The sequence below is a fragment of the Prinia subflava genome, chromosome 4 (assembly GCF_021018805.1).
Source record: "Prinia subflava isolate CZ2003 ecotype Zambia chromosome 4, Cam_Psub_1.2, whole genome shotgun sequence".
Lineage (NCBI taxonomy): Eukaryota > Metazoa > Chordata > Aves > Passeriformes > Cisticolidae > Prinia > Prinia subflava.
The window spans coordinates 58,447,972-58,592,150 of record NC_086250.1 but is presented as its reverse complement, the minus strand read 5'-3'; the positions used below and the strand labels follow the sequence as shown (position 1 = coordinate 58,592,150).

The window sequence follows — 144,179 nt, the reverse complement described above, 5'->3', positions numbered from 1 at the left end:
ATTTTTCACCTGCTCTGACAGAAGAACTGGGGAAATCTTTTCTCCAGGTTGCACTGTAGGGATCTGTGTTCTACAGAATTTCAAAGCAGTTTTGATGAGTCTTGATTTTTTCTTTGAAGTTTTGATTCATCTGACCTTTTATCTCTAATGCCCTCTCTGAGATTTTCATCTCCTGTCCCTTTTTGGTAGGGCAATGTTTTTTTAATTTCTGTTGAACTGGGGCGGGCTTTGGACCGATCAGATACACAACCCATTTTATCTCTACTGTGAGTAAAACTCTTAAACTGTTTAGTCAAAACCTGTCTTCTTCAGAGAAACGCCTCATTGCCTGGCTGTTTCATTTTGAAGCCTTGTAGCCATGAAATCTGTTGGGAGAACACAAACAGCTGTGATTACCTGACAGCTCTAGGAAATGGCACAGAGACGAGAGACATCTTTGAGATAAAAGTGCTGATTGCAGGTGGAGGCTGCAGGAAGATCTTTTAAACTTCTCTGTAACCTTTGGGCTCTGGTGAGCACCAAAGGGAGGGATGCCCTGCCAATCTGTATCAATGAGCAATAGCAATCTGATACTGCTCTTCTGCCCAGCTGAGAGTCATTAGGTTTGTTAGAATTGGATAGAGGGTGTCTGTAAATGTGATACCATTATTCTTTCTTAATGTAACTACAGTGTACCGAGAGATCCTAATAATAACTGTCCTGGTTTGGAAAGACAGGTATCTGCTAAGGAAGGCAGAAGCCTCCCTTGGAATGGAGAATATAAATGCCCTCCCTCTGAATCATTATGATTTTGAAATTAAGGGGGTCTCAGGCAAAGATATAGGAACAACAACCCTTTACTAGGAAATTTAAAATAAAAATGTAGTAGTACAATAAAAACCCTCAGTGACAGAATACAACCTGACACGCTGTTGGTCAGGGTGTTGGTAGCAGTACAATTAAATCGTGGCTGCAGTCCTCTTGGTGTGAAAGATGTTGTTCTGTTGAAGCAATAATCCTGTAGAAGAGTGCAGTTTTCCTCTGAAGATCCAGTGGTGGTGTAGATGGGTCCACTCTTTCTCTGGGAATCCAGTGGAAAACAGGCTCTCCTGGTGTTCTGACTCTCAGATTTTTATCTGGGTAGGAATGCTGAGCTCCTCCTCCTGGGTGGAGCATCTCAGAATGAGATGATGTAGTTTTATCAGTCATACAGTGAGACTCAATGGCCCATTAACAGAAGATATCCCCCTGGAGGGAGGATGGGTCAGGGAAGAGATAAAGAACACTGAACCACCTGGTTTTAACAGCTGATAATAGAATGCATACCCCCAGTTACATTTTGTATTGCAACCCAAGACAATAACAGAGCCCTTGGCTTTGTACCTGCTGTATGTGTCCCATCTGAGAAGCAGGTCCTGGCCTGCAGTCCACCCACCCACTCTACAGGGGCAGCATGGAGAGATGCACATGGAGAATTTTGCAACATTGCAAACAGAAAATCAATCCAAAGGATTCAGATTTTGGAGTGCTAAGCCACAAATCCTTCCTCATGGCCATGGCTGGGACTAGCTGCCTTTGTACCTGGTGATTTTGCAGCGCAGCTCAGTGGGACTACAAGAGGCAAGTTTTAGCAGCAGGAGAGGTAGGAAAGTGTTGCTTCCTGGGGGTCTGCTCACTATCTTGTCCAGTTCTCCTTAGAGTAGGTTTGGAAGACAAAATTTATAAAACTCAGCATTTACTTTTTTTCCTGTCATCCTTGTCTCTTGCTTGTGAATCTATTAGTCTTTATTGCAAGGACTTTCACAGGCACTGAGCCAGGACTGGTGGGGTTTCTCAGCCACAGATAACATCTTCAGATCTGTTCATTTCCTTTTCTCCTGCAGCCTTCCTTGTGTTTTTTTACTCCCTCACCTTCTCTTTCCAATTATTTTTCCAAAGATGTTTTACCAATCAATCTCCAAGTCATTTGTTACTGTACTGCAAAGGACCTTATGCACTCTCCCTTTTCCTTTTTTTTTCCTTTCTCTCCTATTTTTGTCTTATTTTCTCTCCAAAACAACATTCCCCATTAAAGCAAATATGCACTACCAGCTACAAAGCCTGCCTACACACCTTTACCGTGTGTGATGGTGCCCCAGCCCCCTTTGTGCCACAGGTGGGTGGGGGACAATTCAGTCCTGCAGGGCACTTTCCATGATGCAAACCCTGGGAATATAAGCAGATCCCAGCGCCTTACTCTTGCCATGTAGCAGTGGTGAATCTAGTGATGAGGTGACTTAAAATGCTTTTGAAGAATGCTGTAGTGGAGCTGCAGTGAGACCCAGACGGGAGGGCCAGAGGTGTGTGACTGTCAAGCAGCCTCATCAAAGCAGTCACAGATTCCAGGCTCTCTGTGCTCTCCCTCTGCTGCAGAGCAGTGCTGGGCCAGCTTTGCACCAATTGCATGCAGTCACAGGGAGGCTGTGGAGCTGTGAAAAATCAGGAGTGAATAAAGCCAACTCCTGAACTGCCCTAATCCCACCATGTGTGGCTCAGGAAGCAGCCCAGTGCTGTGCTTACCCTGCAGCTGGTTTGAGTTCACCTGTGCCTAATTCTCCTGATAGCAGAGCACTGAAAAGAGACACTAGAGCAGGGAGCACTGCTCTCTTTCAGTAACCCAAGTCATTATTAAGAAGGAAGTGATCAAAAACCACATGTGGACTCACCAAGAATTTGACAACTAACCTAGGTTGCACTCAGCTTTAAATTCAACTGTCCTGGAAAATATTCTCATGAGATTTTTGAACAGGAGAGTCAGAGATATTACAAAATGGAATTGTTTTCTTAAGATTTCTACCAATTCTGGGCAAAATCCCATGAGAATAGTTCTTGTGAGGTTTTTTCTGCATCTGAACAAGAAAAAAAAATGTTGCTGAAGCATTACATCTCTCACCATAGTGGAGTGGTGTATCTGGAAATTCAATTCTGACACTTCAGGAAGACTGCAAAATGAAGTTGGTTGAATTGTGTGAGACTATTTTTACCCCTTGTCACATCCACAATGTCTTCTACGTGTGGGACAGCTCTGCTGCCAGGAGCTGTCAGCTCTGCTGCCCAAGGAGCTCCCCAGCCCAGAGGTGACACGGGGGGGTAATTGTCATGTGAGATGAGTGGTTCTCTGTGGCTCCACATCCCTCTTGTTGCCTCTCTGTGTGCTACAGAGCTGCAAAACCAAGGAAGAGACCAGACCAAGCTGCTTACTGGCAGGGAGGTGGCAGAGGTGACCACAGGAGACAACTGGAGGGGAATAAACAGTACTTTTGTCTGATTTTGTAGAAAGAAGAGAGCTAAAAATGCAGTCTGGTAGCTGCTGTGTGTGAAGTGTTCAGGTTTGTTGGGTTCTGGTGATGATGGGCTTTTGGGTACCACCACTAGGTCCAGAATTTGGGGAGTGAGAGCTTCTCTGTGAGGGATGGAGCCATGAGGGACCCTGGTGGGGGACTTGCTGTCACTGCTGGGCACTGACCCACAGCCCCTTCACAGGCCAGCAGCACTGGGGCGTGGCAGCAGCAGGTTCCATCCATGAGCCAGGGATGGGGCTGGGACAGATGCATCTACAGGAGGAGCTGAAGTGGGCTTGAGGGTGTGCAGGAATCTTCCTGAGAGATGTAGCAGCCTAAGACAGTAAGACAATGTGCAAGATCTCCCTTGTGACTACAGGAGAGGAAATTCTGAAGCTCCTGCCTGAATTTCTTTGATAGTCAGGCTGCAAAGAGCACTGGTGCTGCCTTGGGCTGCTGGCGCAGGCCCAGCATTACATTGTGGCATCCAAGTAGTGTCCTGTTCTCCAATCCTAAACCCTCTACTTGGTCTTCTGGCTGTGGATGTGTCCTGGCAGATTGTTTATGCACATTTGTTCTCCTTGGGCAGCTCATTGAAGCTGTACTTTTCTCCAAATCCATTGCTAAGACATGGTAGGATCAAATCAAGTCCTTCTAGTAACGTTGGGTGCCTGTGAAGCCTGAACACATAATTTCAGTATAGCATAAGGTGCAGGCAGCTTTAATGTGGCCAGCAACGGGGTCCACACCCCTACATGCAAAATGGATGGGGATTTATGCACAGCTTCACTCCTCAGCCAAAGACTAGGAGCTGCTGGTTTCCTCCAACTCAGCTCAGTCAGCATTGTGCACAAAGCAGCAGCCACCACCCTGGGACGTGGTGCTGGTGATGGAGGGCATTGTCTTTGGTCATGATGCTGTGCCATGTGGACTTCAGCTTGGAGTTAAGCACCTGGAGCTATGGTGACACCACGGTGGCAGGGGCTGCACACCTGCATGGCTGTGCTGCTCTGACATCTGAACACTGGCATTTGCTGGGCACTTCCCCCTAAGGGCAAATGCCCAAATTTCTCACTGAATTTACCCAGCAGCAATGAGGAGGGTGATGCTTCTGGCAGAGCTGCCATCCAAGGCACTTCCACAGGGTCTGTGACTGAGAGGATTGTTTGCAGCTAGCTCAGATAACAGAAATTTCAGGCTGCTGTTACATCACAAAACAAACAGGCATAGCTTGCATTTGGTTTTCATAAGGAGGCTAGATATGGCCTGAGGTATGCAAATGCCTTGTGATGAAGAGAAAAACATTCCAGAACTGTGGAGGTGTAAGAGTTGACAAATTAGGCGGCATTATGGAATAATACTAGATCTTTTTGCAAATTGAGGAACAACAGCTGTTAAGCATGTCAGTATTTTGGGAGCAGAGGCATAGAAAGCATTGCTGTCACATACACAGAGAGGAAAGGAAGTGAATGCAGTAATGAACAGGTGAGGGAGCCTCACGTTGTTATCCATAAGAGGATAAAAGTACCAAATCCTTATTTAATCCTTGCAGAGTTATTTAAAATATTAAAAGTGGTGAGCCTCAAAGGGGATTAGGAGTGGCTGCAAAGGGTGAGTTAAATTACAAAGTTAACATTTGAGAGTTTTATTCTTACTTACAGGAGTCAAGCAAGTATTTCTTTTCACCATTCTTCCTTTTTTTTTCTTTCTTTCTTTTTTTTTTTTTTAATGGATGAAAACATGCACACCACATAATTAACTTATCAGTGTTTGTGTCCTTTAAACCCAGAGTGTGACCCTGGAACCCCATCTCTGCCTGCAGTATTCACCCTACAAAATTCCTCAGCCCCACTTACCCAACCCCTGTTTCTGCCACTGCTGAGAACTCACACACCTCAGCCAGTGTTAATCTCCTGCCTTCCCTGCTTTTTTCCTCCTGGAGTGTAACCAGTGATCTGATTTTCCTTTTTCATAAACATGGCACTTGTCTCCCCTGTTTTTTGACCCCATTTTTTTATACCCCTTTCTCGAGAATCAAAGAAGGAGATGAGTCTTGCCTTCTAACTGCACCCTTATCCCTCCCAGTCTTTCCTTTGTTTTCTAGGACTAGTATTGCTCAGGTTTCTAATGATCCCTTCTGAGAAACTGAAAAATTAATGGCTCAAAGAGTTGACCATTTGCTATAGCAGCAGGTGCTCTGTTGCTGTGCAAGGTCACAGCCCAGGTGCAGTAGGGGTGCACACCCACCACTAGAGCTTACAAGCTGGGTTTTGCCCAGATAAGGGAAGAGGTCAATAAGAAGCAGACCCTGCAGAGGTGGGATAATGCTTTTTATCATGTCAGTGTCGTCTCTTACACAACTGGCTCAGGTGTGAGTCTCTCCCCCCACCCCAGTGGAGGTATCAGAACATTCACACACAGTCCTGAAGGTGCTCATCCCTTCTGATGGAGCAAACTGACTCGGCTAGGCTGACCTGAGTGGCAGCTGTCATGTCTTAGAAGATGCCATAAACCAACAAAGACCCTGAAGCATCCCCAGACTCATTTCTAGGACCTTCCACCAGAGGAGTGCATGTGATCCACAGTGTTACATCAAGCAGTGTAAACCCCCTGCTCCAGGAGGAGTATCTGGGCACTCCCACCTGGACCTGAACCTGCTGAACCTTTGAAGGTCTCACCCTCCCCAGATTGATCAACCCCTTTCTCACCACCACTTTGATCAATGGACATCAAAATTGCAACAATCGAGTCTCACATGGGTGGCAATATCCTTCTACTCTAACCCTTCTTTTTTTTCTTTTCTGTATACATTTTAATTGTTATTTTTGTCCTTTTATATTGCTGTATTTCTACAGATAATAACCAAGGCAGCTCTTGGTTATTATCTGTAGCATACCTACTTTCCATTGCAAGCAAATTGTTCTGAAATAAATCTGCCATATGCATATTTATAAACACTTGTCATTTAGTGGCATTTCACTCTAATCTGCCCCAGGGAATCTATTAAGGAGAATCTCTGTTACTGTGCCTTCAGGGGTGGGTCATAACAACCCTGAAAAGCTTTACTATTCTGGTTCAATTTACTTGCATTCATGCTGAGGAATCTCAGACCTGTCCATCACAATCTTGCAGTAACCTCATATTAAGGTGGACATTAAGCAACTGGATCTGGATGGACAGCTTGAGCAGGAGGCTTGGACACTAAAGCACTTTAGCTTTAGTTTGACACTTCAGCAGTTGAAATACTTGTCTTCAGCACCAGGATGGGGTCAGTTTTCCCATATAACTGGTGCGGGACGAGAGGGGCTTCTGCAGGGGCTGGAGAATGGATATCCTGGAGCATCTGACTCCAGTACTCAGAGATTAGAGAGCTCTCTGAGATGCCCATCCACAGATAGGGCTTGGGAAGTGCCATCCCCAGGACAGGGAGTAGAAGGTGCAATTTAAGCACCTGTGTTATGAGAGGACAATTAGAAATATTCTGTGTGTATCTGAAACAACTTCACCAGCCTGGCAGACACAGCACAGAGTGGCCATGTGCTGCTGGTGTGGACACTGTACTTGAGGAAGAAGATTCTTGGGCACCTCAAATAACACTAGAAGCCTCTGCTTATGCAACCAAATACAGTTAGTTGAGCCCTGAGAACAAGTTGCCTCCCAGCTATTGAGGGTGCCTAAGCAGAGCCACTTGCATTATTCTAGATGTCCCAAGTTACTTGGAACATTTGCTTAAGCTGGTGAGCATGGCAGCAAGCCTGGGAGGTCACTGCTGGAATGCCAGCAAGGTGCCTACAGCATCTCAATGGCTCTTGCTGTCTGAGAATCACTGTGGATGTGACTGCAAGAGAAGGCTGGATCACTCTTAGTGCCCCACTGGCTCTATTGACCAGGCTCCCCTTGAGTGTAATAGGAGCCTAAACATGCTGCTTTAATGGTGGCATTTGATTTAGTCTGGATCTGAGTTCTCTCTTTAGAGCTGACAGGCTAAATGTAGCCCTGTATTTTTTTTCTGTAGAGCATTTAACAGGAGCTAGCATTAACATTTAACTTCAGGGGTTAAGAGTCTTAATAATAATGGCAAAGTAATAATACCAGTGAAATAACATCATTATTCTTATTCTATTTTGCTAAAAAGAAACTCCTATTTATTCTTTTATTTCTATGGCTCTGTAGTAAAAAAGAGATGAAGTTCATTAGGTCTCCAAAGTTTATCTGTAATTATATTATGTATATTTAAATGGCATTTAGAATATATGACATATTGCTCACATTAAGAAATAAAAAATACCCACTAGCAGAAGTAGAAACTAGAAGATGCTGGGTGCAGCCCCCTTAGAGCAATGAAATCCCAGGGGCTTCTTTGGAACAAAGTCAATTTATTTTCTCTCCTCCACCTGGGGCCTTCAGACACACAAAGCCCTCCTGCCTAATGCCGTGTTACCCAGCCTTGGCTGTCTCAGCCTCCTGTTCTTGGCCGCTCAGCACTGTGCTGGCTTTGTTTTTGCTAAGGCTGGGCCAAGAGCACTCTGAAAGCCAGGGAGGGTGGAGAGCCTGGCTCTGTCTGTCCTCATGGTGAGTCTGACGAGTCGCTCCTGTAGGAGGAGCAACTGAAATGTTGTTCCTCCAATTTATCCTCCGCCAGCTCTAATTTTTCATGTTCTATCTATGCTGCAACTTTGTTGATGCAGCAGGTGCTTTTTAAATAAAGGGGGAGAAATACCGCATCCTGTTTATTTATATATGTTTGATAACTTCTAGGAAGATAGATTCTGCCTATACCATCCTTAATAGAAACTGGATTTGAGATGTCTGCTGTAATATGAGAGAACCAGGTGTTAGAAAAGGGCTCATCCTCCAGGCAACCTTAAACTTTCTCTCATCAGGCAGGACTAGACTTCTCATACATGCTTTCTCAAAGGTTCTGCTTTAAACCCAAGCAAAAGATCAAATGAGATCTTCCTTCCAAATTGGGGGTGGGGAGTGAGTTGATTTAATTTTTAAGGAAACATTGGCACACACCAAAAATGGCCAAAATTTGTACCTGACTGAGTTACAGCCAGTGCAGTTACCTGTTTATGTTTCTTAGTGTTTTCCTCTTGACTGTGGATAGAGAAGTAGGCTGTTTTTACTCATCTACAAAATGGCAGAGTTTGTTGCTACATAGCTTGCAGCTCAGGACATGAGAGTAAAAAGAGGACAAAGTCATGTTTGCCTGTTTAAAAACACAAAACTTTTCACGAATAAAGAGCAACCTCCAGCATGTCTAGCTGTTTGGAGCTCCGTGTACCCAAGTAACTCTGAGTCTGTTCATTCAGTTTGGCCAGAGGCCTCAGGCCACTGATATCCTTCTATAATTGTTCATGGCCAGCTTGAGTTTCCTGGTAAACTTTGATTTCTCGTGGGATTTCTTGTGCAGCAGCCTTCTCTGGTTGCAGAGCTGATGGAGGCAGCAGGATGGGTCAGTGGGCCCTGGTCCAGATTTGACAAAGTGGCACTGAGCGTGTGGTGGGTCACAGAAGGCTTCCAGATATGCTGGAAATGTGTGAGCAGATTTTACTCTCCTTTGCTGCAGTGGGAGACATCTCCTGCTCCTCCAGTTCTGCCCTTATCAGGTGAAGGGACAGAGGGACAGCTGGGTGGCAGAAGGACTGCAGGAGGTGAGGAGGTGGCACTGGGATGGTGGAGACACCTTATGCTCAGATTGGAGCCGGCTGCCAGGGATAAGAAGGTGTTGAAGGAGGTGAGGATATACAGAGCTGGAAAAGAACAGAAGTGTTCAGCTGGTGGGTGTGAGAGAATTGTTAACCTGTTTGCAGAGAGGGCAGTTGCATTGTCTGGGAGATTGGGTGGAGCAGGACTGATTCCAAGGATGGCAGTGAACAAATGGCCCAGGCAGAGAAAAAACCATAGAGAAAAGACAACAGGAGATGCAAAAACAAAGGAGATGGTGGGAGGGACAGGGGAAAGGCTGAAGTGGCATGTATGAAACAGGGAACAATTTGGATGAGAAGGAAAAAAGCAAGGAACTGATAGGGAAAGACAGAAAGAAGGAATATAAAACTCTAGCTGCATTTCACAATGATTTTCAGTGGCTTCAGGAGGACTGTGGTGCATCTCCTCCTGCATCCAGCGCTGGCTACCCTTCCAAACCAGCAGACACACAAATAGCACCCTGGCAGCAGGATGATGCCTCTTCTTGATGTTGGATGCACATCTTCCAGTGTGCTTGTCCAGACATAAATAATTTGATCTCCACCTGCATCCTGTACTGCAGTCTCATCAGTCTCTCTGTCGGTTTTATACTTATGCAGTATACAACACCCTCAAAACATCAACATTTCCATTTTAAGTATGTACTGACATAAACATGGATCTAGTCAAGAGATTAGTGCAATATTTGATTTGCTAAAAAGGCTTAACGACTCTTAGTGTTTTCATATTGAGCTTCAGGGTCTGTATCTTAAAGTAAAGAGGAACTCCAGTAAAATTTTCATTAATAAAATACCAGCTAATAAGGGTTGCTATTGGTAAGGAGAGAAATGCAGGAGATATGTTTTTATTTTTTTAATATACTTATTCTAAATTTGACCTGACAGCTTCTAGCTATTCCTTGGTGACAGACTTCAAACTATTCAAACAGATAATTTTCAGCTCTGGCATTTCTCTTTGGAACTTTATGCAAAATTTTTTCCACAATATTTAGCATGTCAAAGGCTGTCTAACAGCTCCGAGCCTTGCTTGTAAAATACGCACACACAAAAATGTAACAAGGATGTGTTTTGGCAATAAGCTTAAATCTCAAAGAAATGTTCCAGTACCTTGATTAATTAAAGACAACCCAAGTGTTACCTCCAGCCTGCACTAGTACATCATTAAGCAGCCTAATTAATACTAGGACATACTGAAACAAGAGAGGTATTTTGGAATTTCAGTTACTAAGGGAAACCTAAGTGCTGTCTGTTAAATACTTTGGCCTCCTTTTCTTGTAGAAAATGTACTTAATAACTTCCCCATATGCTCCTGCTGTTCTCTCCCTGATGGATGTTGCTATGGAAGCAAACTGGGGAAAAAATCAAACCGCTAATAATGTTTCTGCAAATGATTGCACAGGTGGAGATGAAAAGTACAGATGACACAAGTTAGTTAAGCAGGGGATTTGGGCTGCAGCAACAATTTGAGGCCAAAAATCAAAACATATATTTTGCTTTCTCTCTCTCTTTTCCCTCTTTATATAGATGTAGTGAAATTCCAGATCTTTGCAGGCTGTTGAGGTGTATTTTAGCCTTTATTGAGTAAATACATTCAGAAATTTTGCCCCAAAACACTGAATAAAATAATGAAATAATAAAATGATGGGGGTTTAGAAGGAGAAGAGCAGAGCTGGGTACACTGCTAGTGAGTGGGAAAGCCTAGGAGGACATAGGTCCTTGAGGTTATGGGATAAAGAACTTGTCTTTCACTCAAATGAAAAGTGTTCCTTGAGTTCTGTATTCATATTTGAATATCATTAGAGCAACAGGGGAGGATGCACATAGTGGATGACAGAAGGACAAACCTGGCATTTTTTTTTTATATTCCTTCAAAGGAGTGTAAGCTTTCTGGTATAAAGCACATACCCAGGAAGGGTACGTGAGTGAGGAAATGCAGCAGCATGTTGATACAGAGCATCTCGTTACTGAAGAAACTGCAAAGGAGGGTACTGAGAGCCAAGGAGTGAGAGGGATACAGCTCACACCTGGCACTTCTCGGGCTGCTGGCCAAGGCCAGCCAGGCTGGCTGGTGTCTCCAGGGCACAGAATAGGTAGCTACTCTATTTATTTCTTGCTTGCTTTTCAATCGTGTTGGCTGCTGCTCACCATGACTCTGTGACACTGAACTTTTCTTTAGCTTTTCTGAGTCTTAGGTAAAGTTACACATATGGATCCACTTCAGGCTTATGCTGCTTGGTTCTGTGTCCTGGCATCCATTCCTCTCTGCTAACACCTCACAGCCGCTGGCTTCTTCCTCAGACCCTCTTAGACATATTTTAAAGTGCTGCTGGACCCCCTGAATTCTCTGGGATGGGTCAGACCTCGTCTGGCCTGGAGCTTGGTCCCCACGAGGCCTCCTGAGCCCATGCTGCAACATGAGGATGAGCAGAGAAAATGCTGTCAGCAGACATTCAACCAGAGGCACTAGTCTCATTTCACCATCATTTTAAGTGCTTTTGGGTTCTGTTGCACACCACAATGTACCATGTTACCCAGGTAACATGTATTAGTGATGGTAGCATGGTGCTGGTGTATGCTGAGAGCCTGAGTCCTCCTTCCTGGAAGAGATCCATGCTGATCACCTTGCTCTACACAGAGCTTTTCACTGCAGATGCTGCCAAGCAGAGGTTTGTGTCTTATGTCTCATATCTCATGTCTCATATCTCATGTACTCGTTCAGAGCCCCATCCATCTTTAATTTCAAGAAATGTCCCCTTTCTGCCAAATCTCCTTATGAAACTTCTAATGAAAAAGAAACATCCTATTAAAACTTTGTGGTGCAAACTTTTTAACTGCTTGTAATCAGGAGGTGGATTTCAAGCAAGGGAGAGATCAACTTATTCACTCAGCTATGTGTGGACCAAGTGCCTAAGTGCCTGGATGACTCCATCACACCCACATGTGCTGCCCCATGGTGCAAGGATAAAGAAAAACAAGAATCAAAATATTCAAGAATGTATTAAAGCTGCTTGTAGCCCATATATACCTAGAAGACACTTGAACACAAGCACAGGTGAAGGTGCACAAGTGTGGATCATAACCCACATCACATAAATCCTGGTACAAAATTTGACCAGCTATTTAGGGACTAGGACATGAATCACCTAATTCAGCCAGCCTTACTTGTGTTAGCAGTCCAAAAAGAGACAAAGTTCTGGGGAGAGGCTGGATCCAAACTCTATAAATTTATAGCATTGGTGTTTCATCACCACCATCTCTTGCTTAACAAAGGCACTTGCCCAGGTCCATGTACACGTTCATCTGTTGATGTGTCTCACTTGCATATAGTACATATGTACAAAGGCATAAATAGCTTTCTACTTCTAAAACTGGTTTAAAAACAAGTTTCCCAGCTCCTGGCAGGGGTTACAAACTGCGTTGTCCTGCTCCTGGATATGTGACAGTCCTGACTTGACTGCAGAAGAGACCTGATTTAGGCTATCCCATCCTCTCACATTGCTCTTGAGGGAGAAGAATCCCCTTTTTCTCCAAATGGAAAAACTTCCCAACAACTTCCTTTGATTATTTTATCTTTTTCTGCTCTGTCTGTGTGTTCTTGCAAGGAGGGCCAGTGCACTGCATGCAGCCTTAGTCACTTGGTATTCAGGGGAAGTTCAGAGTTAGTGAGGCGCCTCCAGAGCAGCTGCAAAGGGCCTCGTATAAATATGAAGAGCTGCCGAGATTCATGATTGCACCTGGCTGTCCTGCTGCTTTACAGCCATTGCAAATTAATTCTTTCTGCATGTGAGCAACTAAGTCAAGTCACTTAAACTGGTGGCCTCCTGCTGTCCTCTTAGGAAAAGAAATAGATGATTTGCACTGTAGAGACCTAGTCCAGTGCCAAGGGAGCCACCAGATATGTGCCTTTCTATGATTGTTGGAGCAGGACAGGGAAGAAATTTCAGTTTAGAGTTCAGCTCCTACATAACCCTGGATAAGGTGCAGTTACAGTCTCTGGACCAGCACTCCTTGGGCACATGAAGGGAGCGTGTGGATCTGCTCCCTTGTCCTGGTGGAACTCCAAGCACAGCAGTGCAGAGGAAACAACTCTGTATTTTTCCACTGGCTTCACTGGAGCATGCTGGCTGCAGCTGGAATGGCAGGGAAAAGAGAGCAGAACCTGTTTGGAAAGAGACATTGTTCAAAATGGCAAAAGCTGTTAAAGAAGCTGCTGCTGAAAGCCTGGGCCACATCCTTGAGGAGGTGCAAACTCAGGCTCCCACAGGAGCTGCACAGCCACGCTGCCCTTAGGAGTGAGCTCCCACACTGTGTGGTGCTAAAGGACAGAGCACCCTCTTTTGCTTTCCAGGGTGTCTGATTTATGGACACAGATCCCAAGCACTGCAGTGGCCCTGTGCAGCACAGCAGTGTTTGTGGTGCAGTATATCTAATTCCTGTAATGTATGCAAAGCTCTCAAAATGCTAACTTTTTATTTCAGTCTGTGAAAGAGAAATATATTCTCTCTTGGGTTGGTGACATTATTATCAGAGTTAATACTGTCAGAAAGAAATGTCTCATGTTCTGTCCTGTGCTATTCTCCTGGGCATTCTGCTGAGGGGAGAAGATCCTCCAGCCTCCCTGAGACCCAAGGGGGCCCTGATGCCCATGTGAACATCACTAAAAATCAGTCCCTCTTCAAATTAGGCCAAGAGTGCTGTGTCTTCTAAATTAGTTTGCAGCAATTCACCATACATTTCTGCTCCTTCAAACACATCTGTAGAGAACATCAGTGGCAAGCAACCAAGGGGAATTAGGAAAGAGGGATATAGGGTTGGATGGCTCTACTGAGGTCAAGGCTGTGGAGTCACCACTCAGTTACTCACTTGACAATGATCTGTGATCTCAATACCACACTTAGAAACAGGGGCAGAGTCCATACTGGTGCCTTAGGCATTACCCAGCCCTTCTCCCTTGCCAAGGCAGAATCAGGTCCACCGGAGACATTCCTGGTTGATATTTTGAAGATTTTTTTAGTGTGTCCTAATGCCTCATTAAATGACTGTCTAATATGCCTGAACAATCTACATCCCTAGAACAGGTATTTGCTATTTAGGTCTATTACTGGCCAGTGGTTCAGTCCTGTCAGTGCTATAGAGCCCAGAAGCCAGAATGTCCCACTTCCCAGGGAGCAAGGGAAGTACAGCAAATAGGGCTGTCCCCTGAGCTCTGTGTCCTGCCAAGAAGAGGGCTGGAGGGGTGAGTGTTAGTCCTTCAAACCTCACACTGCTTCCCCACATCCTTGGTAGGAGGGAGGTGTTAGGTGTCCTGCATGTCCTCCTCTGGAGCTCCTTCATTCCCTACAAAAGCCAGAGACAGATAAGTGTGTCAGTCAATCAATTTGTTCCTAAATGGCCCCAAATGGCCTGCAGCCTTCCTCATCAGTGCTGGGGTCTGGCTGCTCAGGGCAGGGCCTTCACCTGCCTCTGGGATTCAGCAGAGCAGACCTCACCTCAAGGAAATGAATGTGAAATTGAATATTAGCAGAAGATTTGATCATACAGTCATCCAAGCTTTATGGACCTGATTGAGTACACAGTGCTACACACACACATATGTGCTTTTTGCTTTTTAATGCCTGTGGCAATCATATTTCTGCTTGACTCAAGTTTCCTTTATTTGCAAAAGTAAAAATTCTATTATTGCTGACCAAAAAATTATTCAGCCCTTTTATACATAGCTATAGGATTTGTAGTGCTCCACTGATTTTAAAGGATGTAATTGAGGATTTGTGTGCAAAACTGCATAAATATGTACTTTTGTTACTCAGATGTAGTTTGCCTGTCAAATATGAATGAATTTGCTGTTTTTGCAAAAGTGGGCACTGCAGAAGCTTTCCCAAGACTCCCCAGCAATACAAAAATCCACATTCTGTCTCTTGTCTGAATAAGCAATTTTTTCTTCTCTTAATCTTCTTTTGTGGAATTGTATAAAAACAGACTGTAGTGATTTTTGCTGAAACATAAAGAAATTACAAAATCATTAGAGAACTTCCCTATAATTTTCAAGGAGGAATCATCCTTCTTTTTCGACTATTTCATCAAATTAAGACCAGACTCTGCCATCTGCCTAACAATAGTTTCTATGTATTGATTTAATAAACATATTATGGTACAAAACAGAAGAGAATTAGGATAAATACTAGGATATATATATATATTTATACTAAGATCTATATATTGAAAGTATACCCCAAATCCACACACTTACAGTCTTCTTTGTTTTTCTTGGCACCAGTATAGCTGTGAGGAAAAATTTAACAGGAGCTCATGCTCCTTTTCAAGGATGGAGCTTTGTATATAACATTGAACACACCATAGCAGGAAAATACACATTGTTAAGGGCCTGCACTTGCATTCTCACTTGCATTTTGGAAACAGGATAATAAAGAGCCTAGGAGATGGAGCTTGTAAGACTTTTCATTTCAGATATGTTTCATTTAAGGACAAGTTGGTTTGATTCTTTTTCTTTGTTATTTATTAATGAGAAAATTCCCAATATTAACATGGTACAGCTACTTCTATCTCATGGAGGTATGCAGCTGGGGGTTTTTCCTTAGTTCTGACTAGGATGTAATGTTACTGTTCCATTTAAATTTGATGTTCAATTTGTGTGACTGCAGGGGGATTAAAAAAATCCTGTTAAGAAATGATTAATGGTCAAGTCACAGCGATGAAATAAAAAACTAAAACTAATTAATTCATAATCTGACTCTAACTCCCCAAATGACTGTATCAATTGCAGCCTAATTCCTAATGTCTGTCACCCGAAGAGGTGACATGTATCCTTGGAAGAGCTGAGGGACAAAACTTTTTGTATTCCACTGGATTTCCCTGAATATTCTTGCTCAGAAGGCAGAGCTCAGCAGCAAAAAGAACATAGTGCTTTTGAGCTGCAGAAATAAGATTTTTTTTCTGGAGTTAGCTGATGCCCTTACCTATTCAATCCATCTCTCAGCCTTCAGAGCACTAAAATGAGTTCAACAGACATGACATTTGTATAATACTTCTCACTGAATAAATGTGCTGTTAAGTATATTGCTCAGGTTTCCATGTCTCTTTACAAAGCTGTTCCCTGCCTGTGAAAAGCAGCCTGCCTTCATCCAGATGTACAAGCCATGCCTCAAAAACATCACTCCTTTCCACCAGTGCCACTTATTTGGTGTCTGGAACACAGAGTGTGCTGGGTGCCCTCCCACACCGCAGCTCATCCCTCCCTCTCCTCTCCAGCTCACAGGAACACATTCTGGGACCTTGGGCTTACTCAATGCCTCTGAAGGGCAAGAAAGAAAAGTCTGACATTTTGCTGGAAGAAACCCAGCACAGAAATCTCCAATCACTGAAATTTGCAGCCAAGTAGGCAGAAGTAGGTCAGGCCTGATGCTATTTGCAGTCTGCTTTTCCAAGGTGTGGGGAATAGGCTAATCAGTGCCAGGGGTTAACATAGATGGCTATGATGTCAGCTCACCCCTTCCCAAGGAGAGATTTGTATTTGACCTCCTCCAGTGATGCCTGCATGCTCTCAGAGCTTATTCTAAAATGAAGAGCTACTAATCCATTCTCTTCATGTGTATTTCACCCAGGCTGCTGTTGCAAAACCTTGGTCTTTGCATTATTCCTTTCTGCCCCTCTGCATCCAAGGAAGACCTACATAGTCTGTGTCTCTCTGTTAGGAAACTGAAGTCATGTTTTATATTTTACATTTGGCAGCAATGTAAAAGTCATGTTTGGGCTCAAGTCTGATTCAATTTAAGACTCCATTTATCTTCATAAAAGAGAGTTTATGGTTGTGCTTTTATATTTGGCACATTATCAAAAGAGAGGTGCCCTGCCTGGCATTCTTAGGGCATAGTTTATTTTCTGAGCATTTTCTGGAACTGTGGCAGTGTTCTATCACTGCTGTGCTTGACACTGGGATGTGTCATGGATATAGCAGTATCTTCCTGGGACACAGCTCACCCTGAACCACAGATCACTCTTGTTTTCACCAGGGAGCTCCTGTTGCCCTCAGGAGGCAGGATTTTGATGAGTCTGGACAATATTTAGGCTGGAATGAATTTAAAATGGGTGATACATAAACACATGGGTGTTGATTCAGGGATTAAGGTGAGGTAGATGAGGTTATTGGGGCTTTGCAAGGAAGGAGATCTGAAATAACAAAACCATAACCCCTAAGCATGGTTGGCAGATGAGTCATTACCCTTCAAAAGTGGCTGCAGTTCCAGTGCTAACACCAACTTCATACTCTGCTTTGTTTTGTTATGTCTTTCTCAGATGTCATTATGGTGTGCTTAAATAGGATCCCCTTTCCAGAAAGTTCATTTATGTGGTATTTATATGGCAGAGACATCTGTCTCTCTCTTTTGTGAGCCCATGCTCTGGTTTTGATTTAGTGTATTCGGCTCCTTCAGTGCCAAGAAAACACTCTGCTCCTCTCAGGCTGATAAATTCTGATGATTGCTCTCATATTGTTTTCTTATGTGAGGAGACGTTTTAATATTGCCTTCTTATCCATCAAACCTCTTCTTCATCTCAGGGACTCAGGCAACTATCTGTTTGGGAAGTGATTTCTTGTAAGTGTCATTTTCTAAAGGTGAACTACTTCTGGCCACTGCTTTTAATCGTATTTTAATGGGAAAGGGCTTGCAGAAGGATTACATAATCAAAAAGATGACTTTGCATATCCTCCCAAGGGTTTTGCTACAGTTGGATTCAGTCTGCTTTCCCCACCCTTTGCCTAGCAGTCATGGAGAGGAAGGGAAGGTTGCTTTTCAAGCTGTGTGTTTTTCAAGCCCAGAGTTGACTACTCACCCAAAATGTAAAGTAGGAAGCAATTCCTGGAATCTGTGAGTCCCATCTCAAGAAGATACATGTATTTACATTCATAACCACCAAAGGCATTTAATTCTTGCATGAGTCTGCAGCTCCCAGTAAATAGCTATTTGTCTTCATGTCCAGTGAACAAAAGATTGCAAGTGCTTTCTGCTGACAAGAATCAAATATCTTGCTTTTGTCAGTAGGTCTTTGATATGCAGGAGCAGCCATGGAGACAGTGAAAGCAGCCTTGTACCACTCCTCTGCACCTGGGCAGGTGAGCAGTAGAAGGCTGTGGTTGGCAGCCTCCAGAGACCAGGGACACCAAACACTGCTATTCTTAAACAAGGGAGAAATGACAAGCCCAGGGGCCACTAGAGTTGTGTTTCAGCACAGTTTGTGTGTGGGCATTATTTGACTTCTGTCTGGCTCTATTTTCGGCACTTTGAGCAAAACATCTTTTTTGGCACCATTTTCAAGTACATGGTGTGTTTGACTCAGGAGCCAGATCTAGTTCTGGCTATTGGTCAGAAATTACAGAAAATAAAGTTTGTGAGTAATCAGTCTTTAAACAATAGTGAAAAAAATTGTTTCTTAGTCCTTTTTTTTGTTGGCCAGTGCTGGAGAAAGGGCATCTGACCCCTGGGAGGTGTTTTGTTCTGTCAGGAGGCATCACTGGGTTTAGAAGTGGATCTGAGCAATGTGTCACTCGTTCCTCACCACCTCACTAGTAGCTGGTGAAGATAAGTGTGACAGATGAACTTGAAATATTTTGCTGCTGCATTCTTTTTCTTTTTCTGCTCTTTTCCAGCCCCACTGCAAATAAAATTCTGAACTTTGCTCTTCTCTTAACTCTAAATTTATTATTAACCTTAAACCAACTGCAGCACTGGCAGTTTTCCTCTGGCCATTACCCACACTACCCATACTAAATACTTCTCTCAGCTGCCATCTCAAGCCTCTGCTTCCCTTTTGCAACCCCATTTAAGTCTTACTTACCTTAGTGTACTTGCATTTCTCTTTCAACCTTAACCCTAAATATGGGTTGGGAAATTCTTCCAGACTCACAATATGAAAATAATAAGGAAAAGCAGACTTTTTTTTCCTCTAGTAATAGGGCAAGGCAAGAGTTAGGATTAGGGATAGATAGAGAATAAGGGTCACAAATGGGTTAGGACTTGGTTGGGGCTGAGAAGAGAAAAGCTCTTTCTTTGCCTGGGGAACTACAGTTTTTGGAAACGTTCCTAAAGCCTTTCCCACCACCAGGTTCCCCCAGGGAAATCCCTCTCTAGTACCTTGTGAGGAGATGATTATTTCATAAGAAAATGAGGTGGTGCATTCCCGTAAAAAATAGCTTGTTTCCTGGCTTTGTTCCAAGTGCAGAAGAAGTACAAACAGATTTATCACAGTTCCTTATAAGCCTTCATTTGGACACTGGTCACTTTATTTTAAGCCATCTTTCTATTTCCTTTCCTGCCCCAGGTGTGGATTGCTGCAGAGGACACATGGACAAGGAGCTTGTGCTCAGCAGTGCGAGGTGGGTGAGCAATTCTCTGCTCCCTGACTTTGCAGAGCAGGGTTGTGTTGTGCCTTGCTTGAGCAAAACAGGTCCAGTACAATCACACTACATGAGAACTGGACTCCAAATACAGCAGTGACTGAGATGCTTATGTTATAATATCCCTGGAGTGTAAGTATTTGGGGAGTAAAGATTTCTCTTATGCTATAAAACCCTTCTCTGAGCACAGTGGCTGAGAAAACAGCAAATGGAAATGTGAATAGGGTATTAACACAATCATAACACGCTGCTTCTCTTCTCCCACAGATGCTGGAGAAAGGAAATCTGAGTGGAGAGGGCTGGATTTCTTCCATTGACACTGAAAACAAGTACATAGCCCTGAACCCAGCATGGTGACATGCAGTAGGCAGTGTTGAAAACCCAGCTATTGCTATGCCATATTTGGTTTTTACTTGTTCTCACAGGTCAGCAGACTCCCTGGATTTTGCAAACAGGCTCACCTGTTTTGGATTTTTGTTGCTTTTATAGTAACTCATATGGGCTCTTTTGTAAATTACCACTGTGGTTTCTTCCACTTACATCACAGTTTTTGATACTTCAGTTCTGAAGTGTCATAAAACCTAGATTAATAGTATAATGGGAATTTGGAGAGCTGTAACATACACGCAGTAGGTATTCATGAAGCACAATTATAATACTGAGCTAATCAGCACTGCATTCAGTTGACTAAATTCTCATTTTTTAAATGACAGTAAAAAAAATCTCATCTTTTAAATGACAGTAAAAAGATGATGCAAATGCAGGGAAAAGTCAAGGCAAGTTTATCTATTTCAGTGGACAATGTGTCAGGGCTGTCCTGTTGGTTAAAGCCAGTACTATTATTGCACATCATGCTTTCCCAGCTCCTGCAGGTTTAAGGGCTGTACTGGGAGGTAATGCACAGCTCCTGGTGGAGGAGTTTAGGATGGGATGGGGGGAAATGGTGCACAAGAGTTAGCAGGGATGCTGGATCCTGGCACCCTCAATATTCCCACAGGCAAAACTGTTATGTTTGAGACCTGCTTCACCAGTCTCCACACAAGGTATGGATGATGCATGTCTTATATTTCTACAGATGGTCTATAAAGGTTTTAGACCTTTTATCATGGGTTTCCCTAACCTTTCATTTTACATCAGTACATGCTCAGCAAATCTGAAGACAGAAGGCATATCAGATAGGTCAGATGAGTCTTGGTTGACCCCAAAGAGTAAATTATATCGAAAAGGATACAATGCTGCCTCCTTGGTTTGTTTCTTACAGGTTTTTTTCCATTTTAATTTTTAATTTTGTGTCAAAACTGAGTAACTCTCAGAAAATGCTCTCCTCCACAATCGTCTCTCTTCCACGCATGGACTGTTTTCAAGACACAATGGTGCAGAGTGGCCCTGATGAAGTTCTACCTCTTGTTAAATATGAACTTTATCCATGCAGCAGTTTTAGCCCAGTGGTGGCAGCCAAGCCAGGCACACTCACTGCTCTTCGGCTGTTGCACTGATTCTGCACTGGTGACCAGTCCCTCTCCCACCTCTGCTGCTCTCAACTGCTCATGACCTTATTAGCAGGCCAACACTCAAACATGGGCACTCATTTATGTAATTCTTTTCTAACTTTCCCTCTCTGTGCTCAGAGACACCTTTGAAATGCAAATATCTCCCATGACTTTTGAATACAGGTGCTCTCTGCCCGTGAGTGAGGTGGCACAGAGAAAATAATTCTCAGTAAGATGTCCGAACCCTCCCTTTAAGCATTTTCTGAACTCTAGTGCCATAGGGCTCAATTGAAAAAATTGCCTAAGAAAGGCTTCACTAAGTGGAGCACATCAAGAGAAAATAAAGAATGAGGCCCTGGTTCCATCCACAGAAGCTGTCATGATTTATTTGCTGTCACTTGAATCTACATTAAAAGGCTTGCTGCGACTTCACCAATTTCTTTCCGTTCTGATTGTCTCGATCTCCGCTGATATTTGAGGCCTGGCTTGTTATATTTGAATTTGAAAGATACGTAGCCACCTGAGCCTGGCAGCAGGCTAGCATTAACTTCTCCTGCCCAATGGGCTTTTGCTGGTCCTTTATGGAAGATGAAAACGGATGAATCAACTTCAGAGGCTTTCTGGATTGTACAAAACCCATCCTTCTTCCTACCCAAGTAAAGCAAGGAGTCCTGCTAATGAACCCATCGGAGGAGGGCTCTGTCTGCTGCTCTGTGGCAGTGACATCCAGCGTGGCTGTGAACTTTCTGAGCAGCCATTTCTAAATTGGGAAGTCTCAGATTTATGTGGCCATTTTCTTGTTTTAAAAGAAGGAGTCAATACGTATTCACAGTTTGATCCCCATTAAGGGCTGAAGTGATGCCACGTTTCACCAGGAGAACGTTAATGCTATCAATTTTTCAGCTTTCTTACTTTATTTTCAGCATGTCATGTCCCTTCATATTTAGCATGTTATGAGGAACCACTGGAATTCAATTACTGCCTGTCACTGCTATTTATATTGATTTATAGATCATCCATTTTGACAAGTTCATTGCCAAGCTTTAATATGCCTTAATAGCTTTATTGTTTATTAATGGTAATGCAGTGGTCCAACTCCAGCCTGCAGGAAATGTCAGCCCTTCCGTTCAGTGGTGGACTGTGGGCTACAGAGCACGGGTGGGCAAGTGGCCATGACCAGGGGCGTGGCAGCACCCTCCTCCCCCTGCCCAAATGCCACTGGCACCAGTTCCTTTGGTTAATGGCCTCCACAGATTTCCCCCAACAAAGAATTAAGAAGGGATTTGTCTCACAGCTTCTTGCCAGGAGGAGTAACATGCCTGGCAGTGCCAGCAGGGTTTTGGAGTTGCCACAGCCTGTGGTGCTGCCAGTGCTGTGGTGTCTCTGGGCAGGGAGCAGCCCTGGCACACACCAGGCCTGGCTCAGCACACACCACACCTCACCCTTAAAAAGATGCAGAATAACATTGTAACTGTGTTACTGTGTTCAGAGTATCGAACACAGAGGTGAAAAGTGTATGTGCTCATGCGGCTTTTTTATGTCAGGCCATGTAGAATTTTATAATGAGGGCAGAGTTCACTGGCAATTATTGCTTAGGAAAGTTTCTGTGGATAGCTATTTTCTTTTTTTTCTTGCCAACTGGCTTTTTGAAATACCAATTTACCATGGGAAAAATCCTCCTCTAAAGCAGGAGTCCCCAGGCACTACGGGTCAGGACTCTTTCACTGCTACTGTGCTGTAAGAAAAAGGAATGTCCTCAACAGAAACATAACCACTTGTATGTCTTAGTCATAAGCTGTTGCATATTGGTAGGATGAGAGATGAACAGCAGCACATTTCTGAGTGTTTTCTGCCTAGAAACATACAGTCCCAATTTTTCAAATGAAGCTGTAGCTGTTTCTCCATGTGTGAGTTTGTGTTTTCCCCTTGCCACTGCCAGCTGCCTTTGCAGTGCTGAGTGTGGTGGTTTGTTTTGCAGGACTGTTTGCAATCTCAGGATGGCTGCAGAGGAGAGCTGCTGCAGCTCAGAGCTGTGGGGCTGAGCTGTTGATCCAAGCTGGGGAAACATGAAGTACAAATCCTTTCCTGAACAGCAGCTATCAGCAGCTCAGGTTTCTGTGCACAGCATTGCTCTCTCCCGTGAGCTGCTGACAACGGCAGCCAAGGACTCTTTTCTTTCAAGACCCTTCCAGAAAGGTTCCTCCTTCCCAATATCTTGTTCAGCAGTGCTGAGTACTGCCAGAGAAATAAAGTGGTGTGCTCCTTTCTGCCTTGGTCTGCTGCATTTCCCCAGGAGCATTAGTTCATATACTTCTCTTGCCTTGACTAAAATGATGAGAAATGTATATAACTTACACTGTCTTTATCTCTCTCTCTCACACACACACAAATACACACATAAAGAGACAGCCTAAAACCCAAGTTATAGCCCAGGAAAAACAACTAAAGGTGGTTTTTTTTCCCCTCCCTCAAATTCAGTTTTCAAAGTGAATTCAGAGGGAGTTGCCACTTTGGCTGATGAGATGTGACCTGTTTTAATCACTGCTGTCCACTGTCAGGTATGTCAGGCAATTTAGCTTCAGGTGCATAATGGTAAATTATTATAGAGACAGAATGATTTTAAGTTTCCAGACAGTGGGAGCATTCCCAGAATCCATTACTGCCTGATTAAATTACTCAGATTTCTGTGTGTGAAGGTTTTGTACAGCAGCATGTAATCCACGAGAGTAACTAATCATATCATATTGATTTAGATGCTGCTAGAATGGGAAATCTAATTGTAATACTGTGAAAGCTTCTTGGGGAATCTGTACTAATGATTGCATTTGTAATCCCATTTGCAGGTGAAAGTTCTGAAGCGCGGCTGTGAGATGAATAGCAATGACGGCGCTTTGGACACAGCCCTGCAGAATCAGGCTGCCCAAGAAGAGAACAGCAGAGCTTGTCCTGATGGCTTAGCAGCAAGTTTACATCCTTCTGGCTTTCTCCAGTGATGCTTCCTGGGACTAACACATAAAAAAGAATGCGAGCAAAAGGTGCAGGCAAAGATGAGAAAGGAGGCAGAATTCAGCCCCCTGTCCTGCTTAACTCCAGAGGCCATCCCAGGAGCCACCACTGCAGTCTGAGCTCTGCTGGGGTTTTGCAAGGACACCACTTCTTTGCTGTCTCTCTCTTCTTTTTATCTGAGGATGAATACATTTGAAAAGCACTTTTAATTCAGGGAAATGAAATGCCTACTGGCTTTTCATTAAAATTCTTTATTGTTGTTTTATTTTTCTTTAAATACAACTTTCTACCGTGTTTCTTTTGTGTTTGATGATTGCCAGCACCTTGCTCTGCCTTGACCTTTCATGTCTGTGCTCTGGCAATATTATCCTCTCTCTTTTTTTCACTTTCTGGAATATGTGGACTATTTACATGTGAATTATATGAACTGCTTTTTATCTTTACTCTTAGTGATACTGTTGCAGAGCTGTATAAATATAAAAAACATAATGTGATGAATTGCTTTGCTTCCTTACTGGCATGGGATTTTTGTAGTGTTGGGGTTTTTTTTCACTTTTCTGACTTGTTTATAATGAAATATAAAAATAATCCTATCAAGAAAACAGTTGCATCTCTTGCATACTCCAGAGCTTGGGAGGTGATTTGATGGGTGAGAGGCCACACTTACCTGGGGGAAGAGCTGCCCACCAGGCTCTGACAAGGGCTTGAAACCCTTGTGTAGGACAGGTGCAGCATGCTTTCAGTTTGGGAGACAGGTCCCTTCAAGACACTGAAGCTTCCTTTCCAACACACAGGAGGGCTGAGCTCACTTTCCCTCTTTGGCCCCTGCCAGCACGTGATTTTTGAGGCCCAAACAGCCACACCTCTTAGAGGCAAGGTGTGCTTTTGACTCTGAATTAGTGACTGCTTTTGGAGAATAGTGGAACAGACATCTTTGTCTTTCCCTTGGGAGCTGACAGATGCCAGCCTGGATCTCACAGCCCTGTGTCCTCTTCTGCTCACCCTGTAAACCACATCAGGGAGCCTGGCAAAACTCCAGGGCTATATGTGCTGCCATCACCGTGCTGAGCACGCCAGTGGGATGAAGAGCTGGGCCTGGGACAGGGATTTTCCTGGGGAGCCAGCCCCAAGCAGGACTGAAGACAGCAGACACAAACTGCAGATTTCATCTGCATCCTTCCTGCAGGGGCTCTGCAAACTCACCACGCCCTGCTGAGCATCGAGGCTTGTGAAGAGAGGGGTGTGCCCCCCTGCCCTTCCCCAGGGGGCTCTTCCCTGCTGCAGCTGCCTAGGGCTTCCCAGTTTGCTCTTCTGGTCTGTGCTTTGGGTGAAAAGGTACAAGGCAATGAACTGGGGCCTTGGGCAGATGCTACATGGCTCAAATCAGGTTTTAAACTTTTTCTGCAGTGAAGTGTTAATTAATTTTTATTGCAGTGTATTTTCTTGCACAGTTCAGGTGTGGTTTAATTCCACTCATAACAGAGAGATTTTGAGTAATACAAAAGACATAAGAAAACCCTGAGACTTTAAAATAAGCCCCTATTATGGTTCCTAGTCATGAACAGACATTGCCTTTGTACTGGGGAGATCAACAAAGCTGGAAATTAATTAAGCACAGTCTAAATGGCCTCTGAGATATTCAGCTATATATAGGAAAGCATTTTGCAAGCGTGTTTAATGGATGACTCCTATCCTGTCTGTTAGGTGTCATTGGAAACCAAGGGGTGTGTATTTAATGCCAAGGCTTCTCAAAGTTTTAGAGAGCATTTGAATTTAGGATACACTACAGTTTGCTTCCTTGACAGGTATGCAAAGGTCTAAAAAACGCTTTGGGAAGTCATCCTGGGGGTGCTTATTTTTGGTAATACGTATTCCCAACAGCTGTGAATCACGTTTCTAAAGAAGGTCTGCAAACAGAGTCAGTTCCTCAGGCTGGCATGATCGCTGCCAGGCAGGAACAGGACGAGATGGAAGGAAGCAAGCAAGCAGGCAAACAAGCCTGGTTCATCTGCTGTGATCCTGTACTCAAGGACCACAGTAAATGTATCATTAAAATATATTACCTTAAAAATATACACAGATTTTCCACATCACTGAGTTTTTCATGTGGAACCATACAGCAGTGCCCCAGATATCTATTGCTGCTCAACAATGGGCAATAATAAGAAGAATGTTTAACGAGATAATTTAAGTTAAATCATATTTAATACAAGATTATCAGATCCTTACTGTGAAAATTGCAGGCTCTTTTCCACTATAATATGAAATATACTTTCTAAAAGTATCAGATTTCCCTGACAGACATTTCCTTGAGGTCTGAAAAATGCAGAGCAGATATAGAAATACTGTAATAAATGCAGTCTCCCCTACTTCACTGAATAACTTTCTTCTCTTTTTCTAGGCTGCAAGAAAAACAACAAAAAAACAACCAATAGTGAGACTGCGACTCTCAAAGTGATGCTGACATCCATCCGACCATTTCAGTTTCTCTGGAGATTGCTCCATGTCTATCAACATCTAACTGGGTTGAGGTTTTAACTTGTATGTTGCCATCAGCTCAGCTGCCTTCCTGTCAGCTGGCAGATCTGTGATCTGAGCTCTCCTCTTTCTCATTTGATTTGCACATTTCCCAGTCTTTTGTCTGTGATGCAGTCTTGGTAGGTGTCTGAGGACTGTTTCCCAGCATATATCATAGCTGAGCTGTGCTCTGCACAATGCTTGAGTCAGGACTATGAGCCACATCTGGCCTTGCTGAGCTATCCTGGACTGGACTTTTGTTATACACCCCCACACCATTGTAGCAATTTCTAGCCTACAAACAGGGCTTTTTGATCCACAACACCACAGGGACTAAAAATAAGTGTGATTAAAGGTAAGCAGAGTATTTATATAAATACTGAAGTTGATAAAAAAGCAGTAAGTATGAAATTGAAGAGAGCATTGAATAGAGTCCCAGGAAGCTGTCTCGTTCTTTTGCCCACCAGACAGAAGGTATGGTGCACCCATGCTGGCATTTTCAAAGCTTTTCCTGTTTCTTTCTTTCACTGCCCAGTCTGTGCCAATGGCAGGTTCAAACTGTGGGGGTGCTGCTGCTGCCCAAAATTGTTCAGAGACCAAGGGCAAGGCAATGAACAAAAATCTCAAGTCAGAATATTTGGGAGAGATGTGTGTGCAGCTCAAGGCACGGCATCCTCCAGAGTGTGTGGACCTGTTTGCCCACAAGGCAGGGTGGGATCTGCAGAAAAGGCATCAAACAGGCTCTGGCTTCATGCCCTTAGCTGGGCGCCACCAGCAGGGTCTGACTTTGTGCCTGAAGCCAAAGGGCACCATTCACACCAGGACAGAAGGTGCCCAGGTGAGAGAAGTGACACTTCTCCCCTTACCTGACTGCTGCCCTGTGGAGCTTTCACCCCAGACCAATGTTCCTGAAGGCATTTTGCATGATATCTGAGATTTCTCAAAACAGCAGTGAAAAAAAAAAATCCATCAAAAAATGCAAGTCTAAAGGAGATGAAATCCTATAAACAAAACCTGTTAAACAGTTCTCCTTTATCATTGCTGAAGCCGTAAGGGGAAATCTTGCTACGGCAGGGTGACATGCACAGGGTGCTGAAAGGCATCCCTGGCTGTGTGATCACTTGGTGAAGACAACCATGTCAGCCACTTTCTCTGGAGTTCCTGCTGTGATACTTCCCAGTAAACAGGATTACTCCTATTTCATGCTCAGTTTGGTTTTTTTTTAGAAAGGGAAAGTGTTGGGGTTTTGTTTGTTTGTTTTTATTTGTGTTTTTGTTTTTGTTGTTTGGTTGTTTGTTTTTTTTTCTTTGTTTTTTTGGGGGGTTTGTTTTGTTTTGGGGTTTTTTATGTTTTTTGTTTTTGTTTTGTGCTTCCCTGTAATTGATCTGCAGCACAGATGTATGCTTTCTTGTGCTAGGTTTCTGTTTCCCAGTATATTCAGGCTTTATATCTCAGTCAACATATTACCTCCCCCTGAAAAAGAATTATTTCTGTAATAAGATTAGTGCTGAATTTATACTAAGTCTGAAGTACAGCTTTACTCACTTGATTATTCAGTTTGCTGTAAATGTTGGGAATAAATCCCAAGACAGTGAATCAAGCAATTTATTTTTTACTACCCTTATACATATTTCTACTTATTTGCTATGTACCTTTACTACCCAGCTCTAGTTGTACAGAGTAGACAAAAAAATAATGCTTTGCAAGCCTGTATGACCTATCTGAATGCTGAGACAAGAGCTTTAAACAACTATTCCAGTAGAAAACTTCTAAAGTTTCCATGAAATTTCTTCTGAGGCAAGAGCTATGAGGGTTTTGGGGGTTTTTTTACACACATGTGGCTCATCTGAGCTGTTGAAGAGATGTTGTGATGGAGAGTAACTTCTCTTCTGCTGCATTAATGAGAGCAATGGCAACAGAGTTATTCTGTTAATACCAACCCAGGCATATTAACCCATATTCACCCATTATGGCAACATGATTCATCATTTTTTTTGTGTGTGTGAACTTCTATAAGCCTATGTCAAAATCGTCCAGGTTGGATGGTGTCTGTGCTTTCTGCAAACAGTGCTCACTGTCAGTGGTATTGTTTGTCTTAAAGGCAGGTGTTTTAGGACATTTCTAGGACAAACATGCTGGATATGAAATATGGATGGATAGAAGTTTCTACAGATAGAAATACAGATGTGAGTGTGATATGCCTATGAACTGGGAAGATGTGCAAGTAACAGAATTCTTGTAAGTCCTAAGAGCTTTCTTTATTTCATGAAATTTAAGAGCATTGTTTCTTGAGTGTTAGGGAAAGAGTTAATAAAAGTAAAGTCTGAATTTGCCAAGTTATTAATTTTCCATTCAGGAATGGGTTGCTCTGAATTCAATTACCCAGCTGCAGAAAAGCTTCCCAGCATTTGATGACATCTTCTTGAAAGTGTAAACGATGGTGTGTGTATGGTGAAACCCAGCAATGAAAGGCTCTGCCTGTCACACCAAGCTGGCCCTGGCAGAACGTGCCAAGGTGAGACTCCTGTCCCCTGCAGGGCCCCACATCCCTGCCTGGCCAGGAGCAGAGCCCAGTGCAGGAGCCTGGTGTGAACCTCCTTGAAATGCAAGAGTCAGGCTCTCCATATGCTGCCTTTACTTTGGGAATCTCTAGACCTTGAACAAGTTCATCATTATTACTGAGTTACTAGGAAAAATGTACTGCATGCTCTATTTCATCCTGCTTTCTAGTAGCCCCAAATATTGCACTGGAATTTAATAAAACCCTTCAATCTCAGAAGTGTCCTGTGACTGCTGGGGGTCCTATGGGAAATACAATTTTCTTAGGAAGTAACTAACGGGCAGTTTTCAGTCTGATTTTTCAGGATTTCTCACCATCTGGCTTAGTTTTCATTGTCTTGAGGGATAAAATTGTCAGTGCACACATTGAGAGAGTCACTCTGGAAGAAGAACAATTAAATCAAGTCCCCATGGCAGGAAGGACTTCTTCAGTCTCATCTTTCCTACCCATAGTGTTGTTCTCACTAATTTTGGTCCTAATAATATCTCTGTGTATAAATAATTCTAGCCTCTCCTCTGTTTTCACAACCATCAGGGATTTACAGAGCTTGAAAGAAGTAAGCTATGCACTGAGACTGTTGTAAAACAGACAAATGTGCTCTACCAGAAATACCACATTATAGTGCCATAACCCAGGGCCCCCTGCTCACTCAGGCGGGCCACATCATGGTGCTCTCACAGACCAAAGCTGCGTGAAAATGAATACAATTATTTTTGTATACTATTCTGTAGCCTTTTTTTTTAGTGGTGGATGGCAAGGGATGTTTTACTCTTCTGTTAAGTTGCATGTTGTTACTTAAGCACTACAGAGCAACCTAAGGTGGTGCTACACCCCCTTTTGTGTGTGTGTGTGTAGCTCTGAAATTTTACTAGCAAACAATAATAGCTAAATAATTTGCACATGATTTACAAATTCTATCATGTCCCAATAAAAATACAGGGCTGCATATGCCTTCAGATGCTCAAGTGAACAAGCAGGAGCAATCCAAATTTCCTGACCAGATTAGGGCATTCCCAGTTGGTCATCCTTGGCTAGTGCACATTCACAGGTGTCAGCACTGGTAGGAAGCAGAATTGCTCGGCCAGGTGAGACCTAGAAAGCAAATATTCCTGGTTTTACTTTCCTGGCGCCTGTTTTTAAAGGCTTTAAAACAGAATTGAAGTCTAGTAAAAACAACACATTTCTTTCCCCTCCCATGTGAATATCTCCAAGCTGTTACACTCACATAGAAGTTTAGCATGGTATGTCAAAAATACTGTCACTTCTGCTTCAGAAACAGAGCAACCAGGGCCCAGAGGAACCTCTGACAGCCTGCCCTGGCCACAAGGATATGAGATGGGCACCTGGAAAACCCAGTCTTTTTCCATGATGTGACAGAGTGTTTCCTAGGGACTTGTCCCTTCTGTACCCAGGGTCTGGGAGCTGGGGGTTCCAGCTGTCAGCAGCTCCTGCCAACCTCTACCTCCCACAGCCCTGCAGTCCCAACAGCACAGTGGAGGGTGAAGGTGGCCGGTCACCACACCAGTGGTGGCACCTAGGTCATATTTGTCCTGCAGAAACATGCTCCTGGCAGCTGTGCTTATTTCAGGGTGTTTTTTCCTGGTTTTTCACCTGGTATAAGAGGAGAAGGTTGACAGACATGACACACAGTCTCTTCCTCAGGCTACTCCACTAGAGCTGCTTTTCTCATCTGCAATCTCAAGTCATTTTAAATAACTCCCCAGCAGCTCTAGCACACACTGATGTGATTAGACCACTAGCTTCTTGACCATATTGCTTCATACTGCCTTTCAGACAGTAAATGCATTCCTCCCCTTGGAGCCACCTCTCCCAGTTGCCCCTGGTGCCTGAGATGTTTCTAGCAGTACAGGAATTCATCACTGTGCCCCTGTGGCAACAACTGCACTTGTGTTCACCCTCTCTCCTACCTCACACAACAGGCGTCCTGGAAGATTTAACAAGACCAGCTACACTTCATCCTGCATGCTATTTTCAAAGTGTGGTGGAAGAGCACCATGGCCATGGCAGGGACAGGGCTCTGTGCTGTGTGCAGCAGGCAGCTGGCAGCTGGCAGTGGGATGAGCAGGGAGCCCAGAGCACGGCAATTAACCAACACATTCTGTTTCCTGCTACAGGCAGTATTTTCATAGACTGTAAAATCTCTTTTCCTAGCAACGGCTGTCCTCTTTCTTGATTTAGTACCTATGGTGCTGACAGTTTAAAGTCATGTTTACTTTACAGGTAGCTTAAACAAATCTCTGGGAGAGTGGCTCTTCCCCTTTGAGGAAGATAGACTGGGTCTCTTCCTGCAGAGCAACACCCTTAAATGGGTGTCTCTGGAGCTGTGGAGAATTTGTTCTCTACCAGGATTTGAGGGGAGAAAACCCACTCCCCCTAGAGAATCTACATTTCTCTGGAGAGATCTCTTCTTTTACTACAGATGAATGAGTAATCAAGGGAAACCCTTTTAAGAAAATGTCAGCAAAATGGGATTCCTGCAGACAGTTGTAGTTCAACCACGTCTTCACTTGAAGGAATTTGACTTAATTTTCCTTAAGGAAAACCAATGGGCATGGCTGTGTCACTGACCACTGTCACTAGTGCAGACCTGGGCAGCCACGCTGCTTGTGGAAGCCTGGGCTCCTGAGACCAGAAAAGCCTTTTCTCTGAGTAATTCTCTGTTAGTGAGAGTGTGGTCTAAAATATGGAGCTCTCTTAAAATAGTGGGTCTCATCTTGATACAGTTAATTTTTCCAGTGGTATTCTCCTTCACTGACAATTATGAGCACTATAATGTAAAGACAAGATAGAGAGCTGGGCTTTATATGTTGCAGTATGATATATTTACTATTAGCTGAGTTTTCCCAAGATAGTAGGATGCTGATAAGCAGCTGAAGAATTCTTCAGCTCTTCAGGCCTACCTACGTAGTATATCAGTCTGAAAAAAGGTTTACTATCATCTTCATATATAACCCTAGTGACAATGTGTCGTGCAGATTTTACAGGGAGAAGCTGTCTTCTGAGGTTCACTACCATATATTATTTTTATGCAGGTTTATGTTTAGAGGCACTTACAGGTGACTAAGATAGAGTGGTTCTCTTTACCATGAGATGAAGTTGTGTGAAAGTTTGGCAGCACAATCATTGCACTCCTTCAGTCTGCTTTAGTCTGCTTTTGCCCACTGGAGGTACATCCTATATTGAGATGCAACAGGCTGGTCCTATCATGTGATTAAATACTTATTTCTAATGGGAAGGGAAAATCAGTTCATAAAAAACACAAAATCACATAATGATTTAGGTTGGGGACCTCTGGATGTCATCAAGTGGGGCAAGAGTCAAAGGAGATCAGGTTGCTCAGAGCCTTGCCCAGCTGAGCTTTGAATATCTCCACAAATGGAGACTCCAGACCAGTTTGAACATCCTTTTCTTGTGTGTCACCATTCTCAGGGTAAATATTTCTTTCCTTGTAACAAGCTGTCATTCCCCATGCTGCAACGTTTCTTAGTTGACTATGTATCACTGTAAAGAGCCTGGATTTGTCCTCTCTGTGGTACTGGAAGTTAGAACTTGAAACAGGGTAGAGCAGCAGTGCAGTCTCTCTTAGTCCACTTTTCTCAAGGCTAAGCAAAGCCTGTTTCTTCAGACTCCTCTCACACATCGTGTACTCCTGATCCTTAACCCCCTCTGTGGCTTTGAGCTGCACCTCTCCCAGTTAGCCCACACCTACACTCTTCCAGCTAGCTGGGGCTGCTCTGAATGTCCTCCCTGCCCTGCACACCCACCTGTCCCCTAATTCAGTGTTATCTGGCTGAGAGCACACCCTCTCCCAGCAGTCAGGTCACTGATGAAGGCACCCTGAAATACCAGCCCCAGTATCCATCCCCAAGGAGCACCAGCTGTCACTGGTGCCTGGGCACACAGTGAAACAAAAGTCACTGTCCTTCAAGTTCAGTCCTCCGGCCAATTTTTATGTCTCTTCTTGTCCATCTGTCTAGTCCATATCCTTCTTACCTGGCCAGGAAGTTACCATCTATGGCACAGAGTGTTGAAAGCTCTGCTAAAATCAGCACTGGCTGTCCTCCCACACTGCAGAGCTACACACCTCAGCACAGGGGCAATCAGGTCAGTCATCAGTGACCTGCCCTTCCTCCTCCCCTGCCTGTACTGAGCAGATGAAATCTCTCACAGGACATCATGTGTACCTCCAGAAGGTACAGAAGATGTGGCACTCCCTTCTCTGTTGGGAGGGATGTGCAGAGGAACAAAATTACACCCTGTTTAACCAAAGGCTTTAAGGATGTGTAAACTTTTCACCTTAGTGAAGAAATTTAAGCCAAGATCAGCACCTACCTCTTCCTAGAGACAGACGATTGCCAAGCACAAGCACTTGACTGAAACACTCAGTTTTTGTTAGCCCAGATTTTGCAGTTTCTGTGATGTTAGATGATGATCTGATTCAAACAAGACCTGGCTTTGCTTTCACTGTGCCAAACCAAGCTGGAGAAGCATTTTCTACTGCAGGCAGCAGTGTCAGCTGCCAAAAACTCATGTCTCCATGCATCAAAGAAAAGAAATATCCTTATTGTTCCTGTCACCATTATTTACATATTTGTGTTATCATTGCACTCACAGACCAGGCTTCCCAGCACAGGACACTACAGAAAGATGGAGATAATACAATGGCCCCTTCCCTACAGCTTTCATTTACTAAGCCACTGTTTTCTTCTCTGCCAAGCAACTGCCAGGTGCAGCTCTGTGTATATGTGAGAAGACTGAGCTTATTATTTTTTTTTTACACAACGTAAAAGATTTGCTGCAGTAAAGAGCTGTACTTCGTGGCTAACAAGCCAGAGGGAGAACAGCCTCAGCACAATTCATTGTGGAGTACTGCAGCCCCCATGGTGCTGACTGATCCCAGTAACCTGAGGGGGGGTGTCACACTCTCTCTTAGCTCCCTGTGCTAACCAGGACCTCGTTTCTTTCAGCAGTGAGGGGATCACCAAATCCAGACCCTGCAGCTCAGTTCTGCAGGAATGTCTGGGCAGGATTTATCAGTTGCACACATTCTCTTTCCTTATACTTGTTCTGAGGATAAGAGGAAGTGCTTTTGCTGGGGCTATTCATCAGGCTTTATAATGCACTCATGAACTGGGGTGGTGTAAGCTGTGGAGATGGCACAGAAACATGCACCCATTTTATGTTCATCTGTTAGTGCAAGAGCAGTAACCAGCCACTTTAGGGGGTAAGCTCAAGCCTTGTCTCGGGGGAGGTAAACACCTATTAAAGAAGAGGTTAAATCTGTAGAAAGCAGTGGGAGCAAGTATTGAGAAACAGAGAGCACAGACTTTTTAGAAAGATGCTGTGACTATTGCATATTGATCACCATTACCAATAAGTGTAATGACTAGAGCACTATACTGATGGATAACACTGGGGCCAAAAGATCAGAGTAATCTAGCAAGGATAAAACAGAGTTTTGGTAGGATCAGATAAGCTAGTCGGAGAGGAAGCATAATATTCTTGTCATGTCTACAAGTTCTCTGTCCTCTACAGTATTGTCCACTGCAAAATATCCTCTCTGCTGCCCCTAGAAATAGAAATTGAGTAGATGGAAGCTGGATATCAGGGTTGAGGCATTAACAAAATTGCATTTGGCCAAACTGGTGCAAAAGAAGGTCACAGCTTGAAGAAAATGAGATTCTTTCTTTAAATTGCTGCTTAGTCCAATACAGGGGTATGCCAAAGGAGTAGAGAAGCATCCTGCATTTCCTCACATATCACTTTGCTAAAATTTACTGTTGGAAGGCTGTGGCTTATGTCTGATTCATGAATGCCTGCTCTTCTATCTTCTGTCTTCCACTTGCTTTAAGAAGCACCAGGCTTGTCTGAGTCTCCTGAAATCCCAACACGATCTGTGCTGTTCTGCTCTCTCCCACAGACCATCCTGGTGGGATGTGCCTTTGACAGCCTGCTGTCAGAGGATTTCCCTGCAGGCAAATTCTCTTTTTAAAATTCCTGACAGAAATGTCTTTTGAACGGTTTCATTGTGTAAGTACCTTTCATTTCCTCCCATGCTGAAACCTGGAAACTGGATTACCTTCCCCTGGATGTCTCTGGTGGGTGTTCTTGTACATGAATAAAAGGATGCAGGATGCAGGTTTTCTGGTCTGATTAGAGGAGTAATTTATATTCAGCAGATATCCAGAAAGCATGTCTGAAGATCTACAGTATGTGACATCTTGAAATAACTGGAGTAAGGTCTACAGTGTTAATTAGGAATTACGTACGTGTCCAAAAAACATGTAAATAAAGTATAACAAGCTAAGAATGCTAAAGATCACAAAGACTGAAGGCACTCAGCAACGCCTAATTAAAGAGACTGCCAGTGTAACTAATTAAAGAATCTTCTTTTTCAAGATGATCCTTCTAAATGACAATGTTCTAAAATGTGATTTTTTCATATTCATTTGAGATCAGGCACCAAAAAGCACATTCCAGTTTGAGAACAAAAATAATGTCACTGCACCATGACTAATGCCCTGGGGGGTGGCCACAATCAGGGTGAAGGGGGCCAGGCAGGATGCAGAGCAGGTGGCTGTGGACCATTTTTATGGGTGTTGGTCTAAAACAAAATGTACAGCTGCTTCCTAAAAGATTACAAAATGCAGGTATGATGTTTTTCAGACAGCATGGGGTGGAGGAAAAGGGCTTTGTAAAACAAAGCCAGACATGCAGCAAAGTGCTGTAAAGGGACCTTTGTGTGGAAGTCACTGCAGTGCCTCTGAACTGATGCTTTGTTTCCCAAATAAATCACAGGTACTGGAGGAGACAGCTTGGAGCATGGCTTTAAGGGTCCTCTGTTAAGAAGGAGAAACTGCTGGCCACAATAAAAGGAACACGAATAGTTTTGAAGGCAGCTGCCCCACAAGCAGGATGGTGAAGCCACTCAACAGCTTATCAATCATGAAGAAGAGCTCAGGGGAGAAGAATGCCACAGAATGGGGTTGATTTCCTTGGAGTTTTAAAAATAGGATACTTTGTTCTTGAGGTTTTAAAAATGATGGACACAGTTGTCCATCCGTGTCTCTGGCAAATAAACACAAACACAGACACAAATATATAAAATACATATATGCATCTGTGTGACACACCCCACTCCTTTGAAGTATCGAAAGAAAAGGTGCTGGCCCATCTCCCGTGCTCCCAAACTGGCCATCAATTTTTGTCCATTGCTGTAGGACTGGAAGTAGATGTGCCATCAACATTCACAGATATAAGGGACTGAGTCAGAGTTTATAACTCTGTAGTGCAAGGACTGTAGCTACTCAAAGCTATTTAGTAGTTTTTTAACGAGGAATTTCAGTTTCCTTTTGTTTTTTTTTTTATTTTTTTAAACTTGGAAAAGGAGAAATTATGTTCTGCATTTGTTTGTTTTATTCAAACACTATCGCCAGGATTTGTGTTCAGCATTTCTGTGCAAGAAGCTTGCCAAAGGAAATTGTTCGATGCCTGTGTCTGTGGCTTTGCCAGTAGGTGGTGCTGACCGCACACTTTTGTGGCCCTTCCAGGGAAATTAATGCTAAGGCTACAGCAGATCCCATTTTAAAGGAGTATGTTTTTGAGGAAAATATGCAAAAATAAACTGTTTGAACAACACAGCTTGGGAAATCATCCTCTGATCATTTTAAGGCTGTTTTAGGCACTTTTGATGGAGCAGTGTCCAATTCTTTAGCTATTTTTACAGTTTCTGGATACATCACGTGCACAAGCTCTGCACATCAAGGAGGTCACATTCTTACCAGCACTTACCTGTCTTGTGCACATCCTGTATTGGCTGAGAAAGCACAGGTTAGTTTGATATAGACTGATGCACATGTGTACCCTGATGCTGAATTTGTGCCTGGACTGCCCTCTGCAGCACCCAGACCTGCTGCAGCTCTGGATTCATGCGTGGCTGCCCTGTTACTATGGGGATTGGCTCTGCTGAGCTCTGTGCAGTAAAACCCCAGGCTTGCATCTTGGCATCCAGGGAGGGTTAAAAGGCAGAGAGCCCTTTGGAGGGGAAAGCGTATTTACGGCTCAAAAACATGCTAAATGGGCATATATTCACCTGCACGCTTGAGTGCCTCCAAAATAGGGAAAATATTAATCCCATCATCTGAATAGCACTTATCAGCAGAGGATTTGCTTAAGAAGATTTTCTATCTTGGCCTTTTCAAGGAGGGGTGAAGCTGTTCCAGCAGCTGGTGGGCAGCTCAGAGAAGTCAAGAGAAATAAGAATGGAGGCTCAGGCAGGGCACAGGCGTGGAGGTGAGGGGCTGCCTGGCTGTGGCTTGGGGCAGTGGCAGGGCTCAAGGCCAGGGATGGCATTTTATTGATCCTGCCAGACACCCCTCTGTGCTAAGGGGGCCCCCAAAGACCCAGAATCTCTAGGGCACACTAAAGCAAACCCATGGCTGATTTCTGTTGCAATATGAGAGAAAAGGCAGTGATGGGCATGGAGGCCTTTATGGGGTGCTTTTCCTGCATTCTCTGACTCAGAGTAAATCCCCATTTGTTTCAGCAAGAGAGGTAGGACTTTCTCTGTCTGATTATCTGTTAATCAGAGCTGTGGGGCTCTCCAGAAGGGAACTGCTAGAGCTTTTCCTCTTGACAGTGCCAGAGCCAGGAAGTTCCTACAAGTGCCAGATTAGTCCAAGTTTTGTACCAGCATATTTTCTGTCTGGGTTGCCTGCCTCCCTTGCTCTGATTTTGGTGCCTTCACACAGCCCAGTCCATCCCCTCAGAATCAGCCCCTAAGGAGAGAGCTGGAGTGAGACCCTGGTCTCTGCAGACCCTTCTGGCCCGAGTGTGGGGCTTTGCTGTGAGCTGGGGACTGCCTTGTCTCCACTCTGGCCAGTCAGACTGAACTCTGGGTGGGAAAGGGCTGTGGGGCTCCAGGCTTCTCCCTACACTGAGGGCATTTCTGGGGTGTGGTGACTGCTGAAACTACCTAGAACAAAAGCTGCCCAAGGCCAGGCAGGGGGTTCTGAATGGTGGCCAGAGCTGGAGGGAGGACTTTGGGAAGGAGCTCTCCTGTCTGCACCGCCCAGGATTCAAGTCCCTTAAATTTTGATTTCCAATGCAGGGGACAAAAAAAAACAAAAGGGAGAGGAGGTAGCCTCTGCAGAGCAGTCCCAGGGGGTGTCTGTACAATGCTGGTTTATGGAAAAGTGAGGAAGGAGCCCTTGCAGCAGGAGGGAATATTTAATTAGAGCTACTCTTGCCCACAGAGAGGAGCTTGCAGGGAGCAGGTGGAAAAGGCTTTTAAACACTGCAATTGAGCTGCCTTAATCAGAACACCTGGTAAATCTCTTGAGGAGGGTATGGCACTTTTCAAGGTGATGGAAAGAATTCTCTTCTCTTGACTGCCTCAGGCAGCTCCTGCTTTTCCAAGCCCCTAATGCTGAAAGGTAGCCAGCATCCTCACAGCCTGATGGGCAGGCCCCATGTCTGCTCACCCACCAGGGAAAAGGGAAAGATTTAACTTGCAGATTGGAGTGAGACAAAGAGGCAGCCACTCATCAAGAGAGAAAATTTGAAATCTTGCCCAAGGAAAAGAAAAACTGACTGAAAATTCAGTGAAACATGTTTGAGGGCTCTAACCTCAGAAATCTCATCTGTTCTAGTGCCTGCAATAGGAATTGCTTTCTCAGAATTTCATGACTGCCTTGGTGGGAGAAACTCCTCTGCCACAGTGCTCTGGCCATGCCAAGGCAACAGAGGTCTGGGGTTTGTCCTGCAGAATCTTTTGTATTTTAGGGACAGTGTTTTCTCCTCTGTGCAATCCCAGCATAATGTGGATTTGCAAAGGTGACTGAAAAATGGGCTGTGCAAAGTCATTAGCAACATTGATTCTCATTATTGTAGCATATGCCGGTGCAAAAACATCCAGCATTTGCAAGATGGATGAGTTGCACCGGCTGGGCTGTGAGTGCCTAATTAGTTAAAATACACAGCATCATAAATGCCAGCACTGACAGCTGAGGCCTTGCAATGTCAGTCTGGTGAGCAGCATTAATTTGTTCTGACATCAGACTGCTCCCTCTGAATGGATGCCAAATCCTTGCTCTCTGCTGCAGCCAGAGTCCTGCACCCAAATGCAGGACAGTGTGTGTGTGTCATGAAACTGGCCCAAGGTACAGCAGCAGTCACTGTGAGAGGCAACAGCAGAAGTAGCAGCAACAGCAGGTTCAACACAAGGCAAAATAGGCTCTGCAGGAGGCTGGCTAAGTGCTGTGATGTCCTTTCACTCAGCCTCCATAACCCAAAGAGCTGCAGGAATGTGCAGGCAGGGACTCCCCATTGCTCAGTGTGTAGCTGTCCCAGAAAGGGGAAAGGCAGCTTTGTGATTTCAGTTCAGAACCAGAACAGGGACTCCCTGAATGTGCATCTGTCACTACAAAACTGCCTCTCTGAACAGAACTCCTCTCCTCTCACAGAGCCTGGCTTTAACCTGACAGCAGCAGCGTGGGCACCCATACTGGGACAGTGCCTGAGAGTGCTCTCACCACATCTGAGAGGATCCTACCCTGCATGGCTGTGTGGGGATTCCTTGCCCTTATCCCACCAAGGAAAAGTCACAGCCTCTAGCAAAATGCTCCAACTTCTTTCCCTGCTTCCGCAGCACAGTTAATGTAACCCTTGCCAGGGAAAGCATTCTGTGAATCAGAGGGCACCGTGCCAGCTGATCTGTGAACAATTTAACCGATTTTTCATTAACCAGCAGCTTATGGAGAAGTTGCTAAATTTTATGGGCCATTAGCAGCTTCTGACGCTGCAAATGACTATGGAATTCAGGGTCTTGAAGTTTTGAATCTTGTAGGCTTGATAAATAGCCCTCGTTGGGAGCATGGATTCGGACAAGCACTCTCAGTGTGGCCCATACAAACAAGCTGCTGACAGCATGGAGAACGGGGGATGTGGGGATGGGAGTGACTGCAGCAACCCACAAGCCTGTCTACACCTCTCCCAAAGCAGGGAGTTCTCCTGAGGAAAGGTGATTTGAGAAATGTTGTCCTGAAGATTGTCCACGAAGGGGCTGGAGGGTGGGAGTGAGGCAGTGAACAAGGGTTAATGCAGACATTAAAATACCTGTTAATTGAGTGTGGGGGAGAGAGTGCTAGCTGCTGTTCATGCCTGTGTAGCTGGACATCTGCAAAAATGTCATTTATCCTCATTCTACAGCTGGGAAACCTCCACCACAAACAGCAAAGCAGAGATCCCCAGGATCACATGCAGGCCACAGGCTGAGCCTGTTTGGTTTGGGTACAGGTTCACCCTGGCCCCAGCCTGTGCTCCTCTTTCCTCACAGATCCTACAGCAACCTGCTGCCTGCCCAGCCAGCCCACGCACAGGGGCAAGCCCTGACTGTCACAACTTCCCCACTCCTGAAAGTGTTCCAGCAGCTTTACAACAGAAATAAAATTACTGCTTCTGCCTGGCTGAAACTACCCTATGTGGGAAGGTTACCACCCATCCCTGAAGGCAAGGGTAGGCCAGGGTCTTGGTAACAGATCCCTTGGGGTGGATTAGAGTGAGAAAACACTGCACAATCAGTGTTTGTAAACATATATATGGAGGTTTATTTGGGAATAATTTGGTTGCAATGGAAAGCAGGTATGTAGCTGTTTTAGTTGTTACTATTATAGAAATATAGCAATATAAATACATTAAAATATCACTCAGAAATTTATGGGGGAAGGAAGGAAGGAAGGAAGGAAGGAAGGAAGGAAGGAAGGAAGGAAGGAAGGAAGGAAGGAAGGAAGGAAGGAAGGAAGGAAGGAAGGAAGGAAGGAAGGAAGGAAGGAAGGCAGGAAGGAAGGAAGGCAGGAAGGCAGGAAGGCAGGAAGGCAGGAAGGCAGGAAGGCAGGAAGGAAGGAAGGAAGGAAGGAAGGAAGGAAGGAAGGAAGGAAGGAAGGAAGGCAGGAAGGCAGGAAGGCAGGAAGGCAGGAAGGCAGGAAGGCAGGAAGGCAGGAAGGCAGGAAGGCAGGAAGGAAGGAAGGAAGGAAGGAAGGAAGGAAGGAAGGAAGGAAGGAAGGAAGGAAGGAAGGAAGGAAGGAAGGAAGGAAGGAAGGAAGGAAGGAAGGAAGGAAGGAAGGAAGGAAGGAAGGAAGGAAGGAAGGAAGGAAGGAAGGAAGGAAGGAAGGAAGGAAGGAAGGAAGGAAGGAAGGAAGGAAGGAAGGAAGGAAGGAAGGAAGGAAGGAAGGAAGGAAGGAAGGAAGGAAGGAGTAGAAAGATATCACCAGCCATAGATCCTTTCAGAAGACTTGATGGTTGCAAAGTGATGTTCACAGTCTTGTTGAAGTGATGGTCACAGTCTTGATCTCTCAGGGGTGGGGAGAGGCTGTGAAACAGAGTTCAATGGGTTAAAATACTTGCAGTCTAGGTGGGAATGCCCAGGTACCTTCCCAGGGTGGGGAGCTTCCAGAACTCTGGTGGAAGGGCTCAGAAATGAGTCTGGGGATACTCCAGGGGTCTTTGATAATTTAGGACACCTTAAAGATGCCTCTCATGTCAGTGTAACCTTATGTGTGAATGTGAATATCCCGTGCCAGTATGACCTTTCATGGGAATGAGAAGACAATTGGTAGATGAAAACCACAATCCCACCTCTCAGGATCTGCCTCTTATCTGGCTCAAAGTACATTTCATACTCTCTGGTGGCCCGTGTTCCCCCCTCTGCCTTGTGTCCTGCCTGACGTGGATCAGAGATTTTGCTACCGCACACCCAAACCTCATCTCCTCCCCTTGGGGGAGTGCAAACTCTGCCACAGCAAAGCACTCTGCCTTTCCACAAATGGGCAATTGTTTTGAGTCATTAACTATTAACATTTCAGTTTCTCACCAGGAGTCAATGAAACCACAAAATTTAAGCCTAAGGTAAATGGTGAGACTTTGAAGATAGGGCGTTGAGGTTTTCTTTTGGTCTAATGCTCAACTTCTAATTAAAACAAGGCTGCTTCTGGCAAGAATAGTCCAGCACACCCCTGGAATTGAGGCCAGCTGAGGACTGCACTTGAAATCTCTGAACTCCCTGACAGGTAGAGCTCCCCTCTGGAGATGGGGATGGCAGGGGGCAGGGGGCAGAGCCTTCCCTGCCCCTGACCTGGCAGAAATGAGCAGTCCCTGATCTCCCAGACTGAACAGGCAAGGGCAGGACCCAGTGCCATATCAGACTGCACTGCAGCCGTGCAACAGGAAATTTAGCCCAGACGTTTTCACCAACAAGCCTCATTAGCCTTTGACAATCCATGCATCCCAGAACCAACTAGAATGACCACGTGAACACAAGGGCAATTTCTGTGATGCTCATTTTGCTTTTTGATGAAGAGGTATGGGTATGGGAAGAAATGTGGAGGATGAAGCTTGGGTCTCATGCAGAACAAGGGTTCAAATGAAATTTCTGACCCTTTGCAAAGGAACCTGCAATTCAAGGGGCACACCAAAGCCCCAGGCATGCTGGGGGAGCCCTGCCAGGGAGGCTGCCCAGGCACAAAGAAGCCCTGAGAGCAACATTTGCTCACACAGCTTGATTGGTGATGGGGTACCAGTATTCAGAGAGACAGATTTTGGCACCTTGCTGTGGGGAGGAGGGGTAATAGATGCCAGTCTCATTCACGCTGAAGAAGGGTATGCAAAGCCAAGACTGATGCTGTTGATGAAAAAGAAACCTGAGCTTCTCCCTGTGTGCTAGATCTGCAGAGTGCATCCTGGCAGTCTGCAGCCTACTGCCCATCAGTGGGATGAAAGCAGATGTGATTCATGCTTATACCCAGGCTTGGTTTTCTTCTGCCCCTCAATATCACACAGACGTTCCCATCTGGAAGCCCAAGTTTATCTATCAGAGCATTGCAGAGGGATGAAAAAATGAAGCAGCTCGTGCTCCCCCCTGAGCTGTGGGTCACTCCAGCACCTGCTCATGCTGGATGGCCATCACAGCTTTAAACCATGGCTGCTACCAGAGATAATATGAAATGAAAAAAGGAAGAACTCTAAAATACAGAATTGGCTTCTCGGACTGAATTATGGTCAGCTGCTTATAGGCAAGTCAGATGTACAGAACTAGTACTGAGAATTGAGCTGGACTGCCATTTAAAAATTAATGGAAGATTTGAAAATAGGGAGAACATGACTCAGCAGTATGAAATTACTGGCAGTAAATGTCAGAGACTTCATTTGCAAGTGAAAATTCGTATCCACCTCACGTCAGTGTAGCTATCTGATGCCCCATATCCAAAAAAAGATGTGTGTTATTGCATGTGTCATCCACAACCCCCTAAAAATACAAAGACCTGAATATCAAGTCAAAATAGGAGGTTATTAAGTGGTTGAATGGCGAACCCATTCTTGTAGGGTGTGCAGTTTGGCATCAGGGCAAATGTAGTCTGCTGTGAGCAATGCAGTCAACACTCCTTTCAGTCACCAGCCCTGATGATCTGGGGGTCTTCCAGGACAGTGAATGCAACTCAATAACATTTGGGAGAAAGTATGCATTTAATGAAAAAAGACTAGGGAAAAATCAGCTTTGACAATCTGAAAGTGTGTACGAATATATATTAGATCTCCTCAAGGTAGAAGGGTGCGCTCAGCACGAAATGTGTATGTTAGCAATTCAGAAGGAGATCAGTCAGGGTAATATTACAGACATTTATCTGTGCTGCTTTGATCAGGTTTTCTTTTGAAGTTTCTTGAGTCAAAAATATTGAAGCAAATGATTTCTCTCTGCTTTTTGATACTTGTGCTTCTAAATAGTCATTAAATGAGTAGGCCCAAGAAATGTGAGGAACAAACCTCAGCATCTGTGCATATTGTGTATGAGCCATCCAGTGTTTGCTATGCCCATCTTTTCCTGCTTCTTCCCATGTGTGGATTTAAGGCATGAAGAAATTTGTTCATCGTCTCCTCAGAATTTAAAACACTTCATTATTCATTGCGTGGGCCAACCAATAACCATCTCTCTGGGTGCAAATGTGTTTCAGTGGCCTGCCATCTAGCACAATTATAGCAGTTTGGAATCATGCATCAGCATAGACAACAACACCATCAGTTAAAAAAAAAATCTTTTTTAGATGGCAATAGAGAACCATCTGAGAGAAGTACATGCCTGGATAGTCCACAGCACCCAGCGTAAGTGTATACACAGCTCTGTATTCCTGGCAGGGTCATGTGTCTCTCCTCAGAGTTACTGGTGGAGCTGCAGAATTAAGAAGAAGCCCAGTGCTGGCACCAGCACAGCATTTGGCTGACACATGGGTTGGGACAGGGGCTGTCCCCACTTTGCCCCAAACCTGTTCCTTATCTACCTGGACTTGCTGGATGCCCATCATTTGGCTGGCTAGCGATGCAGTGTTGGTGCATAGTCAGTTCTGTCTCACAGACACTGTAGGTGCTGATAAATTGCACAGACTTTCACCTACGCAGTGGTGTGCTTATTTTAGAACATACCTATTATCATGTCATATTAATAAGCCAGATCCAGCCTAGCTGCTGGCAATGTGAAATGCTCCTGTATCGTCAGGGGAATGTGATTTGCAAAGCGTTCGGCTCCTGAGGAGAGCCTCAGAAGAAAATGTGCTGTATTTCTTTCATATTCTTAAAAAAAATCATGGCATGGAATTTTTATTAATTTGATATCCAATACTCAACCCTGTTTGAACTCTACTATATTTTCTTTCATTTTGAGTTTCTCCCTATTTGTATTTTTCATAAAAGAAGGTTAGGAAAGTTCAATTCTTCACAAGGAGATGGTAGTTTTGAGTTCTAAGAGCTTTTTATAGGTTGAAAATACACTGAAATTATGTGAGAAAAGTCCCACAGAAACACATTACTTCATAAAGCTGGAAAGCAAAAAATTGGAGAAACACTTCTTACACATTTTTGGACTGTGTGTGCTAACTTGCTTTGACCCTTTTTTACCTTTGAACAACCAAAGAATTAGAGGGTCTGATGGATAATCGAAGTGTAAAAGAACATTCATTGAGGGTAAGTGATGACACAGCAGAAGAGCAAAATGGGTATTTGCATCAGATTTTTACCACGAATCATCCTACATTGAAATGCTAATTGAAGTGATTTTAAACTAAATTGACAGAGTTAGTAGTAGTGAATCACCAGGGTCACAGAGTGCTTGTCTGAGAGTTGTGTGGTACCTGTCACAAATTTGCCATTGTATCAGAGAAAGAAAAGGTGGGAAATATTTTCAGGGCTCTAGGTCTCAGAAACAGTCAAATCTTATTTCTTTACCAGAAAATGATTCTGTGAAAAAGACCAAATGAGGCATGGTAAGATCTGAGCTTCTCGAATTCATTCCAATAAGCACTGACAGAGGACACTTTTTTTTTTTTTCTTTCACATTCATTTTACACATTATATAAAATACCAAATACCAGTATGAATCCAGTGAATTTGCTATTTATTAAAACACTGCAAAAATTCCATGACTAGGAACGTCTATCTAATTTTCAGATTTCTTTAAGTATTTAGTGTTGCTTTGAAAGAAAACAAGAGAAAACAAAACCCCCGAACAACTGACACTAACAGAGCAGGAGGAGATCCATAATTCCTACTGGCATCCTGAATGCAGGTACAGAACTTAGAGATCCAGCTGTTCAACAGAGCTGGGACTCAAGACAAGTCTCGTTATTTTTGCAGACTGCAATAACTTAAGTTTTATTAGGAAATGTTAGATTTGGCCTCTTCTTCCTTCTCCCAAACTCTGTATTTTCCTAGCTCTTTATAGTTCTCTGTACTTTAGATGCCCTTTCCAGACACTGAGCTCCTCACTCCACCCCTCGGTGGAGCCTCTCTTTTTGGCTCAGTCTTCTTGGCCTTGGCCAATGCTCTCATCTGCACAAGTGCCATCAAGCTACAATAAATTAGAGTCATGCATTCACCTGAATAGTCTTGTGGCTGCCATGGACAAGCTAAAGCACTTTGGGGATAAAGTTAAAGCAAAAGAGCTGCAATAGTGCCAGAAATGCGAGTGATTGATAAGATTAACAGCACTTAGGTTTTGTTTATTTTTATCTTTAGCATCTTTTTTTTTCAAATTAAGTATTTTCTACAAAGTCTTAGAAGTATTTAAGCCCTAGTAGAATAGAACCCCTATGGAGTAATTATTATAATTTCTCAGGATATCCTATAATTCACAGTTATCTTTTCCCTGGAGCATGATTTAATTACTGCCATATCAGATGAATTGTATTTTGTCTAATGTGACTGCAACTGATTAGCAGGCATTGCCACAAGCTGATAATGAGTTAGGCAGCTGAAATTTCACGTAAACGGAGGATAGAAATTGGTGCTCCTGGTGTTGATTAACTGATATTTCCTTCATAATTATAAATAAAGCTCTACTAACTAGTTGTCATTTTGCAGAATGTGTTTTCACTATGTCTTTTGGATTTGGAATAATTGGCATTTCTGTGGGTTTGGTTTCTTAGTGCAAGAAAGCAATTTGCAGGAGTTGTTGATAGGAAGCAGTGTGTGTTACCTTAGCAGTGAATTTAAGCACAGATGTTTTTGGAAGATAATTCGTCAAATGACTCCAAGTCACTTCAAATATTTGCAGACTTTCAGAACTGTGGTTTGAATATTTTTTGTTGGATGAATAATTTGAACTGCATTTTCAAAAGGAATATTTACTGCGTGCCACAAGGATTAATACCAAAGACATCAAAATAATTCAAACAGAGGACCTTGCTGCCAACTGAACTTTAGAAAAATAAAGACTTGAGTAAGGGCATGGGTGACCTGATGTCTTAATCTAGCAGCCATTTGTTGTTAGAAAACAAAAATCTTTGGTTGTCATGATTATCCATCTCTAGTTCTGAAAGGATTATATTTAGAACCCATCTTTCACCAGTGTCACAGATACCTGCATTCCTGGATCTTGCAAAGTCCAAACATTCTCACTTTTCCTTATTCTGAAGGAATTAAACCATACAGAAATTCAAGTACAGAAGTCATTGCTTCTGATGACTACAGACAAGTGCTGTGTGTATATATGTATGAATGAGACCCACTACTTGGGAAAAGCTTCTGTCTCTATTAAATCTGAAGTGTTTAGCTCATCTCCTCCATAATCCCAAAAGAGATGATACTTCTGCTAGAGGATGCATTCCAACATGCTTTGCAAAGGCAGGTAAACAGAAAGTCATCATTCATCACAGTTTTGCTTTTGACGTTGCCAGCAACATCTCCTGCTGTATTTTTAAACTCATCAGTCATAAAATGATAATTCTGTTGGGTTTTATTCCTGAGAGGTTCTGTTAGAATGGGTAGATTTTGCTTAGTGCTTACTGCAAGCACACAAACTAAATGAACACTTGCTCAGGAAATGAGCAGGCTATGATGAGAAGGGAAATGGTGAAGGAGCATAAGCAGTAGCCAAGCTGTGCTTCTGCCTGACATTAAACAACACATGCTCAACATTTCACGACAAACTGATACACAGCAGAGAGATATTGAACAAAATCCTCCTGTCTGAGAAACTTGCCAGGGTCACCATTGTGCCAGAAATTGCATGATGGAGATTTTAAGAAGCTGTATCACAGTATCATGTCATTGGAGATATTTCAAGAAGTAATGAAAAGCGATCATTTGAATGAGTTTTGTCATCCTAAAAATTGCATCTTCTGGAGTGTCCCAGCCAATATCCAGTCATCTCAAGCCTCGTTCTTGCTTATGGCACAGAGAAGAGCAGTGATTTCTCCGCGGCTTGTAATAGCTATGCACAGCTACAACGATTCACTCTGGTGTCCTGCTCTTCAGACTAAGAGAAACCTCCTTTCCTGGCATGGGCAGAATTAGTGACTTGCATTGGTTTAGCCAGAAGGTCCCAATGGGAAGTGGCTCCAGCTATTTATAAATGATGGCCATTCACTGTCTCACAGCTCTGTAAACACCTGTGTCCCCAGATGATTAGACTATTTCAGTTTCTCTTCCTATAGTTTGACAGACATTTGAGTGCTTCAGTCAAATATGTTTGGATGCCTATTAACTATCAGGTAATTTTAAGGTCTGTTTTCCATGCACATGATAAAGCACTGCCAGTCTATCCTAACAGCTTTGCTAAAAGCAAAGCAAAGTCCCAGATGCTGATATGACCTGTCATGAAATCTTGACACACCACATTGCTTAAGGAGGGATGCTTTGCACCTCTCCCAAGAGAAAAGTTCACAGCCAGCAACCAGATTTCACATCTAGTGTTATCATCATATCCACATCCTCAGGGCTGACACTTGCAGCTGCAGCTTCTCTGTGCCTGCTGCCATAGGGTTGGGGTTATGTGTAGGGTTAGGGCCAGGCACGCCTCAATGTGAGCAGAAAGGCAAATATGAAAAATGAAGGGCTATGGTGAGCAAAGGAAAACAGGCAAGAAAATTACTTTAAAATGGAAAAAATATTTGGAGGCTGGAGGTTTGGTTCCTTTCTCCAGCAAATTCAAGAGGTGCAACATTCAGCTAGTGAGACATTGGAACCTTCCTCACCCACTTATGTCTGAAGCTGTACAACAAAAAGCCCTTTGGATGTCTTCCCCAGCCCAAGTTTTATACTCAGCTAATGAAATGTGTTCTTATTTTAAATACTATGTAATCAGAGAGCAGGAAAAATCTTTACATATAAACAGTGGAATAAAAGCAATGTGGAAAATAGCATCCTTCACAGCATCTCTACCTGCAACTTCTGCCCCAATAAAACAGTAAACCTTGAGAAGGAGTCTTCCTTTTCAAAACATGTCTCTGAGGTCAGGACAATGTTCAGCTGAGCTGCCAGGCCCACACTGCCAGCAGAGTTTGTCAGGTGTGAGATCCTGGTTTCCACTGAGAAAGGGGATTGGTGGTGGCACAGGAGGGTCTGTTCTGAGCTCAGATCTCCTGGTGCCTAGTGACAGTCAGTCCAAAAATGCTTATAGAGTGAGTCTAAGAAAGGTTGGTCTGCCCATGTGCCTTTATCCTACCTCCTTTGCCACTGATGCAAAATCATTTAGGTCTAAAAATAGTGTGAGGCAGATCATAGAATCATATGGGTTGGGTTGGAAGGGACCTTAAAGATATCTCATTCCAATCTCCCTGGCCATGGGCAGGGACACTGCCACTAGACTAGATTTCTCAGAGCTCTATCCAGCCTTGCCTTGAACACTTCCAGGGATGGGGCAATCACAGTTTTTCAGGCCCACCTGTTCCAGTAACTCATCATTGTCACTATTTTTTTTCCTAATATCTAGTCTAAAACTACCCTTTCAGTTTTAAGCTATTTCCCGTTGTCCTGTCACTACATGCTCTTGTAAAAAGTCACTCTCCATCTTTCTTGTTGGCTCCCTTCAGATACAGGAAGGCAACGATTAGGTCACCCTTTTGCCTCCTCTTTTCTAGGGTGAACAAACCCAGTTCTCTCAGCCTTTCCTCATAGGAGAGGTGTGGGCTTGGGAAGAAGAACCTTTGGGGGAAGGCACCAAGGGCCATTCTTTGTCTTGTTGGCAGTGTGGCAGCGGGTCAGGTCGGGCTCCATGAGCATTTTGCATGTAATCACCCTCTTTTATACGCTGTTTGCTGTTAGTGTTGTTGCTGTTACTGTTAGTTTTCTTATTTTGTTGCTGTTTCCAGTAAATTGTTCTTATCTCAGCTCAGAATCTCTGCCTTTTGTCATGGGAGGCAGTGGGCAGAGGGCTGTGGCTGCATGGGGTGTAATTTCAACCCGGGTTTAAATGATGACACCTCCCCAACAACCCTATTAGCTCTCCAATTGGAGCTCTCCAAATAATGCTTCCAGCCTCAAGTGAATTGGGAGTCTCACATCAGTTACTGTTTTTAACTAAACATTTGTCCTCAATATGTAAAAATATGTAGGTTCTTTTTTATTTCCTTGCAGTACGCATCTTACAACCTGACACAAATCAACACACAATATTTTTTCCTCTTGTTAATAGCCAGGAGAATTGCATCACATTTTATATTGCACTTCAGCAAAACAATAGTCAGGCAAAGCCAATGCAGCAGCAGCTGTCTCCATGGCTTTGTTTGTACAAAACCTGGCATAACAGGGCTCTGCTTTCAGCCAGCCCCTGAGCACTTCTGGAATAAACAGAATAATAGCTGACTGCAACCTTTGCTTAGAAATATTTGTGAATGGCATTGTAAGTGTCAGAAAGCTGTATATAAAGCTTGCTGCTGCTGTGGAGGTGGACCGAGCTCTGAGTAATTTTGACATTCAGATTTACAGCAGACTTTTGGCATCCTCTCTCTTTTAGAAATGAATAAACTGCCTTCACCCATTTGAATAAAGCTGTTATTTCATTATCTGCTGCCTCTGTCTCCTCTTCATGTTATGTTTCCTTTAGGTGTGAAAAGTGACTACACAAAGGAATAAAAAGGTGAGAATTCTTAAGTGCCATCATTGCACTGGCACCCATTTCATTTCTCTAGGAAGTTCTAGAGTTCAGCATTTTCTTCAGAAGTGAGAAACAAAATGGTGGTAATCTTGAAATGCCTGTAAAGAGGTTTATGCAACATATTTGTTAATAATTCCAGTGCAGAACAGCTGGAAATATATAAACAGGTGTTTGTACTCCAACACTGATCTGGTCCAGCTGCCTAGTTACTCCTTTGATTTGGAATAGCTAAAGTAATGTTGTCTATAAAACCAAACAAGTCAGCTCTCTCAATGTGTAAATAATTTTCAGTATGTTTTTTTCTCAGTGGGTGACAGAGAGGGCTGAGGCTTTCAGGGTTTAATCTCAATTCTACAGGTCGAAGACCTGAGCAAGCCACAGAACATTTCTGTGATTCTGCTGATGCTACACCTAGATGCTCACTTCTGAAAACACGCTGAACTCAGTTTATGCTGAGCTTTATCTGTGACCCCCTCAGCCTGGCAGTGGCTCAACACAACCTCTGACCACAGCAAGAAGGTCTCTGAGCAGAGAGGAGACGTTTGAGTGACATCTGCCACACTTTCAACAGACCACTCTGAAACACACCGATGTTTCTATTGTCTCTCTCATGCCTTGTGCCTGTTTATGAGGGATAGAAATAAGTGCCAGGTGTCACCCAGCCTCTGGCCATCACCTGTCCCTGGGTTCCCTTCAAGCCTCTGAATGCACCAGAGCAGATTGCACCAGCACAAAGGCTGTGTTTAGTTTGCAGTTTTCTGTGACCTCCCTTGATCATCATGCCTATTACCATGGCAGTGAGACCGTGTATGATGATGTCAGTGTGTCTTTCATGGGTTTCACTGTCTCCCCCTCTTTTTCATCTCTACCTTTCCACTTTATATTTCCTGTAAAATGTCTCCTTTCCTGAAGTACATTGTGCTGTAGTTTTCTATACTGTTTCCCTCTCACACATCCCAGGTAATCTCTCATTACCCAGTCCTCAGCATCTGCACTGCCTTCCATGAGAAGCTAATAAACACATTCAAGTCCAAGTCCAGAAGAAATCTCTCCAAATAGTTTTACAGGAAGAAGTGTCATTTACACAGTACCTGGTGGGGTACCCTGGTGCAGAGCAGGATTTAGCCATCACTCCATCTGAGAGTTTGAAAGGCAGAGCTTCAAGTGAGAAACTTGAAACTGTGAAATTATAAATATCTCACAAAAGCAATTGTTACTGACGGAGAGGTAAGACTGGGGGAGGGAGGGAGTGTGGGCTGGGAGCTGAGTGGAGCACAGGAGCTTCTGCTGAGGAGCTGCTTGAGTGATGTGTTTGTGGTGTCTCATCATTAACACCTGGTGGTTTTTAAGCTGATAGTAGGCGCTGGTATTGATTAGACAATTTGCTAATTCTATGTCTGTGTCAGCTATGTCTTTCTAAAAAAATGGGATAAAAACATTTACCAAATGTGTAAAATTAATGTGCCTGCCTGCTCTGAGTCTTTGCATTGTGATGTCTGGAGCACTCTGAAAGCTCTACATGCAGCCATCAAACTCCCTTTGTGGTGCCTTTGGGTTCCCTCTTTAGACTGTCTGCCTCCACAGATCAGCACAAATCTGTAAGGGAAAGGGGATCTTGTCATCCCCATGGGCCCTGTATGAATGACCCCCAAACCCTTGGGTTTTTTACATGGCACTGAGTACCACTTGGGAAACAGAAGAAAGGCCTTATATTAAAGCCTTATACCCTAATTGCTAGGTAATATGGGAGCAGTTTTCCTTATATCTTGTCTGGGAGTCCTTGCAGGATGGACAGACATTGCTGTGAGCAAATACAGGAGCTCAGGTTTCCAAGATGTCTGGCCAGTGCCCTGACCCCACTCAGCCCATGACACTTGGCTGGTCTTCTCTTGCATTTGTGACTTTGCATCTTTCTGTCAATAAGACACCGGTAACAGTGTTACAGGCAGAACCAGTTGAGGAAATAAATCCTAATTATAATTAAACCAAGCATATAAAATCAACTTTTCCATGGAGAAATTTGCATGCATCAATTTATGGGCAAGATGTGGATGTTAGTGGAACTCAGGCACATGCATAACTTTATAATTGCTCATCTTAGTTTACTTACTTTCATTAACCAGAGGACTTTCAGCAGACATTCTATTTGAAAGGGAGATTTTCTTTTCTCTGCCAATGGAGAACAGCTCTGCCTGAAAATCAGGTACTCAGGCTGAACATTGAAAACAGGTTTTCAGTCTTGAATTGCTTCATAAAATTAATACCTATTAGTGTATCTAGGTTGTAGTCTTTAAGAACAAGAGGTCTGATTAAAGAGGAGTGAGCGTAAACCAGCAGCAGCTATCATGGTCAGGCCCAATAATCTGGTCTTCTGCATTAAAAATGCAGTTAGAGCTAATGATGAATTTGAAAGATTGTAATCATTATCTAGCTCAATTTATCTATTCTAACCTCAGTCAGAGACCAAATTGTAATTGCTGTTGTTCCTGGTCGAATGATGCTCTAATTCCTACCAGTTTCATAATAGCTCAGAGATAATAATGACTGAGAATTACAGACTTTGCTCAAATGCTGTCAGATTGGACTGAAGCATTATACAATTGTACTATACACCTAACATGTGTTGGAAATGTTAAAAAAGAAAAATAAAAAAGAAAATAGACATTAAATAAAATCAATTATTAATTGGTGTCCTGCCTTTGGCCTTAATGTGTGAACCAATTTGAGGCAATTCTGCTCCAGTAACACTGTGATAGGTTTAATTTATATGTCATAGGAGAGCGTGGAATATGAATGCTTGTCTTACTCTGTCCCGTACCTTTTCTCTTCATAGAAAGGAATTAAGTCCCATTTTTAATCTCTTTAATATTTACTTTTGCTAATAATACATTTTCATTCTTTCAAATGACACAGATGATGTAGGCAAATCATCTAGATCCCTTTGCAATTACATCTATGAAGTCCAAGAAATGTGTAATACTTTTTTTTGAGTGAGATTTTTAGCAGAGCATTTATAGCATAATAAAGGTTCCCTTTTTTTTTTTTTTTGGCCATATAATTGACTTGGTTCTTTATGGTCTTTGGCAAACATGACAATAATTAAATTTACAGATCATACTAAATTGTAAGGTGTTGCAAAACCCAGGATAGATGGCAAAATAATAAAAAGAGACCTGCAGAATTTAGAGGTATAAGTTGGCAATAAAATGAGATTTAGTCTGGAAAAAAGAGCGGGCAGGGAACAATGAAAGCAAAATACAGAAATGCACAATCTACATGGAAAGCAGTAGTGAATTTTAAGGTCCTAAGTGTTGGTTATGGGTTTACAAACTGAAGTTTTCATTGGCTGTAAATGCCAGCCCCATAAGCAGGTAGTTTGAGAGGAGATCTGGTTCCATCCTGTGGTGTACCAGTACAACAAATTCATTAATACTTGGGCAGTTGTAATTCAACCTAAGATCCATTTCATTAATTGGATTAGTCTTTATTGCAGCATACATTGCTGCAGTGGCTTAAATATGCTGAATATAAAGAGTGTTCTTTTTGAAGGACCTGAGTACATAAAACAGATACAAGAAATGATGTTAAGGAACTGCAAAGGACACCACAAATGAGGACCACATTAAAAAAAAAAAAAAAAAAAAAAAAAAAAAAAAAAAAAAAAAAGGAAAGGTGCAATACCATCAGTAGTACAACACTTGTAAAAAATTTCATGTCAGTGCTATGAACTGTTGCAAATGAGAATATACACAAACGTGAAATTGCCAGATTCATAGTCCCACATGAGAAAATGTGAGATAAACATCTCCAATGACAGCAGGAGCAGTCAGATTGGGTACTTCAAGGGGAAATCATGCTTGGCCAATATGATAAACTTCTGTGATGAAATGTTTGTCCTGGGAGATGATGGGATAACAGTGATTTATCTCCTGGACTTCAGTGAGTCACTGAACAGTGCTGCAAGATCGTCCTAAAGAAGGGTACCTGATGAGGTATGGGCTGGATGAGCAGACAGTGAGGTGGCTGAAAACCAGCTGCATGGAAATCCCCAGGGAGCAGGGGTCAGTGGCACGAAGTGAAGCTGGAGGTCAGCCACTTGTGGGTACCCCAGGAGCAGGAGTGCATCAATCAGAAAGTTCACAATTTCATTGATGACTTGGATGACGGGACAAAGTGTACCCTCAACAAGTTTGCTGGTGACACAAAACTGAGAGAGGTGTCTGATATTCCAGAGTGATGTCCTGCCACACAGAGAGGCCTCAGTAGGCTGGAGAAATGGGCTGGTGCAAAGCATATGAAGCTCAGTGAGAAGGTGAAAGGTCCTGGACCTGAGGAGGAACAACTTCAGGCACCAGTACATGCTGGGACCATCCAGCTGGACAGCAGCCTGGCACAAAAGGACCTGTGGGTCTTGGTGAACACCAAGCTCAACATGAATCTGCAATATGCCCTCACTGCAAAGAAGGCTAATGGTATCCTGGGCTGTATTTGACAAAGTACTGCCAACAGACTGAAGGAGAGAATTCTTCTGCTTTATTCAGCACCATTGAGGCCACATTTGGAGTCCTATGTCTAGTTCTGGTCCCCCCAGTGAAAGAGAGCATGAAGATGGTGAAGAGGCTGAAGCATTTCAGCTACGAGGAAAGGATGAGAGTTGTGACTGTTCAGCATGGAGAAAAGAAGGCTCAGGGGGATCTCACCCATGTATATAAACATCTGAAGGTGCAGAGAGGACAGAGCTGGGCTCTTCTCAGTGGTGCCCAGTGACAGGATCAGAGGCAATGAACACAAACTGAAACTCAGGAAGTTCCCTCTGAACATCTGAAAACAGCTTTTCACTGTCCAAATGACAAAGCACTGGCACAGGCTGCCCATTTTCTTTTTATTTTTCTTTTTTTAACATTTCCAACATATGTTAGGTGTATAGTACAATTGTGTAAGACTTCAGTCCAGTCTGACAGCATTTGAGCAAAGTCTGTAATTCTCAGTCATTATTATCTCTGAGCTATTATGAAATTGGTAGGAATTAGAGCAGGGTAACCTTCATCATTTGACCAGGAACAACAGCAATTACAATTTGGAGTTATGAAGTCTCCATTCTTGGACATTTTCAAAAGCCCTCTGGCCCTGTGCCTGGACAACCAGCTCTAGGTGACTCTGATGGAGCTTGATCAGAAGGTTCTTTCCAACCTCAACCACTCTGTGATTCTGTGACAGAAGAATGAGCACAACATAGTATGTAATCTCTGGAAGGGGTGGTCCTACATAGGCTTCTATGGATATAACTTTAATATATTCAGTCCCAGGAGATGATCTCTTTGTTGCCTGATTTTAGTTAAAGCTTCTGTTTAAGAAAATGGATTTGTATGTGTGGTTTGAATTTGAAATTTTGAATTACACAGATCAGCAAAAACAACAATTTCTTTCTTATCCAGGATATGATGAGCACAAATCAATGAAAAAAAATCTGCATTTAATGAAAGCACAACAGCCAAGAAATTTTTTATGGATCTCAGATACATTCTCACTACATACAGGAAAGTGGGATCCATTTGGATTACTGTATTTTGCTACTGTACTATTTTTTCATATACAGATAGCTACCACTCCCATAAAAGTCTCAGTATGCTTTTCTTTAAAACGGTGCATATTCAATTTCAACAAGCAGTTCAACTCTATGATAAATTTTATCCAAGCTGCATTCCATACCTACTAAAGGGAGATTGCAATATATCCATCTTTGGTGGGAAACAGTCTTTTATTTTCTGCACTTCACTATAAAATGTCATCAGTAAATTTCCTCTGCTGATTACATCTGCACTACTGATGAGGTTTTCATTGTGTGTCCAAAGGACCTCATACCTCCAGTCTAGGTTTGCTGTATTTTGTGAGATGATGGGTGGCCAGGCAGACAACCTATTTGCAGGCTTCTCGTGTTCTCAGTCTCAGCCTGCAGTCTGTACTGCAGATCTCCAGCAGCAGGTTTTGCTCCAGAGATCCCTCTTGGCTTTTCTGCTCGTGGTCCAGCTGTGCCTCCTGCCTTGGAGCTCAGGTGGTGCCAGTGAAGGTGTGGAGCACACCCTGCTGCTGGCAGGATGATCCACTGGGTGCCAAGACCATCCTAGAGCCACTGAGTTCAGCTTTACCCATTGATCCCCCAGGGAGAATCACCGCCTCAGCAAAGTCATCACTTGTCAAACAGCAGACATTTATTTCCCACCTTTCTTACTGCCTGATATTTTTAAACGCAGGAATGAGGAGAGGTAAAGACTTTTATAGCATTAGAAAATTGAAAGAGAGATCAATTTACCTTTCCTACAATACAACATCTTTTCAAATCATCATGAATTTCCCTATTAAAAACTGTTTTAAGGTGTCATGCAGGAGTAATGTAGGATAACCTTCTTCAGAAAATGTAGTTGTTGCAATTATCTTCTCTTTTTACAATGTGTCATATATCATTAGTTTATGAATAGTAGAAACATATAAATAGACATAATTCCCAAAACTTTTTGGATTGTCTTGCTAAGTAATTGCAGAATTTAATAGAAACTAAATAAATTTATAACCCAAAATGTGCATACAGCTGGAAAACACTTCAATTCAGAAATCTCGAAAATCACACACCTATATTTATACTTAATCACAAAATCACACCTATATTTATACTTATTCAAGAAAAGGTTGTTCACTGGGTTTTCATTTTGAGTGGAGATGTAGTTTTTATTTATTGGAAAAGAAAACCCCCAAAACTAGAAAGCCAATCTGACCTCTTAAAAAATGAGTTTCTTTGTTCCAGCAGCAGAGCCTGTGCAGGACAAAGCAGCTCAGTCCTGTTTCCAGAAAAGGGTTTTGCCACTCCACCCCCTCAGGAAATGACCGTGGCCTGGTTACAGCAGATGGCGCTGAGTGCTGGCACAGCAGCTCGGGTAGCCAGGAGAGCCAGCACCAGAACATCCCGGGCTGGGAGCTTGCAGGATGCAGCACACCTTCCCACACCTGTGTGCTCATCACCCCTTTTCCTTGTTTAGCAAACACGAGGAGGAATTTTTGTTTCTATTGAGAGGTTTCTAACATAATCTCATGGAAACAGCATGGCGAGTCTCCCTGAGAAGGGAGGGGTGGAGTAGTGCTGAGGGAGTTCAGAGTGGCATCTCCTGCAGCAACCACACAAAGTGACATTTAATTGGGGTGAAATACATTCCAAAGCTGAATGTCTCACTGAAAGATGCTGGCTTGCTTTTGGCTGGGATAGAGTTCATTGTCTTGCTAGCAGCTGGTACAGGGCTGTGTTTTGGTTTTAGCAGGAAATTAATATTGATAACGTACCGATGGTTTGGTTGTTGCTGAGCAGTGTTCATACAAGTCAAGGACTTTTCTCATGCCCTGCCAGTGAGAAGCCTGGAGGGGCAAAGGAGCTGTGAAGTGACACAGCTGGGACAGTTGATGCCAGGTGACCCAAGGGATGTCCCATACCGTGGGGCACCATGCTCAGCATATGAAGCTGGGGAAGCTGGCTGGGGGCCACTGCTGAAGAGCTGGCTGGGCACCAGTCACCAAGTGATGAGCAACTGCCTTAAGCATCACGTGGTTTGTATATTTGAATTCTTTTATATTTTTTAGCTTTTTTCTGTTGCATTAAACCATCTTTATCCTAATCCACAAGTTTTCTCACTTTAACTCTTCCCATTCTCTTCCCTTCCTGCTGAAGAGTCAGTGAGAGGGTGGCTGTGTGAAGCTTAGTTGCTGAACAAAGCTGATGCTTGCTGCAATTTTTATTGTTGTGAACATAAAAACAACTGGACAGTGGACATGACCCAGCAAATAAAGACAGGTTTGAGATATGCAGCACATTATGCAACTAATTTTCACAGAACTATGAAAAAACCCAGGATTTTTTGCTTCACAAGTGAACAGTACCCAGCACAAAACTTTGCTTTTGATGAGTGGTCTGGAGCAAGGTAACTGGGCAAAGTGTGGCTCTGCCCCATGTTTTGGTGTGTTGCTGAGTGGTAATCACTTCACCCAGGCTGTTAGAACCAGACTGCTAGACCTGCAGATTGTCAGATCTCAGAATAGAGATTAGATCACTATTATTAGCAGCTAACTTTATTTTTTAGAATTAGATTCCACATGGATGAACAGAGAATAGAAGGAGGAGAAGGCAGTTGTTTCTACAGATGTAATTTTTGGAGTATACCTGCTGACATGTCAATAAAAGTTTGAGTCACTGCAGGCTTAATTTAAAGAACCAGGCAGTTAAAGTCCCTTTTGAGGTTGGAAGTGAATTTGTCCATTTAATTAAGCAGCAGAGCTTGTTTGAGAAGTAAGTGAAGTCTGTCCACAGTATCAGCTAATCAGGATTATCACATTCCTGGGGAGAGGATCAAGGCTGAGCTGAAAGCTATTTTCCTGGGGTTTCTGTCTGCATGCACTTAAAGACATATGTTAGGTAGTTGGCTGGACCTGTGAGACAATCCCATGGATGTCAGTAATGAGAAGTGCTTTATTGCTTTGTCACATGTCAGACCCAGCACGGGCATCACAGTTTCCTAAATCACAGTAGTTCCCCTGCAGGGCAGAGTACAGCTGCAGTCACTGCACACCGCTGCCAGGCACGTGGGGGCACGTGGCACGTCAGGGTTAAGCAGAGACATCCATCTCCAGGGATTATGAGGCTTTTCTCTACTGCTAAATTTTCTATAGTAAAGATTAAGAAGTAAGCAGTACTGGAAAAAATACAAATTGCATATTAGACAAAATCTTCACAGTAGAGGAGTTTCATCTTAGTTCTTACCTGTAAGTTCACGTTTTTCCCAACTTAAGACAATATTAATGTTGCTTTAATTCCAACCTCGCACAAATTGCAAGCAGTCAAAAATAGAGTTTTCAGAGGAGGACATTTCCTTATATTCCAAGTACTTGAACATTTTCAATGTTCATTTTAGGCAGTTCTGTGTTGTAACTGATGCACTGTCTTGAAGTATTTGTTCACTGATAACCACAACACGCTTACTGATCCATCCAGCACGTAAATCTGTTAATGGAAATGTTGCTGTCGGCTGGCTGGTAATACCTAAGATCCAGTGGAAATGAAGAGTTGAGGTGCTGACAGAAGGTCTCTTCCTCCCAATGGGTGGGGAAGGGACAGCCCTTCCCTGGCCCTGCCCAGCTGGTGTCAGTGCCAGCCACAGCTCACCCCATCAGGGGATGTGCTGTGCTGCACTGCAGGCACCTTTGTCTGGAGAAAGATGGACACAGAGAATGTGACAGACAGATAGTCATCAGATTACTTCATGCACTCTGAGAAAGAAAGCCTTTGAATCTGATACCGTGAAGATACAAAACCTGATATAGAACAAAGCTAGGATTGAAATGTACCCTCAGTGAACACCTGCATCAGACTTAATAACTGGAAAGTTAACAGAAAGCACAAGGAAGAGGGAATTCTGCCAAAATAAATTCACTCTAATATGACATAAAGAAAAAAACACTTCAATATCTTCAATCTGTAGGAATGAATGGTTGAATTTTTATCCCATTCAGATTAGCTAGCCCAAGGATGGAGGAACACCAGACCCTGCCAGAATCCAGCCTTATGCTGCGTCTCTTAAGAAAAATGATGGGAATGCATTGCTGTTGCTGCTAGCACTACATCAGGAGCTGCCTGCAGTTTTCTGTGTATGGTTATTACACATTGAGGATTATTCTCATTAATAAGTTTCTTTTGGCATTCAAAAGTACTCAAACACCCAGAAAAAGGCTTCTAAGTAAACTCCATTCAGAAGAGGCCCATTCAGATGTTTGTCTTATATTCAGGTTCTGGCAGTTTGTAAGCAGGTAGGACTCACATGGGACAGTCCTGCAAAGGGAAGAGTTGTCACTAGGCTTGTTTAGTATCAAATCTTGAAGACATGGCCTCTGTGAATCCCTTCTTCGTCTTATGAATTATGGTCCCATGTCAATATTTTTCCCCTCTCCTTTCAAAAAAATTAAAGTAAAATAAAATAACAGTTAAAGGTTATTTTTATCCATTTGAGAGAATAAAAAATGGAAACCTTATTTTCCTCTTTAAACTTATCTTTGTCTCCTGCCTTTGAGGTTCTTGGGTCTGTGTTGTCCAGATGCTTTTCAGAGCAGCCTAGTGCACTGTGATCTTAAAACAAAGATTCAAAAACAGATGAAAGGCTTGTGTGCTTTAATCAGACCATCTCCTGAAATTGCAGTCCTCGTTCACTCTCCCACAGAAGCAGCTCAGACCACAGTGTGACCTGCTTGCAGCTCCCATTGTGCAGCACATGGCTGATCCAAGGGACTGCTGAAGGAAACTCCAGCCCTGACCCTGCGCCTTGAGACGGAGAAGGGCTCGGGTGAAAGAGGGAGGATTACTAACACAGATCAGCAGTTCTGAGTGAACTGGAGTTTGCAGGCAGTGTTTCATGGTTTGGACTGTCACTCAGCAGATAGCTGGAAACCAGATGCCAGGAAATAAATATTGAGGAGAGTAAAATTTTACTGAAAAGGTCTGAGGACGAAATATTGTCAGGTGAAAGTACAGTAGGAAAAGGTAATAAAGTGATGTCTTTCAAAAGTTGGGTTCTGCCATACTATTCATAAAAAGATATAATCTTTTGTTTTCATCTTTTTTTTTCTCACATACTTGTTCATATTTTTTATCTCACTGTACTAAATGAGGCAAGAAGATGGATATGATACCAGCTGTGCTTAGAGTACTTCAAAAAAGCTGTTCACCTCAAGGGAAAATACAGCTCTCCTTCTTTTTTGAGAACAATTGGAGGATCCAGGTGATTCTGTGATAGGTATATGAGAATGATGTATTTTTTTAGAACTCAGTTCCTAATTTGAGGTTTTGCATAATTTAGTCCTAATTATTATTATTTGTAATAATAGTAATATTCTACATATCCAGATAGTTGTTCTAATTAAAAATTACACATAATCATCCTGAGTTATTTTCATCTTGACTTCTCTAAAGCATACTGAAGTCCATAGGGTTTTGGTGTGCTCATTTTTACCACAACGTCCAAAGTTTTCATACAATTTCTCATATAGGCCTAATAAGAAACTGAAATCAGGTATAGGTATAAATTCATGCACATATTCTTTTTTCTTGATAAAAAGTGGCATTTATTGATTGCCAGAAAGAATTTTTCTATCAAAACATTACAAGTAGCCTCTAAAGAGACCTTATTCATTTTGTTATGCAGAGAGAGCTCCTACCATGCAGCGACACTGAATATTCTGAGTCCCAACAGAGAGCATCTTGTCTGTCACATCTGACTGTCATGCAGTCATGAAAAATATCTGGATGGTACTAGGAATATGTTTGTAGTTTATTTTAGGAGTGAGGATGACAAGCACATGTTCCTAAAGTGGTTGTGTGCTTTAAGAAAATACACAGAGGAAAATATTTTATTATCCCTTATAATATTGCTTCTACTTTATAAACAGAATGTGTGTACTTTTCTTTGCAGTTCTATACATCCTTGGAAAATCTTTTAACCTTGCAGCTCTTTATAGCACTGCCCATTTAGGCTGTCAGAAACCAAACTAATTAAACCGAAAAGCTGCTCACTTCTCTTTCTGTATAAGGTTAGGAAAAAAGAGATACAATTACTGGTGAAAGTAGGACACTGAGCATAATTTAAAACTATGTGCAGCCTAGAAGCATTATGAATATGAAATCTTTGTTGCACAAATTACAGCTTGCATGCAGGCCTGGGCACCAGACTTCCTAGGAAGATGATGACTAATTATAAAGAACTTTAAGAAGGATAAAATGCCTAACATAAGGGCTAGAGGGGATGATCCATGAAGAAAACACCAAAGAGCTAAAGATTTTAAGATGCCTCACATGGTATCCAAAACTGCTGTAAGTGTTTACATGTGCTCGAAAGATACAAACAAGGAGGCATTAGGAGATTGTTTAGAACACTTCTCAGGGGTATAATTGCATATAAAGGTAAGAAAGTGAGCAAATGGAGATTTGAGTTGACTATCCAGCCAAAATTTTAACAAGGACGTGTAATCGACTGTGAAATAGCTTCCCTAGAAAAAGTGTTAGAAGTCACATCTCTGAAATGATTTAAAAGCAGACTGGACACATCACGTGGTAAGGTAATGGATGGAGAATAGAGAAGTGGCTCACAGTGTATTTCTAACTCTTGGTTCAGGCACTCCCTCTGGCTGTGACCAATCTGGCTGCCCTCCTTGCTGCTGCTGCTGTGCTGCTCCTGTGCAACACCCTGCCCCTCCAGCTGGGAAAAGATATTTAATTGTCAAAAAGGATGACTCTGTTACTTAAATATTGGGTAACTGAGTGAATATGGGAAATTGTCTGCAAGGGCACACAATTGTCTGTGTGCCTTGGCCAAGGCTGAGTGGTGGCAGCACAGCCCTTGTACTCCTGTGAGGAGCAGTGCCCAGGAGGTGCTGAGGACCTGGTTCAGCACCCACTCTGTGCCTGAGAGACACTTCCCAGCTGTGAGCTGCCCTGTTGTGGCTTCTGGTTTCTTCTCATAAACTCCCCCATGTCTTAAACCAGGACACATGGACCTTAAACCAGGACACATGGCATTACATAGGCACAAAACAAACAACAAATGTGAGGAAATCAGTATTAAAATGTCAGTTTTCTGTGAATTTTCTGTGTTAATGCATTTTATGCTCCATTCCTACAGAAGTCTGCTGCACAGGAGGTTTCTCAGTGAAAATATGTGATGAGTTATTGCATGGAATGCATGCTACAGAAATACAAGTTTGACCTTGAAGTGAGAGGACACTTTCCTTGTCAGTGAAAGGCTGAGGAGTTTGTTACACCTATTCTTAGATAGTTTTTTCATCCAAAAAGTTCTTTGCACTGCAATATAGAGAACAGAAGGAGAAAAAAATTGAGATTGAATGTTTTCCTCTATCAGTTCAACAGGGCACCTGTTGAAACAGTGGTGTTAGCAGCAGTTGTAATAGTAGGAATGCATCCTTGAAAGGAATGGTAATGGTGGATCTGTGGTTAAAACACAGGATAAGGAGACCAGGGTACAGACTTATGGCTTCCACACAGGTTATCCAGTAAGGTAAATTTCCTATTTCCCTCCAGTTTTGTATTTTTCATCTATAAAGCAGAGATAGTAACACACTGTTGTATTAGAGTGATGCAAATCACAGTTCTTTAGAATTCACAATTCTTTAAAAGCCTCTGGCAATAAGAACCTCAGCAGCAAGGCTGAAGGGCAGAGGCAGCACTGGTCATTAGTATGGGTGTGATGCTGGGCCCGTGAATCATGCTGGGAAGGAAAACTTCATCCCTGAATGTAGCAGGATTCTCCTGGCAAGAGATGTTTAGGTGACAGAAATTTGTTCTGACTGAATTAACTGACGTGTAGCTAAAAAAGAAATGAACAGAAAATGAATTAAGTACTTAGTCTTAGAATCTTAAAATAATCTTTGTCATACAAAGCAGTTATCTTCTTTCACACTAACTCTTTTGATCTAAGCATGATAAAAACACGATGTGCCAAATTTGAAACAGAGCAGCCAAATAAATCAATGGTAGCCGTTGTGAAAAGCAGGCAGTGTGACTGAGTTTTGTTACAAACCTGTAACCACAAAGCCTGATGAATTTTGTCTAAAAACAGAAACACAAACCCATCTTTCAGTTCACTGATAAAAATGAACTTCCCCTCTAGCTGGCCAGCTGGAAAATATGAAGGAATGCTGGGACCTTCTCTACAGATGATCAATACTTGATTCCACTTGATAAATATGCCCAGACATTGGAAATAATTGCCTAAGCACTACAGTGCTGTTACGTGTAGGAAATGTAAACCAGTGGAAAAACAAACTAGGGAGTACATTATCATCAGAAGCAGTATGTTTCTGTAGATAAAGTAAAGGCTGTGGAGGCTGGGCTGTATTTATATGTGCAAAAAGTCTGGAGACATAACTATTTCAAAGTTATATACTTACTTTCTACATGTTTACTTTCCTGATATCATAGCAACTTAGTAACCTAATTATCCAGAGTTAAAAATTTAAATGCAGTCTGTATGCATTTATCACTCAAAAGCTAGCACAAAAAAATAATTTCTCCCATTTCACCCTGACTATCACTGGGAATCTGCATCACCCGATGCTAAGAAAACCTATATGTATTTTCTGCCTCCCCCTTCCCAGCAGGGTAAACAAATAATTAATACAGCCACTGAGCTCTCTTGGGTGTGATTCAGGGCAGAGATTTTCTTGTAGAGTCTCACAGAGTCCTGACCCAGGGAGACCCTTTTGGCACAGCTATTAATGGTTCCTCAAACCCTTCCTGACTGATGAGGCTGTTGGTAAAAATTAGCAAAAGGGCTGGAGGAGGAACACGAGTCTTGTGGAACTCCAGCCTGGATTTTTGCTGAGTTCCCAGAGCCTGGTGTGTTGATGGGACAGGCAGAGCAGAGGCCTGAGCTGGTTCTGAACCCTTGAGTTCAGCATCACAGAGTGAGGCTGGGGGACACAGGCTCCTTTCTGGGGCAGGGACAAGGACACAGCGAAGATGGAGCCACCCTCAACTGCACTAGACCCATTGGCCTCTGCTGGGTTTTGTATTTGCTGCCTCTCTCAGCCCCTCAATAATCAACAGAGCTCTCACACAGATCTCACAGATGATACATAGTGGCACTTTTTGAGATGGACAGTTGACTTACAGAGATACCTTATATCTGAATTTGTCACACACCTTCAACCACTTTATCTGTTTCTCAGACCTGATCTCCTAGCTTTTACTTCAACAGTGCCCAAATAAGAACAACTCCATATAGCTAATATTTCCTCCTTTTTTATCACAGAGTATCTCCTGAAATGATACCTGTGTGAGCTATTAGAAAGGTAAGAATCAGTGCTACAACAGTGACAAATTTTCTTTGCCTAGAAATGTCAGAGCTTTAATGTCCCATATATACTATATTGGATATGGCTAGAAATAGAAATCTTTATGCCAATTGAAAGGAAAAATTCCCAGTCTCCCAATTCTAGAAGACTTCAAAATATCTGATCCTTAAAGTATGAATTATTTTCTAGCATATAAAACCCATTTTTGAAATGTTACAGCTAATTCTTGGCTCAAAATATCTGGACTAGTAATCATAAAAGCTCTTGGCTCTTGAGATTGGAAGATGTGAAAAATACACCTTCTAGACTACCAAGATTTCTGCTAAACTTTGTAAGTAGGTTGTTCTAACTTTGTTTTCTGGTTGGTTGGTTGTTTCTCTGCAACAAGCTCATGGACTGGGTTAATTCTCACAATCAGGAACATCCTGATTTTTACCTGCAGCACGTAAATAAGAGCATGTACTGATATTCCTTCCCCAGAAAGCACAAAGTAGCTCAATTAGACTTCTGAAATTCTTATTCTGTGTAAAACAGAACAAACAGCAGCCCATAATGCTCTAAATTCCAATTTAAAGTTTTGCATTTTGAATGTGATTTGGAGTAGGTTGATTAGGAAAAAGGAATAAAGGTAAGGGAATTTTTCCTCTCCATCAGAACCAGCACATGTGTCTCTTTCCCAGATGGACCACGGTGGATTTGTATTCACACGAAACTCACACAGAACTGGGCAAATGTGATCTATAGATCTGTGTATCTCAGTGCTTCCCAGAATTCATCAGCAAGCATTTGCAGTAGGTAGCAGCTGGAACAAGTGGAAAATATTTCACAATTAGCTGGTGAGGCATTGCTTGGGCATTTTCCCAGTGACGTGACATTTCAGCTTGGCAAGGTTTTGCTACCAACCTCCTTATCAGTGTGCGGCTGTTTCTTGCTCTTATCGTCTTGCTCCACATCAGGAATGTTGTTCCAGGATCTTTGAAATAGGATCTATTTCCTTTCCCCACAAAACACCTTTATTGCTCTGCCTTCCTTATGCCTGGCAGGAAAAATTGGATCAGTGTATTCTAAACATTGAAGGCAAACTTATGTGATGCTAAACAAAAATTCATACACAGATGAAGAAAAATGGGAGAAAATATCTGTGCATGCTGACAGATTGTTATGCTGTGATTTATCTGGAACAGAAACATCCAGCCAGTTTACCTCATGGTAGCATACCACAGCAGTCATCAGATCATCCTGTCTGCCTCCACTATTTAATCAAGCATGAGCCTGAGAGAACACTTGAATGGTGAAAGCACAGACACGACTGTGTGGGGATCACAGGAGCACATCAGCTCCACAGTATGTGGGCAGGGATGTACCCTGATACTTTTTTGGATGCAAACCCCTGACTGCCTGTGCTGCAGATCCATCACCTTGCCTTGGTGACAAGCATCTATCCCACGTCATTCCTCACTTCTGGAGGTAGTCTTCTGTGACAGAGGGAGGCTGTTTGCACTGGCACTTCTGCTGCACACTGCTACACTCTACATGTCTTGCCAGATATTTGTGATATACCAAATGACAGGTGTGTGTCTTAATAAGTTCTACCGGGGGCAGGAATTAGTAGATGAGGGAGCACACAGCAGTGGAAGCATCTGGTAGGAAGAAAAAAGATTGTCTTGTACTCTGTCAAGTGTAATTAGAGTTGCCAGTTGTCATTGCTGCTAGCGCTTACTTAAATAAGTTTCTCTGATGAGAAACTATCTGACAGAACTCAAAAGAAAGCTTGTAAATTTATGATATAGTACCAAAATGGTCTTATTAATAAACAGCAACTTGTTATTATTAACTCTTATTGTTAAACTCCAACTCTTGTTGGAGTTCAATACTCTCTGAGTAGCTTGTTTTGGATATGCCTTGGGTGAGGGTGTAAGGGTTAATGTCAAAGTCACACATTTGAAGGTGTTGTATAGGATTTCTGATTTAGCAAAGTGATATAAAATATACTGAAAACATAATACAAATGTAAATTACATTTACCAGAATACAGCAACAGTTCAATCACAGTACGAGTGTGATTTCCCACTACCATTCTCTTTATCCTAATAGAGGAAGTTCCCAGTTGCCGAGAAGGAACATGTAGATTGAAGCCAAGACCATTGGTCCTTTTGAAATGCTTTTGCTGGTTGTCTAGTTTAAACTCTACGTGAGCCTTCTTCCATGGCTCAGCTGTCTTGGTCAGTTTCAAGCTACCAGCCTTACTAAAGAAGAGGTAAAGATTTCCACAATTTGTAAAACTGTTACATTAAAAATGCTCTCAAAATAATTTGCTTTCAGCAGTAAGCTTTGGGGGAGGCTGGTGATAAGTGTTCTACAGTCTAATTAAGAAGAATAAGCATTTTTTATTTTTAATTGTGTCTGACAGCATATTTAATTTCCCCCTCCTGGAGTGAAGCACAGCAGGGCACTCACAATCCACACCCCAGCACACTCTGAGGGTCTCATGCTGAGAGAGGAACAGTGCACACCATCCAGCTGCTGCAAACAGCATCTCAGCTCTCGTTTTAGATTCTAATCCTTCCTTTAGTACTTTTGATTAATTATAAATATTTGTTACTTTGTTATTATAATAGTGTGTCATTATATAATTGCTTTGTTCCTGTCACCTGAAAGCACTTAGAATTTTTTTAAAAATGAGGATGCATTTTTTGTGTTTTCTTGGCAAATTTAAATTATGGTTCTCACAAAACAGCCCACAGCTGGGCCCCTGTATGACCAATGCAGTCTGTGTCCGGTTAGGAGTTTGACTTTATTTTGGGAGCTATACAGTCAGTGGGAGATGGAAAGCATAAATAGAAACCTCTGAACACAGGTTTTATGGAGGGGGAACAAATAAAAAAGGTGCTTTGAAAGTGATGGCTGAGGAGAAAATATGTATTAGCCAGACATGAGCTGTAGTCAAGTAATAAACTCCCACAAAAATCACAGAAAACAGCAGCCCTCCACCCCTCTCAAGATACTTCAGGGAGTAATACTGAATGCTGGTTTGTGAGGTCAAAACATCCACATGAAATGTTTTTCAAGAACAGAAAGAAAGTCATGAAAATTGATGAGCTAAAATAACATAATATACCCCAAAACAAGGAGTAAAGTCCTGACCCTTTTACCTTCAAATGGTGCAGTCCCCTCAAGACACGCTAGAATGTGTAGGAAATAGAATTATTTGCCCAATTTATACAAACTCACCGAATCAATGAAAGCCCATGATAATGGTAATACTTTTGAGATAATATAATTCTGCAGTGTTCCTCCAAAGGGCAGATTTGTCCCCAGGCTAGGTACATGCGAGGTGGATGCTGGCATCTCCCTATGGTGTGGTGGGGGCTGGCAGCACCATTGTTCAGGCTCTCACTCTCTGAGCTGTGGGCAAGCTTTCATGGCCATTTTGTCAAGTCTTATTGGCAGTGAAGAAATATCACAAGCAATCTACTCTGTACATAAATTACTTTTTAAGTAATACAAGCAAATTAATAAAATAATAAAGGTTGTCTCTTCCAGAATAAAAGACAAAGAGAAAAATGGCCTGAAAGTATTGAGAGCATTATTAATTATCTATAGGCCCTGAGACTGAGTTTCAGCTGCCCTAGTTAGGGCTCTCAAAGAGTGAATTTCCCCCTCTGGGAATGAACTTACACTGAATAATGATGCAATTGCCCCAGACAGCAGATCTAATTCCCCATGATGGCTAATAACACCCCAGACGTCCAGACACTGTTTGGAGCCACTCAGCCCCATTTAGGCTCATTTGCTAGCTCACACCCTCATGCCCAGAGGTGACTCGAGATGTGCCATCATCCATCACCCAGCACTGCCATTCCCTGCCTTTCCCTGTGGATGCACAGCCCTGCTCCTGGGGCCCAGCTCAGGCGGGACGGGGGCTGGCCTCACACCAGAGCCGAGCCACAGCCACAACCTCTTGGAAAGCCTCACCAAGGGCTGGGGCTGCCTGACAAGCCACCTTCCCCAGCCACAAGTGCAACTCCAGCACAAGTCTCTGGAGAGGTGAGCAGTCCCCAGTGCGCACCTAGCCTGGGTTACTGGGATCCTGTCCATTTTCCATGTCATCATTTCCATGTTTTCAGGTGTCCCAAAGTTTTTTATGAGGACATGTGCACACTGTGAACTTAAACTCTCCTGGAATAAACTGGGGACAAGAGAAGGAGAAAAATATGGAGGATATTTGGCAATTATGAAGGAAATATGGGTTTTCCTTCCTCAGCTTCCCACGTACTCACCACAGAAGAGCCCAGAGAGGCAGAAATCCTCCTTGGAAGCATCCTCAGATGCATCAGAGTCACACAGGAGGTTCATAGCCCAATTCACATGCATGACTCACAAGGCTTCCTCCACTATGCTATATCATGAAATGTTCTGCCATTACAGACCTCACTGGGCCTTTTTCCCCATTTGGCAGAAGTTCCCATGCATTCACCTTCCAAGACACACAAACAAGGCACCCACATGGATAGGGGATCCCTTTAGGACAGAAGCCGTGAGAGATGGTTGGCTTGTCTTGCCTGCATGCATCCCCAGGAAGCAGTGAGAGCCATGTCAGAGTGTTTGGAGCAGGAGAGGAGCCAAGGGCAGAGAGGGTTCATGTGGAAGGGGCTGATGGAGGAGAAGCAGTCACAGTTGTCACTCAGACTCAATCTGTGACAGTGGGCTGTGACTGAGTGCCACAGGACAGGATTCACCAGCAAGGATTTGGGGGTGTGCACTACCAGTCACTGCAGGTGGCCATTGCTGTCATAGTGTCCAAAGGTGGAAACAGCACCATGGGCTGCCTCACCAGCCCTTCTCACCCCTCAGCCTCAGGCTAACGGGATGGGAAGGAACTCAAGGTCTAGTTTTGGGCTCATACTAGAGGGTATGCTAACAAATTGGTTTCTTGATGTACTTGCAGGGCACGTTCACAAATTCCCTCAGAGACCACACACTAACCAGTACTAGTCATCAGCCTGGGCATGCATGGAAAAGAGCCAGCGGCCAGAATAGTTCCAGTAGGTTTCACAGACATCTCAGGAGAGGTGGTGACAGCAATTCTGCTGACAGCCTGTCTAAAGGCCATTGCAAAGGCACTGCATAATGCACATACCCTGCTTGACCTAAGATTTTTGATGCAGACCTTGTCCATGAGACCTGAAAACTGGATTGTGGATGAAAGTCTAAGGATTTAACAACCAAAGAGCCTCCTGCAATGCCCAAGTCTGCTCCTTTAGCAGGAACTAAGGTAAATGTGCCAGGCTGAGTCTGACAGCTTGCATTCAGGAGCTGTCTTCTGTCTCCTGCTGTGTGTGTCTCCAGGTGCAAGCTCTCCTGCTCCCCAGCCCAGGTCACCAGCCTTTCCTGGCCAGCCCTACCAGACCATAAACCATTGTTCTGCCCCACAGTAGTAGTGCTTTCCTCAGTGCAATGGATCCCTGGCAGCACAGTCAACCAACTTATTTACACCAATATAATTTATTTTATTTGCCAAAAATATGTGTGGGTTTTTTTTTTTATCTCCAATACTTTCTAACCCAGGTGACATGAACAAACTGAGACAATGATGACTGAGATTTTAGCTGAGTACAAGACTTAAACAAAGCTGCTCTGGAAAGAGCTGTGAGCCCCAGTGCTGTTGCTTTCATCTGGGTCTGAGTGGGCTCTGTGACACTGGGAGGCTCACACTGGAGCGTGATACCATTAAAGGATGGGAGGACACAGCAACAAATGGATTTTTAGCAGAACATAAGCCATGAATTTTGACTCTTGCTGGTGACCATGTATTTTGTCTTAAACCTGTAAGAAGAATGACCCAGATTACTACAAGTATCATTCTTTTTTATTTTGTTATTGTTTACCATTCTGGTCTGGGGAGTTGTTGCTTTTTTTTTGCCCCAGATGTTGGCATGAGTAGGTGGGAATAGCCTGGTCTTACACATTTAATACCATTTTGTGGATGCTATGTTGCATGTACATTATTTACTTTTAGCACAAAGAAGATATTAATTATTCCATAGGGCAAGAATTGTGTCAAAATGCCTTTGATAATCCTGAATAATAGATTTAGCTGTATTTATACATGTTTTGCTGTTATGAGTTGCACTTTTAAGACTTTCCCTCAGTGAATTGCTCATCAATATGATCCTGATTCGTGCCAGTGATCAACTATCAGCACAAGGGTACACTCTGCCTTTGACAAGGTATCTAGCCTTCAGCTCTGTGGTCCTGTTCTCCTTGCTCCAACACCAGGGTCTAGCCTCATTCAAAAATAGATATATATGTGATACCTAGGCAGTAGCCATGGCCATACACAACCTGGTCACCAAAGTTACCTCCTTGCTCTGGGCAGGGCAGCACTACGGCTCCTGCTCGCTGCCAGCTGCTGGGAGGGGAGCTGGTGCCATCACTCTCTGCTCAGAAGATACAGGGACACTCCAAGACATGCCCAAATCCTGCCAGCATTGTGGTTAGGGGAGCCTACCCGAGTGCACAGGAAGGTGGCTGTAGGAAATTGGCAGAGGGTGGAGATGGGAGCTGTTGCCTGTGAGAGATAGAGGCTGCTGGCAGTCAGTGGTGTCTTGCCCCTGTACAAGGCAGAAGCTCTCTAGTTCCTTCTGAGTTTGTCATTTCCCCATGTGGTACTTTCCTGTCATGTCTGTGAATGCCCTCAGCACTTGTCAAGCCATGCCTGAAGTACCCCATAATTCAAGAAAGACACAGAAAGAGAGGCCCAAGAAAGGCTGTGAAGATGCAAAGAACTGGAGAACCTGCCCTTTGAGGAATGACTGAAGGAGTTGTTTTCAATCCCCAGGGAAAAGAAGGCTCAGTGTGGACCTCATTAAGTATTCCAGTACTTAAAGGGTGGCTGCAAAGAGGATGGATGTCCCTTTCTCAAGGAAGCTTGTGGGGTAGACAAGAGGTAAAAGGTACAAGTTGCATCTCAACATAAGAAAGAATTTTTTTACAGTAAGAACACTCATTCACTGGAATACCCCCCCAAAGATGTGGTAAAGTCCCTGTTGTCAGATGTTTCCAAGATGCAGTTGGTTAGGATGGCAGGCAATGTCATCTAGGCTCCTTCTCCCACAGAAGTTTGGACCAGATGGTCTTTTGAGGTTCCTGCAAAACTGGGCAATTTTATGACTCTGTGGTTATTGCCTTGTATGAGAAGAGTTTTTCCAGTCAGAGCTCTGCATCTTAGTGATGGCATCTTAAGCATGTACATCCATCTCCAGTTTCAACTCTGAGTATAACCATCTCCCAGTTACGTACGAACTTTCTCACAAATGGCACGTGGTAAGGGAGCATTGGCCATGTGATAAGCAGCTATCTTCCTCTGAGGCTGTAGGTCTGGTAAGGGCCATGGAGAATTTAGCTTAGGAGTCCTTAAGAGCAGGCATCTTTCAAACCCATGAAACCACAGACTTTTATACTTCAGGCACTTGATACAGCTGAAAGTAATTGCTCCAGTGCTGAAAAACAAAATTGTTCTCTAGGGATGATAGTGTTCTTTAGTTAAAATCACAGGAAAATAAATAACTTACTTTTCTAAGAGAAAGCCAAAAATGTCATTTAGAGCAGTGCAATCATTCTTAAAAGGCAGCACTTGTCTGACACGACTACAGAAACAGCACTCTTCTCAGGAAGGAGCTTCTGTGGTTATTATTGTAATTTGTGCAGGTCCAGCTGCCTTGCCAGCAGCATGTGGAGCAGCTTTAATCACCATTTTAAACTAATGTGGCAGATATTTATGATAAAAACAGTGGTGTCAGCTGTGTCAGATGCTCTAAAAAAAACTTCAAAACAATCAGCTGTCAGATTGATTAAAAAACCCCACATTTTCCTCTGAAAGAGCTGAGGTAATTTAAGAAAAAAAATATAAAGAGCAAAATTAATTTAATCCAACCATTTCAATGATAAATTGCAGCTGGAAAAGCCTCCTGGGGTTACAAAGAACATGTTTATATTGTCAGGTGTGTCAAAAGGAAGATTAGATGGAGATATTTTACGGACAGGGGAGAAGAAGGAAAAATTGTTTCTCTCAGTTCTCTGCTGTCAGAGCATCCCAGAAATACCACATCCCACCCAACACAGCCAAGGGATGTCCCCTGACTGCTTTCTGTCCTCTTCAGACTTGAACCAATGAGAACACTTGATTCCACAGAAAGAGTCAGAAACAGTAAAAAGTCACCTAATGATTTACTCTTCTGAGCCTGCTCCTAAAACAACAGCTTGGGGTGCAATTATGGGTCATGGTCTGGCACTGCCTGTCCTGCTGTGGGGCCACACAACAGGGCCAACCTGTGGCTGTGCCTTGCTGTGGTATTGCATCACCCCTCCTCTCACAGCCTTGGTGATGGGCTGGCACCACACCTCTGTGCTGAGGCTGGCAGGAACAGCAAGTTTTTAAGGGGCACAGCTCCAGAGAGTGCAGCTCTGTGAGGAAATACATCCTGTTCCTCTGTGCTTGCTGTGCAAAATGATGAGACTAATGTTCATAAAGGGGAAGGCAGGGCTAAACCAGTTTGGCTTGTATGGTATATGCAGTCATAATGCATGCTAAAGAGTAAGCACATTAGAAAGGACATGTATGAAAATGATCAGATAGCCCTGTGTATTAATCATAAATTTGAGGAAAAAAACCCATAAACTCATCTCCTTGGTTATTTCTGTATTTTTAATGGGAAAATTAATATGGGGAAACAGAAAAATGAAACAGGCGGATTGCTCAGTGCCATGCATTAAATGCTATCATTGAAGAGTGTTGTACACAGAAGACAGCAAATATTGTAGATATGTCAGGGATGATTCAACGTTACTGAAATAACTTGAGAACATAAGCTCTCCTTACCACTGTCAGAATAGCTAGACGTGTTTGATTTAGTTCATTCTGCTGTGCCATGTTGCTCTGCTTTTTCTGCTAACTCCACAATTCAACCTTACAATTGGGAATTCAGATAACACAGCCCTTCACTTCTGATCTTAGTTGAATACCAATGCCACAATTTTATGCTTCCTTGCTTTCTCTACTCCCTGACCTTTCATGTTTCTTGAGGGACATCTCATTTCCTCTAGCTTTCAAACACCTTAACACTTATTTCTTTATATTGGTGATACAATTAAGTACACATCCTTAATTGAGTTACAAGCAAATACATAGAATAATAACAGGGTGTTTATCTTTGTCAACCCTAGACAGGTAATTAAAAAGTCTCCTTCACACTCTTCTAGGCAAACAGAACCCTTTAAACTGATATGTCGCCTTTACATAATGTCAATAGACTGTCTTCTCCTCTCTTCTGTTTAGATGGCCTTGTGTATCCAATAGAAAATGCAAATTTGCCTTACTCAAAACTCAGCTGGAAATAAACCTAACACTCCTATTAGTCTAGTTCCTCTGGTTCAGAGTACACTGAATTAGAATAAAAAGTTACTTCATTGCTACAGCTGACAGAGCACAATTTCAGAGGTCACATCTTGGGTGCAAAGTCTGTTCAGATTTTCAGTGCAATACTTCCTGCTATATGCTTGGATTTAACATATATATCAGCTAGGCAGACCAGCAGATTTTCATCCATGGTAAACTGATGTAGCTCTATTAAAGGTCAAAGGAGATGATTTCCATCAGCTAAGGACACAGCTGACCTGCCATTCATGTCTTGTCCCTTTGCCCTTCAGAAGAGGAGGAAACCCTCTGGCACTCAGCAAGGTACTGGCAGCCAAGAGCTCTGTTGAGGAACAGCTGCATTTCAAAACATTTATGTGAGGCTGTTGAAGAGGAATGGTCACATGCCAAAGGCTCCAAGGCGCAGTCAGTTTGGATTTTGTAATCAACATGCCACTGGCTGAGACTCGGGCTCAGCCAGTAACCTGACCTGGGATACATCAACTTGCAGAGGTCTGGCTTCAGCTTGTAGTTTGCCCTGCTCTGCTTTATTCCTCCACTGCTCCCCCACAGGGATTGGTACTTTTCCTTCTACCTTTACAGTAGATTTGTGTTCTGTCTTATCATTTTCCACTACAGGCCCTAGGGATCATAATGCTCCTGAACTAAAAGATGCCCACAGAAACACAGACTACACAGCCCTTCTGGCCACAGGAACAGCTGTTTTCTGGCTTGTGGCTTCTGATGAAAGCCAGTTACAAGCATTAGGATGGATGCACTTCAATCAAGTGTTGTGTGGATTATGGATCCCATTGTAAACAAGCCAGCTCCTAGTAATAAATGCAAGGAACATTTGCCCTGAAATCACTCCACCCTATTTTCTGCAAAATTGCTCTTACACATATATCATTGCTGTGCTACAGAGAAGAAAATATGTAGAGCATAAATATTGACATTCATATTGTTCATACTTTTACATGCTAAAGAAATCATCATTTTTAAAGGCTTTCAATAAGGATGGCTGGTGGAAAGTTAAGAGAGGGAACAAACACCTTGGCAGTGCCTCACAGGAGTTCTGTTTCCTTGGAGATACGTTTTAATGTAGAAATAAATAAGAAAAGCTCACAGTTCACAGCAATGTGCTTCTTTTACCTAGTCTTTTAGACAGAAAAGAAGTATGAACATGACAGTGCCTTACCCCAACGGTGATGTTACGTAGCCTCATATCAATGATACTTGGTTTTTAAATGCTCCCTTGGGGAACATGGACTTATTTGCAGTTGAACTATACATAACAAATAATAGTTTCCTATTGCTATTGTTATTCATTTATTATACATCAATATTTCCCCTTGATAAAAGGAGTTTTAGAGAATTTTCAAATGCTCAGACAGAAAAACACTCACAAATCCACAAACCCAAAGCTGATCAGTATGGCTTGGATATACCATAAGGTAAAAAAACTCTCGGGTGCCCAAAGACATGTCCAGATGTCAAACATCTTTTCTCAGAGATGTACAAGTGAGTGAGTCCCTCGTTTCAGATATGTGTCTGCATCCCAATATGAAACAGAAAATTTCTAGAAAAGAAACAACATAGAGAAGAGCTTGACAGTCTGTGCTAGAGCAGCAGGCAGCCTGACTGAGGGAGTGCAAAGGTGGAGAAAAGGAGACCAAAGGAACAGAGAGCAGAGGCCAGTAATACAGGTACCATACTTGAACTCCAGAAAGGGCCAGTAAAACAAAGTAACGGGAACAGTGAAAAGTCAGGACAGCAATGAGGAAGTGGAAAAGCTGGGGCAGACCAGGAGTGCTCAGAAATACTGCCATGGCCATAAAAGGAGCAAACAGGGCTGAGTCCAAGAGCCAGGAACTGGCAGGGAAAGAAAAACCACACCAGATCTAGTCATGTTTGCTCCCACCTCCCATACGCCACGTGGCACTGACTGAAAATGACAGATCATCTGGTCTGTCCTTGCAGGCTCTCTGCCTAACAGATATGGCACCTGATTTTCTCTGTTTATGACATTTGTCATAAACTTGCTTAGGGCAGAGCAAAGTGAGAACTAGTACTACCTGAGACCTGGTGGAAACAAATATTTAAGCCATCTTTAATAGTGTGCCCAAGACACTTGCAACACAGGCAAATTTAGCTGAATGGAGAAAGTTGGTGTATGAACAAGGGTCCCAGATGCTAAAATTTATGATTGTACTTTTCCCCTGCTTGACCTGTTTCTGTCCCTTTTTAAGGAAGGCATTGCTCAAATTGTTTAGTTCTTTGAGACAAAAAGCAACTACATAGCATCTATCATTGTTTGATCACACTGAATCCTGCAAAGAAAATTAAAAGTAGAAATCACTGGTGTGAAGTGACATGTAATTTGAACTGAAATACGTTACTGCAAATCTCATCTGTAGGGAGCCATAGAAAATAGTTGCCAGGCTACCTTAAAAATGACTGCTGTATTTTGAAATGTGGAGTTATTTTCCAGAGAACTAATTTTCAGTAGAGGGAGCTGCAGGATCAGGTCAGACTTAAAACTCTGAATAGCAGTCACTGCAGATAAGATAGATTTAAAAGTATTTATGTTAACACGCAGAATTATTAAACAGTACCAGAGGGCTTATTATCATAGAATTATTTAAATTTTAGAACTCTCCACCGTGTCTTAGGGTGTGGAAAAACAAGTGATATATATAACTGCATGTAATGGCATTGTTCGATGTTTTGCTGAAAAATAATCTTCTCTTTTTCTGGATTATAGGCACTGATTTGTAATACAAAGACTCCAAAAGCAAAACAAAGCTATATTTCTTCCCTTATTGAAAGATAGTGGCAATATTTCTGATATGGTAACTGTAGACTGCAGGTTTAGAAATTCAATCAGTGCACATGGAAGAGCAATAGGCAGAGCTCTCTGTGCCGTCTCCCTCCGCTCATATTTGTATGCAAAATAATCTGCTTTACCCAAAGGCAAAACTGGAGTGTGTGCAATTTTCTGTGGCTGTGTCATTTTCAGGGGTTATCCTTTAGGCTCAGCACACACTGAGCCTTCTCCTGTGACACGTCTCTACCAAGGCAGGCCAGCCAGTGACATGTGAGCACTGTGCTGTTCACAGATGTTTAGCATTGCTCAGGCTAGCCAGCCTTCCCTGTGCTGACACCGCTGTGTCGGCAGTGTCAGCCAAGATGGAAAAACAAGATCTTGACAGGTTCTTGAACAGAGAGAAATGAGGTTACAGAGAAATATTTGATGTTATTTACAAGTCTCGGACTACATCCAAGAATGCAAGCACGTCTTCCAGTGGACCTGCATGAGGAGGTGTCGAAAATAGATACACCTTTGTCACAATTATTTTATCATGTCAAATTGCTCCCAAATATTCACAGTAAAAAATATGCTGTACCACAGGAGCAGCAGCAGTAGGGCTGCTCCTCTGTCACTCACTTCACTGCACCAGTCCTCTCCATGACACATCCATGTCACCTGGTATGTGACACAAACCCAAATGACAAGGCTATGCTCTTCCACCTGAATTCTTATCCATCACATAGGCCCTGCTGCCCTGTATAAAAGGTCATGATGCAGAAACCTTCCAGTGTCAGTATTCTTCCTGCTCATTAGGAGGTTTTAACAGGCTGGTATTCACAGAATATGCTGGGTTGAAAAGGACTCACAAGGATCATCAAGTCCAACACCTTGCCCTGCATAGCACCATCCCCAGGAGTCACACCCTGTGCCCAAGAGCATTGCCCAAACACTTCTAGAACTCTGTCAGGCTGGTGCTGTGACCACTGCCCTGGGGAGCCTGTTCCAGTGCCCAAACACCCTCTGGGTGAAGAACATCTTTCTAGTATCCAACATAAACCTCCTCTGACACAACTTCAGGCCACTCCCTCAGGTCCTGTCACTGGTCACCACAGAGAAGAGATCAGTGTCTGCCCCTCCTTTTCACCTCATGAGGAAGTTGTAACTGCAGTGAGGTCTCCCCTCAGTCTCCTCCAGGCTGAACAGACCAAGTGACCTCAGCCACTCATACACATTCTTCTCAAGGCCTAGTCAGCTGCGAGAAAAGAAAGGCAAATTAGAAAACAGGAGCTTGGAGAGAGCTTTTGGTAGGTAGAAAAGCCACCATGCTGTGCCCCAGAGCATCTCAGAAGCCATGCTGTCCAAGATGTTATTTAAACAATGGAGCACAAGTAACTTGCTGGAGGCCACCACTCATGAGATCAGGCTACAGTATTTTAGTGATCTGGGACTTGCCTCGGGACCTTTTCAGCCTTTCCCATACAACATAAGCACCTACAAGCACTTTATGTTTAGATCAGGACCTGACTTGCCAGTGCACTGCCTTCCAGGCCTCAGTGCTTTCAGTGAGCTGGCTGTGCTCAGCTCTGCAGCTCTGTGGCACTGCACTCCACAGTCACCAATATGTCCATTACAGACATTGCTAACACCTCCTCTGCCCTCTCCTCTGTTTTGTACAAGCTGCTCTGTCTGCTCCCTGTTGGTTGTTGTCCCCAGTGCCACATCTTTATTCTAGGGGCAGAGCATGGTTTGTGTCAGAGCCATCTACACTGCTCACATCCCAACACGAGGCCCTTTGCCAGGCACGCTCCCCCCTGGTGCTCCTGAGGGCCACGGGTCACCCCTGCTCACCCACACCCTCTGCCCAGTGGGGAGATACCCACCTCCTCCTCCTGGCACAGAGCTGGGTTTCCCAGCACACGTTTCAACGTGTATGAAAGACAACAACTGCACAGGCATCAACAGTATGCACTCCTCTGCTAAAATGTCTGAGGCCCCGCCTCAGAGATAATGGCCACCTCATTTCCTGATGGATGTCTGCTGACCACACCTTCACATGGCCACAGCCTGTTGGTGCTGTCTAAGGCATCAGTTGATGTCAGTAGAAAGGGCACAGCAGAGGTCATTGTGGCCCAGTGTGAGTTGCCCAATCTTTCTGAACAGAGCAGAGATGCATTCCCACCTGAGTGGCTTCAGGAAAAACTCTAAAACCACAGTAACTGTAGTTCCTTCCAATGATATCTTGCATTAAGAGCATAGGAAGGCATTTTCCACTCCACAGGGAGCTCTGGCTGTCACTACTGTGGGATGTATGTGGTGTCTTGGAACAGAAGAGAATTCAAATACAGCTATTTTTGCTTTTAAATGAGAATAACATTCACTCCCTTAGCCACTGCCCATCCCAACTGGAGAACAGAGTTCTGGTATCTCAGTAGGTTTGTTGGAACACAGTCAGTTTTACTAATAAATTCCCACTGTGCTTTCTCATAGCAGTGTTACAGGACAGATTTATCCCAAATCAGTGAATTCCTCCAACAAATGAAGGCAGGGCAGACAGCAATGGCCTTCAGTCCCAAACCTGAGCAGTTGACACAGGTACGGTGCAATGCTTTATTTACTGGGCAGGTGAGTTTGGACTGCTGAGTCTGCATAGCCAGCCATTTGGATATTCCTGCTCACTGCATCCCTCTTCTGCACTGGTCCATCCATAAGTGCCTCTTGTTTCCACCACAAATGCTTCAGGATGGATTCCCTGAGCACAGGAAGCAGCAACCTTGTGCTTCTTCCCCACCTCACCTTTCTCCACTGAGTCTGTAAACTCTATTATGCTGCTAAAAATACAAATTCTTCTGTTGGCTCAATGCTTTGTCTGCACACAGAGGAGAACAAATAGTACTATCTGCTGTTCTGGTGAAAGAATATGCCTATGTTTACTCTTTCCCAACTCTACTACCAATGTGCTGAGGATTTTCTGAAAGTCTTAACTAGAAAATTGCAACCACAGCAACTCCCAAGTGTTCAGGTTTTGCCTGTTTTCCATAGAAAATTCAAACACTGTGAGACACAATGGAAACGGGAGGCTCCAAATATCTGAGAGCTGCTTATTGGGCCATTCTTTGGTCTGGAGGCAGGGCAGCATCTACCAGCAGAGTGGCTCAGAGTGGCTGTTTATCTGATAGGTATTGCTGAGGGGAAATACCTACCTTAAATGCATCCATCAGAGCTTTAAACAGCATTCTGGGAAAACATGGTATCTAGGTACTAAACAGCATCTGATTTGATTGAAGACTTTATGCAGCTACTCATTCTAGAGCAACCCTGCCAGTACCATCTCTCTTCTATAGAGCCCCTTCTTTGGTGGTAAACAAAAATCAGCTTCAAGTGGTTTTTCTTATCAAGCAGTACTTGAATATTGTGGAGGTTTTCCTTTCTGCCCAAATAGTAATACTATTTAGGCAAAGAACAGGAGACTGAGAGGCAACAGAACAGCCCAGGGAGTGAATTCCCCAAAGGCAACAAGCTGCTCTCAGTGCCCACGTGTAAATACAGCAAGGGAGATTCAGCTAAGTGAGTGACCAAGGGTGTCTAACTAATAATCTTTAAGAAATTTGATACCTAATCTGCTTTGCTGAATATCCATCACTGAAAGCTCAGAAGAACAAATTACACATTCTAGGAAATGCACTAGTAATTCAGCAGGGAAGCATTTTCTGTGGGGACTTCCCCTGATGTTACAAGGTCTATGGGACAGACCCTTAGCTGGGGTGAGTTGTTATCCCACCACCCTGACCTCAGCAGCAATGAAACACTAACTTAGCATTTCTTCTTGTTGTCCAATCTCCCCTTTCCTAAAAGACAGCTGCTAAATATTAACAGAAAAAACAATATTTGTGAGATTAAATTGAACAGTAATTTCAGAATGTTTCACATTGCTACAGGAAAGCATGAAGCTCCTTTTACAATTCTGCTTTAACAGCTCTTCTAGCTGTGCTGCTGTTAAGGTAAAGTCTGTGAGTGGAAATACAGAGGGTGACACAGCATTTTCTAAGAAATAAGTCTTCATAATAGTGATGAAGCTTATATTCTCTCTATCAGTTGTAAATAGTCAAACTTCTAGCAATCTACTCAAACCTTTAGTGCTAGCTTTACTGTGCAGTTACAGTACACCTATGAAGGCAAAGCTTTCCAGCAAAATAAATGGGGGGAAAAAATCTGTATTTTGTTTTCTTATTTCTTCTTTTTTCTTCTTTTCAGTATTTGTTTTCCAGTTGTTCCTTTTCATCCTTTCCAGAATTTGGTCTTCATGGATTTTTTAATTTGTATCATTTCTGTTATTAGTTCAGTGTTTTTCCTTTATAAATAATTATTTTTCCTTTTATATTTTTCCTGTCCTACACTATTGAAATATTGAAAAAAAATTAAACCTAATAATTTTATTTATTGCTGGAGGATTTCTAAGAAATAAGGTAGAAAATTGCACCTTAGGTGAAATAGCTACCAACAAGAGCAAATCATCTTTTCAGACATGAAAGAGTCTCAAAGAAGCCAACATTTTTTGAAGACAACCTCATTCGCAATTTTGGTAGGTACATATTACCTAATAATAATAATACATAATATTATTTCTCAACAGCAAGAAATGAATAAAAAAATAGTTAAACTTCTCATTGCACAATATTTGAAAGGCATGACTGAAAAATAAATGCCCCACTCCCTTCTAATTAATTGGACTAGTCATGTATTAATTAAGAACATGCATAAGCCTTGGCAAGATGTAGATCATGTACATGAAAGTGGGTAAGACAGAAGTCTGGGAAGACAGTTGCTTCATTATGGACAGAACTCATTTACTGAAACTTAAACACCAGTTAGAATCTATTAAATTACTTAACTCTCCTGTTGAAAAGTTCAAATAAGAACCATGTTACTAATGAGAATAAAAATGATGAATTCCTATTACTCATTTACTTCACAGGGATTAAGGCAAGAGTTCTAGGGAGATGAATTCTGTGTTCAGTTCTGGGCCCCTCATTAGGAGTGGTGCTGGATTGTGTCCAGAGAATGGCAACAGAGCTGGGGATGTGTCCAGAGCACAAGTGTGGTAAAGAGCTGCTGAGGGAGCTGGGGCTGTTTATTCTGCAGAGAAGGAGGCTCAGAGGAGGCCTTATTACACTCTACAACTGCCTGAAAAGAGCTTGTGGCCAGGTGGGGGTCTCCTTTTCTGTGTAAAAGCAATAGAACAAGAGGAAATAGAGGAAATGGCCTCAAGTTGAGGCCAATACGAACTTCAGACTCACGTTGATCTTTAAAGTCCCCTCCAATCAAGTTCGTATGAAGCTGTGTCGGGGGAGGTTTAGATTCAGTATTAGAAAAACTTTTTTCATGGAAGGAATTATCAAATATTGGAACAGGCTGTCCAGGGAAGTTGGCTGAGACACCAGCCCTGGAGGTATTTAAAAGATGCACACATGTGGCCCTTATGGACATGGTTTAGTGGTGGACTTGGCTGTGCTGGTTTAAGGGTTGGGCTGTATGATATTAAAGGTCTTTTCCAACCTGAACAGTTCTAAAATTCTATTATTCTAATACTTGAATTGCAAGACACATGTTCAGAGAAATTTCTGATCCTAGACCATCCTCTTCAGGGTGGGGTAAAAAATGATTAAAAAGCTCAGGGGTCAAGATAAGGACAGAGAGGCTCCTCAGCAATTACAGTCAGGGGCAAAACAAAGTCACCTTGGGGAAAATTAATAGAATTTATTGCCAATTAATATCAGAGTAAGAGAGAAATAAACCCAAACCTAAATGCACCACCTCCTCTCCTCCCTCTCTGCATCATTCCTACGCTCAACTTCACTTCTGACTCTTCTACCTCATCCCTCCTGCCTTGAGCAGTGCAGGGGGATGGAGGAGTGGGGGTTCTAGTGAGTCCAACACTTCATCTCTCTTACTTCCTTCTCCTTCCTGAGGAGGAAAGTGTCACCCATGGGCCACAGCTCCTGCCAAAAATACCCACTCATGTTAGTGCTCCTCTCCATGGCTGCAGACCCTGCCAGGAAACCTGCTCCAGCATGGGCTCTCCATGGGTTGCAGCTTTCCTGGGGCACATCCACCTGCTCCACAGGCTGCAGGGCAATCTCATCTGGTGCCTGGAGCACCTCCTCCCCCTTCTTCACCGACCTTAAGTGTCTGCAGGATGTTTATTTTCCACTCACTCCTTTCACAGCTGTTGAACAGTACTTTTTACCCTTTCTTACTTATCCCAGAAGTTCTTAGCATTCAAGTTGCTATCCCATGAGCTCAGCTTTGGCCAGCCAGAGCTGGCTGGGGAAATGACTGTCTGATGTGGAGGCATCCTCTGCTGCCTTTGGCCAGAAATCACCCTTGGAGCTCCCCAGCTACCAAAACCTTGCCCCACAAAAACAATACACTTCAAAAGCTGAAAAACTTGTTCTCCTTCTGTGCCCATTGTTTATCTACAATGAACGCATTTTACTTATTAGAATATGTACTTCATCTGTAGCAATTATTGCAACAAAATCCTAAACTCTCCATTTATTTACCACATACTATTTATAGTATAATACATAATTCACGCTTCTTAGAACAGCAGTTTCTTTTCACTTCCATAATAATAACTATGAATACCTGCATTGCAGTAAGTTTCATATTTCATTTACCCTTGTAGAGCTGCTTAGAATTAGCCTAAGTCCAGCTTCACTGGTAGTTGCTTCCCTTCACTCTCAGTGTTTGTTCACACTCATACTTGCCACAAAGCTGTCATCAACCCAACTGGAAGGTTATGAATTGCTTCACTTGGTTTGATCTGCTCACAGTGGTTACACTAAGCATACTACTGCCTGATTTCTGTCACAGTGAGGTTTTTTTTTCAAATCAAGTTGTGAAAAGAAGAAAACCAATGTAATGTTATACAATGCAGTTTTATTTTTTTAATGAAATGCCCTAGCATCATAAAACAGAACGTATTTTCTAATCTTGAAGCCAGCAAGATTGGGAAAAAAGAAAAATAAAAGCTGGGTTTTCAATACATAATTTCCATACTAAGATTACATTCAGAGAAAAAAAAATCTCTAGAATTAAAATGTAAGCAGACATTACTTACACAGCTCTCTTAAAAATAAACTGGACATGTCATACAACTCACATACGGTGCTTTGCTAGCTTAATATGCTACAAATAGAATTATTCAAATGCAACTATGCAGCTTTTCTATTACCTACAACCTTTAAATTGTATTATGTTGCAATACCTTTATTATTTACTTCACACTTCTTTACCACACTATACAATGATCTTTCGTCCTTTTCTAGTGGCTTTTTCTCAAAAAGGAGACCTTCACTGTGGCTTTCTTTGGAAACACCAAGCACTCAGTTGCAGATACTCAAATATTCAAAGCATTTCAATATACATTCACAATGATTAAGTCTCCATTTTTCAAGTAGGGGTTGCTAGTAAACTAATGGAAAGAGCTGGTTAGTATTTATTCCAGTTCTCATTGATGAGAATGTGCTCTGAACAGCTGCAATGCCTCAAACTCCCTCACTGTCAGTAAGCTGAGTGTGCACCATTACCTCTTGCACAAGAATTACTGTAACTTGGAAGCCTGGGTACTCTCACAATATTCATAGATTACCCACAATAGCCATAGGCTTTTTTTACCAAATGACACTTTCAAAAAATATTCACATTTGTAGAACTGCATAATTTCATTTTCAATGGGATGTTAGTTCAAAAGTACTATTTCACTTATTAAAAATACAGTATATGTAACACCTGTGTTACAGGTGTCAGAAAAACACTGGATGAATCAACATTCAACTCATTGTATTAATAAGGAAAGGAAAGAGCAGTAGTTTTGGAAAAGTATTCAAGTATTTTCCTGAAATACTATAAAACAAAATAAAGATCCTAAACTTTGTATGATTGTACTTGTGGCAAATATAATTTGCAAGTGTTTTTTGTCATATAGAGCAATATGAATAACACTTTGTAGCAACGATACAGAACACAATTTTGATAACACACAAAACTGGAATGTAAATAATTTCAATAGAAAAAAATAACCTGCCATTTATAACAATATTCAAGTGCTTCAGTAATTAAATGACCAACCACCATGGCTTACATCGACCACATATATGAGAGACATGAAACTAACACAAGCTGGATGACAGAAGTACCAATAAATACACATGAATACAGACTCATCAGCTGTTTGGACACAAAAAAACCCTCAGATGAAGTCAGTTTTAAAGAGAACTTTAAGCTTAAAGAAATACTTTAAAAAAGACAGGGGCTAATTTCTGTCCTCAAAAAGGGATAAATCTGTACAAGAAGAGCAAAATTTAGCCCCAGCCTTGGACACAAAACATGTATGTGCCACAATACATAAAACTATATACAACTTAAATAATCACTCCATAGCTCTATATGACAGTCTAATGTTTTTTGTTATAAAAACAAATCAGCACAGTGAATTCATGATTTGTCAGATGCCAGTTTCTTCCCTTGGCTTCACAAAACAAATTATTTTGTTTTATACTTAGTTATATTAATTTAAGGATTTTCTATCACGAAATGGTATTTTTAAACTTAACACTTAAACATCTTATTTTGCAAAGACATTTTAAAATATGGAGTAGAATGTCCAAAGAATTGTGTACTGAAGAGGGAAGTTTTTAATATGTTAAAATCAGATATTTTTAAAAACTAAAACTTGCTGGTGTTTGAGAACTTATGTTTTCCTTTTCCGTGCCTTCCTGATATTTTACAAGTACTCCTGCAATTTGCTTGCAAGACTTTTCAGTTGCACTGTGTGGTATTTGGTATTATACAGTCATAAAACCTTTTATAATCCCAAAAAGCATGATGCAAGGAAACCTTCAAAGACAATATATAGGATGAGGTGTGACCTGTATATAGTTGTGCTTTCATTTTTTAAATATCTGTACACTATTATTGTTATTACTTAAAGCCAGGAATGTGTGTTTGAATTGCATTGATAAGTTGCAAGGTATTGTCAGAATTACAAAATGAAAGATTTTAATAATAATAATAAAAAAGTGAATGACAACACCGTTGTCCAGCATTTAAGCCACATGCAACTACATAACACTCCCAGCAGAAAACATCTTCTCAGACACTGAAAACGTCTTATCTTGGTGCCAGTGGCAGGTCCAACGTTTCATAACATTTAGATATTATTGCAACACAACTACTAGATTAGCTCTCTAGAAAAGCACAGAGAATTTATCACTTATCATGAATACATAGCTAGAGGCCAATCCCATCTTTTCTAACATAACAGATTACATTGCTCCAAGATACATTTTAATGATTACAATGGTTTTTTAAAAAAATGACACAATACAGTAATGTCTAAAATTATAGTGAAGCCATAAAAAAAAATCTAGAAGTTTAAAATACTTGTCAATTTGACTAAAATGCATATTTACTCAATTTCCTTGAGCTTTTATTTTTTCTTCTCCCCATTGGAGGAACAATGTCTATAGCAACTGTTCAAGGCTACTCTGGCTGTGGGCAGCTTCATCTTTACAGTTTTCCTCAATTCCCCTTGCAAATAGTTTCAGTAACTGGCAGTGAACCCTGAAAAATATAGAAATTAGTAAGAAATAAATAGGTACCACATATTTAATTCTAATAATCCACTAATTTCAAACAGCTGGACAAAGTTCCTTACACCTGACTACAGAAACCACACCCTCATTTTACATACGATCCCCTCCTGCTAAGAGGGCTGGATGCTTTCATCTATCATTTTACTCCCCTTGTCCACAGAAGAAGTTCTATGGGCACTTAGATGAGCCAATCTTTTACAATATACAGCATTTATAAAAGTCACCTTTGGACTGCTAAGTGATTGTATTTTAATGCAACACACTTGCATGTAAATATTATGGGTTTGGTTCTCTTCGTTATAAAAACAACAAAAAAACCAAGGAACCCAAACTAATCCAAACAAACAAAACAACAACAACACCAAAAAAACCAAAAAACCCCCACCCAAAAAATAAAACCAAACAAAAAAACCAACCAAAAAAACAAACAACAAAAAACCCCCAGCAAAACAAAAAAACAAAACAAAAAAAGAGAAAACCCATAAACCCCAACCTTTCAAATGTCACAAATTTCTAATTTGATTATTTGCACAACTGCAAAATTCTTTCTCCATATGTGAAGACTGGAGATAAGACTGTGCTGTGTCAAAAAAACCACAAAGTATGGGACATACTCAGTATTTCTGTGAGACAAAGATGCTTACTTAAGCTAAATAGGAAAAGCTATTGCTCAGAGTAATGAGGCTTTCCATACATTTAAAAAGAATCCCTCCAACACCATCTTCACTTTCAGCACTTTAAACACATAATACCAGTTCCTAGGAATATGGAATAACCAGTTCCTTTGAAGTATGACTTCAAAGGTATGGCCATCCATCTCACTCAGAGTGATCATTTACAACATACATGGTTGCAGTATTCTCTGGAAAGGATTCAAAATGTTAACAAAAATATTTGGGTTTATTATCAGAAGACTGGAATTTGCTATGCACAAGCATCTTTTAGGGATGTCTTTACAAGCATCTTTAAAATCAACAAGAAGGCTTAATGTGTTCTGCTATATAAACACAAAAATCAAAGTTTACCTCACTTCAATTGCTGAACTATCCAGAGTTTCTCCATCACAATTCCAGGTGCTATTAACAATATTACAGCAACAGGCTGGATGATCTCTGCAGAACTGGCCAAAACGTTTCTTTCCTATGTCCATTACATTGCTTTCGTTGTCTTCTGAAAGCTTTGATGTAAATTGAAAACACTTCACCCGATAAACATCTACAAAGGGAAAGTCAAACTACCGAAAAAAAAAAAAAAAAAAAAAGAAAATTAGGCAGTTGTAAGTAAATAACAGTTGATGTGTAAGGCAGCTTAGCATGCAGCATTTTGTACTCAAGGAAAGTCTGTCCACCTTAGTTTTGTGGGCCTGATATTTTGGGCCATAGAGATTTTAGCCTGCTGGTAGCTGCTAACTCCTTTCCCAAGGGAAAAAAGAAAAGCTTAGAAAAGCTTCTTCCCCAAACAATCTTGGCAAAACCACTATCCTTTCCCAGGTGATGTTTGCCTTTTTGGTTCTCAGAGAGAACTGAACTTAGGCCTCCTGTGTGGTAGGCAGGGACTTTTAGCTATTACACTACTGGGAAAGATGTTAGCAGCTACCGGCAGGCTAAAATCTCTAATGCCCAAAAATATCAGGCTCACACAGTTTTCTGGAGAAGCTTACCTCAGGTATACAGTGATTTTTGTTTTGAAAAACTGCACAAGTCATAAACAATAAAGCCAAAATGAAGCCTTACTTCTCAATGGTCACTGTATAGTGCCTATTACAGCAAAACTGCATAACAAATCTGCATGGAAGACCATCCCACCCCAGCCTCCAGACTGAGGCCCTGGACTGCAAGCTGATGAGATAAGACAAAGTGACTCAGGTCTGGAGTGGGGGAGGAGAACACATTCCCAGGAGGATTATGCCCAGCATCTTTGGGGTGGAGAGCACAGCCTCAGGGCTATCAGCTGCCAGGCTCAAACAGACCCACACATCAAAGGAGGGAAGAGGAGAGGATCTGGGTGTGTGGGGAAAAGCCTCTGGTCGGAAGCAGTGACTGCCCACCCCACCCGCTGTGCAAGGAGCCCAGCTGCAGGGGCCCTTCACCCCGGGAAAGGCACCTCCAAGGGACATCCACACAGGGACAGCACAGGGGGTGTCATGGCCCATCAAAGGCTGCCCTCAAAGGAGTCCCCAGATCCTGCACCAGAGCACTGCACATAATGCAAAATGATGCAACAGATCCACAGTTTCACAAAGGACAGTGTCAAACCTGCACCCTAGGTATTCCCACCTGCCCAAATGTGTATTAATCCCTGGACTCTATGCTTTTCAGCATACCCATACCCATTCAGGGGACCCATACCACCAAGAAGGCCAGATGGAGGAAAGAAAGTCCATGGAAGGGTGGTACGTTTCTACTTAATCTGTGTCTGTCACTTTCGTGTGACTTGCCCTCCCTTTTTTTTATTTCTTTCTTTCCTTTCTTTCTTTCTCTTTCTTTCTCTTTGCCTTTTTTACTATTAAATAAAAGATATCTCTTTTTTTGGTATCAACATCTAACCTCACTTGGTTTTAATGAAGCTTGGGGTGTATTTTGTACCTTCCTGGGTTTGATCCCTTTTATTGACAGAGACTTAGTTTTCTTTGCTCTTCTGTGCTTAGACTGGACTGGAACACAAAGTCAGAAAGTTTTTGATTGTATCTTTGCACCATCCTGAGGACCTGTTCAAGTACAGTCCTGCAGACACACAGGTTTTTCTGAAAGTCTTCTGCTTTTGCACTTGGAACAATGCCCTGAAGGCGAGAATTCCATGGCAGTGTGAGCCTTTCACCTCTCAAGCCTTCCCTCAGCCTCTGGGATCAAACCACAGAGCAGGGGGTACATGAAAATAAGAATAGAATGCAACAGTATTACATTACAAAACAAAACAAAACAAAACAAGCCACACACAAACAAAAAAAACCACCAAAAAAACCCAAAAAACACACCACACCTAGTTAATTCAGCTAGAAAAAGCAGGTCAATTAGAAGACTGCCCCTAAAACCAAGAAACCAAGGCTGCCGATCTACACTACAATAATGAACAAATGCTTTAAAACAGGCGTCATTAATTGAAGGGACAATAAATTAGATGCCCTCATCTTGCCCTGAGAGCAACTTAACAGATACAGAGCTAACTATTGAGCAAGGTGTAACAAATACAGACAGGTCATTTAGTAAAGGTCATGGAGTATGTCTGTGTGTGTCTACAGGAAGGGGGTAGCAGGGAACCAAATATGAAGAAAGTTTACTAACAGACCAGTTTGTACTGATGTACAGTCACCCTTTCCTTCATTTGTTTCTTTTTCTTTTTTTCCCCATTTCCTTAAGTTTTCAAGAAGGGTTTCACAAGAATGGTTTTTATGGTGGACACTAACCTGAGCTCAGGACATATGTAGAACCCTGCATTTAATCTCCACTGCAAAACCAGCCCATCCCAGAGAGAAATGGGAAGCATTGGAAAGGAAATGGCCACAATGACAATCAGAAAATGAAGAGATGGAGAGACCTCTTAGGTCTTAACTTCCCTCAGCTTTTAATCATAAATGAACTGTGAGATCATCAAGCTCTCACAAGTGCTTGGAAGCAGTAGCTGCTGGACCCAAAGGGGCTCACTAAACAGTGTGCTGATCCAAACTGCTCAGATGCAAATGCTGGTATCCATGGCTGCATTGTCACCTGTGTCTATGCAAAGAGCACCTGAGCTCTCATGCCTCAAGCCTAAGCAGAATGTTGCCCCTTGATAAATGCTACAGCCAATTTGAAAGGTAGTGAGGGATGGCTTCAAATGGTTGAAAATATCAAGGGAAGAGTGAGTGAGAAGGAGTGAAGGAAAGAGGAGGAGATTGAGAACAGTGGGAAGGACGAATATGGACACATTCACAATGTGGAAATAAAGGAAAAAGAATCTATACTAATTATTTCACAACAAAAGAAGACTAGCATCATAAACATGCAAGATTTGTTATTGCTTTTATGCACTAGATATGACATGATTCCATTGTTCAGATAATTTCCAAAAGATGTTAGTAATATAAGGCTGTGACAAATATTAAATATGTGTAGTCACAGTCATAGCTCTGTTTCAAGAGATATTATGATCCAAAGCAGTGGAAAATCTTCCCACCTGACAGCTACAACACATGCAAGAAATAATTTTGAAGCTGAATGCATAAAGCTCATATCCTGGTCTCTTATATGTAGTAAAATACTGCTAAAAGCCTGCAGTTTACAATCAAATTGCAATTCTGGTAACTTCCTTCTAAATCACATTTTTATACAGTTCACAAAAGTGATTTATTATTCTTAACCACATCTACCTCAGCTATTCATGCTGTGAGTAGTTTTTCATGCTATGAGCAGTTTTTCATGACAACTACATGAGGGCACACTTATGATAAAATAACTTTAAATACTGTTCAAACAGCAAATACACAGAAAATGTTACAAAACTGAATTCAGTTGGTAAAAGGGGAATTTTTTTAGATTGCTGTGGCCAAGGAGATGACCGGTAAAATGTTTTGAGCTGCCTTTTCTTTTTTTCATGGTACACATTCTGAGATTGCATCACCCAAAATGTATAAACTTTTTTAAAAAAAACAAACCTGCTTTATAGATATTATTTCTGTCCTATAAGAATACCAATATTTACAGCTTTGATGGACTCTGTATAATTCACTGTCAAAAGGAATACACACCTGGTCATCTTGGTTTGTGTGTCTGACAAGATACCGCAGAAAATCAAATCTGGAGCATTTCCGAACTAGAATGAGGTCTGCTGAACCATCTGCCAAATGAGCTGCTGGTGAAAGACCTTTTGGACTTCGTGGACAGGCACAGCTCATATTTACTGCATTGATAGCTAGAAATTTCCCTTTTATAACCTTCCATTCTTCTTCACCTTCTGAAACACATCAACAAATACGAGGAAATAGGTAATCATTTGATCTACTCACAAGAAAACTAAAAAGCAATCAACAGCAACTTAAAAGTCTTCCCTGGGTATATTCATGTACTGTCAATAAATATCTAAAATAAACTACATTTAAAAATTATATTTTTAAGTATCTGTTTTTCCTACACTAAAAGAGAAAGTTGCTTTCTCCCTTCAGACTGTGACTATCTCCCATAACTGCTTGCCTGTTCCGGCATATGCATGTCAAATTCAGGATCAGTGCTATTTGGGAAAACCTGCAAAGCCATAGAAAAGGAAAAGGCAGAGACAAGTTACAACTCTTATAGTGTGAATGTTCAGAGGAATTAATTAACTTTTTTCAATTCTATTTTTGCTCTTCAACTTGTTAATCTTAAATAAACAATGATGCAAAGATTGTAGTTCAGTATTTGGTTTCTAAAGCTATAATATTCCTCTTCTGCCTCAGTGCAGCAACTTAATGTTTTTAAAAAGTCAAAGAGAAGGGATGACTCAGTGTGTGGCAAGGACCAGCAGGCAGCACATCAGGAGTCTGTGTCCACTCTAGCCCCAAATGTCCCAAGATTAGAACTATTAACAGAGTGAAATGTTCCTGTGTGCAAATCTTCAGAGATTTCTGGAAAACAACAAAAAGGCTCTTTTCAATACCTTGCAACTCTGTTGGAGATTACATCTAGACTGAGTTTAAATGTGTGCTGGCTTTGATACTACCAGGAAGCAGAGGAATTTTCTAGAACAAAGAAGCATTGGCAGGCAATGCAGAGTTGTTGCCTAAACTGTATTTTCTTGAATATGGATAAAAATACATGAAAAATGCCTTTTTTAGTTTTAGATTACACATAATTGTCTTCCTTATCACAATAACAAAAAGCCAAAAAGCAGCCATAACACTCTTTTTCTCCTACCAATATAAGTGGACTCATTTCAAATGAACAATTCCACAGCAGTAATGACAGCAGGATAGATACGGACATACATGTTGTTCTAAGACTGGAGTGCCTGTCTAAGAGTGAAGTGCCATTAGGGGTAAAAATAAGGAGTGAACAAAAAATGCTTAAGTTTGTTCATGTAAACAAGGTAGAGATTTTGAGGAATATAAACTGATATGGACTTGAACATTTAACATTACTCAGTTCCCCACATTTTGGTTAACTTACAGTGATTTTCAAGGTGCTTTTCTGATGGGATTACAGATATATTTATGCTATTTATTTCATGTCCTGAAATTCTGATATTCCTTACTGTCTCAGTTCTAGTAACTTCATGCTTACTTTTGAGACTCAGTATTACAATTGTCTAGGTTATTTTGAACCTGAAGTCTACGATGCATTCATTTTGAATGGACATGTTCCAAGGTCTATACATCAGGAAAAATAAAAAGAAAAAAATTGTTTCCTAAGTATTTTAGGACTGCTCTTCACTCTTTGAACTTCTCTTGTTTCTGAATTCATTGAGATTTCTTATTATCCACTCTCTAGTAACAGAATCAAGAAAACCAGGTTTCCAGAAAAAATACATGTAGGCTTATAATGTGACAAAAGACTTTAGGAAAACAAAAAACGTTATAATTTTTTCTATCTAGACTATCCTCTCTACCTCCTGACAAAAATTCAGAAATAGGAAGAAAAAACATTTAAAAATTTTAAATTCAACCTTTTTGCTTCATTTGCCACAGTGCTTTTTAGTATTGCTTGCTTTACTGCTGATCTTTTTATGTTGCTTTCAAACATGACATTACCGAAAGAAGTAATTTAAATCAGATTCAAAATGCGCATCTTAAGAGAGATGAGACATACCTAAATGTCAGACTATAGAATAACTGTTCAGGCTGCAGCAAATGACAAGACCCTGCTCTGAAATGAAGATAACTGAACAGAACATAAACTGCTGGAACTGAAAACAACTGGCATTTTCTGATACACAAACAACAAAATACAAACATCTCCCTTTTACTAATAAATCCTTTTGCTGTTTCTCTGAGAAGTATTAGTAATTTAGTCATCAGTGTGTCTAGATATGTATTAACATTTTAAGTATCCTCACTGTAGTAAATAAGTTGCAAATTACTTAAGGTAAAATGCTTATTTATGTTACTGTAATAGATGGTTTTCATCTGGTATAAATCTCAGCATGTTACCCAAGAACACCTTCGCTGTTCAAAGTAAGAACAAAGTCAGGGTATCAATCACATTTTAAATGAACAACTGTTTTTGTAAACATTTTGCAGTGTGTGTGTCACTGTAACAGCTCAAATTGTTTGCTCAAAATATCCTACAGTAGGGCAGTCATAAGCAGGGAGTGCATAAGTGGCACTCATTTCAATGGCCTATTGTGTACACACACTGCAAGTTGCTGGAATCAGCATAAAGTACTAACACTCAACATTTACTCGGCACATGCACGGAGACTCCTGCACAATACAAAGAAATATGTTCAGCAACAGCCAATCAAGCACCCTTCTAAACTTATCTGAATTGTACATAAACCTAGCAGGCACAATGAAAGAGTCAGCCAAGACACCCTGCTGAGTGAAAAGCTTATCTGAAGCGGAGATTTAAAATCCTTTCTGTTGTGAATCAAAAGTAGCTATTGTATTGTTTCCTTACCAGCACTGCATGGTTAAGAGACTGGACTGCCAACAAAGCCAGCTACTAGAAGTAGAATGGAATAAAGTAAAAAATGTCCTACGTAATCATCTGCTTAATGTCATCTGCAATGTTGGCTAAAACTGTCTGGATTGGTAACTAACTGGTAGCTTTCTAGTAGCTCCTTTGCTGGATGAGAGGTAACAAAAAAGCAGATTTAAAAACAGTTTAAACAGTTGTTTAAAGGAGAGGAAAGAAAAGTTATGCCCATTAGAAAAAAACCCACATAAGTGTGCACAGGGATTAGAATGTGGAAAAAAAAGAATAAGTATAGCATAACTATTGAAAGAGGACAGAAATCTCATTTATCATTTATAGTGACTATTGGTGGGATGTTGTACAGAAATACTTTTAATCCTGATCCATTCTAAAAATCATCTTAATGAACTGCTTCCTTCTATGACACCTCACAGTTTATCCATTCAGCCCTTCTCACAAAAACCCATGTCCTAACTCACAGAATATTACTAGACACACTGAAATATACAGGTAATTAGTATCATTTTATCAGAATTTTCTGAGGTTTGGGTGGAGAAGATACCTCACACGTTTTTCACAGTATCATAGAATCATTTCATTTGGAAAAGACATCTAAAATCAGAGTCCAAATGTCACTTTAGCACCACTAAACCATATCTACCCAAGTGCCACACCCATGTGTCTTCTGAACCCTTCCAGGACACCTTCCATGGTTAACCTTTTCCAATCCTTGACAACCCTTTCTGTGAAGAGATTTTTCCTAATATCCAAACTAAACCTTCCCTGGCATAATTTGAGGTCATTCCCTTATAACCTGGAAGAAGAGTGAGAACCCCCCAAGGCTACAGCCTCCCTTCAGGCAGTTAGAGTGTGATGAAGTCTCTCCTGAGTCTCCTTTTCTCTAGGCTGAACACCCCCAGCTCCCTCAGCTGCCCCTCATAGGACTCCTGCTCCAGAACCTTCACCACCTCTGTTGCCCTTCTCTGGACATGCTTCAGCACCTCAATGCCCTTCTTAAAGTGAGGGCCCCAAAACTGAACACAGGATTCAAGGTGTGGCCTCACTAGTGCTGAGTAGGGGGAGATGACACACATGTTTTCTGTAAACTGAAAGAAACAATGGATTATCAAGTAACTCTAAATGTTTAAAAAAAGCAAAATACATGCACACTTAAACTGCTATTTTCTGAAAATTAGTAATTTGTGTAATACTATCACATTTTACTTCTTTTGACAAATTACCTTCATGTTTTAATCCATGTTCCTTGTTCTGTTCTGCCAGCTGTTTCTCACTTTTCTTGCAAATGTGACATCTGAAAACAAAAATACCATTCAATTCCTGGAAGTCCTCCACTATTATTAATTTCAACTTTTTTATTTTACCCAGCCATTACAAGATCCATCCCCATCACAAGATGCACCACAGCACTGACAATCCTCCCGTGGCACGAATCATCATAGCCTTGCAGGCAGTGCAGTTATTTAAGTACAGTTCTAAAGATTACTGGATGTCAGAGGTAACAGCAGCCGAGAGCCACACGATCACACAGGTTGGAAGGGATCTCTGATGTGATCAAAGCTGGTCTCACAGCAGAGCCCAAAGTTGGTCCTACAGGATCAGGATATTCAGTGTCTTATTCAGTTGAGTTTTGAGGATTTGTGAGGGTAAAGTCTACAGACCTCTGGGCACCTTGTTCCAACATTTGACTGCTGTAACAGTGAAAGACACTGACATACTGGAGACAGTCTATCTCACAAGTGCTGAGTGCAGGGGAAGAATCATTCTTGACTGTTGACTTCTCTCCTGCTTAGAAAATTCAGGGTAAGGTGGGCTTTCCTTGCTGCAAGGACATACTGCTAACTCAGGTACAGCTGTTGCTCACCAGGATCCTGAAATTATTTTTGGCAGAGCTGTCTTCGGTCCAGTCAGTGCCCAGTCAATACTCTTGCATGGGACAATTCCACCCCAGGTACAGGACAGCTACATCTTCTGAACTTCAGGAGATTCCTATCAGCCATTTCTTCAGTCCATGAGGATCCCTCTGAATAGCAGCCCTGACTTTCAAGATAAACCACATCTCCCATCTGGTATCATCCATAAAACTGCTGGGAGCACACTTCTGGAGACTGCCCCAGTCATTTAATAAGGACACTGCACAATACAAGGCCCAATACTCCCAAGGGACAGCATTGGTAGTTGGCTGCTGGCCAGACTTGGCATTCACAACTTTTCTAGTAGTCCAGCCAGTTTTTTTTTTTTTCAACTTTTCTAGTAAGTCCAGCCACTTACCTAGTCCATACCTCATCAACTTAGTTTTAAGAATACTACAGTAAGCAGGACCAAAGGTTTTGCTAAAGTCGAGGTATGTAACATCCACTGTTTCCTCTTCATCCAGGAGACTAGGGACCTTTCTGGCCTGGGGTGAGACTACATTAGTGAAGAATGGGGTAAAGGAGTAACTTTGCAGCCTTTTCGATATATCTTATCACTATGCTCCCTATGCCACTAAGCAGCAAACCCACAGCTCCTTCAGCCTTTTATTATGATCAGTAGATTTAAATAATCCCTTCACAGGAAGCAACATCCTTCACATCCCTCACTGATTTCAACTCTGCCTAAGCTTTGGCTTTCTCAATTTCATTCCTGTATGTTTAAGCAATGTCTTTTGTGTTCTTCCAAAGTAACCCAATCCACTTTCACCTTGTCTTTACTGCTCAGTTCCTTGCTCATCCAAATTGCTTTTCTACCCTGGTTATTCAAGTTTCTGAGTATCAGAATGGATTGTTCTTGAACTTTGAGAAGGTACCAGCTAACTCTCCTATGCCTCTTTGTACTCCAAGACAGTTTCCCATGGAAGACTTTGTACTCCCACAGTCACCACTGCCAAAACTGCCCTCAGCCATCACAACATCCCCCTTTTTATCTTCTGTAACAAAGACTGGCAGAGCAGTTTTTCTAGCCAGCCTGTCAATCACATCATTACCACACTCCAGGATTCTTTAAATTGCTTGTGCCTGGCCCTATTGCCCTTCTCGCAATTATCAGGAAGTAAAAAATCCCCTGAGGCACCAGGCACTCCTTACTCCATTTCTGAGACCTGGATGGCAGCTTTCTCCCTCTGGAGCCTCCCCTGCATCAGGGCACCTGATGGGTTGGGATAGTTGCTCCAGCTGATACCAGAGTCTGATCTCTAATGTGTCACAGCACTAGCACAGCAGTCTTATTGCTTCTGGACAAAGTTTGTGGCTCCTCTGTATCCTGCTATGCTGTTTGGTGCTGTGACAAGTACTTTATCTCTGATAGCTAAATTCATATATAAAGAAGAATAATAAATACTAGAGCATAACTTCAAGCAGGTAAAAGCAAAGATAAAGGAAGGAGCACTCAGAGATTAAAAGAGGCCCCCTGACTAAAGAAACAAATGAAGAATATCACACAGAATTCATACAGCTTCACAGTAGTATACAAAGAAACAAGCTAAAACAGGCTGATTCCTGAGAGGACTTGTCCTCAGGAGAAGCCATGCCCAGCTGTTATTACAGCAGTAAATGAACTACTAAAATAGATCCAGTTACAATGTGAACACTTGAAAATTTCTGAATTATTATTTCCATTTGTAGAAGCTACAAGGCATCCAGATTTTTGATTTCTTAGTAGTAACACAGCATAGTATCCTCAGCATCTTGTAACTGTGCAGTTGTATTCTGTTTCACTTAAAATTGAGGGAGGAAGAGAACCAGCTAACAAAATTTTATTAGATTTTTGTTTAATGACCTGATAAAATGAGATGTTCTTTTTAATGAGTCAATAATTGTTTTTACAAGCTTATCTCTTTTAGAGTAAGTGTTTTCATATTAAAACCAACAGTTCTGTAACCTCTATTTATGTACAGGCCTTTATAAATAGTTCCCACCAAATACCCAGAGATAAACATTAGCCTACCCCGTTCTGCAGCTCTCTTTATCCCGTGGAGATCCGTGCATGTGTTTTGCTGGTTGATAAGCAATTGTTCCTTCATAATAATGATGAGAAAGAAAAGTCTTGAAGCCTACATAAAAAAGACATTATTCAGCATTAAGTCCCTATAAATACACATGACAAACATCTATGCATACATTCATTGATTTTTCCTCTCCTTCCTTCTCTAAGGATTGCAAAACAACAGCAGCCCTCCTAAAACTCAGAAGTCTTTTTCTCACAATGTTTTAGACTGTAAGGAACAAGAAAATACCACAGCACCACTCCAATGTTTTAACATTTGTCAGAAGTGCCATTATTTCACTTTTAGGTATTTAAACACCTAAAAATTATATACCACTGCTGAATCTTAAAATTGCCTGCACTAAAATTCTCCTCATGCATCTTCTTTTCCTAGCACAAGACAAAACAAACAAGGCAAAAGACACTTTCCAGTAGCATAGGAATTATCCAAGTATTAGATAACAAGATAATATCACTCATCTCTCCCTAATGAGTGCTACAATAAGGACAAAATTAACAATTCATTCCATCAGCTGAATGTTCAAGACAGACGAGTGCCTATCTTGAAGTGACTAAAAAGAAAGTAAAAATGATTAGGACAGAGAAATTATTACTTTTTAGGCCATTTTCAATAGGTGGTACATATTCAACACAACCTTACTGAGCCCACTCTCAATGTTACAGAGCTTTATATGTGATCCAATATACTTGGTACTACAAGGAGTTTAAAATCGGGTTCAGTCTGTTTCTGGTGTTTACAAGCTTCAAAGATGGTTGGTTTGGAGAGAGTAAACCAACTGCTCCAGTATACATGTTGACAATAGAATACAGTAATTAAAACAATTACCTGAGTAGTCATATCTCATTGGACCCATCCACCGCTTCTTCTCACTATCCTTTAATATATCTCCATAAAAACCATAACCCAGCAATGACACGGAGTATTTCAAAAACGTGTTGTTGTGATGTACAGAAGAGACATCAAGAGGCTGGCAGTCACCTATGAAGATTAGAAGTGCAAGAGTCTGTCAAGCCTTATTTTATTTGCAGCTGCAAGCATGATGGCAAAGTCAGTAAAAATAAAAAAATACATACTGCATTAATGTCAATATATATGTCATAAATGCATACACTTCTTACACATGAAGAAAAGGAAAAATGATTTTTAATACTAATTTAATCTCCTACTTTAAAAGCATTAAACACTAAGTGAGAAGAAAGGGCTCAGTATGCTAAAAATGTATAATGAAGAATTGACACTCCTTTACCCTTGCAGCAGTAGGAGGGGATAGTGTCACAGAACTATTTAGATTGGATAAAGCCTTTGGGATCAATTCCAACTGTTAACCCCGCCCTGTCAAGGCCACTATTAAACCATGTCCCTAAGTGCCACATCTACACATCTTCTAAGTATCTCCAGGGATGGTGAATCAATCACTTCCCTGGGCACCCTGTGTTGATGCCTGACAGCCCCTTTCCCTAAGCAGATTGATGCAGTACCTCCTGTACTTCTCCTGAGTACTACTCAAACCTCTGTGTCACAGTATGAGAGGACAACTGGAGCTGGAAGGAGCCTTTGGAGGTTCCCCATCAAACCTTCCACTCCAACCAGGTTCAGCTATGAGGTCAGGTCAGGTTACTCAGGGCTTATCCAGACAAGTCCTGGAAATCCATAAGAACTAAGAGTACATCCCCTCTCTGATGTCCTCCCCATGCAAGCTTTGCAGTGATGATGGGAGTTGTGGGACTGGGTATTTTTGCTTGTTTGGTATTTCGGAGCTTTTTTTATTTCACAGGGAACGTTGGACCAGATGATCCACTGCGGTCCCTTCCAACCTGACCCATTCTGTGATTTTGATAACACAGCTAAAATACATGATATACTAAAGCCACATCTTTCTAATCCTAGTCCAAAGGCCTTAATCCACAGATACTGAAAAGAGTTAACCAGAGGTCACTAAGAGAAGCAGATGTGTAAAATCTTTGCAACACCAGATCCTAAAACTGCAACTGTTAAGATACTCAGTAATGATATCAGAAGGTATCGTTACCCTAACTTGGCCAGGGACTATTCAATTGCCCAGGACAACTAGACAACTAGCAGAAAATACCACTATTCAAGTGTACGTGCATTTCTCAAAGCTTTCTCAAAGATAGATATACATAATATATAGAGAGATATAGTCCAACAACTGATGCTGCTTATTGCATTTTACTATTTTCAAAAGAATAACAGAATTCAAGAAACCTTTAGCACAAAATTTTTGAAATATTACGATCCCTTGAAAACAATGAATTACTGTAGAGAAAGCAATTAATTTTTAACCTCTTGTATTTCAAATCAGAGATTTATATCCCAGAAAAAAAACTTTGTATTTCAACTTGGCCATTATGTTCAAATTATATTTCACAGACATAAAGAAAGAACTAAATGAAAATCGTATTTTGGGCTACTTTCATCATTTTTGCAACAAAACAGCAAACTGCAACCACCCACCTACAATAATATGAAGAGCTGAAGTTACTGGATCAGAAATTCCAACAGTTGAATAGCATATGCAATCTGTTGATCCTGAAAAAGAAAAAAATCTAGGCATCAATTTGTATCTTTGCAAAACAAGTATTATTGGCACAGTCCTCCAAATAAAAGCATTATGTTCCTTTGGTTAGCTCCTTTCCATTTTATGGAACAAAGTAAATACAGGGATACTGTATTATTATTTTTATTATTCAAACTGTAACATTCCCTCCTCCATGAATACAAGTTATTGCTTTCCCTACAAACTACAAAAATTTTACAATATAAGCAATAAATATACATAGCAGTTAGTGAAGGGAAGTAAGTTAATGTACACAGAAATTTTCATGATTATTGCTTTTATATCAAATGAGGCAAGCATACATTGATTCTCCTCCGTTTAAGATTTCTTGCTCATTGAGATCTCATGAAAAGAAGAGAAATCGACTGGTCTGCTGTTTTTTGTGGTACTGATCTGAAGTCCAGGATGCCATCTTATACCAGAAACTTCTGCTCTGTTCTATTTGAAAATTAGTAAAAATACTTGCTTTCAGTAATTAGTGTCTAGATAGGGTAACAAAATGGATAGGGATGTACCTTTACAGTCTTGATGCAAAATACCTACAAGAAGAAAGGGGGAAACTTCAGGTTTCACCTATACGCTGTTTAGAAATGGACAATTCTCTCTGTTCCCTACAGAAAACAAGAGCCTAACATAGGGATCTGATTTCTACTCTGCAGCAGGGACTTGGAATTTAATCCAGGCATTCACAAGTGTATTTGCTGCAGAAGCTAACTTTGAATTTATCTTACAGTTTCTCCCATCCCTTCCATGAAACTGAATTCCTTCAAAGTTAAGGGCAGGTATCTGAAAAGATAAACTTTGCCCACATATAAGTTTTCAGATTTCCTACCAATATATTCGGAACAGCTCAAATACAGCATACTTGATTTCTGAGGCCTTATCAAATTGAAATAGAAACTAAAAATGGAAGAATGAGCAACCATTATTCAAAAATCACTTTTAGTTCTTTCTCACTTTGGAAATAGTCAGAGCATTAGCAGTGAAAAATAGGAGCACAGAACATCCTTTTTTTTTCAGAAAATTGACACCACTTCCCCTGCCTGTGAATGGCACAACACAAGCTTCTATCGAGTAAATGCTATGCAGAAATCTGCTACAGTGAACAGGCAGCAGCTCCAGGAGCCAACTAAAGAGAATAGAACAGAACAGCAGAACAAAAGACTGTGTGACTAAACAGATCTCTTGCTACAAGGCTGAGGTACAAGAAGGGTCAGTGTACTATAACAGGCATATGCCATTGCAGGACAGAGGACTCCAATTTCCCTCAGTGTCACAACAGATGATGATCTTGTGTCACATTTGAAGTCTATAGCAGAAAATCTTAAGTGGACTTCTGAAGCTGAAGCTATACTTTACTGCCAAGTTTCATATTGTCTCCTATGCTCATGAACAGAAAATTCTGACTACTTTTGAAAAAAAAAACCAAACAATCACTGAGAGATCTAACCTACACTTCTACTGCTGAATGTACAAGCCTAACACTTATCCAACATTTTTTATTTCTTCCAGCTTTGTGTGCATTCTGCTCCTAGAACTACCTTAATCACATTTGTCTTGATGTAAAACAGAGCTTCCAAGCAGTTTTACACTACAGATGGGAGGAGAAGAGGGGAATTCATGCAAGCTACATTTCAACACTGGAGGCTCATCTCTCTAGGATCTTCTGTATTCAATTAAAAGCTGATTCATCTGTTTGGCAATTACACAGAACTTATTTTCATTTCTATTCATTAACTACTAAGGAAGGGCTAAAATTAAAACTGAATTCCGAATTAATTCTGAGATTCTAGAATGGGAGACTGGGGTACATACCAATAGTAAAACTGTTGGTTTCTTTCCTCTTGGAGCTGGTAGGATGGAACAACAAAACCAGTGACCTATTTACATGGATGTAACTACTACGGCATTCCTCACACACAAAAAGAGAATGTAACTTGCCCCAACACCACATCCAGCATGAACTTCTTTAAAGGCCAAAGAAATGTTCATGATGACTAAGGGTTTGAATCCTTTTGAATACTTAAACAAGACTTCTACATCCTTAGGTGGATCTTCACTAGATGTGGAATCTACAACAGCTGAAACAGTACTCCTAACAGATGCACACACAAACCCATCAAAATCTGGGTTTCATCAGTACAAGTCCAATATGAAAAACAGGATTAGAATGTAAAAATAGCTTGAGTAATATCCCATGATTAATATCTTAGGATTGCCACAGTACTCAGTTTGGGCAAGAAGCTTCCCACAGAGCATGACTCTTGACTAATGTTAGTGGTGGCTATTGTACACTCTGGCTAAACCAACAGAAAAATTATATACACACTCTGCCAGATTTTCTTTGGGGATTTTTAAGGGCAACAGCCTGAGTGAAGGAACATAAAAGAGGTTTTTATGGGTTGCAAAGAACTACATGCAAATGTGAAGAAAGTAGTTGGACTGCTTGCTAACTGGCTCTTAATTCACTTACAAGACAGAAAAATATTCAGTATAGAAACTAATTATTGCATTGGTTTGCTAGTAGAGAAGAAAATCTGCATGCAAAGCAATGATTAAGTTTCAGGTTAAGACACATTTGTCTGAATTCTCCTAGCTAAAGAAAGCTTTCATCCCAGATACTTTGATATTAAGAACTTACTGAAAACATGAAATATGTAGAGGGCACTTGTTTTTGTTAAAGCAGGTATAATTACTTTGAATCTTTACCATACATCACTCATTTTCCCCAAAGTCTGTTTTTTTATTTGAAGGTATCATACACCCACATAATTGCTATACAGGCAAGTTCTTCTGCAAGTATGGAAAATGCAATCTTGTATATAAATTCATTTAATGATATAAAAATTAGGAAATCCTTCCTTTTAATTAATCAATCACAAGGAGGAATGATCAAGACATTTATTAAAGTATGAAAAAGCAAGTACTCTGCACAAGTAAGTTTTGATAAAACAATATTAAAGAAAGCAAAGGGAGGGACTCCATTACACAGAATGTACTACAGCTAAATCACCTTTGCATGTGAACATTGCTAGATATTTGTGAGTAGACAAGTCATGCAGACAGGTACACTCAGACACCACTTCACAAGTTTAACTGGTAACAGAACTACCAAAGTGGTTAAGCAAAATCAGATAATTTGCTGGTTGTATGGAAGAGTTCATGACATTGATTGGTGGAGCAACAACAGACAATCAAAGTGCTAGACTTAATAATCTGAATCATGATTAAACTGACTCACAATTAAGGTTTCATAACCAAAACACATGCACAAAATATTCCTTTTTGTGCCTTCTTTGACAGAAAACTAAACAAATTACAAACAACTGAAGTACTAAATCAAGCAGGTGACAGAAGCAAGTCAGCTAGATGTTGATCCTATGGAAAACAGTGAATTTAATGAAGAGATAGAAATACTTCTAGCACTCATAAGCATTGCTCTGTGTGAGATACACTTGACAGAGGCAGGTGCTCGCAAGGCACCCACAGAATCCTCAGACAAATTAGTGCAAGGAACAGTATTTTTAGTAAAAACAGGTAGAATAGCAACTTCAGTGGGGATGTCACATTTTTGCAGAGATTTTGTGAATCCATAATCCATGCAGTCATTGTACAGACAAAATGTCAGGTAAGGTGCCCTAATGACAGAGTAAATGCAGGCTTTTGGATGAAACAGCATTTTGAAAAATTCTACAAAACTACTTTTCTGAGAACTGATTTTTAAATGAGAAGGAGCTGGCACATTCAAAAGTAATGGAAGAAGCTACTGCTACAAGGAGAGATGAAGGGTCTGGGCTTATACCTATATACCTACTCAAAGTTTTATACATCTTCCTTTCTGCAAACAGAAACCAAGAAATCAAGTTTAACATCTGCAGAACAACAGACTGGCTGAAAAAGAAACAGTCCAGAAAGACTTTGGTGTAGGACTTTTTGATAGATAATTACTTCAGCTTAAGTTCAGTAACACAGGACAACAAAATGAATTAATCTAATAATGGCAGATTTTAGAGATGAAATAAACATCACAGGAATAAGTAATATTGACTTCCTTGTCTTCATGGCAGGCCCACTATATTAAATGCAGTATTTAGCCCTAAGACTTTCATTTCAAGAAGTTTAATGGATTTAAAATACTGAAGGAGGAACATAAAACGTGCACTTCAAATTTCAAAGTGGATACACTCAACTTTGAAATGAGATGCTAACTAAATGGCAAAGATCATTAAATATTACAAGCATTGTAGCTGAGAAGGCTGAGAACAGATCACTTGGAGTAATTAAACAAGAAAGATAGCTTTTATTGCTATGCTTTAACACATTTTTAAGATAATTTTTACACTCTAAATGACAGTGGTATGAGTCCAGTCACACTTCAGAACTTGAATCTATTTTTTAAGTTTGTGAATGAATCCTCCATCTTTTTCCTGTATTACATTCATACAGGAAGCCTATACTGTCTGTAGCATTCTTAGCTTCTACGGTGACACATCAACAGTCTGATTACAATACTGCATCCTTCAATCCTAAACATTACAGAGCTGACCACCAGAACACAGAGTGATCAGGATACACTAGAAGCCTAAAATCACTATAATTACTAATTTTGTGTCTATACTTTACTCAGTATTCCCAAGTGCTGCGATTTTCCCCTACAGTGGGTTGCAGACTTGCTCTTTGCAATGAGTGCAGTACAACACAGTACAACAACACAGACTGAAGTGGGATTTTTTTCCCTATCTGCTAAGATCATTAAGAGTATTTAAACTAGTAAGTTCTTTTAAACTAAAAAAGAACAGCAGTTGACAGCTTTGTCCTCCTATTACACTATGCCAAGTGTAATAAGAACATCAAATTTAACTTACTCCAGAGGGTGCAATTTTAATACTAAAACATGTGGATGAAACCTCCAATGTCCAAGTTGGATCAGGAATGATTCTCTGTTTTTAAGTTTGAAGACCTATTACTAGTCTGAATGCAGTGAGACCACATGGCTGAAAGTGCTTTTAAGGCTCATAAGAAATAAGTAGCTTTTAAGGCTGAGAGGAAGAAATAACCAAGCAGAGGTTTTCAGAGATGCACGACAGCCTCTAAGTACTCTTAACAGCAAATCCATCTACAATGGTGAACAGTCAATTTCCATTGGCAGATTTGAAGAATGGCTGCAACTAAGAGAAATTCAGAAGTTAAAACTGCCATTTGAGTAGAAGTTTTTTATCCGTGTCAACAAAACCACAAGTTATTTCATAGAAATGGTCCATAATGCATAAGAGTAAGTGATATTTTTCAACCATAAGATACACTAAGGAAAGAGGCTGCTGGGAAACTGACACAACTGTTCAAAAAAAAAAAAAAAAAAAAAAAAAAAAAAAAAAAAAAAAAAAAAAAAAAAAAGAAAAAAAAGAAAAAAAAAGGAGCCAAGTAGGGACTACTTGCTTCAGAAAGCTGGAATTATGATTTACAAATAGTACTCAACATTCAAAAAGAAGATCCTGCACAATAGAATTCTGCTATGAAATAAAGCTTATCACTGAAACTCAGTCATATAGATGAGTGTTCTAGCATTGAATATCTTCCATTTGTAATTTCCAACCTTTATACAATTAAATTGCTAGTCTCTGAGAACAGGCTATCTGCTGAATTTAGTGTTTGTTTGAATACAGAAACTGTTTAATCACAACCACAAACCACAACTTTTCCATATGTATGGTAATGGATCATTTTAAATACTGTACAATATGAAACAGATCAAGATATATATTATCCTCTCTATTTCCAAACACTTTGTTAATGAAACTTTAAGGCCAGCTTCCTTACACATCATTATAAATAATTTTTGAGGGATTTGAATAATGACTTGGAGAAAATATTTGAACTATAGCACTGATTACAAGGCTGTACCTCATGTCAGTTCAAGGAATGGAACATACAGTATACATTCAAAATAGCAAAAGGATACAGTGGACACAACACAACAAACAAAACATGAAAATATGTAAGAGAAGTGACTTGATACATGTTAACAAAACCAAAACATCATTGAAGATCATACTTTTTTGGTGCAATTGGAAAAATAACGCTTTAAGAAAATGTTGAAAAAGCAAGGTTAATCTTTCCTGAGGACAAAGAAATAGCTCTTAATATTGAGGTTCTGGTTTTCCAATTCTATCTTCTTATGGTCACATATCACCAGTAGGCAAAATCTTCTGAAACCAGTGATGTAAGCAAAAACCTTTACTTCAAGAAATTTGCCCAAGTAAGAAAAAGGAAAAGAAGAACAAGTTCTATTCTTGTGAAGGTTATTATACATACTGATTTTAATACAGAGCTTTAACAAATAAAATCAGAATATACTTCAATATAGTAGGAGGGTGAAAAACTGTAAGGAGGTATTCACATTGTAACTTTTCGATACCAAGCACTTATTTTACTGCAAGCAGAAAGAATTAAGCTTCTTGCAAGCAAGAATGTAGATCATTTGGGTTTGGATAAATTTTTCACAAATATGTAAGGACTATAAAATTAGTCACCTAGAGCTTGAGAGTACAAACATCATACTTCACTCGGTAGATTTTTACAACCTGTCCTAAATTTTCTCAGAAGCCTTTATTTTAATTCTAACCAGAAGCTCACAATGTTTATTTCATGTTCAGTTCTTTAATTCAAAGCCCAAGCATGAGACAAGAAAAGTGAACAGCATAGAAAGGATACTGGACTGTCCATCTGTACTCCTACAGAGACCTCAAAATTACTGATTCTGTTAAAGAGTTACAACAGTTAATTCAGACCTGTAAGAGAAAGCAAACTTATTAATCTGCTTTTGCAGGAATCTTTGAGGACCAAATGGGCAGGACGAGGTAACAGCTGGGACACCAGATTGAAAACAGCTAGACTGATCCAAAGAATGCCTTTATAGTCAATAATAATAACAATAATATATCGAGAAAAACCTCAATTTGAAGAATAACAGCAGTCAGGACTGCCTGAAAAAGTGGTTGACTTTGAGAACTGTGAATGGGTAGCACCTCTAACAAGGGACAGAGACGGCAACTTGTTCTGGAAAACACAAACTGCTCCTCAGCTATAGATGCCTTGTACTTGCAATGAGGACAAATGGCAGAAAAGAGAGTCCAGGAATCTTAACATTTGTTTAGAGTTTGCCAGACTCGTGGAAAGTTCTTATTATAACTCTAACTAAACTAGTGGACAATTTTGAACTGGAAAAATATTTATCAGGTAAATTTCTGTTTAGTACGTTTAGAAGGATATTACTGTCAACATCTTACCTCATATTAACATACAATAAGCCACAAAAAGAGAAATAGTAATTAAATTCTGAAGTTACACATTAAGATTTGATTTCTTTTTACAAAATATTCTTCCTAAATAAAGTTGAATGTGATCAATACTTTTATATGGATACAAACAGCTTCAGTTAGGTGTCTTGATAGAATATCACTGCTCAGGCCTAAATTCAAGAAGTTATGAATAAAAATTCAAGAATGAATGAATAAATGAAACTGAAAGTTAACCCTTTCTTACCAGCAGGAATTATGCCAATCCTTATATTGCACTGGACTAACGATGCTTTGGGATTATTTTGGTCTATGCCAGCGTCCTTCTGCATCCTTCCAATGAGACCATGCATCACTTCACTGAACATGCCGTCCCCACCAACACAAACAACACTGCCAGGAAACACAAATTAGAATGCACACTAACAGTCAATAAACAACACAGCAAGTGTTCTGCTTAGGGCATGCACTGGGCACACCAAAAATAGCTGTTCTATTCTCTTCCTCCATTTTTACACAATATAGTAGCCCACGGTCAACCAGGCAATTAACAAAAACAACAAAAAAAAACTTTCAAGCTATAAAACTGCAAATGCACCTAGACATATCTGCAACATTAGGAAAAAATGTTGGAATGCAACCTGCAAAAATCTTTATCTTCTACTACTGTGTGCAGACAGACAAATATTAGCAGAAATTCACTATACAAATAAAACATTGAACAGGACCATACATACAGCTTTCGAAGTACACAAAATGGAAACAGACTACCTTTACTAAAAAGGGAAAAGTTAATATTTGCCACTTCAAGCAAAAGTATATTTTACACTATTTAATAGGAATATAAAGTAGATGAAAGTCAGAATCCAGAGAAGTGCATGCCTGCATCTTTTGAACACACTCAGATCCCATCAAACAGACAGAAGTCATGTATATCTACATAACCATTCATAGTGAGACAGAGTTCTAAATGTTACCAGATGCAAAACTTTGTTTCACAAATTTAATTCAGGTCAGAGCTGGTACAGCAGCTGCACAGACCCTGAGTATGTTAAAACTCAGCAGAGAGTCCACAGCCAAGCAAATACTAAGAAGTAAAAAGACTCTTTTACAGCAGTATACATTTTATGAACAACAATCAAATGCACTCTGCACTCTAAAAGCATAAACATTCTTTAACTAAAAAAACCAATTACACTTTAAAGGAACACATGAGAAATCCAGAGCTACATATGTAGTTCCTAGCATACAAATCTAGGAATGTGTATTGTGCTACCTAGAGCAATAATTTCCAACTCATAAACTAATATTCTTTCACATCATCAGCAACACATTGCAGAATGAGCACTTATTTCACAAGACAAATTAATCTAATTTTTAAGTATAGATGATTTTAATTTAGTTATTACTGCATTTTCAGCAGATGGAAAGCTTGAAACAGTCATTTTTCTCCATGAATGGTGAGAACAGTCTTAAAGATATGAACTCTCTAAGTTAAGACCTAGGTGACTGAGAGAGAAGGAACAAAAGAATAGGTGTTACCAATTTTTGTAATTTTTTTCTCTTCCCATAGCTTAACTACCCTATTCCTCAATTTTAGCCTTAACTTTCTCTGCAGACTCAAAAAAAAAGGCTAAAGAAACAAAAATTTCCATGTCAGTTCAAGGTCAGTGTTGTCTCAGCACTAGTTTGCTCAAAGCTCCATCCAGCCTGGCCTTTAACACTTCCAGGGATGAGGTATCCATGACTTCTCTGGGCAGTCTGTTCCAGTGCCTCTCCACTCTCGCAGCAAAGAATTTCTTCCTTAAACATAATCTAAACCTTCCGTCTTTCAAAAACATTCCCTCTTGTCCTATTGTTACATGCCCTTGTAAAATGTCCCTTTCCAGCCTCCTTTTAAGGCCCCCTGAAGCACTGAAAGGTGCTCTAAAGTCTCCCTGGAGCCTTCCCTTCTTCAGGCTGAACAAGCTGAGCTCTCCCAACCTGTCTTCACAGGAGAGGTGCTCCAGCCCTCTGATCATCCTCTATATCAAACACTGCATCCAGGCTCAGAGCAAACAGTTACATGAATGTCTACACCTATAAAGGTAAATCTGATAAAGAACTTCACATGTGCAATAACAGCACAACCAAATTCACAGCAAACATCAGAAGACCAATGTACAAGTCAGACATATGCAGCACATGTGAAGGCCCCTGGTGAAAAATGTCTGAAAGAAACATCTTAAGAGTGATTTTTACTCTTGGGCTTTGTTTTACTAGAGGGTAAGCATTTCACTTTTTAGATAGATGATAAGAGCAAACAACATCTGCTAGAGGATTTCAGAAGCTAATCCACAAGGTCCCTTCTAATCATTCTGAGAACTAACTCAAAAAGTAGAAAAAAATCCAACTAGAAACAATTTTACAAAGGCTTGTGCAACAGACATATGCATAAAAACCAGTGGTACCTGTCACTTATTCCAAACATGGCTATTACCTGCATGACACTACAGCATGTTCTACACAGTGCTGTAGAAAACCCTGCTATATTGTAACCAAATGTGTATTTTAAGTAACTGTGCTTAAAGAAAAGCTCTTCTATCTACTGAGCTATTAGGTGACTACATTCACCATAAGAAATTCCTATAAGGCAAAATAGGAAGAACAGGATAAGATATTCAAATTAGTCTAAAGTAAAACATTTGAAAAGAAGTAACGCAATTATCATTAAAAATCCTGTATCTATGTGCAGAATTCCATGTATGGCTTTGCCAAATAGGGAATCTGGAGATGAAATGAAGAAATTCATCAGGGAATGAAGGAAAAGCCACACATCAGAACCAATCTACGGGGACAGCTGAACATCAATTAGATGCAGAAATCCAAAGAACCTTTTACTGTGTGTAAGGAAAGTCAAACCTGAAGAAACATACATCTATGTGGTTCAACCATTTTTTAAATTTTCCAGATGACCACATTATTTGTTATTTAAAAAATAGAATTGATTCAGGAAGTCCTTCCTAACATCACTGTTGACCACAGAAAGAGTTGTACATGGTGGACACAAGTCAGGCTTGGACAGACAGGCTGCAGATCCCAAGCAAACTGCCATTCAGGCCCAGCCCAGGAACAGAAGAAGTATAAGATTCTAAAAAGATGCAGTTCTCTGGCCTATTGTTCACCTTGTTAGAGAGATAAAACAAAGAAAAAAACCCCACCAAAGGAAAAAAAATTACAATACAAAAGTCTAAGTTTGCCAAAAACACTTCAGATACCACCACAACTGGTCACTGCCACTTGCTGTAAAAGACAATTTGCTAGGAGTGGACGTGGGCTCATTTGTCTCCCTTTCTGCTCTGTATTCAAATTTCACCAACCATCAGTACACTTACTTCAAACCACAAGTCAGACAAAAAAGAAAAATAACAACTAACTAGGTTTGTCTAGGATCAATGTTTCCCTTCCTTGAACTTCTGAAAAACTAAGAAAAATCACAGTATAGACAAAACTGTTTATTGGAAGGCAAGTAATTTTAAAGCATGTGAAGTCTGGAAAGTCAGCCTATGAATGTCATTTCTTACTAACACCATGTCCCAACATCATGCCCTTACTCAACACAGACAAGGTATACAGCAAAGTACTACAGCAAAAGGACTCTGGAAAGACTGAGTGTGTTTTCTTTTTGCAACTTACCAGTTTAAATGTACCTGTCAACAGGCACAAGATACAATTTTAAAATACTGTAGTTATGAGAGTTTATCTGCATACATTTTCATATTTTTCCAGACTTGTAACTTGTTTCATGTCATGAACTGGAAGCTGAAATTACTAGCATTTTTATTAAAATATTCTGCTTCTACAGCAGACTTAATAATGGATTGCAAGATCGCCATTCAGTCAGGTCTTATTTTAAAGCAGTAACTTCAAAACAGAAGAAATGCAAATGAAGCCAAATTATGGCACTATTGAACAGTCATCTACAGCAGGAGGAACTACCTGAAACATTTCTGAACAGTCCCATTTTTTTTACACATAGGCTGAATGCTGCTGGTGCAGTATTCTGAACTCATGTATGGCAAGATCACAAAACATTGCTGGGTAGCTTTTGAGCTCCAACATAATGCTCAACTGAGCAGAATTAATCTTACATTCATCTTTTGAACACAAATCTCATGCAAACATTGTCATACTATGCTTGAATGTATTGTGTTGAACAAGTTTACTGAAACAGTTTATTTTTCTTTCTATACTCCTAAATGTTTATCTCCTACAAAAACAAACATGCCCCAGGACTTTCAGCTGTTGCAATAAATGTATTAGTAATGAAAACTACCATTTTAAATTAGAGACAAAACCAGACCAATTACATAATGTATCAGCTCAAAAATAGTTTTAAAAAGGCAAGTAAAGTTACTTACCCATCATATTTATAAATATTAACTTCAAATAAGTTGTCCTTAGCATGGTTAGCATGTTCAGTTACTGTGAAGAAAGAAACACATTATAATTTATTATTAAAAATACTACAATGAAGTTGTATATAATATAGAATTATAAAAATTAATTCATTAATAACCATGATTCTATTACCAATGTGACTATAAAACAGTCTGTCCATAAGATGCGTCTCAAAAGATTTTTGCCAAAGAAAGAATTAAAGGAGATATACACAGTACATACTGTACTGCATACTGAGAAAATATTTCAGTAAAAATTGTGCAAATGATTAATTAGTTTTAACAGTGAAACTGAAAAAGAGAAGAAAGGCAGCATCTTTATTAAGAGCTCAAATAGCTCAGGAGCACCAGAAGTTTTATTTTAGTAGGCAGGAAGCTGATAGAAGGTTGCCATTTATCTGGCTACCTATGCTTTAATTAGAAAACATTCTCTACCACTTTGTTTCATTTCCTTACCAAGAAAAGGTAACTAACAGAGAGAACTTTAGCTACTCAGGAATGTTTTAAAGAGTTCATATTGTGCTTATTAAAAAATTAAAGTATTCATTACTCACTAATAACATCAGTGGATATAGAAGCCAGACTGAAGAGTGGAGCAACTTTCTGTTCATAAATCCTCTTCCCTTGTCTTTTTCCTCCATAGGGATTAATATACACAAGCAGCTGCTTTGGTCTAGACTCTGCAGTAAGGAAAACCATAGTATATTACTTTTGTACACAAACAAAAATTCATCAAAGCCATATAAAAACAAACCTATTAACATCAAAGCAAACACATCATAAAAGACTTGTAACTCTTTCACAATGAGCTATAAAGACCTGCTTCATCTGCTCTCTTCATTACAGTGATACCATCAGTATTGAACAAATGGTTAATAAGACAGCAGGTGAAATTCAGAACCATTTCTTCTGATTCCCTATCTCACACTCTTATTTGTCATTCTTGCAGTACCCTCTCTCTACATAAGTTACTTTATATGAGTATTACAGGCATACAAGATGAAAAGAACAGCAATATCAAAGCTTTTCACCTGTAAGTGAAGCACACATAAAAGTACTTTTACATAAATTTATTTAAACTTTATTCTTTCTTTAAAAACATGGTTAAAATCCATTTCCTTTCTGTGATCAAATCACACTAAGAATGCCTCACAAAACTACACGCTGCACAGTTACCCCAAAGTGTTATCCACTCCCCTCTCCTAAAGCACCTTGGATATTACTGTCTCAAATTTGTCCAAACACTACACTAGTAGTGACAGTGGATTTACACTAGTAGTGTCAATGAAAACAATTATTACACCTCAGTATTAACAGAGGTACAAAACAGTAATGCTTGCTGCACCTAGAAAACCTCCTTTTTATGAAACAGACAAAACCCTTAACATCTGTGCTTCCTCAAATGGGATTCTAGATTTAGTTTAAAATGAAAAAATATGAGACTTAATTACATCAGCACACTTCTAAAACAAATCCACCCAAGCTAGATAGACTGAGTGGTTTAAATCTGCCATACACTCAAAGCACTATTCACCCCATCTGAGGACATATTCCCTTTCCTGAAGGAATTTGTAACCAATAAAATGAACAATTGCACTCAAATGGAATTGACTGCTTAGGCCACAGTTCTCACAGGTGTACTGAATGGGTGCACAAACCCCATTTTTTGATAAAGATGTATCTTGTGAAATGTATACAAAACAAAAACATTAAGAATGCTTCCACTGCCTGTTGAGAACAGTTTTTCTTCCATACTAATTTTTATTCTGTAAGCCTTACACATTTGCCTGAGTCCCACTGTAGGTGTACTTGTATCCAATCCCTTCTCCAGCTCTATCTCAGATGGGCCTCACACCTACCCCGTAGGGACTTCATCCCTAGTCCTCCCTCCAGCTCCAGCTGTTCCACCCTGGCCTTCCTGGATGGACACAATTACTTGACCTCACCTGGGCTGTAAATTACACCTGTTTCTATCCCCACCCCTGCTCAGATACAGTGGGACCCTGGTCAGCAAGGGCACTGCCTCTGCCATCATCACCCGTGACCTCCTTTCTGTCAGTTACTCTGCTCCTGCTGCTTCCTGACATCTATCAAGGCATCTCTTTCAGGAATAACTTCTTCAAAATTACTTTTAACTTCCCATGAAGTAGATGTCCAAGAGTCTCAGAAATGATTAATGGGAACTCTTACTACTTAAGACACATTTTATTGATGCCAGAGTCTGGAAAGGTGAAACAGACCCATAAATCTTCCAATTGCTACAGTCCTTGAACTCAAATCTCTGGAGTACCTTAAATCCCTAAGCTTACATCTGCCCAGTACTTCTTCAAAAGCTACAGTCATTTAAAACCACTGCTAGGCTTTCAATGTGTCTCTGTTTTGTGAAAATAATTTGTATCAGGGCAAAATTATACAACACCTACAGTCCTGATGATTAAAGCACTCAGTACAACCTAATGAATATGTAAGATAAAGCAGTGATACAGAAACACTTCAACTCTTGGCTCCCTCAATTTTATAGCTTGAGCTGCTCTTAAGAGTCCAAAAAAGCAGATGTATCAAAATAACATTGACTGATGTACAAGCCTACAAAATGATGGTGCAAATGTTCACAGTTCATTCAAACTTACTCTGCATTTCAAGTAATTCCTTCAGTGCCTGTATCCACTGATTACATAAGTGCTCATCAACACACCAAAATGTCACTTCACTGCACCGCCAGCGGTGATTTCGGGCCTTCTTCACATAATACACTATTTAAATTTAAAAAAGAAAAAAAAATACACCAAAACATAATGAGATGGTTCTGGGAAACGAAAAATGCATTTCAGAAAGATCTCCAAAATACTGACCTGTAATTAACCTCCACTACACACTTCTACAAATGACAGAAGCATTCAGAGTATGACATTTGCAGAGAGTTCAAATGAAAACATAAGTGAAAACAGTAGCTACAGGCAGACACCTAAAAAAAGACTTCTTTTTAAATAAGCCACTTATACACTTATTATAGGTATACTTGTTCAGAAGTTCACTGAGCTTATGTATTATCTGTATTAAAGTCGACGATATCTACATAAAAAGCCACAAGCTCAAGAAGATAAGCCACACTGACATCAACTCTCATGTAACCAACAGGGCGAATTTCATTCTGTAAAGCTGAAATTTGAGAAAAAAAGATTTTGTTTTCTTGTGCATTAAGACCTTATACTTACACTTCATATCATACATACATATCATCACATATCATTATCTCCAATCACTCTTACTAAAGGTGATGAAAATACTCCACAACATAAAATTTTGGCATGACATCTTTTTAGCACATAAGTCACCACCCTTTTCCCAAACCAGACACTTATTTCTGGCACTTGGCTTTAAGAATGCAGTTGATAATACAAAGAAACTTTCATGCATGCATCTTGATGGTTAGGGGTAATTTAAAAATTACCCCAAATATTTGGGACTCATCCTTTCACCCTCCCTCAGTTTTCTGGTCAAGAAGTAGCAAGCAGGTGTCATTCAGCAGCAAAAAGAAACCAGGGGGAACACTCAGACATTAGTCTGAACTTGATTAAAAATAACTGAACACAGCATGTATCCCTAAAGGAAGAGTTTTATTTTCCAGATAGGGATCTTTAAATATAAATCAAAAGATTTTTGGTGGGGGTTCTTTGGTTTGGTTTTTTTTGTGGGACTTTTGCTTGGGTTTATTTCAGTTTGGGATTTTATTGGGGGAGGGGTTGGTGCTTTTTGGTCTTTTTTGTGGGTTTTTTTGTTTGTTTGGGTTGTCTTTGGGTTTTGGTTGATTTTTTTTTTTTTTTAAGATGGAGGTTTTTTAAACACATAATTTCTGTTAAAAAAACCCCAAACTTTGATGATTTCTTTTGACTGTGCCTTAAACTACCTTCAATAGAATAAGCACAAGCAGCCAGAGACTGTTATTTGCCTTACCTGTGAAAGCATGTAGCTTTGCCATTTTCTGCCATCTGCCAATGTTACGTTGTTTCTTGTTAAACTCCGTTTCTTCTACAGCAATGATCTCAGAGATGGGTACAAAACAGTTTTCTGTATGAACAGAAGATCTTGCATATTAGAATCCTCAAACATCACCTGAATGATCACTTCTATACCTAATATGATATAGACATATGATTAGAGCAGTGGCTCAATAAGCACAACCAGGAGCATAAATAGAAATTTTCTGATTTTAAACTTTCTTTTGCCTTTAGTCAAAGCACATAATCCATAACCACCTACAAACTACCCTAAACAGCGGGTATTTCAAATGTTGATAATTTCTCAGAAAATCAAGTATTTTGTGTATAAAAATACTTTTGCATGAAGCCAAAGTCCAGCAACATTGATTTCAGAATAGTTAATCTTCCCCTTCTACAAGGCCTAGTCCAGATACTTGACAGTCAATAGCACAAGCTATTTCAAAGAATGTGCAACTAAATCTAGTGCACAGACTACACAGGCTATTTGTTATTCTCAAGTACGTGGCTGGCTTATGAAAGAAGGGCATTCATATGAATTCTTAAGATTTTAAATCCCACTAAGCTTTAAAAGTTTAGTATCTCAAGAAGAGAATTCTAAATATGTTTATGTACTGTGAAATATTTTCCTTGTATCAACTTCAAAACTAATGTTTTTCAGAATTAAAAGCCTCTTGTTCTCAGACTATGAAATAATTTCCTCCAACCTCATTCTCTTTTCTCTTATAGTTCCTAAACATTGTCTCAGACTTCTTAACTCCTGTCAAATTGAAGACTTTTGTCTCATTTTCATTACTGATTTCAACACTGTTTTGTTGCTACTTCATCTCAAAAAAGTGAAACTTAAAAGGCATGTTTTGCATTTATGTGCAAGCAAGTGCTCTCTGTATACATATGCATGTATAAAATTGTCATAATAATACAGTCTTATGTAAATAATCTCTTATATAAGAAGAATTATAATATACTTTCTTCTCTCAAATATACAGTGATGCCAAGATATTGAGATATTCAACACATAAAACACAGACAATAATAACATTATTACTGAGGTTTATTCTGCATTTCATTCTCCTTATTATTTTGCAGCAGTACAATGGTAGTGGTGAGGAATGTAAAATGAGTGAAAAGTTTTCCTGATCTCTTCACAGTGATGACTGCAATTCATCTGCAACTAATTCACTTTTATTATTTTTCTCATCCTATTTAACTGGTTTAGTCAAGAGAGTCTTTACATGTCATCACATGTATTGACAATTTGTGGACTACTCACTAAGGGGTTTTGGCATTTGACATGATTTACACTTATTTAGTGATTTTATCTTCCCTTTGTTTTTTAGCATGATTCCAAAGAATTGTAGCCTTCAGACTTTACACTGAGGTCCTTTAGGAATCTGGCTGTATTTGAATGTTTCAACTCAAACCCAAATTTCAGCTTATAATAATTGCATTTACTACATTCAAGGCATGATAGGGAAGTGCAGCAGTCACATAATGTTGTTATAGAGATCCAACAGCAGAGATAAACTGAGATGTATGATTTGTGTACTACACATATGCACATGTAAGACCACATCTAGTAACAGCAACAGTTATTTGGTCTTCCAACAGATACAATTAAGGGATCTCAATATGATTAACCTAAACATTTACCCAAGGAAAAAGACATGCAGAACAGAGATGGAACAATGAAGGAAAGGAAGCACATTCTTTAATGTTTCTTTCCCAAAATTGCTTTTACCTATTTTTCTACTGGCTCTGCCATGAATCCATATGTCAAAATATGAAAGAAAATTTGTTGCATCTATAAAGATTGCACTTAAATGGTAATTTATTTTGTTACTGCTCAAAGATATGCTATAAAACTTAGAAACTACATTTTGATAAAAAATTAAATGACAGTGCTCTAAATAATGTTTTTGGAAACAGTTGTACATAGTGCATACTCATTAGTATGTGCACTGGGAGCAGCAACAGAAGTAATTGTCTTATTTGGCATTTTTATATTATTAAGCTGTCCAACTGTACAGCTGGCTAATAGATTTTAAAGCACTTTCAAATCTGTATCACTGAAAGCATTTCTTTAGAGTATATACTTCAGCACATATTACACAGCTTCTATTAGCCTTGAAACCACTTACAAGCTCCCCTAATTCTATGTTCCCCCTATGACAGTAGCATGCCTGTTTTGATTTTCCAGCAAATCTCTTCACAGACACGGCAAAAAAGCAAAAAGTAAACATTTTTGGTCTGTATGTATTTTTTTTTTAATCTTATGGATCAGAGTTACAAATTTGAAAAACAGGTTCCTGAAAAATGGAGGGATGGGGGAGAACCAAAGGAAGTTGGAAGAACCACATGAAGAACAGATCCCACCTTCCATCTGTAAATCTTTGGCTTTGGTGGAGTTTGAGTCTGAGGAGTTTCTGTTCTGGGAATACCAGTCTGCTGATTATATCCCTCAGTACTACTTGGCACCTTAAAAGCAGCAAGCAACTCCAGTGTCCTGACAGCACACTCCAGTCTTGAGGCAGTCAAAATCACACACTACTGAACCCAGTAATTGCCAGATGGCCAGAAAGATGCAAAGCTGTCTCAAATAACATGTGTTATTCAGAACATTCCCTACTGCTTATAACAACAAATGCTAGTGTGTTTGAACAGAACTCAGGAATTTCTATCAGTCCAAATATCTCTATCACTATTTGACTTAGTGCTACACAGAACATTGTTCAATCACATTGCAAACCAAGTGCTCAGTCCCACTCCTCCTTTTCCTCAGAAGACACTTTCAGTGTGAAGCAGAGACCTTCAGTACGAGCACAACAGTCCTGTTCCTATGAACACAATGCCCTCATCTGCCGTTTAGTCACCAAAACCTGCCCCATAAAAAACAGTACTAACCAAGCCTCTCTTGAAGGTTCACATATGTACTAATTATAGTCCTTTCCCACACCTATTTTTGTAGCATTTACCCTATGATCAAGTAGCATGAGACATTTATTTCACTGACATAGCATAAAGCTGTTCACTCAAAGGCCTTCACCTTTATGTGCCTCTCCTGAAATATGGAAAACCTTATTGCCACATTAACAAAACAAACCCCCACAAAAATTTGTTTACATCAGTACTACAAGATCAACATTAATGAAAAAAGGTTGACATGGGCTTAGACACTGTCAAACAAAGAACATTACTTGGCTCAATCCAATCTATTCAACCAAGTAGCACACAACAGCTTGTAGACAAAATTTTCAACATGGTCAATGGCTAGCATATTAGAGACAAATTACTGACCATCTAGAGAAGGTGGATGAAAGGGCATGGAAAAAAAAAAAAAGCCAAACATAACACACAGTAAACAGGTGACAGTCTTCTCAGCACTCTGGCTGTGCCAGTCACTACTCATTCTGGGTCAGAGTGCTCCTAATCTTAACATTCTTCCTAAAAGCAAACTGATATATCAGCAAAACATGGGATTAAATGCACACTACTTGTCCCACATTAAGCAGATGGGAGAGAAGAAAAACCTCACAGAAGGGGGCCTCACTAACAGTGGGTTTTCTTTGTGCAAAACGCAGCCAGCAGTTGGGAAATGTGTTTTTCTGTGTTAAGAAAAGATTTTTAGTGTGTCATTGCTGTCTGCCTCTCCCACAGAACATTTCCTGAGTTTATGAGCACTCACTCAGAACTTCAGTCAAGACTTGCTCACTCATCACTGCCAGCTATGTATCCTACAGACCAAACCTCCCCCTCACAAATGTGTTAGCTCAAAGCAACCTAGACACATGCACAAGCACAAAAACATTGCTGATCACAGCATTTATAAACAAATTTATTTAAGGTTTATCCTTAAAATTCAGCTGAGGCCCACAGATGCAGTGGCATTTAGAATTAATTTAAACTATTAGCGTATTCTCATGACTTAAAAATAAAAAGCTGAGATATAGGTTTAAAGAAAAAGTGTATTTTAAGTCACTTTGAAAACTAATTTGCTGTTAGAGCTCACATGAAGGGTCAAGCTTTTAGGTTTAAGATTTGCCTTCACCTAAAAGCAAGACAAGAGGAACACTTTCTATCAGAAGGTACATGGTATTATACCAATCATGCACTATGGAAAGCTGTGTTTAATAAACTCTAGAGTAAGAGAAGGTAGGATATAGAGCAGAATTACTGACAATTCACATCCTAAGGGAAGGGGAATAAAAAAGGTATCACAATTGATTTAAATCAAAACTGTGGAGGAGTCACAGAAACATCCAAAGATCATGATTTCACCATGTACAGCCATATAAAAGGAAATCTGCTTCTTTTATTTTAAAGTAAATCTTCAAGTACTTTGTAAACCGACAGACCAGTTTCTACTAAGATCACACAGCTACTTCACATCACATGAATCTGAATCAAAGCACAGCAATTTGAAAGTGGATCAACTTGTATATTTAAATAATACTATTGAATGTCTTCCTATTGTTTCTTCTGCATTTCCAAATAAAATCTTTTCTGCTCAACCATGAATATTTCCATAATAAAGTAGGGAATAAGATGCACTTATTCACCTTAAGAGGTGGCAGGGGGCAAAACAACCCAGCAAAATGATGTATGCTGAAGAACATATATTGTTTAGTGTGCATCTCTATTTGAATAACATACCTTCCAGAAGACACATTCCAAAGAAGTAATGCCTGCTGGAGCAATTATTCCCCACATCCTACTTGCACAATGTAGTTGTGGCATTGCCTACAGAGAAACATGGTTCACATTTCTGCACACGCCCTTTGCCAGATGGGAAAGGCTGATGACAAATGACCTTGACTAAGGATGTGCCAACACTGCAAGTACCAGGCATGGACAGACCTTGTCGCCAAGCTGGCCCACCCTCTGCTAAGCACCCTGTTTATCAAACTGAGCTTTCTTTAGAAGACATCAGAGTGACATCAGTGTTGTGAACACTAGTTCTGAGGCTTCCTCAGGCGGCTGTTTTGGAAAAGACACACAGAAGAGAATTCTGAAACACAAAGGCTAAAAGAAAGCGCACATCTTAAATGAAGGCACAGAGCTCAGGGTCTACTTTGGTCACCCCCTTCATGTTTGTACTTCAGAAAAAAGAAATCCTAGAAAAATGACAGGAGAATTCTGCATTTATAATGCTTTAGTACCAGGCACAATAAAACCTTAGCCAATGCTTCTGAAATAGCTCTAAGTATATCCATACATTATACACTTTGCTATGAATATGGTACAAAACATCTTGTGTTACTTGAGAAAAAAACCTAACTGTGCCATCAACATGAGGGAAATAATAAAAAAATTTAGCTGACCAGCTTTGCATACACTATTTATGATTCATGACTAACTCTCATGGAGAAATGTTATGAGGCTGAAAAATAATGTTCATCAGAAAATGTGAAGATGGAGGCATCCCTAGGAAAAAAAGATGCATAGCTGAAAGTAACAAGAGAAACACATGAAAATTCACAGGTAAAACTTTTCCATATAAATTCAAACATGTCTAACCATCTAAGAATAGGAAACAGGAACCTGATTACACTGAAAAGAGAACTTGAATTTATGATGCTGCTAAACAAAGTCTAACAGTAGGAAAGAAACTGTATTTCAGAATTTAAAAACATACCATGACTGGAACAAACATTTGATGTTCTTGTTATTGTTGGTATCTTCCAAATGATAGCACTAAAAAGCATTCTCCTGAATTAATACTTCTGCATTTTGACAGAATAGGATTCAAATACATACGTATATACATATATATATGTATGTCTATAAATATCACTGTACAGAGATGAGAAAACAGAAGAATCTCCCCATACTCTCTAAAACTGTATTTTCCTGGACAACAGGACAAAGTCTGTGTTGTTTCTTATCTCTTCCTGATTTTGGATGCAACAGGGAAAGGTAAACATTTCAACACTTCTACAATACATCTAGCTATAGCTATAGCTCTGTACATGTCAAAGTCTGAAAACCTTGAAAAAACATATACCAAACAATTTTTATTCATATACTAAATTCAAGATGGTAATAAAGGCTCTGAAAATAAGTAGCCCTGTGTTTTTACAGTTTAAAGACAACTGCTTCACTCTAATAGCTACCTACTAAACAAGAAATGTAGCACTTTCATACTGCATAATTTAGTCTGTATTTAGACACAGTGCAGTCATGTAGTCAAAGGCTAAATGGTAGAAAGATAGCAATCTTGGCCAAGAAACTCTTCTGAAATTATATGCTTCTAACTAACCGTCTTCCATATTATTAAGTTTATTTATATATTGTCATGTATGTTGTTCATATTTCCAAAATAATTGTACAGAACACAATGAATCATCACAGGTCTTAAAAAGAGCTTGGAGACAACGGGGCAGCAATACAAAACTGTGATGATATTAAAGGTCAAGTGCATGAATTAATGAGGGTGTTAAGAAGAGAAGGTACATTAGCTATTGTTTTGATCCCTACATAAATTATACCTGTGCCTCCAGAACACTTAAGCATTTCCTTTTCTTCTCCTTTCTCTTATGATTTCACATCATGTTTTTCAAAATCTTGTAGAGAGCTGTGCTACAAGACAGTGGCTGCACTCAGTAACCACACGTGCCTCTCAGGGCATCTCCAGCTGGGTACTAATTCAGAAATGCCACATGTAGACTCTAATTTACTGTGCCCCACTCTCCTCCCACCATCCCCAGAATTCTGATATGCAGAACATGGTTCAGGGCAAGTTCATACACCCTTTGGTCTACCAGGAGCACGGCAAGAAAACTTACAACTTATCAAGTAGTTAAAATTCACAGCTGCAAGCAGCTGTAAACTTTAGAGTGCTCCTGAGAGAGCCCTTGTGAATCTGTGGCACTCGTGCTTGCTGTAAAAGAATTCACCAGACAGGAGAGTGGCACTCCCCTTGGACCGGCTCTAGTGACTTTGCAAACGCATTTTTAGAAGGATTTTACACAATTCGACCAAATTATCTCCAAAGTAGGAGCTACTTTACCTAGTGGGAGCAATTATCCCAAAAGACCTTGAAACTTTCTATTTTCAATTTAAGATCCAGGTACCTTTATCTACACTAATTTTATTTCATTTTGAAAAGTATACAGCCTATTTTTCACAACCATGTATTCAGCTTGGCAGAATTAAAGAATCAATTTGTCCTTAAAGTCTTAAGTTCCTTTAACTGAGAAAAGTTCAGGAATTTTTGATTACTTTTTTCATCAGTAATGTTGATAAACACTAGATTATGTCAAACTACTTGCACAATAGCAAGGGAAGGATAACACTCTTTATGTATTATGAATAAGAAGAGTTGTACTTGAAACATAACCAAATCTCAGTTATGTAAACTGTAATGCCAAATTCCTACAATTCTTGAGTTGTCTTTCTCCTTTTTCCCTCACCTTCCTGAAAAAAGCCTCAGGCCAATATGATATTATGATAAAATCTGAAAAATATTTAACAAAGGTACATGGTAAGAATGGAATAACTATTTAACTATTTAAGTTTGGGGACTTGCCTGGGATTGGAAACATCTCTATTCAAACCTTTCTCAGATAAAACTTGTAGTCAGCCTTTCTATTATTAGTTTCTCACTGTCTCAGATCCTGCAACATCTAGAATGAGGATGACAGCAGTTTCTAACTCTACAGCAGCTGCTGTGAAATAAAGGGCATTACATATTTGCAAAGGTTCACATGCCATGTTCATATGGCTGCAATAACAATGGCAATGATTACTATATAGAACCCCCAAGGTCAAAGACCCTGAAAAGATACCTCTTAAAAGTACAGTAGAAAGTCTGATATGCAAACATTCTCATAAGTTAATCTGAATTTTTTCGGGTATCTTCATCAGTGACTTCTCAGATTTCTATGGTTCCCCTGCTGTGCAGTTAGCATAGTTCTGTACATCCACATTGTACTAACTGCACAAAAGGGGAACTACAGAAATCTTTGTTACCATACTGCAAACTAGTAGCCCACATTATATATTTCCAAACAAGTAAATCTCAAAAGTTAAACTTTCTTTGTAAAATTTCCACTAAGCCTATTAGAAAGCTGAGTTTTTTACAAAGCCCCCCCCAAAAAAACCCCAAAACAAACAAAAACCCCCCAACAAAAGTAGTCATTTCCTGAGACACTGCCTCAGCATGAAAGTGTTTTTAACCACAAATCTTGTTGTAACTAAAAAAAACAAAACTGCTTTTAAGGATTTGTAAGTCTCTTATGATCTCTACGATTACTTCAAACACATTAAACAACACGCTTCTCCCTACTCGCGGCGCCAAGAAAGGGGGTTGAGGTGCCCAGAGCCGTGTTTTCCGGGCAGCTGCGGGGACCGATGCTCGGCCGGGCTGCCCCGCGACGCGCAGCGAGAGCCGCTCCCGGCTTTGTTCGGGAAGGCGCAGCCTGCCCGCCCGGCACCGCCGGCTGCTGCCGCGGGCTGCCCGCCCGGCACCGCCGGCCGCTGCCGCGGGCTGCCCGCCCGCATCTCCCCGCGCCGAGCGCCCTGCCCGCCCCGCGCCTGCCGGACTCCGAACCCCAGAGGCGACGCGGGCGCCCGAGGGCAGGAAGCGCTCACGCCGACGGAGCTCTGCGGATGCTCCGGGAGCTCCGGACGCGGAGACGCCGCCGCGGGCCCCGGGGCAGCGCCGGCCGCAGGCCGCCCCCGCCGGCAGCCGGGGACGCCGCGGACGCCCTTCCCCCGCCGAGGGCAGGCGCCCCTCGGGCCGCCCGGGCCCGCCCCAGGCCGCGGCAGGTGCGCTCCGTCCCCGCCCGCCCCACTCACCGCGGGCGCGGCGCGGCGGGCGGGGGTCGCGCCAGGCCAGCCGCCCCCGCTCCTCGTCTAAGGTGACCTCCCAGGAGCGCCGCCCCAGCCCCAGCGAGGACACGAGCCGGGGCCGGCGGCCGCCGGGGAGCCGCTCCATGGCCGCGGAGACCCGGCCCGCCGCAGCCGCTACCGCATGGCCCGGCGGAGCGGGCGGGCGCCGCGGGGCGAGCCCGGCAGCTGCTAACGGCGCCCCCGGCCCGGCCCGCCGCTACCCCGGGCGGCCCGGGCGGGGCGGGCGCGGCGTCAGCGCTGCGCCAGCGCCGCGGGGCGGGGCCGCGGCCGGGGCGGGGCGGGGCTGGCTCGGACTGCTCGGCCCGCCCGAGAGAGACACATCCCCCGCGACCCGGGCAGAGACTGACCCGCTCCGAGCCGCCAGCTCCGGGCACAGACTGCGGGGCTGACACCGTAACGGGCTTGGCTTGCTTGCGTGGGGGTTATTGCGGGACGACAAGCACCTATGTCAGTGACGATGGGTTCTTCCCTCTTTCCCTTTAGACAGTGAAAATGCAATGAGTACGTACAAGTGTCTGGTGATCCAAATCTCTCCGTCTAACTTCACCTCCCTTTACATAAAAACGTTTTGGGTTTGCCTTAAATATAGGGAGAGTAATTCACTATAACTGAGCTCTTAATTCCTTGCTGCCTTACCTCCTTGGTGTTGCTGAAGTGTGTAACCATCAGCATCCTACCAAAATTCAGGCCACACAGAGCAGCAGTGCCCATCTCCAACCTTCCTCCAAATCTGAGTACTTCCTACGGAGTTTAGTAGGAAATGTCTCTGCTCTGTTCTTACCTGGGTAGAGCCCAGGGCCAGCACTCCGGCTGGTTTTGCTCAGGCTGAAAAAGCTTCTGCACTTCAGCTCTGCTCTGAACCTTAAAATATACTCACATTTCACTCACATTTTTCAAGGGGGAATGACTTTAAACATTTACAAGGGGGACTAGAGCAAGTGGGAATAATTAAATTGAAAGATGGTAGGTTTAGATTAGATATTAGGAAGAAATTCTCTACTGTGAGGGTGGCAAGACACTGGGTTGCCCAGAGAATCTGTGGATACCCCATTCCTGGAAGTGTTCAAGGCCACTGGAAGGTGTCCCTCCCCATGGCTGGGGGTTTGGAAATAGGTGACCTTTCAGATCCTGTCCAACCCATTCCATTCTGTGATTCTATGATTTCATCTTCTGAAAACAAATGAGCTAGGCACTGTCATCCAAGTTATGTGTTGAAGATAGTCTTCCTGTACAACAAATGCTAGTTGTCTTCTATCACAGCCATTCCAATAATCTTTCCTCTGACCTTGAAAGTCATGATCTGTTTACTGGGAACAAACCTAGGTATGCCACACTTTCACAATTTCATGGAATGCTTTGTCTCTGTCAGTTGTTTTGTTCTTTACATTTTTAAATCTGTCCCTCCACAAACACCCGTAGAGCTCTTTATATTGAGACTTAAAGTTTGTTGCAAAAATCCACTGTGAATAATAGTCTGCTAAATGCAATTCTGAGCAGTCATTAATATCTAACTGGTTCCTTGTATTTTTCCACCTACATCCTCTTTTGTCATCCATCTTGCACTTGTGGGTTGACCCTGTTAGGATGCCAGGCATCCACAAAAGCCTATTGCTCTCCTCCATAGCTGGAAAGGGAGAGAAAACATAACAAAATGTTCATGATTAAGATAAGGACAGAGAGAGATCACTCACCAAATACTGTTACAGGCAAAATACACTCAAAGTAGAGATATTAATTGAATTTATTACTAAGAAAATTAGAGCAGGATAATGAGAAATAAAATAAGACCTTAAAAACACCTTCCTCCACCCCTCCCTCCTTCCCAGCTCTACTTCCTTCCCCTGCAGAGGCAGGGAAACGGGGCATGGGGGTTACCATCAGTTCATCACAAGTTGCTTCTGTCACTGCAGGGAGAGGAGTCTTTCCCCTCCTCCAACATGAGCTCCCTCCCACAGGAGGCTTTTGCTGTTGAACCCTTCAGACATGCTCCAAGACTGAATGGATCATTAATAGAAAGCTGTTATCTTAAAATATTACACAGAGGTACTTATTTATCATTTCTCCAGTGAGCAAAATAGATTTAATCTTTTATAGCCTACAGTCACCAGAATCAATATTCTTACACTGTGATCCATGTTAGCTGAAGAAGTAAAAAGTTTATTCCTTTTACCATTCCTGCCTATGATGGTTTCCTTTTATTCTTATTAATTTGAAAACTCCTTTTTGCTTACTTAAGGCTAAAGTGTTTAACTGTAAAATACAGAACTGATAAAATAGTCTTTGGTCTGTTAGAAGCCTGCTAAGGTGTACTAGCACCACTAGCAGGAATGGCATCCACATTTTTTACTTGTTTAGGTAAGAAGAAGCCACTTCTTTCTTCCTTGCACACTGTTTTAGTGTTTTGTTCACAGAATCATGGAATGGATAAGATTGGAAGGGATCACAGTGGGTCATCTGGTTCAACCTTCCTGCTCATTTAGGGCCATCCTAGAGCACACTGCACAGAATTGCACCAAGATGGTTCTTGAAAATCTCCAGTGAGGGAAGCTACACAACCTCTCTGGGCAACCTGTTCCAGTCCATGGTCAGCTTGACAGTACAGAAGTTCTTCCTCAGATTCAGGTGGAAACTACCTCTGCATCTGTTTATGCCTGTTGCCTCTTGTCCTATTGCTTGGCACCACCCAGCAGAGCCTGGCTCCATCTTCTTGACACCCACTCTTCAGATAGTTATATACATCAATGAGGTCTGCTCTTATTCTTGTCTTCTCGAGACTGAAACGGCCCATATTCCCCAGCCTTTCCTCATATGAGAGATTCTCCAGTCCTTTAATTATCTTTGTTGCCCTCCACTGGACCTGCTCCAGGAGCAACACATCTCTCTTGTGTTGAGGAGCCCATGATTTGGGGTACTCCATGCTGCTACAGCAATGTCGTCTTGCAGGAATTCTTACCAGTGCTTTGGTGGGTCTGCTCTGGTACTCTCTGGTAGTTCCCTGAGTATCATCAGCTTGTGCATCTATCTCTAGAAAGTAAAGGTCAAATTTGAGCCAACACATTTTTATTTTCAATCAGTTTTAGTACTTTATGTTTTTCTTCCCTGATTGTAACAGGCAAATAATTTCTAAAGGATGACTGATTTAGTAGACTAAAGCACACACATCAATTATTGTTTTACTACTTATTACCTAAGCCTTTAATTACCACTGAGGGGACATTACTGTGGATGCAATGATGCCAGTAAATTGCAGGATTTATTGCCTTGGTGGTAAAGATGCCCCATCACAGGGCTACACCCTAAGAAATGGCATGGTTGTAAAAACACCTCACTTTATTCACAGGTCCAGAGAGGCCACAGGAAAGGTTGCAATTGTAGTTAACTTGGGAACAATAATACATTACACAACAAGTGCAATTCACAATGTCAAATGGGAAGAATGCAGGAAGGTAACACAACTTACAATGTTTATTGCTATGATCCATTTACTACCTATTTAGAAAACAACACAGTGTTTAAAGCCAAGTTTTTCTCCTCAGTGTCTGAGTTTAGAGTAGGTCATTCATTTCAAATGACACCAAGTTAAGTGGTGCAGCTGTTATTCCTGAGGGAAGGGGTGCCATCCTCAGGGATCTTGACAGCCTTGAAGAGTGGGCCCTTGCAAACCTCAGTAAGTTCAACATGGGAAGGTGCAAGGTCCCACACCCTGGTCAGGGTAATCACCAGTATCAATATGAGATGGGGATGAAGGCATTGGGAGCAGCCCTGAGAAGAAGGATTTGGATGTGCTGGTGGATGAAAAGTTGAGTGTGACCTGGCACTGCGTTCTTACAGCCCAGAATGCCAACTGTATCCTGGGTTAAATCAAAGAAGTGTGGCCAGCCTGCCTCATCCTGGGAGACATTTCTTCCCCTTTACTCTGCTCTTGTGAGACCCTGCTTGGAGCAGTGAGACACTGGAACAGGTTGCTTAGAGAAGTTGTGATGCCCCATCCCTAGAAGTGCTTGAGGCCAAGTGTGATGGGGCTTTGAGCAGCCTGGTGTAGTGGAAGGTGTCTCTGCCCATAGCAGGATTTTATGACCCTGAGATCTCTATGAAAGGTGCTTAACTCTATCAACGCTGTTATACTGAACAGGATCATTACATGATAATGCAGGCAGTCAATTAAGGGACTCTTCTAAGCACGTACATCTATTTAATCAACAGCAGCAGAGACATATTCTTCAGTATGATCTGCATTACCAAAATATTGATTTAAATCACTACAAACTCCAGCTATCACTCTTCCAAATCTCTTGCAGGTGTACTTCTTCATTAGGATCCTGCAACTAATTTATTTTCCATAGTGAAAATCAAGTAGTCAATCAATGCCCTTGTAGTATTTTGGCAGAGGTAGAAAGTACTGTGTATCCAATTTTATCTGAGAGAGTGAGTCTAAAGTTAAAAAGATCTTAACCATAGTGAAAGCTGGATAATTTTCACATAAGTATGCTGAAGAACAAAAAAGAATCATATTCCACCATAACTGGCCACTCTGCTCAGTTATGTGTTGGAATTCTAGAGGGAATCACAGATTTGTAGCAGGAACTCTGAAAAACACAGCTAGTCACAGACACGTAAGGAAGCCCTTCAGCTGCTGTGCCCAGTGCTTCCAGGGACATGGCTGCAGGCTCAAGGACTCCTCCAGGTCCCAAGGAACATCAGTCCCACTGAGGGAAGAGAAGGAAGTTCAAGATCAGTGAAGGTGCTCCTAATATTGTTCCTTGAATATGTATACTAGAGTCAGCTGTGGTCTTGTCCAAATGACAACTAGTGCAGAAGTGAAACTTTAATCTCTTTGTTCAAGAATTTAAGACTGGAACCATAAACAATAAAGGGAATTTACTTTTTCATATATTTTTTTTTCTTTTGTACTGCCCACAAGTAAGTATGCAGTATTTCTTTTCTTACTCCAAGAAAGTTTTTAGAAGGCTGCTTGGGAGTAATAAAAAAATTTTATCTCCGTTCATGTCAGGCAAATTGAAGTACTTACACATGAATCAAATTCTTGACACACAAGTCACATTAGAACAGTGTAAATATACCAAGAGGTCAAATCTGGCAATTGAAATACTTGGAAAATGAAAACTAGCTGACAAAATAATAAAACAGAGGAAAATAATTAATACTAGATATTAAAATACTGACTAATATTCTAATTCATTTTCTACTGTTCAGCAAACAAAGACTAAAGCATGAGTAAAATATTCCTTCTGCTGCTGGAAAGAATTACATCACCTTCTCTAGAAAAATACCTGAGCTATTTTAAAGCTCTTCTACACTTCTATCATAAAAGTTTAAATTGCATTTATTGTTGGAAATGATCTGGGGAAAAAAAGAAAAGAGCCGTTTTTAAAGCTTGTTAAAAAGGATGATTGCAGTCCTTTATTCACTTGAGCCAAAAGGTAATTGAGAGAAAGTTGTTGATATAGAGCAGAATGTGGGAAGAGATCCAGAAGATACTCTGTTTTCTTGCAAAGGGAAATGTTACATGCTGTTCCCGAACCATGGAAATTTACAAAATCCTTCCTTTCTTCCAAAGCTCCAACCTCCCTGTATATTCTCTGCATAAACTGCCTATCACTGTGAAAAATACAAAGTGTTATTTGTTTCAAGCTGTTGTAGCTGTGGGTCCCACCTATGGATATACACAGAAATACTGATTTGTGTTTCTTTGTTTGGTTCCTTATTTCTATTTAAATTATTAGTCTCAACCAAAGTCCGAGAGGAGATGTGAGGCCCCCTCCCCATCAACTAACTGCACCTTTTTAAAAAACAATTAAATCTAAAGGTCCTTGTCTGCCAGAATGATGATGCTCTTTGCCAATGTCAGACCAACCTTCCAGTACCTAAAGGAGTCCTACAAGAAAGCTGGGGAGTGATGTTTTACAGTGGCATGGAGTGATATGACAAGGGAGAATGGTTTTAAACTGAAAAATGGAGGTTTAGGTTGGATTCTAGGAAGATATTCTCTGCTGTGAGGATGGTGAGGGTGGTGAGGCACTGGCATGGGTTGCCCAGAGAAGCTGTGGATGTCCCCCCCCAGAAGTGTTCGAGGCCAGGTTGGATGGGGCCCTGAGCAACCTGCTCCAGTGAAAGGTGTCCCTGCCCAAGGCAGGGGAGTTGGGATGAGACATTTGAGGTCCCTTCTAACCCAAATCACTCTATGATTCTGTCAGTTTATGAAGAAAGTGCTGGTGACATCAGCAAGTTTCTCTTTTCTGCCCAACCCTCAACTGTATAATAAGAGTCTACTTTTCTCTGCAGGATGTGCTCTGCTGGTATTTCCAGTCCCTCAAAGCAGAAAAACTGCCTTTTACCAGGCCCATGCAGACCTTGCCTGGAGCATGTCCAGTTGCTTTTTTACAGAACCAAGGATAGGGACCAGCCCTCCAGAAGAGCTCTAAGGGGCCCTAACTCTGGGCAGGCAGATCATTTTTATAGTTCTGATATTGAGGTATTATCAAACTATGCATCATGGTCAATAGCAACATCCCTCATATGTACTAACTTTTATACATTCTGAGTACAAGAACGGTAGGATTTTTTTATGGTTTATAACTGCCTAAAGGGTTTTTGCGCTATTACAGGGCCTGTGTGTGCCACCAGCATGACACTATTGACAAATTTCAAGTGCGGGTTCCAATCTAGGCAATAAAAGAGCTCCAGGATGAAAGTACTGTTAACATAAAAATTCCTACCATCACCAAAGCAACAATTTTTCTCCCAACTCATTTTTAGACCTCTAAGTGGAGCCATTTTCACCGGATCTTTTATTCCCAGAGTGCTTCTCTAAATGCTTTGCTTCAGCAGGCAGGACTCTAATCCATGTCAGGGCTCTTCTAACTTGCACCAGGCAGCATGGCCTTCATAAACTAAAAATAAAGGAAAATTATTCTTCCACTTAAGATGGAGACACTTCTTTTTATGCCACTTTTAGAAGAACACACTGTAAAACTACTAATAAACACTGCAAGTGAAATAATAGGAAAGCACAGGGGAGAAAAAAAACCTTCCACATACTGTGGAGGCAGTAGAAATAGCCTCTTTCCAAAGAGGATATAAACCAAACCAATTTCTGTTTCTCTGAAGCAGAAAAAAAAATTCTGGAGAGTATACTTATAAGACCTAAAATAACTAACTAGTGAAATATTTTTTATCAAACAATCTCATAATGAAAAATATTATTTACTTCCTTCAGTTCTGGATAGCCTCATTGACAACATAGGAGCTAAACAGAAATACAGATAATCAGATTATCAGCACTAGCAAATAAGCACAGCCCCATTATTTATCATGACATCTCAGACCAAATATTACCTAAGATATACTTAATTGGACTAATTAGTCTAGCAGATAAAACCAGATAAACTATCTAGTAATCAGGCAACCATGGAAGCAGTTCTGTATGTACCACCACCGCCATGGTCTTTATTATATATATAGAATATATAAATACTATATAAATACTCATAATCATCTTATTAAAATCAAATAAAATAAAAATAAAATTAAAAAAAACATATGAATAGCAATTTCTTCCATGACAGCCAAATCGATTCTTCATTTCCAAGCATCAGTGGAAGTATCTGTAGCCTCCCAATGTTAATAAATCAAACAACGTAAACACCACAGATATCAGAATGTTTGTGCAAAGAATCTACTTTCCTAAAAAGAGTTCTTGATTCTGTGTAGCTGCCAGGAATAAAAATCGAACTGATACAGACTGAACCAGATGAAACATAAACCTAATTCATATTATTATTTTAAATAATTTTCATTTTCTCCTTATCACCAAGGAAATGACACTGATGTATAATTTCTGACTAAAGCTGTAGTCATTCCTGTGAACACAGGTAGACTGAGCTCACTCAGGAGCGAGTGAAATGCTTAATGACCAGTTACCAAAAAATCCTCCTACTTAGTATTTGACATTCGGAAGGCTCTTCAACACTTTTCTCAATTTTCCTCCTTTTGAGCTTACCACTTATCAAACATACTGTGAAACACAAGCATTCATACCAGCCTTCTTGGAAGACATTTGGACTGATATTCACAGGCTCATGTGTTTTGCATTATGGCTACATCACTATGAATAATTGGTTAAAGATGGATCTTGAATTCCAACTTCTTACAGGAGCAAGAGAGGTTCTAGGACACAGAGAAAAGACAGCAGAGTTACTATATGAGGAAGAAGGATGCTCAGAAGGGCAAAGACATTTGCCTGAACTAAAAATATTTGATGGATTAAACTCTGTCTTTCTTGTGAATACTGTCAATTTTAAATTGAATAGCACAGAATTACTTTGCTGAAAGTCCATTTTGAAAAATTAATTATTTATAATCAAGATTTATATTTTTATATTTTCATTTAAAGAATTCCACCATTTTGATTTCAGCAAAAAAAGCAAACCTACACAATACATTTAGCAGAACAAAGTTATTCAGAAAATATAGGAGCTTATGAAATTAAAAAAAAAATTATTTTCTCCATCTTATTTGTTTTGGGACACAGTTTCATCAGTCGTATTATTGATCCATTGTATAATTGGAAAGTTCACAGGAGCACAAATTTATTTTTTCATAACTATACCTTTGTAATGACAAAGATCCTGTCTGTAGATTCTTTCAGAGTTGCATTTTCAGATTTAAGGTAAATGAAGGAAGGGACATTTCTCTTTGAATAAGAGTGAATTTTCACCTAGGCAAGAGTCTAGTTAATTCATGTGATTTAATTAACAACATTGCTTTCTGTGATTAGTCCAATATTTTAAAAATACTATATAAATCTGAAGTAAATGCTTAGAAATGTAGGTGAAATTCTCTTTTTCAGACCAAGGTTCTAAATGGTAACATCAAAGATGGATTGAAGCAGTTTTTCTGAATAGAGTAATTTTCACTTTGATTGTTTTTCAGATCACTATTGTAGTAGAGATGATGACAGCTGGTATGAAGTTGTCTGAATCAGTGATACTGGAATGCAAATACATGCCAATACTTTGCATAAAATCCACAAAGCAGAGTTATTTATGCATATGCCTTTTGACATCTCAGCATGCATGTTGACTTCAATTGACATATTCTCTTTTTGATTTTCTGGTATTATATTTAAATAGAAAGCTAAGAATAAGAATATAAAATCAGGCACAGTAAAAAAAGAGGGCAATGGTGAAGAAAGAGGTTCAGCTCATAACTGAAGTTAAATATTTAGTTCTAGTAAACAAATATATTTAAGGAACTTTTCTGTACCCAACTGTTGCGGCGGTGTCTGCTGTTCACCGTCTGCCTGGCCTGGCTTGCTCTACACCGCCACCAACACAGACTCTAGGAGGCGAGCTGACAGTCTTGTGGAGTCAGCCCTGCCCCTGTGGGTTCTTGGCCTCGAGAGGCAATGCAGACCCGATGGTTCGCCACAACAAAGAAGGAGGAGACAGAGAGGCTCTCTCGGGGGAACACACAGAGAGGTTTATTTGCCCCCTCTAGGCTCTCCGAGGAGAGAGAGAGAGAGAGAGCCCAGAATCAGGGATGCACAGGGGTTTTAAGGGACAGAGCATGGGAGGAGCAAAGGGGGTGGCTAGACGCAGCTAGCCAATCCAAGTTGGTAACCAAGACAGAAAAGGGGCAGGGACATGCAGTAGAGCCAATCAGGGAGGAAGGGGAGGAGAACATTTCTGGCGGGAAGGATGAGGGACACTTAACAGCAAAAGCTAAAAATAACTTGGGGTGCAGGGACTGTGAGGGAAGGCTTGCATAACAATTAGGGGGGAAGGGGTACATAAAACTGAACCATACAGAGAACTCATAGAGAAATAAATCATGAATCCCAACACCCAACTTCATAGTTGTTCATAGGGATGACAGTCTGTTTGGGAATAGTTATGAGTCTACTGAAAAGAAAATCTGAAGACTGAAAAGGAATGTAATAAACATTTATAAGCTGTTTGTCTTACCAGGTGGCAATGGCTGACTAATTTGGAGCATACCATGTTATTGGAAATATATTTAAAGCTGACTAGTCTAGGTGTCATTTGAAATACAATTTACACAAATTGTAGCTTTTGATGAAAGTTATATGTTTTTAAAAGATTGCACAAGGCTTTAGTCAATCAGCTAATTTAGTCAGAACTATGAATCAGACTTCAGTGCAATGCTTTGAAAAATCAGTCACCTCAAAACTATCTCCAGACAGTGTAATGTGAACTGTTTTGCAAAAATCATGACTCTGAAAGACACAATTCTAAATCATTATGGATGAGAAATGACAATTTAGAGTAATCAATGTTTCAAAAAAGAACCTGAAGTGCAAAGGAACAATTCAAACCAATTGCTTTTATGGTTGTAGCTATAAATGGGAAAAAAGATTATATTCTTAATGGCAGATTCTTTGTCTTGATTAGAAAAGAAAATGCAATAATGAGACTTGAACTAATAAAACATTTGTACTAGATTTGGCTGTGAAAAACTTCCTTCTCTGTCACAGTAGGATGGGCACAAGCCCATAAGGGGACAGAACAGCAACTATAATAGAAACCAGGGAAGAAGTATTGAGTTAAAATAAATATTCAGTCTAATTAGACTTGTACAACATTTCATTCCTCTTGCTCTTTTTTTTTTTTTTTTTTTAGAAAATTTTGAGGCTGTGACTAGAATTCTTAGGACAGAAGCTGATGTAATGCTATATGTGTCTTTCACAGCCAGCAATCACTGGCTACTGGGAGAGCATGTGTGACTTACTGCCTGTGCCATCTGGTTAATAATCTCAACATCACAAATCGTCCTGGTCTTACATGGAAGCGTTATGAACACTGTGGGATAGAACATGAAGTGGGGAGAGAGAAATGGAGAAGTGTGCTACAGATTGCCTCAGTAAAAACCAGAAATGCAACTCTAGACTTAGAAGCTGATTGTACCCAAAAACAAACAGGATGAGCAGAAGGAGATAAACCCCTACATCTTCCCTTTTTAACCAGCACAAACCCCTCTACTCACAATGCAGTGTTCAGAAGACAGACAATGAATGTTTCGTGTGGCTGATTAGAGAAATGTGCATAGCAGTGTCAACAGCAACACTGCATGAGGCTGGGGTAAAAGAGACAAACTGCTCCTACTTATTTGAATCAATGACAATGTGGTTCTCGAAAAACTATCAGATAAAAAGCAACACAAGTAATGACAAAACTGAAGAATGACATGAATTCTTTTCACTCTCTGAAGATGCTGCATGACATGTGGGTATTGGGTGCAGGTGTGCATGTAGAGCCAAATGGAAAATCATTTACCTGAACTTCCAAATTCACTGGGTAATAATGATGTTAACATCTCACCCAGTTTTTAACACTTCAGAGTGATGAAAGTATAATGCAGCTAGGCTTCTTCATCTTTGAACCTTATTTGCTAATCCTAAAAATCTTAAAAGTTTCTCCTTTCTGTGTTCAACTCTCTGGTAATCTACTTAGCTGTTCAGAGAGTGTGATATATGAGAATAAATCACACTTCACAGAAAGTGAGATACAGCCTAATGAGTGTTAGAGTGTTGTCTCCTAAATTACTTTTGAAGGTATGAGTTATGAAAAGGTATAAACATATAAGGTTAAAGCAGACTTAAAATGCAAGTCCTCATCCTCACTTCCTATCCCTCTTCCACTTCCTAGACAGACACCAAAACTCTGAATTTGGACTCAAACCATGGAAACTATTGGATTTCTAATCTCTTCTGACATTGTTCACAGCTTCAGGTTTTTTCCATCTTTTTTTAGTTTTGTTTAGTACATACTTAGGTCCTGTAGCCAACTGTGATCCAGCTGCCTAAAGCAAAGTGCCCAGTGCTAATTGAGAGGCCTCTGGATAGCCAAGATGCCTGTCTGGAACAGGCAGATTGTGACACAGGGTCTCCCAAAGACCCACATGCAGTATGAGAAGCTGGTGGCTGGGGGGTACCCTAAAGCTGCTCTACATCTAGAACAGCACTAAATGCCTGGGTTTGAGCAGCAGCATATCATGCCTCATGGCTGATGACACTCCCTACCATGGACACTTCAAGAGTTTTATCACCTAAATGCCAGGATTAGTGTCTTAGCCAAGGGAACTTCTAATTATATTCATTTTGTCCTCTACTAGAAGTGCAGTCAGATCAAAGTGTGTCATGCTCAGACTCCTTACATATCCATTAGAAGAGGGTTGGGAGGCTCCCCCTCATTTAGATGTGAGCTGATTTCCCAGTTAAGACATCTCCATTACACCCAATGCTCAAGGAAAAACAACGACCACAAACAGGAGCACCTTTTGGTGGCATATTCCACAGTCAAATCAGGAATGTTCACAAAAAGCATTGCAGCACCTGATTTGGTTTTCTTCCAAACAGAATCTGTTTCATGGCTACCACAGCTGTCCTCAGAACTTACTAACAGACAATAATGAAGTTTACCAAGGTATATTGCTAAGCTAGATCTGGTTGCAATGCTCATTCAAAACTTAGATTTAGCCCACGGCCACAAAACCAGACCATTTATTTGGTTTTATCAGCTTCACTTTTTGGTGTAGTAATTTCTATGGTTTAGAAAATGTTTTCTTTTTTAAAAAATGCACTTCTCCTGCCTTTACTGGTCTTTGTATCAGTAGTCACCCAAGGCTCCAAATCATCATGGGCACCTGGCAAAAAATGGCTTAGGACAACTCAGAGTTGATGGCCACTGCCTGATCTTCCAGAGTTTCATGTGTTTCAAGTTCCAGCTACAGTTCAAGTATTCAAAAAGCCAAACGGGTTTCAAGGAAAGTGATAGCTGAGTTATAATAACCTCAAGCTGATATCTCAGTAACTTCAAGAGACAGCAGCTAATTTAGAAACATTTTGGTGACTGCTAGACTAAAACATCCTGGCTGAAACAGTTTTGTAAGGGTGAAGTTATTATCAGGCTCAAGCAAAGCTTGTATTCACCCATTTGGAAATGAATCCAAAGAAACACCCTCTACAAAATCAGTATTTGGCTGAATAGCTCACCTCATTATTTCCTCTTCCCCAATCTACCGATAATATAACATATAGTGCTTATCTGTCCACTGCTACATGTGATCTATCACACCTTAAATAAATAGTACAGAATGTCTGATTCCCTTCACATCTATTATTTACTGAAAGATGTAATGGACAGCTAGTGAAATGGCAACTCTGTGAAATCACAACCATGTTCATTATTATCATAGTCTCAAAGATACTGTTGCTGTAAGGGGGCAAGTGCTAAAACACTTTGTAGCTACTTCTAACCCCATGTAGAAGACTTCTGGTTTTGGTTGAGAAGTCCAGAAGCACTGACTGGCAGGGTATGTTCAGTCAAACCTGATTCTACAGTATCTTTGAGGTATTATCATACCATCCTTCCTCCTTTTCACATTTTCCAGCTGACTGTATGGGATGAACTTAGTCACTTTCATAGAGTCTACCAATGCTGCTGGGACTTTTTGATAAGTGACTCAATAAAGATTCAATCAATCCAGCCAGCCCCAAAAAGGTATCATGTAATTTTGTTAAGAACAGGTACACAGATCATCTCCACTGATCAGAAATCCACAGGTGGGTGCATTTTCTATGGAAATCTCTGACTCATGCAGGAGCATGGTAAGCACAGAAGGGCTGTGTCTCTTGAAGTTAGAGAAGAAGCAATTTCATGCTGATGCAATAACTAAACCACACGAGCAGTCAAGTTTATTCCTACCAATTAATTTGGGAGGCATAATGCCTTTTCCTCTTAAGTAAACAATCTTTCTTTTCCCTTGGAGACACCAATATTTGAAAATTGATAGTAGAAGCAGAAAATCAGCCTATAAACTAATCATCTTGTTTAGAGCAAGCTACTAGTGAATGATCAAATCCTGCATGAGATTTTGTAGTACAAAATAGCTCAGGAGTAAACGTTCTTCATTACTGGAGGGCAGTGCATAGCACAAATGCATAAAATAATGTAAGCATTGCAGTCCCTAAGATGCAATCTCATTTGCTAATATTCATTGGTGGGGAAATGCTTGGTCTGGAATTTGGTTGACCTTTACAATGCCCATGGGAAGCTCTCTCAGACAGTTTGTTTCTTCCACTGTGCTTTAAAATCCACTTCATTTCTGAGTGGGGAAAACTTTCATCAAATCAATGGTTGTTCAACAAATTATAACATTTTTCTCTTTGATGTAAAATGAAGCAACTTTAAGAATAGTTTTAAGGCTTGTTGGAAATGATTCTAATTACAAACACTTCATTACAATGTTCCAGGACAATCAACATGAATTGGTTTTAAGTTACCCTTCTTTTCTCATGCTGCAGTGCAGCTGAGCTCCCATTGCTGGCCACCAGTCTGAATTGCAGCAGTGAAGCTGCAATGAGAAGCCACGGGGATTTGGAACCCATTATTACTTTGATCAAATGTAGGAAATGTTGGGCCTACTAACTTTGCAGTCCACAATCAACTTTTCTACCCCTTACTGTCATTATCATGAGTTAACCCCCATAATGTCCTGCTTCCTGCTCAGCATAAAACATGCATTAGAAACATCTAACTGGTGAAAAATGAATGATGAGAAAGGAAAGAAGGTTTTCCTCAGATTTTATCAACACTTTTTTATTAATATGTATGAATTATATATTAATCAATATGTATTAAGTACTGTTTAAAAAGATTTAATGCTGCCTCTTACATAAAAATCACCCTAATTTTCAGTTACTGATTTGTTTTCAGCCTGCTTATGTAGGGCCACTTGAATAAAAACAGGAATGTAAGGAGTGTTTTTTCTGAAAATTCTAATGTGAAAAGACAATAATTCACAGCTCTTTAAATATAAAACATAGCAAATAAGAAAGAAGCACTGCACATCACTCAGTTCAGATGGCTTTTATGTTGAAGTCTTGGGAAGAAATTAATCATTGCTGTAAGTAGGCAGAACACAGCCGGGAGTGGCTGAATTGTGCTTGCAACCAAGGCAAACTGAACAGCACTCTGTAGGGCAGCTCAGCTGGATTCCTGAGCAGTGAGAGGCTGCTAACCATCACAGCTTTTAAAACACCACAGTAGTAAAAGCCCACCAAATGGCTGCAGAAAGTGTTTGGTCTCAGACCCAGTGGGAATTTCCTCAGATTTCAAATAGTGGGGGCCATATGCCAAGATCCCTGCAGCACTTCCTAGCTTGAAAGTAAACAGCTGAATGTATTTGGCACAATTTTTACTACTGCTGCTCAAGCAGCTTTTGTATGAGTTGCACAGCTATCATAGCACTGGAATTAAAAAGAATTCTTTTCTAAGTCAATAATTTTTTGCCAGATCTCTGGAAACTTTCTATAAGGAAAGTATGAATTAACTAAAAACCCATGTAAAAATAGATAAAGAAACATGAAGGGATTTTTACTCATCTCAAATAGAAATCACCCTCCAATCATTCTTCTGTATAGAAAGACAACACTTCCAATTGTGGGATAAAGTAGGATGTGCCCTTCAAAATTCAGGAAGGACTCTTTTTCTCCTTTCCTGTATTAACATATTTCCATCCCAATCTTAATGTTGTCAGTGTTGCAGTTACTTTAAGAAAGACACTTTGTTTCCTAATACACTAATTATCAAAGTAGGTAGGTTCCAAAAATACAGATTAGCCCCCCCGTAGTCATGCTGGCATGAGAAAGGCCAAGTTCAAACATCATGCCAGAACTCCTTGGTCTGCAGCTGACTGACACCTGGACATGCTGCAAACGATGCCTGACTTTATCCTCAAGGCTGAGATTACCAAAACATTACAGCACTGAGCAGTATCGACACATCTACTCCAACAGCTCTTTTGCTGGCAGACTCCAGGGAGATCTCTTATCATAATCTCATAATGAGATATTAATAGTAACCTCAGAGAAAACTGCTTGCTCTTTCTCAGACAGGAATTATCAGTAAATGTGAAACTCCATTTACAGTAGTGTACAGGATGGAAATGCTGGTGGCAAGGAAGGTGTTCCCCAGCTCCTCCTCTGCAAGTGGGAAGCTGTTCCTGAGCTATGGCCTTCTTTCAACAGGAAAAATTGAACATTTAAAGTCCAATTCTTGGTCAACAGAAAACTAAAACCAAGACAGTGGGCTTTGATGATAGTTCTATATGAGGAATAATAAGACAAATTTTTTTTTGCTGGCATAAATGAGAAAAAGCATTGATTGTGTGTGAAAAGATAGTGAGATCTACTTACACAGTGATGCTACAAGTTACGTTTGTCGCATAACAGAGAACAAATGAAATGGACTAATTCTAAATAATTCTAATTGGGAACAAGCCATAAAGCCCAGTCCTGTCAAAAGGACACAAGGCTCTTCTTTCTTGTGTCTGTTAAAAAGTTCTTAGGTATTTTCTGGGGGAAAAAAAAGTCTTTTTTCAAGGTTACTGTTCTTAGAATTCATAATATCTGTACCTGGGCTTTTTAGAAAAATCAGTGTTTCTCAGAGCAGTGTGAAACCTTTCCACCTAGGTTCAGTTTCTCCCAGGCATCCTATATGTGTATATTGAGGCCTATCTGCCAGAGAAAAATCAATAACAATGCAGGTTAGATACGCAGGTGGCAAGAGAAAAACACACACAAAAGAATAAACATGCAGAGAACCACAGATGCCTATTGCTGGCTGATTTCTTCAGGACTCCTAAAACTACAATAGATCTCTCAGATATTGATCCTTTTTCCTTGGTATCAAAGAGAGGAACAATCCCACTGAAGTTTTCAGGAGCTGATGGATGCTATGAAAGTCTTTTCATAAGAGTGCTGATAAAGTTCCTTGCCTGTTTCTTCAGCAGAAAAAATCATATGGCTTTACTGTTGAAAGAAACAAAAGAGCAAACAAACACTGAGGAATTCTTTTAAGATGAAATAAGTATTCAGGCTGACCATGCCTTCCAGATGCAGAGAATCATATTGTTTCCGTATGAAAACCAGGTTAGGTAGCAGAAAATAACCATAATTTTTGTCAATAATTGTGAAACTCTTATAAGCCTAATGTTATAATCAGAGTTTTGATAGTGGGTTGTAATAGTTAAATTGAGCTAGAATGAAAAGGAATTCTTCAATATTTTCAGCACCCCAGAACATAAGGGAGAACCTGGGAGCATTTTTGACAAATTAGGCCTGAACAAGTAGGATAGAAGTGAGTAGGCATTGTTAAGAATGCCTTATGTCAAGGTAAATATATTTGTTTACTCTGATAAAACCAATGAGCAACTTCTCTCTATTAGACAAGTCAAAATCATTCACAACTGTACTAGGTACTGAGTCTCTATCAATCTTTGTATAAACAGACAATTAATCTAAAAAGAGTAAGGAAAATTTATATATCATAGAAAGATTTTGAATTCTCCTTTTTATCCTCTTCTATTAAGGTTATTGGTGTCATTATTTTCCTCATCAGTATAAAAGGAAAAAGACCTTCACAAAGTAATTCCATGTCTTTGTGCATCTAAACCCTCAAATTGGATTACTTGGGACTTGAGCCAATAGAAGAATTAAAGGAGTCAATGGGAGGGTTAAGTGATGCTTTGATATCTAGCAAGGTAGTGTTTTCCCCTCAGACGACAGGCTGTTCATAAGGAGCTACAGGACTTCCATACAGCCTTTTTGCCAAAGCCACTGCGGACTGGATGAAAAGCATCCAAGAAGACCACAACGTTTTTAAATCCATTTTGCTAACCAATTACATGTTGTTGTATACTAGCAATATTATCCAAAGCAATACTAGTTTAGCACTCTGATCAACACTAATCTCTTCCAAGGCTTGTTTCTCAGCAGAAAGCTGGGCTTGTTCCAGCAGGGAGCCCTTTAGCTCTATCTGTCCTGCTTTTCCCAACGCACTGGCCCAGAGGCTTGTGGCTCTGCTTTGTCTCAGCTGCAGGGCCCGAGGTGAACAGAGGTCAGCACTGGTGCTGCAGCCTGGCCGGGGAGATGGCTGGGGGCAGGGGGAAGGTCTGCAGCACTGCACCCTCTGCAGTACTGCGGCATTGCACCCTCTCCAGGACTGCAGCACCGAATCCTCTCTAGGGCTGAAGCACTGCACCCTCTGCAGGACTGCAGCAGTGCACCCTCTCTAGGGCTGCAGCACTGCACCCTCTCAGCACTGCAGCAGTGCACCCTCTGCAGGACTGCAGCAGTGCACCCTCTCTAGGGCTGCAGCAGTGCACCCTCTGCAGCACTGCAGCACT

The 144,179-nt window shown here is 41.1% G+C and overlaps 1 protein-coding gene across 1 annotated transcript; it reads right to left on the bottom strand.

Annotated features, from left to right (window-relative positions):
- Nucleotides 1-84,465: 84,465 nt before the first annotated feature.
- On the bottom strand, nucleotides 84,466-126,197 carry CERK (ceramide kinase). The gene is made up of 13 exons (XM_063396829.1): nucleotides 125,898-126,197; nucleotides 117,055-117,168; nucleotides 115,731-115,853; nucleotides 113,655-113,780; nucleotides 113,062-113,125; nucleotides 108,909-109,054; nucleotides 101,264-101,338; nucleotides 99,614-99,766; nucleotides 98,728-98,833; nucleotides 96,027-96,097; nucleotides 91,926-92,131; nucleotides 88,228-88,436; nucleotides 84,466-87,170 (listed from the first exon to the last, which is right to left on the bottom strand). The coding sequence occupies exons 1-13, from the start codon at nucleotides 126,034-126,036 to the stop codon at nucleotides 87,071-87,073; spliced, it is 1,632 nt and encodes a 543-aa protein (XP_063252899.1). The 5' UTR covers nucleotides 126,037-126,197; the 3' UTR covers nucleotides 84,466-87,070.
- Nucleotides 126,198-144,179: the final 17,982 nt, after the last annotated feature.

What these genes read in the sequence shown, in the direction of transcription:
- CERK (XM_063396829.1), bottom strand. Translation starts at nt 126,036, where the DNA reads ATGGAGCGGCTCCCCGGCGGCCGCCGGCCCCGGCTCGTGTCCTCGCTG. An exon ending in AATATTTATAAATATGATGG is followed by an intron (nt 109,055 to 113,061) that starts GTAAGTAACTTT and finishes GTTTCCTGGCAG; the next exon opens with TGTTGTTTGTGTTGGTGGGG. An exon ending in AATGAGATATGACTACTCAG is followed by an intron (nt 98,834 to 99,613) that starts GTAATTGTTTTA and finishes TTTTTTATGTAG; the next exon opens with GCTTCAAGACTTTTCTTTCT.